This window comes from Girardinichthys multiradiatus, chromosome 23 (assembly GCF_021462225.1).
Source record: "Girardinichthys multiradiatus isolate DD_20200921_A chromosome 23, DD_fGirMul_XY1, whole genome shotgun sequence".
In the NCBI taxonomy this organism is placed as follows: Eukaryota; Metazoa; Chordata; class Actinopteri; order Cyprinodontiformes; family Goodeidae; genus Girardinichthys; species Girardinichthys multiradiatus.
The window spans coordinates 48371481-48509579 of record NC_061815.1 but is presented as its reverse complement, the minus strand read 5'-3'; the positions used below and the strand labels follow the sequence as shown (position 1 = coordinate 48509579).

General features: G+C 39.5%; 2 long non-coding RNA genes across 3 annotated transcripts; one reads left to right on the top strand and one right to left on the bottom strand.

Annotated features, from left to right (window-relative positions):
* The first annotated feature begins 29052 nt into the window (after positions 1 to 29052).
* Positions 29053 to 31700, top strand: LOC124860953. The gene is made up of 3 exons (XR_007036515.1): positions 29053 to 29151; positions 30384 to 30639; positions 30726 to 31700. It is a non-coding gene; the product is annotated as an uncharacterized LOC124860953 (long non-coding RNA).
* A 20515-nt stretch (positions 31701 to 52215) lies between these two features.
* Positions 52216 to 81458, bottom strand: LOC124860945. 2 transcript variants are annotated; one of them, XR_007036510.1, is made up of 4 exons: positions 80991 to 81458; positions 52855 to 52981; positions 52434 to 52777; positions 52216 to 52337 (listed from the first exon to the last, which is right to left on the bottom strand). It is a non-coding gene; the product is annotated as an uncharacterized LOC124860945 (long non-coding RNA). The 2 variants fall into 2 exon arrangements; XR_007036511.1 differs by lacking the exon at positions 80991 to 81458 and adding an exon at positions 77811 to 77933.
* Between the last annotated feature and the right edge of the window lie 56641 nt (positions 81459 to 138099).

Sequence of the window (138099 nt, the reverse complement as noted above, 5' to 3'; positions counted from 1 at the left end):
AAAACTTAAGCTTAAATATAGAAGCTTTGCTGCCAAAACTCTCCATTATGAAACGTTTTTAAACTGACTATTTTATGCATTTTTGTGCTTGCATCAGCAGTGTATGCAGACTTTGCTAGATTATTTAAAGATATCAAATTGTAAACTTAAGCTACATAAATTTAATTAAATAATCAAATCTTTAGATTTTACAACACATCTATTTGATGCTGATCTGCCTGTTTTATTTCACACAGTTTGGGGAGAACATGCAAACGCCATGCAGAAAGACTCCAGGCCGGGGTGTAAACCCTTGACCTTCTTCCTGCAAGCTTGCAGGAACAGGAAAACTGGTCAGAGTTGACGCTAAGATGCACAAAGATGCTTAGAAGATATATGGAGCTACACAGACTTCAGGCTACACAAACCTGCTGCAGAAGACTTGAAACTGGGGTGGAGGTTGACCTTCTGACATGAAAACAACCCTAAACATACAGCCAGAACTGCAATGAACTACTTTAAAGCAAAGTATATTTTTCTTTTAGAATGGCCCATTCAAAGTCCAAACCTACAGAGAATTTGTGGGAAATTGCTGCACACAGAGGCTATCTATCTAAGCTGACTGAACTAATGGTTAAAAATGTCAGTCTCTACATAATTTAGAAAGTTGCCTTGTAGCTGTAATTACAGTGAATGGTGGTACTGATTCAGGGGGCTGAATGCAAATGTACTCTATACTACTACCAAACATTATTTTGCAAGTATTGTAAAGAGATTTTAAAGCTACTTCATTTAGATAAATGGTGAACTCCAGAGTCAGAGTATAAAGTTTTGACTTAATACATGCATTATATACTCATCACTTAGCCTTTCCTCATCATTTCTATGAACCACACCGACTTACATCTTTGAGAGACTCATTAATGTTTGAAACATTTATACTGAGAATGAGACAGTCTAAATCTTTTGGGATGCCCAAACATTTGAGAATAGTTCACCCCTTCCTCACTTAAATCCTCACAATAACTTTGAAGCACGCACTTTTAAAGATTTCGTTACCCCCAACCTGCAAGGGAATTTAAATTAGCTCAAGATCACAACATTAAAGATCAAATCTGTGCTTTAGGTCTTGAAAGCAGGTTTCAATCAAGCTGAGATAAGTTATGACTGTGTCATGACCACCGCTGAGTTATGTCTCTGCTGTCTGCTAAAGTTGTGCCCAAAAATACTGTGGAAAAGCCATCATAAAACTTTATGACACACAAGGATGAGCGTAAGAAGATGGCAATAAATCTTTGAACTCCAACCCAAGATCCATCCTTTCTCCAGACGAACCTCCATCAGGTGGAGGGGATCCCAGTGTAGCTGTGTGACCCCACAGCAGGTGCATTCATACACATAAAAAGCTGATTTTCATAAAAGACACTTAAACAGTAAATCAGAAAGTTATGCTAAGTTCATTTCCTTATCAAGCTGTAGTTTATAGCTGTGTTTGTAGTTATAGTAATTCAACCCAGTAGTTTGGGTTAAACTTGCAGAAACTACGAGAGGCAGCAGATGAATTAAACAGATTGTGTTTTAACTTTAATTTGGATAAATCCAAGAAGGTCAAATTTTTATAATTTCATTTATAAGGTCTATTCTAGAAAACAAATCAGACACACTGAGGTGTGCAGCATTTTTACAAACTATTTCCCCTAAACCTTTCCACATTTTAGCACTTTAAAACCACAAACAAAGTTTTATGGGAAGAAATTCTGGGAGTTTGAAAACGCTTACAAACCAAGAAGATGGAAAAAAATCTTAGATGAGCTAAAACTCTATTTCCAACCAACAGCATCTGATGGACCTGTTCTATAAAGGAAAAAGGAGTGCAGCGTTCCATCAAGCATTTCCATTTTGTTTGTGGGAACAATATACCTTGAACATGTTCTCACTACTCAGGGGGTTTCCAATCATTTTTAAACTGTACCTGTTGTTAACCAGAGGCCTAACTGAGGCTTAACTTTAAAAGGACTGAGTCTGTCATTGTGTATAATTAAAATAATCCCAGGAGTTCTAGATAAAAATGAGCGTCTTCAAAGTTCTCCTTGTGTAGAGATTAACTCCTGACTAAACAGACAACCAGGACTTCAGACAATCGATTTTGTCATTAATCTTCTTCTTAAAAAAACAACATTTCAAAAGAGTTTCTCAGCATAAGGTTTCCTTAACAGCCATTAAATCATCAGCCTCATTCAGTCATCCATTATTTAGGTCAAGGTCAAATGTATTTATAAAGCATGATTCCAACAAGTCATAATCACAAAGTGCTTAACAGGTAGAAATCAGCCAAAATGGTAAAAGGTGTGACAGTAAGATAATGGAAATAAAAAGAATCAACACCAAACATTAGACAGTAAAAACAGTTTAAAACGGCTGTTTAAACAGACAAAAGCAGCCAGAAAGATAAAAAGGCATGAGGTAATTTAGATAAAAGAGAATTAAGAGGAAATAAAAGACAATAAAGCAATTTAAGACAACTGTAAGTACAAAATGTTTAAGTCAACATGTGATGAAAGCCAAAGGTCAGAAACATTAGTCTTCCATACTGATTTAAAATGCTCCAGAGTTTGTGCAGATTAAATATTAAGAGGCATAGCTATTCCAAAGTTTGGGACCTGCCACAACCAAGGCTCTGTCTCCTCGAGAAATAAGTTTACAACTTGGAATGGACAACATTAGTTGTGCCTAGAGCTCATGGTTCTTATTGGAGCATAAATAAAAAAGCAGCTTAGACAGGCAGGAGGGGGCATCACCGTGTAATGATTTAAAAGTGATATCCTGTAAGAGACAGGAAGCCAACTCTGGGGTAACATGGTGCTTGCGTTTCGTACCAGTCGGGAAGCTGAGTGGCAGCGTTTTGGACTAACTGGAGATGATTAATTGAGGACTGGTCCAAGCCAGCATTACTATAACAGGGAGTTACAATAGTCCAATCTGCAAGTAACAAACAGATGAATGACATGCTCAAAGACATCAGCTGGAAGGTATGAATTTACCTTAGCCAGCTGTCAAATTTCCATTACATTTAGGTAATGTATTGGAAACATTTTAAAGAACAGTAAAGTCTTATAATGTTCACTATAAAGAAACCAAAGCTACTAATATCTCCACATTTTAAACAGATATTGCCTCCTAAGTCTAATGTAACTTCCTATCGAGCCTATAAGAGCTGTTGGCTGCTCCTAATGTAGCTTACAACTATCTACTTCAGTTCATTTCAGTCTTTATTACCAATATTGCTCCTCCAGAACATAAACACAGTTCGTAACTTCATTACCTAAACAATACCAGCAGAAAGCTTGCTCCTGCTTCTAAGTGTGGTCCTTGTTTTAAGTCCAGAACTTGACTGGAATCAACTGTGCATAAAGGAAAAAAATGGGGCATCAACAGGTGGGAAGTGTCTATACCTGACTTCCAACTGATGTTGAGTGATTGGAGTTCTATAAAAAATAAGAGTAAATTGCCTTTCATTATTCCTACAAACAACTTTTTGGATCTGTGTGCCAAACGTGAGGTTCCAGAGTGAAGAGTGTGGATCAGACAAACAAGCCCAAAGGCAGTGGCGAGTCAGGTTTGCAGGAAACGAACTTCTTTTCTGTGTCCATCCATATGAGCTGCAGTCTTATTCGGATTAAATCGTGAAAATGTGGAAAACAATACATGGACAAATAGTCCTGCTGCCTCTTTAAAGTATGTCACTCGCAATGTTTTGTACATTTGTATATTGTAAGTATTGTAAAAAATGTGCATACTTTAAACGTGTGTTACGGCCTCAGGACAGAGTAATCTGTTTTTGCTGTGACATCACTGTCTTCTTTTTGTTCTATTTGTAAAGTTACAGTGGAGCCATTGCTTGATAATCATCACACTCAAATTACACATAGTTCCATTTTTGTAAAACAAAATGACACAGTAATTTTTTATATATATTGCTTTTTTTTAACTGGATAAATAAATGTGGATCCACTAGGTGACATCATAGAAGCTGTTAGAGAACAGACGTGTTGCTAATGTGCAATTAATGTGACTGTACGTGTTTTCTTTCTGTATTTTTATTCACATTCGTTCATCACGGTCGTAAACTTGTTTCTTCAGCCAGACTAGTGGGCTGTGTGTGAGAACACTGCACAGGTTTCTGGATAACGTGGCAACATAAAGCAGTTCATGAGAACCAGGGCAGGCTGAAAAATGGACAGATTTTGTCGTGATGCGACATTTTGGTCTTTGTTTGTGGTTTTGTGTTTTGTTCACTTTTGCTAGATGTTTCTCGTTTTTGGTTTATATTCATGTTTGGTTATTGTTTTTGCTTTCCTGAATGTTCTGGTTTCCTTCTCCCTCCCAGTGTATGTTCCTCTTGCCCTTGTTCGCTTAGTTTTGCTTCCCTATTTTACTTAGAATGTTTTCTTGATTATTATTATTCTAATTTCTTTGGTTCCTTAGCTTTTTCTCTAGTTTTAGATTTATGTTTAGTATTGGTCCCTCTTAGCTGTGTTTATCGTTATTTTCTGGTCCCTCCCTTATAGGTTAGCCTCATTATTGTTTACTTTTATTCCAGTCCTCGTTTCCTCTGTTCCATTCTCAGTTTGTTCCTTTAGGGTTGGTTTAGGTTTGTTTACTTTGTAATCAGGGTTTTCTCCAGTTTTCTCACTTACCTTTAAGTTCTTGGTTATTCTAGATTTCTTATGCTTCTTTGGGTTATTTTATCTTTGTCTTTAGTTTTGCATAGGGTTGTTTCTCTTAACTGTATTAGTCCTTTCCCTCTTGTTTTAGTCTTCATATTAGGTTCACCTGCTCCCTCTGTCTCCCTGCGTCCCTGTCATACCTGTTCCCTGTTTCTGTGATTATCTGCCCATTGTTCCCCTCTCACATCTTTCTGTATATTAGTTGGTCTGGGTTCTTTGTTCCCCGCTGGTTCCTCTCGTCTCTCACCTCATTCACTACCCTCGTCCATGCCTTGAGTTCCGCATGTTCCTGCAGTGTCTCTGTAAGTTTGGATGTTCTGACTCTGGTTTACACCTGCAGTGTTTTTTGTTTCTTTTAATATTTTTGAATAAAGCTGAGACTGCTTGAAATGCTGCTCCCGAGCTCTTGTCTGCACTTTGGTCCAACCCCAAACCCGAATGTGACAGATTTGACTTTCAAAACTCTATTATATGTCCTACCAGGACCTGCAAAACTGATTAGGTTAGTACTGATACTTTCGTCAGGCAGTGAAGGTCTTAGTACAACAGTGTGACCTCACAGCACCTATGTTCATCCATTAGAAATGCTGATTTTCATTCATTATAAGGCTAAGCAGGTCAAAAAAGATTGCCTTATTGGTAATAAAATAAATCATATTGCCATACTCAGGCTCTTAAATGAGTTAAAGTAGTTTATTAACTTAGCACTTGGAAATTAAAGTCCAAATCCCATCACTTTTCTTAGCCAGAAAAATTATTGTGGATTGAATGAGCATGGAAATTTAATAATTCAGTCATAAATGGCTCTTCAACCCATTGTCACCTCTGCTGACTGCACATCTCTGTACATTTGTCCTGTTATTAGCTTCTTATTTATTTATTTGTTTGTTTGTTTTATTCCTGCTGAGTATGAAAAGTGCTCTAAAATAAAAACCAGGATGAAAGTGATAACCAGTTAATCAGATTTCAATCCTGTAAGACTCACAATGAAAAGACACATAGGTGGCGATTAGAAAAGTTTATTTACAAATATTTCTTTGGTGCTCGGACCCCAGAGGAAGACACAAACGCTGACAATGGCGTGAACTTGAATTAACAACTTATGAATATTATTAGAGGTGTCTTCCCCCTGGGATCCGACTGGTGGTGGAGTGGAGGCCTGAGAAAGTAGGGAAATCGGGAGGAGCTAAGAAGCCAGATGGTGGAGGTGGGGAGGAGGAGGGTCGTAGCTCAGCTTGAAGAGCGAGGAAGTCCATGAGTGAAGATCTTTAAAGAATAGCCTTGGACGGTGATTGGCTGAAGAGGAAATGCGGACTTGATGCTGATTGGCTGGAGCGGGGATGCATGGTGGAGTCATTGGACAGAGCAGAAAAGGAAGGGGGTGAGTCTTCTACATTGAATTTTTGTCAAAACTCCATTAGCCATGCTTACATAAACATTCGGTAGATGTATTAAACTAGTTTTTAGACTTTCAGATAAAACAGAAGCTGTAACTTAACTGGGAAGAAACTAAACCCATAGATTTTAACCAACCTTCTGACGAGTGGGTCACAGCTCCTGATGTCTTGGAAAAAAAAATTATAACACAACTATTTCACAACTCAGGAAGTGGCCAGTCAATGATTTTCTTTGCTGAAAAATGGATCTCTCTTGGAAATTGGATTCAAGCCATTGAAAAATAAGCCTGAGGTGGTTTTTGATTTGTTTAGATGACAAATTTAACTCACGTTTAACATCACTTAATTTGTCCACTTGATTATGGTATCATTCATGCCTGTTTGGAGACTTGATACTTGTGGCATAACACTACTGTTAGCAATGCATATTCTTAAGGTGTTACCAGTGACTTTACATGCTGAACAAATTCAACACTCTCCTTCACTCACTAATACTCTTGTAGCCATTCCGGCCTGTAAGAATATACTACAGTGACAGCGACAGCCAGACAGCAAAGACTCTCTGCTGATGATTGAGGAAGCACTGGTCAACTGGGATGTTTCCAATTCCATGGAGATGAAAGGCTCTGGAACTGCTTAGCATTAAAGAGGTGCATCGCCTGTCGAGGAGCTCTCTAATAAAAGTGGTTAATAGAGAAACCAGCTAACAGGTACATGAAGACGGACAGAAGGTGCTTCTTGATAAAAAACGTAGAAGATGCAGCTGTCAGCAAACGCTCCACGATCACTGTAGCTGCAGAATGACGTTTGGCACACTCACCCTGTCTACTAACATGAAGGAAGGCACAAACAGCTAAATCTCTGCAATGTTAAAAGTCAGAACATATAAGGCTATAATTAATTTAACCCAGAAAAACCATCGGTCCATAACTACAGGCTGCTCTGTCATCAGTTAGAGATGTGCCAGGAGAGGCCTTTATGCTGTTATACGATGAACCGGGTAGGAATGACATGCCTTCCTGTTATCAGAATATTTACCCTACAGAATACCTTACTGCTCAGTTACTGCAATAACATTTCTGACAGCATACTCATAATCTGATTATTATCTAATTGTTCTTCATTGAAGGATTGCAGTAAACTCACAGTCTGATGTGTTTGTCTCTATTTTCACCTTAGAAGGTGTAGGTTAGTCAATATCATACATATCGGACAATAACAGGTGTTGTGTGTACTTTTACTGCTAACATACATGCAAAAAAACCTGTTCTGATTACAGATTTTTAAATTGCAAATAAAATGAGCCACAGTGTGGATAATAAGCTCTGGCACTGGACCAACCATTGTTGTCCTGGACCTTTTAGTGTTTGTTTGGCAGCCGACCCATTCTCTCAGCAGGGTACTTAATCAACTGTAGATCCCCCTGTGGAACAAACCATTGTTGAACTAGCACACTTAGCCCAGAGGGACTAAGGCTGACATTTGTTTTAGAACAGAGTGACCCCTGCAGCACTCTACCAAAGATTAGATGAACTGAGATGAAGCATAATGTACATATCTAGCCTTCAGCCGCTGGCATTCAGTTTTCAAATTTGCAATAGACGGAAAAATCCCACTACTGTTTAATTTAATTATCCACTGAAATAATGAAACTATGGAAAAAGTTTCACAATTCAACACATAAATATATTTTTATAAATCATTACTTAAATGTTTTATCACTCAAAATTGAAAATTAACAGATACATGTTTTATTATACATGTATTTAAATGTGCCATTAATAAACATTTTACTTTCAAAGAGAATGTACAATTATTTCACTTTTTAATTCATTTTCCATATAGCAGTAGATGAATTTATCTAATTCATGTTTGTTCTGCAGATCCAGATTTCATCCTTTCATATTGTACTGTGTATTTATTTGTTTCAAATATTATTACTATTACAACTCATATAAATATTCATTATATCCTCTTTGTTAGATTATGGCACATTTAGGCCTCCTTGGTGATAACATGTTTTATGTTAAATTGCCACAACATTGTGTTTACAATACGTTAATAATTTTGCAATTCCATAATTTGTTTTTTTTTTATTGAACTGCACTACTACTAAAAAAACATTAAAAACCAAATAACAATAAAATAATAATCAATAATAATTACTGTGCAGCTCTTTCTATTACCTCACTTGACCAAAATAAACCAATGGAAACAAAGCTTCACAAATATTCACAGCATTACTTTATTGTGACGATGAAAATAACTAAAAACTCCTGCATGTTGTGCAGGTTAGATTTAAAGCAGAGTTTTCTGCTATTAAAACTATATATTTTCCCTTTGAGCTGAATCATCAGGTGGAGGCGGTTTAATTTAAAGAGAGAGGCAGCAACAATCTGCTGTCTACAAACACTCAAATGACCTTCATAAGAATGTCTCTCCTGTGTTTGGATACATCTGCACATTTGTGCCTAAACGTCTGATGCGTTTCTCAAATAATTAAAGGCCTGATAGTAAACAAATTAGAATATTTTCACGCACAGGCATAGTCTTACTTTTTTGTTGCTAGTTACACAATAAATGTATTCTTTTTCTTTATCACTAATTGAACAATAAATATGAATACAGTAATTTTTTTTCAATGAGCTAAATTTGTTGCCAACAAATATAGCCTAGATTGTTTTTTTTTACTTGAACCATTTGAATTTGTTTTTGTCAAATTAAATCTGAATTAGTGGGTCGCAAAGGCTAAACTTTTACTCCTATAAATTATTAATTTAATCTTTAAAATCAAGCGTATCTATACATTTTAGAGAGAAGGAAAACAGATACAGGCCTTCCTACATAATAATGTCTTTAAATTTGGCTCAGTTCTGGTATAATTTACCCTTTGACCCTACCTTATGTCGTTGCATTAGGTTGCAGAGGGTTTAGGTTTACCTTTTGTTTTTCTCCTAAAATAAAATGCTGAAATGTAATCAAAGATTGTTCAAAACCAACAGTTTTTTTTTTTTTTTACATGCATTTAATAACAGATGTGTATGGATGTCAGATCTAAACAAGTCAATGATATAAAAAAATATTTCTAAACAGAAAAAAGGTCATTATGATATTAGTTGTGTTTCTGTTTAGCAGTGACAGCATGTAAAATTTGGTGAGTGGTGTCCTTGACTGATGCATGAGCTCTCTACAATTACAGAAGGGATTTGACAGTTTGTTCTTTTCTAATCTGTGTTAAGGATAAGACAGTATCATATGTGCAACAGTAATAAGTAGAGAAGTTGGTGTTTGCCAGTTAAATGAATAAATTACATTTTAGAGCCAGATGCACAACTAAGGAAATATTTGGCTTCTGCTTTGTTAGACAAAATGGCTTCTCCTACTTCTCGCAGTACATAGAGAAGAGAAACCTCAAAACAAAACAGTCGAGAGGATAACCAATGATCCCCATCTAAGCCATGCTCAATTGCACTTAAATGGAGAGGCTCTTCCTACCAGAGGAACCAGAACAAACCTTTAAGTCGACAGCTAATGCCCGGTTTAGTTTTCTCTCTTTTTCTCTCATTTGTTTCCTCCTAAAAACTGCCCTCCTAATACCAGACTTGCTCACATTAGGTGGCTGGGAGGTGCTATCAAGGCCTGTCTCTGCACACTCAGCCTTTCCTTTTCTTTTTCTTGTAGCTATTTTTCCTTGTCCCCCCCTCCAATTTCTCTTTTGTAGAGTGCACAACCCTCAAAAGTGCGTTTGTCCCACAGTCTGATTCTCGGAGACCACCACGCTGCAACTAACACTGGAAGATGACATTTCCTCACCCCTGAGACCCCTCTATCCCCTTCCCCTCCCTCATCTCCCCTAATCCAATCAGTAAGGCCTGAGTTTTTCTAATATACTGGCAGTCTCATACTCTGACTTTATCCCTGCAGCTGTGCTGGACCACTCATTGGCAAGATTAGGGTCTCTGCAGTTCCTCTGATCATGTATTTCAATATGAATGGGACCAATAAGGGGGTGGATTATGGCTTAGTTACTTTAGAAATCCATGGCCCCCTTTTGATGCCCCCGGGTTTGAACGGCAATGGCTGAACCCCGCCTGGTCTGCATGGCGTGGCTGCAACGCCACCTGGCAGTCAAATGTTTGCTCATATGCACTCATTAAACAACACCACACTGGCACTGTGGGTACGGACTGCGGGCCGGATGGTGAGCCTTGGCCACAACCAGATGGCACTGTCACCAGTTTGCCAGGTGGGGTCCGTTGTTTTCACTTGTGAGTTGCCTTATGAACGGGGAGCTGGGGAGTTTATGTTGCTGTGAGAGGATGATGAGACAGAGTAAACACATAGTCTGTCCAGTCACCTTCACTGCTTTTTCTGTTTTGATCATGAAATTCTTAGTATCCAGTTCAGAACACATACGGATTAATATCGTTTTTACATGTTGTCATTACTACCACTACCTCTATGTATTTTCCTGGGATTTTACTGTATGTGATAGACTAACATAAAGTAGTGCATAATTCTGATGTGGCAGAAAAATGATACATGGTATTGAATTTATTTTACAGAAATCTGAAAGGTGTGTACATTTATATTTAGCCCTGTTTACTTTGATACCTCAAATAAAATAAGTTACTTGTTTGGTAAATCGTGTACTCATGTGTAATTTATTCTCCTTTCAAAATATCCCAGACTTTAAACATCTCACTGGTTGTACAGTTGTGACAAAATGGTAAAAGGTGAATTGTAAAGGCGCAAAGCCACATTTTTAACAGAATATTAGACATCAAGTGCAACTAAATTTGCCTCCAAACATATTTACACACCGAAGTGTCTTGAGATCATCGGTCCACCACAGAAAAGCCCCTAAGAGGTCTTTTTATAAGTTGTCGAGGTCTGTGTCTTCTTCTCAACTGGCTCTCCTGCCGTTGTGTCTTGGGACCCTTTGTGTGAAGTGCTAGAGGTGATTAATATTTGTTTTCTCTCCTCTGTGGGAGAGGAAGACATAGCTGATCCAATGTGACCCTTCCTTAATCCCCAGCAGGTCGACCCGGTCTCTCAGTTTCCTTCATCTTCTTTTGCGTCTCAATCTCAGGGTGAATACCCCATGCCGACACTTAAGTTGGACACAGGAAAATCACTCAAGACTCATGCTTTTTAATGCTCACAAGCTCAGAGTTGAGCCATGAAGACAACTTTCTTTACAAGCTACCTGATATTCCATTTCTGTATCTTTGGTCATCTGACACCTTTAAATATTGTCTTGAAGTCTGACTTGGAAACAAAATTTGAACCAGCCATCACCCAAACCTTGCAGTATTTCCTTTTGTTCTTACTATCTGTCTAATGCTGTCTAATGACAAGCACATGAGAACGGTGGCAATTGTGAAGCACACAGTTTGGCAGCCTTGCTTATCTGATGATCAAATGGTTCAAAAGGATGCTACAATGTCATATGTGTAGGAAGGGGATGCTGCAGCATTTTCCTCCCCAAAGCAACAACTTCCTATGCTGCTGAAACAAAAATGGGGCTGAAGAACAGTATAACGAGAGTGTGAAAGAGACTATCTGGTGGTATATTTCTACAAATTAATGCTGACTATCAACACAGAGCTGGATGATATGGATTCATACAGACGTTTGGATTCCCACTGGAATTACAAATTAAAAGCAAAGTGTTAAACTCACTGATTTGACTATGATGAAAATCCATGCAGTTCTCACAGAAGAGTCTAATGCAGTTGTACAGAATGCAAGTAAACAAATTTGAAGGAGGAATTTTATTTAAAAAGATGTAAATAGAGGGAAAACATAAAAAAAAAAAAACTAAAGGATGTGCCTAAAATATCTCATTCTGTTTTTATAAAGGACATTTTTATATTGATCAAATATCAATATACAATGAATTAAGGATAGAAACATAATAACTGACCAGATGTTGTTCTACAGGTAACAAACTATAGCTAAAGTAAAAATCATGGATTTTACACATAATTTTGTAAGTTGAAAACTGACTGTTTTCAATAATAGCTTCTGATTTTGTAACAGTGTGATCCTCATGTCTGTTCAGATAGCTGAAGGACGTGTTTCTTACAGAAAGAAAAAAGAGCTGGGCTGAAATGGCCAGGTTGAGGGGTTTGGAGGCTTTGTTGGGGCCACAGGAGGGGGTGTCTTGCAGGATTGAGTGGCTTGCAGGGTCTATTGAGGACTTGATCCTGTTGACAGATATACTGCTCCCTTTGTGAGCACATGGCTGTGATGGAAATGGCAGGTGCAGTATGGGTAGGCAATGGAAAAAAAAAATCCTTTCGAGCGTTGTGTTTCAGTGGTTGTAAAAACACAGCTGTTTTTAGCTTTCTGAAGCGGCTGCGTGCTCCGTCTCCAATTCTTTCCAGCTCCTTGTTGCCTTGTTGGCATAGTCACTAGACTCGCAAACACAGTCTTATGGTCTTAGCTCTTTATAAGAGCTTTAGTTGGGAAAATGTACAGATAAGTATTAACGATCAACACTGTTGGATGAAAGCTCTTAGCAACTGGCTCAAAAGCTGCCTCAGGGTAACTGATAGTAATGGGAAACTGCTTGGCAATTTAACACATACACATATTAACACAGTGCGAGGGACAACAATTCAGTTACAAGAGAACTGGAAGACAACAGCTTTTCCCTCAAACACAAACCTGTGAAAATAAAAGAGAAAAAACAAAAAAAGCCTTCAAAAATTAGAGAAAGAATTAGAGAGAAAATTTGTTTGGTATGTCTATGAATGTACTAAAACTAAACATTGAATTTCACCTAGTTATGTGTTGTGATTATGAATATGAATATATGATTTAATATTACACTTTAATATTTTATTAAATAATATTTCAGTCTTTTAAGGGTTGTCCTGTGAATACCTGCCCAATAAGGCGGTGGTATTAGGACAAAATTGAAAGGGATGAGCCGAGCTCTGACATTATTGAACAGCAAATCTTATTTTAATAAAATAATATTTTAAAGAATGATTTGTTGAATAATACCTTCTGGATGACCAATTCTCAATGTGTTTAATTTAGCTGCCTTTATTTATTAAAATAATATTTAAAGAAATATTATTTTGAATAAGAACCAAATTTTGAGAAATGGGCTTAATTGTGTTACTTAGTTATCAAGTTTAGTAAAATAATATTTAGGGAAATATTATTTTACAAGATTGAAAACTAACAACCTTTTTGGGTAAATGATCTTTAGCAGACAAGCACGTGTTCTTAGCTGTTAGCGGTTAAAGCTAACAAAAGAAGCTTATAGCTTATCATCAGAATCAAACAAACACCATTTAAAATACCATTAATAAAAGCGTTAAAATGCATAAGTGTGGACGGTGCGTTATGGCCGATCTTCTGTGTTTAAAATCACCCTTTAAATAAAGTTTGTCTTAACATTTAAAAACAAACAAGCACAGAACACAAACTGAGCACGTGTGCTGAGCAGATAATCTGCTAGCAATAAAATGGCTGATTTTCATCATAAACAAAACCAAACATCATAAAACGAAAAATGTTTAGATTATTTCATTTTAGACTACTTCTCTCTGCCCAACACTACCTCTTACATGAACCGTGCTGAGGAAAAGTTGTCTGGGTGACGAAGTTGAAGAAAGCATCCACAGTGAACAAATGGTTAGCTGCAGCTAACTTCCGTATCTGTGGGGTGGGGCGGCTCGTTCTGTCGGCCGGCCAAACTGCACGTTACTACTGTAACCACGGTGATGCGGTCCTGTTGTCCTTCCTTCAGACCGGGAAAACTGCTCCACTCGGCGTTGTAGAGACAGGGTCTCTGCTGGGAACTCTCTGGAACACAGTTTGCTTCTGTAGACCTTAGAGAGAAAGTCAAGCCACGCTTGTACCTTAATTACCCCGTTGATGAATGAATACCGGATACACAAACAGCAATTCATTCGTACTTAACTCAGTGCATATGATCGCGTGATTGTATGACACTCTTGGATCCAGTTTGGAGAGTTATGTCTGTTTGCCAGCAAAGAGACATTAGCGCGCTGTGTCCCTCCGTCCAGTTCCTCTGGGGACCCGTATGGAAGAGGTCAGTTTGTTGCAAAAGCGGGGTTTTATATTCGGACAGTGACGTCACAGGAGTCTGCCGTTACCCCGTTTCCTGGCTGTGCTGGAAGTAGGTTAATGCAATTGAAAGTTCCAGAAATGTTTGTACTGGCCTTTCATTTTGTAACCCATGGCTGGGGTCCCAACATATGTCTAAGTGAGCAGGAATACAACCAATAACAATGTAAATAAAACAAAATCACTGACTAAAAACTTTTTTAATATGAGACATTTTTCTTCAGCAGTTAATCATGAAAAAGTAAAGTTCTGAATTTTTAATTTAAATTTTTTTTTTAAATAAAATGAAAAGTTATTGGTATAATTTTAAACACAATTTATGTTTTTATTTTAAATGTTTTTCATTATAATTTGTTAATCACCTTTAAATAATTTTGGTATTTTACATTCTGTATACATTATTCAATTTTAATTGATTTAATTTGCAGTGAAATCATTTAACTTTAAATCAAGAATAATAACCTGGTAAGTTCACTCATGTTCAGAAGTCACAACTAAACAGTAATTATATTATCATTTTGTTGTCTTATGCAACCAAGCAACATACAAAAAGAAATTATGTTCTGCTTGGAAACATTTGAATTGCATTGTACAATTACAGCTCTACAAGGACACTTTGGGTTTGTTTCTGTGATCTTTTACAGTTATGATTTTTAGAAGGTTCTTTTGAAAACACTGTTGTTCATTATCTGTCTAACAAATCAACGCTAATTAGCATCAGTGGAGTCAAACCAGGACTAAAGGATAAAAAAGAAAACTGAAACTGACCAGAAAAATGAAGGTTTCAGCAGATCTGTAACATAAACATACATGTAACATGTAACATGTAACATAAAATCTGATAAAATAAGTTGAAGCAGAAACATGAAGAAAAATACTCATTTATACTGAACAGTTACTATAAACTTTTCTTATTTTGTATAGTTTTTATAGTTATAAGCAGCGTTATATTTATATTAATCAGCTTAAAAATAAATAACAACATAAGAAGGCAAAACTTAAAATCTTTACAGAACAGCACAAAAATTGCAGAAATATATATATATATATATAAAAAGGTAGAATTAATAAATAATATGAACAAAATGTGTGTGTTGGAGGCCGGATGTACACCTCCACCACAGTGATTTTACTTTTCCAGCATGATGCAAGCATACCTGCATATCACCCTGTGGTTTACCTGATAGATGGCACTGTAGTGTGCTGCAGGGCCATTTGTGTGAAGATAAGAGAGACTTCCTGGATTAAGGAGGCAGTTTAGGCACCTCTCCAGAGTGCCTGTTTGTTTGGGTAAGACAGCTCCTTCATTACAGCAGAACCGTGGGAGGGTGGGAAGCCAACCTGTCTTCGAGATAGTGCAGGGCTGCTGCCAGTATGTACTTAACCAGGCTAAAAATGCAAGCCACAATGATGCCTCTAATATGCTGTCGTGAATGCTTTTGTTGGAGATTTTGTGTCAAATAGATAGGGAAAAAAATCATTTCTATGCTATATCAAGTAACCTGCTGCAGCTGATGTGAAATCCCACTCCCTTGATGTTTTAGTTTTTAGCTGTGTGGGTGGCCGAACACGGCCTGCAAGAAATTAAGGGTCATCATTAAAATGAGATCTCGATGCCAATGATTTCTTTATGTAAGCCTGCTGGACTCTTTCTTTGTTTTTCTAAACTGTTTTATCTAGTAGATTAAAACAACACATGCAAACCTATCAATGAGAATGTATTATTTTACACATTTTGTCTCACCACAACCACAAAGTTCAATGCATTTCATTTTGGTTTTATGTGAAAGATGTAGTGCCCACAATTTTCAAAAATTGGCACAAACGATTATCTGGAAAGTGTGGCATGTGTTTTATCCCTCGATTAAATAGTTGGTAAAACCACCTTGAGCTACAGATACAACTGCAAATATTTTAGGGCATGTCAGTCTCTACTAGCTTCGCACATCTAGAAATTTTAGTTTTTGCCCTTTCTTGTTGGAAAAATGGCTCTAGCTCAGATTGGTGGGACAGCATCTGTAAACAGGAAATTTCAAGTCTAGACAAAACTTCTCAGTAGGAATTAGGCATAGACCATTGTTGTTCATAGTGAGTCCTCCAGGACCTCCAGGACCTGGACTGGATTCAGAAATGTTTAAATCATGATGATTAATTTAATACTAATTTTAAAATTCAGATTTGACTGTGATCTCCTTCTTGTACACAGAGGTTTAGTTTGGTAAAATAACCAAAACAAAACGGAGAAAAAATGGTGGAGAAAACTGAACTGAACAGAAGAGCAGAGCCTGCTGGTGGAGGAGAAGAGAGGAGTGTTAAAAGGTAGATTTGGTCCTGGGATCACAGTGGGAACCAACAGGCATTCCCAGCAGATCAATACGTCGTTCCCTCTGCTTTCAGCACCAGCCTGGAATGTGAGCAGCTCTGGTTCCTGCTGCATTCAGAAGCTAGAGAGGAGATAGCAGAACACCAGAGAACTTCTCCACAGAAGGGGAGCGTTGGAGATGATCATTTAGGCTGAGGCTCCTGACATCATCATGAACAATACAGCAAATACTGATTCACCTCATTCACCTCTTCCTGCTCTGTATATAGTTCTCAGACTATTGTACTGTATCTTAAAGTTTGTATATATATATATATATATATATATATATATATACTGTATATATTTTTTGTGTTTTTCCAATTTTTGTAATCTTGTTCACTTTTTATTCATTGTTGTGTCTATTATTTATTTATTCTTCCCAATATTATCTTATTAGAGTTTGACCTTTAACATGTCCTGCTGCTGAAACTATTTAATTTCCCCCAAGGGGGAAGATAAAGTTTATCTTATCTCTATATTTATAATTGTGTGATTGTTATAGAAGTTAATGTGCTCATTTACTCGACTATTAATGGGATGGATCCCTGTGCGGTCGAGCTGGTGTTTTTTTAAATTTTTTATTCGCTGTTATCCATTGTTCGGAGAATATCTTTCCCTTCTCTCTGTCTTTCCTCCATCTTCTCTGGTTAAGACACTCTTAGGCTCCCTAAACGTCCTCCTCACTACTCCTAACATTTCCTCATGTTAGGAGCTCTCTTAAGATGCTTCGTGAATAACTTTTTTCTTACTGAGGGAAAGCGTTATAAGGAGCTCCGTTTAGTCTTAGGATTTTTGTGAATACGGCCCGTGGGCTAAGCCATTCTACAAATGAACATTCTTTGATCAATAACAAAACAATGCAAAACATACTGATCAAAAGAATGCAGGGTTTTTAAAGAAATCTGCTAAAAGAAACTGTAGCAGAAACATGCAGAAATATGTCATTTTATGCTGACCAGTAACAAAAAACATTTGTTATACTTATAGCCATGATTATCATTATAACATCTTTAACATTATTTGAGCTAAGCCAAACTGGCCTAGTCTTAAGTCTTTTGCAGCCTCTAACAGGTTTTCTTCCAGAATGATCCTATTTGGCCCCACCTGTCTTCCTATGAACTCTGACCCTGCTGTCCCTGCTTAAGAAAATGCCCAAAGCATGATGGTGGGTGATGAGCAGTGTTACCTTTTCACAATACAGTGTTTTGCATGTAGATGATAAGATCCCAGCTTGGTGTACCATGGATGCCCCCTTTTGATCCGCAACCATCTGGAAGTGCTCTCTCCGGCTTCACTGAAGTTCTTGATCCCTGTCCTCTTCTGCAACCCTTTGCCAAGAATCCTCAACAAGCATCTGGTATGTTGCCTTCTTTCATTTGTGGGTCTCTTCAATCTGGTCTTCTCAGGCAAATGTCAGTTCAAAAAGCACTGCTTGCTCGGACAAGTCAGATGTTGAAACCAAGTCCAGCCTAAGTGTTCTTGTGATGTTCTCAGGAAACTTTGACCTTCACCCAGATCCGCCTGTGGCTGATAGTGATAAACTAAGGCAAGTAAGCTTGTAAAGGGTCTTCAGTTTGTCCGAGGGTTTCTCTCCCACTGTGGAAAAGGCAATATTGCTCCTAGCTGGGCGTTGGTGTTTGGCCTGCTGGATACCTGTGCAGGTGGAATCACCTACTGCCTTCAAGACATGGCTGTGGTGATGTGAACATCCCCTCTCTCAGTGCTTTCGGCCAGCAGCTAAAAATATTCTCCAGGGAACCTCTTACCTGACAAGATGGACAAGGCAAGCTACAGGTTCTATAAAACCACAGTTGTAAAGGGTTGACAGACTTGACAGGACATTATACACCAACTGGATCAGAAATCAGAATCCTACTGGTTCCCACATTCAGATCTTCATCTAGGTAGTCTTACAAGCCAATGCCTGGCTCTAGTTCGCCCAAGCTCATTGCTAATGCATTACAGCTAACAGCTGTGGGGCTTGTGTTCCACGTTGGCCCAGATTTTCTGTGAATCAGCAGCACTGTCTCTCTACCCTGTGCTCTTTCAAAGCAGTCTTGAGAGAGTCACAAGCCCTGCTCATCTGACCACCACAAAGGCCACCAAAACATTGTGCCTCAGTTTTGCTTTTGCTCGCTCAACCACCTCTGGAGTTGACCATCTCCAGCAACACAACAATGTCAGAGGAAACGGTTATGTGTACTGGGACTCTGTAAAGTGTTCTGGTGGCCTTAAACACCTGATAGGTTTTTGAACTTAAGCTGGACCTTGACGGTGTTCCCTTAAAGTGACGTTCTGACGTGCTGAAACTCTTCAGGAGGCTGAGTAGATGTTTCTCTCAAAGCTTTATATGATGGACGTTGAGACTTCATAGATCATTTGAGGATTTGTTTTATGCAAATGTCAAGGACTCATACATCTCTACAGCAAGACCTCCTCTAGGCAAATCAGATCATAATCTTGTTTTTCTCTGCTTGAAATATAAGCCCCTTGTTCAGAGGCAACCTGTAATAAAGAGGACTGTGAGAAAATGGTCACAGGAAGCTGAAGAAGCTCTGCAAGGTTGCTTTGAGGCTACAGACTGGGACGCACTGTGCCAGCCACATGGAGAGGACATCAATGCCATGACTGAGTGTGTAACCAACTATATAAACTTCTGTGTGGATAACATCATCCCCACCAGAACCGTGAGATGCTTCCCCAATAACAAACCTTGGATCACCAATGACCTGAAGGACCTGCTTAACAAGAAAAAAAGAGCCTTCAGAGAGGGAGACAGAGAATTATTGAGGAATTTACAGAAGCAACTTAAAGTCAAGATAAGAGACAGCAAGGAGGTGTACAAGAAGAAGCTGGAGAGCAAGCTCCAGCAAAACAATATCAGAGATGTGTGGACAGTGATGAAGAAGATCACAGGCTTCAAGCAGAAGGATGATCAGACCAATGGAGGTCTGGACAGAGCCAATGAACTGAACACATTCTTCAATAGGTTCAGTTCAGAAACAAGCTTCGCATCCTCCTCTCCTGCTCACAGCCAAACAGACATTCCACCTTCCTTTGACCCACAGGACCCACAGCTGTCCAGTAACACCTCACATTTTTTATCTTCCACCTCAGCCCTAGACCCTTCTGCTTCTACATGTTTGCCTTCAACCATATCAGAAGATGCTGATGCTTCCTTTGCTTCCCCCTTCCACCTGTGTGTCTCAAGACGTCAGGTGAAGTTGCAACTAGAGAGACTGAATCGGAATAAGGCTGCAGGTCCAGATCATGTCAGCTCTGGAGTCCTGAAGGGCTGTGCAGAGCAGCTCTGTGGGATTCTGCAGCACCTCTTCAACCTTAGCCCGGCCCAGAAGAAGGTTCCGGTGTTGTGGAAGACCTCCTGTCTTGTTCCGGTACCAAAGAAAACTCACCCATCAGTCCTCAATGACTATAGACCTGTTGCCCTGACATCTCACATCATGAAGGTCCTAGAGAGACTCCTGTTGGCCCACCTGAGTAAGCAAACAGTAAACCATCAGGACCCCCTTCAGTTTGCTTATCGCTGTGGAGTTGGAGTTGAAGATGCCATCATACACCTGCTTCAACAAACCCACTGTCATCTGGACAAAGCCAGTAGCACTGTGAGGATCATGTTCTTTGATTTCTCCAGTGCATTTAATACAATCCAACCTGATTTGCTTTGTCAGAAACTCCAGAAAACTCAGCTGGAGGCATAAACAATCTCCTGGATTAAGGACTACCTGACAAACAGACCACAGTTTGTGAGATTGAAGGGTTGTGAGTCTAACCAGGTAGTCAGCAGCACAGGAGCACCACAGGGGACTGTACTCTCACCATTCCTTTTCACTCTGTACACCTCAGACTTCCAGTACAAGACAGACTCTTGTCATCTGCAGAAATACTCGGATGATTCAGCAGTCGTGGGGTGGATCAGAGATGGACAAGAAGCTGAGTACAGGAAGGTGGTGGACCGCTTTGTGGCATGGTGTCGAAACAATCATCTCATTTTGAACGTGACTAAAACAAAGGAGATGATTGTAGATTTTAAGAGAAACAGGAATAAGTCAAAAACTATTTCTATCATGGGAGAAGAAGTGGAGGTGGTGGAGGAGTATAAATACCTCGGTGTTCACCTGGACAACAGACTAGAGTGGAGATGCAACTGTGAAGCCATCTACAAGAAGGGACAGAGCAGACTGTACTTCTTGAGGAAGCTTAGGTCCTTTGGTGTTTGCAGCAAGATGCTGCAGATCTTCTATAAGTCTGTTGTGGAGAGTCTGATCTCTTCTACCATCATCTGCTGGGGAAGCAGCATCAGAGCCAGGGACTTAAAAAAGCTCAACAAGCTGATAAAGAAGGCTGGTTGTGTTCTGGGGACTCCTCTGGAACCTCTGGAGATCATTGTGGTAAGACGGATTCTTCATAAAATGAAGAACATTATGGAGAACCCTGAGCATCCTCTTCATGAGACTGTCCTACAACAACAGAGTGTCTTCAGTCAGAGGCTTCTTCAGATCTGCTGTAAGACGGAGCGCTACAGGAGATCCTTCCTGCCCACAGCCATCAGCATCTACAACGGCTCTTTGAGGAAACCTTCATAATATGAGCTACAACAACATTTAATTTCCCTTTGGGATTAATAAAGTATTTTTGAATTGAATTGAATTGAATTGAATTGAATCAGCAGTAACAAAAAAAGTCTAGGCAGTGTCCCTCTGAGAGATTCATACATTGAACTTCACGGGGGGACATGGCTTGTCCACTGCCAGGTCTTCAGTTCCCTGTGTCTGGACTTGATTGCTGCAGTGTCTCAGTGAAGCATCAAAGACCAAACAGATATCCTACTTTATGAACTGTTTTATGTAAGAATCATTGTTTGTAAATGCTCTTTGCAGCTCCAGCAGTAATCTTTGATATTCATAAATAATGCTGCAAACATTGCATGTGTGAAACAAAAGTTTCTAAAGATCTCCTGGATTTACAGTTTTAACTAGAAAACCAAGAGAACAACCTATTGTTGGTCTCCCCAAGCCTGGCCCAGTCTCTGATGAAAGTGAAAAGAGTTAGTGCCAATACAGGACCAGTTTTCCTTTGCTAGAGCTGGTCTTTTGTCAGTGAAAACAGAAAGAACTGGTGCCAAGCGAACAGGCTAGCTGGTTGCTTAGCACTGGAATCAAATTGTTGGAAATAAGCACTGTCCTACAAACGCAGACACAACTGAGTCAATAAAACAACCAGAGTTTAACAAGGGAAATGCTAATATTTGCAGCCCTTATATATATAAAACAAAAATAGTTTGGGAGAGTTTCAGACCTTTTCTTGTCATTTATTTGGTCCTTATGAACATCGTAAGACTAGTGATGCCTAGTTACTGGATGTAGCTAACATTAGTTTTATATGAGTTGTGATTTGGGAACAAGTATGGCAAAAAGTTATTGAAAGCATCATGGAGCCAAATCAGAAAATTTCATAGCTTACCATACCCTATAATGTGCATACTGCATGTACTCTATCAATAGTGTCTTCATTTAGGAAAAACACGTAGACGTTAAAACAATCACGAACTAAACATGAAGATATAAATAAATCTCTCATGCTTCACATATTAAATGTTTCCTTAGTGATCTTTAATTTAGTTAAACATGCTGAACTATTTGCTCTGAAACAATATTTGTCTGGTATTCCAGACAAATATCTTTTTACAGCCACCCTCCCAACCATGTAAAGTGTATATTCTATCCATTTATTTCAATCCCTCATTGAAACACACAACACTAATCTTAATAACACAAGTTGTATATCACTTTCAGATTCCCCGCTCAGGATGTTGGACTCCATCAAAGAGAAAATTCAATGCAATTTTTTCCAGAAACATTTTAGTAATTATCAGCTACTGAACCTTAGTGACAGTACTTAAAAAACGAATTGTGTGCAACTACATTTCAATGTGTTTTTCAGCCAACAGAGGTTAAATGCTATAAAAAATACAAATACAATTAACAGAAATACAAAAACACACCACAACATTCATGATAGGCTGCTACAGTCTCTATTTGGGTCAGCTGGGTCAAATTATCAATGAGGCTGATGCTAACAGGGACAAATAGACATTTGTATCTTTTTGTATTGCACTTTATCACCATGCATCTAAGCTGCACAAGAACTCTATAATTTTGCTGCCCATTTTTACAATGCTGTTTAATCTGTGCTTATGTTTTAGGATAAGGGACTCCATAAAACAGGAGTAGAACATTTTCACATGAGTTCACATTAAAACTTTTCTGTTTTCGCTAAAAGTACATATCCTGGTGTGCCTTAGCACAGACTGCCTCAAAGGTCAAGCAGTTGTAGATAATTTTACTGAGGTATTTGTAATGCTGTACAACCTCAACAAGCTAGGAATGCAAACTCTAGCATTCTGCTTGTATATTCCTTACAGAGTGCAGACCCTTACTTTAATGCCTAATTCGTACATCCCAGTCCACTCCACTGCCAAACCAAAATGACACATATTTTACCGTCTGTACCTGCCTACTAGAGTCCACTGTATGTCTCCATGGATGTCCGTGCATAGTTCAGATTTTTGTTACCACCCTGGCATTCAAAAGGTGGCGCCAAACACAGCAGATAAAAAAAAAAACCTGTGATTCAGGCAATGAGCAGATGAACAAATTCAAACACTGTGCTTGTTTTCAAGAACTACAGTGTGGGGAGATCAACTGCTTTCGCCATTTGGATAACTTATCTTAAAGAGACCACAAGGACACAAAACATCATATTTTTTCTGGTTAGAAACTATTTCTTTCTTTCATTTTAGTTATTTCTTCTCTCCTGAATAGACAGTTTATTACCAACTGCAGTTCAGTGACGAAAACTGTATTTCTCTAGGTGGACACTGTGGTTACAGGTACGTTCCTGTTGATTCAGTCATGGCTCACAGCTCCATGGATGCATTGAGGTATGTTCAGGCCTATGAGATTTCCAAAAAGGCTGCCAACATTTCCAAATCCAGCATGTTCCATGACAGACAGCAGTTGAAAGTTCAAAAGGAAAAAAAAAGAAGCAGCAACTCTGCAGTGCTTTGTTCAGCCGTCCTGTTATCTGCTAAAAATGCTCCCTTACTGCAATGAACTGCAGACATGTTTTGAAATGTTAGGAAAATAGAGGTTAGTTTTAAATATCTATCTACATCTCTGTGGTTCCTCTAGCTTTATTTAAACACCTTGCACCTACTAAAATTAACTAACTTTGAGTCTTATTTGCTCATTAACAACTTCCACAGCAAACAGCGTTTTTGTCAGGGCAACCTGGTGTTTACCTATGGTGCATTCAATGATCAGAAAAATATAGTTTTTTTGAGTTTCTAACCAGCAGGTCAGGACTGATCAAGCTACAAATCTGTCATCAGCCAATTTCTCGAAGCTTCTCTAGCCAGTTTCCCTAATCACTAGTCCAAACAGTGATTAATGTTGCATATCTTTGACAAATTCTGACAGCCATTCTTTTTTTTGCATCAAAACAAGTTTGGCATTGAGCGCAAACTGGTAGTGAATTCATCCTCTTGTCTTTTCTTGACAAACAAAGAAGAAAAAAAAAATAACAACCCAACCTAAAAAAGAAGAAAATTAACACAAAAGAATTGTAAAATTCCATAAAGCACTGGATTATTTAGAAAAAGGCGCGGTGCAAACATTAGGTGTTTTGTTGCATATACAGGTCCTTCTCAAAATATTAGCATATTGTGATAAAGTTCATTATTTTCCATAATGTCATGATGAAAATTTAACATTCATATATTTTAGATTCATTGCACACTAACTGAAATATTTCAGGTCTTTTATTGTCTTAATACGGATGATTTTGGCATACAGCTCATGAAAACCCAAAATTCCTATCTCACAAAATTAGCATATTTCATCCGACCAATAAAAGAAAAGTGTTTTTAATACAAAAAACATCAACCTTCAAATAATCATGTACAGTTATGTACTTAATACTTGGTCGGGAATCCTTTTGCAGAAATGTCTGCTTCAATGCGGCGTGGCATGGAGGCAATCAGCCTGTGGCACAGCTGAGGTCTTATGGAGGCCCAGGATGCTTCGATAGCGGCCTTTAGCTCATCCAGAGTGTTGGGTCTTGAGTCTCTCAACGTTCTCTTCACAATATCCCACAGATTCTCTATGGGGTTCAGGTCAGGAGAGTTGGCAGGCCAATTGAGCACAGTGATACCATGGTCAGTAAACCATTTACCAGTGGTTTTGGCACTGTGAGCAGGTGCCAGGTCGTGCTGAAAAATGAAATCTTCATCTCCATAAAGCTTTTCAGCAGATGGAAGCATGAAGTGCTCCAAAATCTCCTGATAGCTAGCTGCATTGACCCTGCCCTTGATAAAACACAGTGGACCAACACCAGCAGCTGACACGGCACCCCAGACCATCACTGACTGTGGGTACTTGATACTGGACTTCTGGCATTTTGGCATTTCCTTCTCCCCAGTCTTCCTCCAGACTTTGGCACCTTGATTTCCGAATGACATGCAGAATTTGCTTTCATCCGAAAAAAGTACTTTGGACCACTGAGCAACAGTCCAGTGCTGCTTCTCTGTAGCCCAGGTCAGGCGCTTCTGCCGCTGTTTCTGGTTCAAAAGTGGCTTGACCTGGGGAATGCGGCACCTGTAGCCCATTTCCTGCACACGCCTGTGCACGGTGGCTCTGGATGTTTCTACTCCAGACTCAGTCCACTGCTTCCGTAGGTCCCCCAAGGTCTGGAATCGGCCCTTCTCCACAATCTTCCTCAAGGTCCGGTCACCTCTTCTCGTTGTGCAGCGTTTTCTGCCACACTTTTTCCTTCCCACAGACTTCCCACTGAGGTGCCTTGATACAGCACTCTGGGAACAGCCTATTCGTTCAGAAATTTCTTTCTGTGTCTTACCCTCTTGCTTGAGGGTGTCAATAGTGGCCTTCTGGACAGCAGTCAGGTCGGCAGTCTTACCCATGATTGGGGTTTTGAGTGATGAACCAGGCTGGGAGTTTTAAAGGCCTCAGGAATCTTTTGCAGGTGTTTAGAGTTAACTTGTTGATTTAGATGATTAGGTTCATAGCTCGTTTAGAGACCCTTTTAATGATATGCTAATTTTGTGAGATAGGAATTTTGGGTTTTCATGAGCTGTATGCCAAAATCATCCGTATTAAGACAATAAAAGACCTGAAATATTTTAGTTAGTGTGCAATGAATCTAAAATATATGAATGTTAAATTGTCATCATGACATTATGGAAAACAATGAACTTTATCACAATATCCTAATATTTTGAGAAGGACCTGTACAGCAATCTCATACTGAAATCAGCCAGCACATATTTGACATATAGAAATAGCTCCACACGTCTTCTACATGTTGGTGTGCTGCTGTGTGAGCCCTCTTGTTACTGCAGTGGCGATGAAGGGGGAATTAGATGTAGTGTTGTCTGAGTCGCTGTTAATCCTCAGATGATTAGTGGAATTCTCATCAAGGCTCCTTGAGACAGAAGAAGAAAGTGTGTGGAAAGGAGACAGCAGGAGAAAGAGTGAGATAAAAGGAGAATGGGAGAAGCAAGACAGCCTTGATTTTAGGGGGAACCCCCATCCCCTCCTCTCACCTACTTTCACCCCCCACCCCCCTACCCCTGCCATGGACCACACGCTGTCCTCTCCTGTGGCCTGTAAGAAATCAGGCCAGGGTCACCTGACTCACCAGACTAATCCTGATTCTGCTGTGTAGATTAGCACTTTCCCTCTCACAGCCACTCTAGCCCAAGCCCCGGCAAATCCCGAAGTAAATGTCGGAGCTTCCGGTAAGTGGGTGAGCAAGGCGGTGTGCGCTGGATTAAAGAAAACAGGATAATATTTACAAGCCCATTGCCAGGGATGTTAAGATTGAGGATAATCAGTGAGGTTTCATCTTCAGCTACTTCTTAGTCAGCACAAATAATTAAATATCTGCATCTTTAAGTCCCTGACACAAAATTAGTCAATATTAGTTCATGTCATTTAACAAGCCTTTGTCCAGGTGAGCTGATGAAACTGGTAGAAAAATTCTAACCAGAAACTATTAAATAAGCTGAGACTCTGTATTTTTGTGTTTTGGTTATATGTGTAAGGAAAATTAAATATATTGGGTTTAAATTGGAAAATAAATATATAATTTTTAAATCTAAATTATTTTTCATTAATGTATTTTTTATTTAATACAAACTGAATAACTCGATCATGTCAAACCAAATATATTGAAACCAAATTTTTAATATTTTTTTCTTGGATAAATCACATTATTGGTGTCCAACATTTTTAACCCATAATGTATAAAAAATATTGTGGCTTTTCTAAAATAAATATTTTTCTCACAATGTCCCTAAATTTCACCCATATAATTAAAATCACATAAAATATGGCATTTCAAAATAAATCATCCAAATCTTCTAAAATCACATCTATGTGTGAATTTCCATAATTATTAAAACATACTAGGAATTGTAAAATATATGAATTTATTTAAACGTTTGCAAAAACATGTCCCATTAAATGGACAGAACATGTGCAATTATAAAATGAGCATTTTTGGAGATTGAAATTTAAAGGATTTAATTAAACTATATAAATATATAACTCTACTGTAGATGGCACTGTTAACCCTGACTTGAACCTGATTTGGACTTCAAAGATGATCGCTTTTGGTCCAGTAGAAGCAGTTGTTGTCTGGTTCTCATTACTGTTCTAAGCCCTCGGGAAAAATTAATTAAAATGGGGAATGATAAAAATAGTGATGATAACAAAGATTATCTTTGTCATCGCAGTTATACTAACAACAATAGAGGAAATCTGAGGGCAACCAGGGGCTGAAATAAATTCCCCTCTGAGATTTTATCTTTAAACTGTAGGTACAGACTCGTTTCTTCTTTTTGAGATTTTCAGACTTGTGGAGTATTAGTGCTGACTGTGGCTGGGGGAGTTTGGAACAGGGAGGGCCATGGAGGAAGGCAAGTGTGTTATTGTAGCAGAGCTTATGAGGGAGTCAGTTAGAGGGCAGTGTGCCGATTGCACGCCACGCAGGATGATCCAAAGAAGATGCCCCCCCCTCTTCTCTCGACTGCTTGTGAGTTTCCCACCATCAACAAGCATTCAGGGATAAATATTGTTATGATGGTGAATCACCTCATCTATCACCTCTGTGTGGACAATTTTCATCCATCTAGGGGTTAATTTTTTGCACTCCAAACATATGTCTTACTGTACTCCTGATCTCTAATAGACAGAAATGTCACTGACCAGGCTGCACGCATCTCCCAGAGCACCGTCCCGGCATGGTTTGTGAAAAACCACAGAGGGGAATACTTATGGCATTCTTTCAATAATTCAAACTCTTAGATTTGTAGTGTACAACTAATATTGTGCTCTTTCAGAGTTACCCTGGGTACTCTTGGCTGCTTCTCTAGGCTTTCCTTGCCCAGCCTTACAGTTTAGGTGGACATCCATGTCTTGGTCAATCTACAGTTGATCAATCCTCTCTCCATGTCCAGATGATGGATTGAACAGAGCTTTGAGAGATGTTAAAGCCTGGGATATTGTTTTAGAACCTAACCCGGCTTTAAACTTCTCCACAACTTCCTCCCTGGCCTGTCTGCTGTGTTCCTTTGGTCTTCATGATGCTGTTTGTTTTCTAATGTTCTCTAACAAACCTCCAAGGCCTTCACAGAATACTGAGGTTGAATTACACACAGTGGGAATCTATTTCCTAATTTTGCGACTTCTGAAGAAAGCTGGTTACACTAGATTTTATTTATTGGCATCAGTACAGGGAGTGTAAACAAATGCACACCACTGTTTTCACATTTGGTGCCCAAATCCAAATTTTGAGAATTGGGCATTATTTTCCTTTCACTTCACAACTATTTACTATATGCTGCTGGTCTATTACATAAAATCCCATTAAAATACATTGAAACTTATGACTGTATTGCGACAGAATGTGAAAAAGTTCAAGGGACATGAATACTTCTAAGGCGTTCCTGTTTTTTATCATTCTGTCTCAAATTAAAGTATTACTATCGAGTTGAAAAACTAATTTCATTTCAAAGCGAATAAAGAGAATATTTTCTATATGTCGTGCGTGTCTCTGAAAGCCAATGAATTGATGCAGTATTATTTAATTAGATTAGAAATGGCCTGAAGCAGGAGCCTGACTCACGTTATGGTCTCTGAACTGATGAACCCGTGTTGAATCATAAAGACACAGCCCAGTCTCATGACCGCCGCTCGAACCTTTTTCATGTTGACTGTAAAAGGGGTCTGAATGACCTCATGTACTGCAGGGATATTACTTTACATCTTCATCAGACTGCTTCCCCAGTGTCGGCCTGAGACTGATTCTAGACGGTCCGGCATGTCACCGCGTCTCTTCCTGTGCACTGAGTCAAAGGTTGGTCATGGCATTCTAATGGGAGACAGGTGTTAAGAGCGACCGAGAAAAGCTGGGAAATTACAGAAAGGACCAGGAATTTTTTCAAGATCTATCCGTCGACTGTATAGGAGCGGTAAAATGAAATAACAATACTTTCTGCTTCTCATCGATAATTAATTCAATCAAATTGTAATGCAAGCCAGCAAATTTGTCTAAGATATGAATTCCTGATGACAGTGAATGGTAAATGTTCTTTGTCCTCTTTACATCTTCACAATCCAATTAGAGTTCAACGCCCAGAAAATCTGATGACTGTATGCTCTGGACCAAGATAAAGTTAGCTTAGCTGCTCATTAGCTGTTTCATTGAGCCCTCTTAATAATATTGTCTTATCAAAGACAGCCTTGTTCTGAATGACTAATTAAAGTCACACATCCGGTGTTTGATGAAATTTTTACCTATTCTTAAAGCATTTCCTCTCCGATCAGAAATTCATTAAACGCAGCTAGAGAAGGAAAACGTGGGAGTTGTTGTCTGCATTTTCATCTCTTGCTCATACTTTTAAACTTATGAACATCCTCTGTTGTGTTTTTTTTAGTAAAGTTTCCCATCTTGAGCACTTTGTCATCTAATTCCACGTTTCTTCCACGTGTTGGTGTCAGTGGAGCTGTTTGATTAGTGGACATCTTTTTGCTGTGACTTGAACTGGAGCCCAATGTGGGAATAAAGTGGGTGGAACATTATACATAAACCTAGACCCCACTGCAAAAATATTTCCTATAAAAAGCTATTTTAACATATTAGGGTCAAGATTTGGTTGCCCTAATTTCTTCAAAAGCTGGTTAAAAATGTGTTTAGACTGAGATGTTAAAATATTATTTGAAATATAAAATAGGTTCACTAAGATTAGCAGTAATATTGATCCACTGGAATGAATCCTAATCAGTAATATTGTTGTTTTGTGATCAATCCACATTAAACTGTTAATTGTTAAGATTGATCTCATAATAAATCAAAGACAAACAGAAGGGTGAATTATTGACCTTCACATTTTTACAAACGCTGGTATTTCACAAGATCTATATTTAGTATCAACACCAAAATGAACACTTCAGAACTTTAGGTAATATTTATCATGAAACAACAAAAAAGAACTAACAATCACATTAAGAAAGTGTTGACTTTATCACTACTCTCTAATGGTTTAATTAAGCTAAGTTAAGAAAAATGCAAGCAAATAAATCAAAAGATCTACTCAACAAACTACTAATAAAAGGGGGGAGTTTTATGACAAGGGAGTTTAACACTCATAATATTTACTGATTAACGATGTAACCTTTAACAAAAGTTGTATTGGTCTATTAGATGCCTGAGGACAGAAGCCTGAGAGGGGAGAGAAAAGGGGAGTGGGGATTCAAACTCTCCTAACCAACTGGATCATCTGATTTCAGCGCAAGGACATCCACTAAAGTAGGATGAGACAGGAGCCGACCAAAATCGAGCTCCTGTCTCACTCATGGAACGATTGAATTTCTACAAGTGTGTGGTTGCACAGTTGTTGGGCCCAGCCATGGCCCAAACAAAAAGGACTGAACTGCCACACAGATGACAAAGGAGACTGGTAAAAACTCTCAATCCCAGAATGCACAGTTTTAGGCTATTTATATTACAGCTCCCATGACCTCATTCCTTTCTCGTTGCCCGCAGCTCTGCACAGGCTACATTGGGGAGGACACACATGTGAACGTCTTGAGCTCATTGGCTAAGTAGTATGTTTCTTCAAACACTCTATCTTCAAAGAAATCTTGGATCCAAAGTAAAGTATGGCCTGCCGTTTGTGTATCTGGTGACTGTTCCCTGGCCAAAAATAAGACTAACCTGATTGACTGTCTGAGCTTCTATAGGAAATAATCTGAGCCTAAGATTCTCCAAGGAGAGTCAGGTTGTCTCTAATTACTAGCGGTTTTCCTTCTACTGCCCTGAAGAAGATGGGATTTGAAACCGCAGTTCCTCACGCCTGACGCATGTGCCAGTCTGAGCTGACGTTTACTCCAGCCGCTAGACGGAGAGAGGCCACCATGTCTTTTCTGTGAATCAGACCTGCTGAACTCAACGTGCTCTCCTGTTCATCAGAAAGGTTCATTGTAAGAGGTTGTGTCTAGGTAGAGAAAATTGGTCTAGGATAAATCTATTTAAATATTGTTTATTTCATTGTGTTTTGCTTTGTTTGTGGTGCTTAACTATTGAGTGGTTACAGGCCACTGAACCTGATGCTACAAAATTAGTTTTTTGTTGTTTTAAAGTGGCAACAAACTTTATTTCGGTGAGTGGTTTAAACACATGCTCCAGTAATGTGAGTTTCATTTTGTTTGTTATCCCTTCATTTCTTTTCACTAACCTGTAAAAAGAATGTCCACATTTTCAATATAAATTTTCTAAATTATGTTGATGTTATACTAGCTGTAATGCTAAAGCTAAAAGCTCTGCTAACGCTAAGATGGTAGCTACCATTAGTTCTGCTGTTTACTGCGAAGCTCCATCTATTTGTGCTGTGATTGACCGTAGCACGCTGCCAGTGCTCATACACACATTAACATTTGTATTAATTCAATTCAATTCAATTCAGTTTTATTTATATAGCACCAATTCACAACACATGTCGTCTCAAGGCACTTCACAACAGTCAGGTTCATACATACCAATCAATCCTAACCATTGAACAGTGCAGTCGGAGTTAGCTTTTTATTCAAACTGGATAAAACGTTTTTCTATCTAAGGAAACCCAGCAGATTGCATTCAGTCAGTGACTTGCAGCATTCACTCCTCCTGGATGAGCATGTAGAGACAGTGGACAGTCACTGGTGTTGACTATGCAGCAATCCCTCATACTGAGCATGTATGTAGCGACAGTGGAGAGGAAAAACTCTCTTTTAACAGGAAGAAACCTCCAGCAGAACCAGAACCAGGCTCAGTATGAGCGGCCATCTGCCACGACCAACTGGGGGTTGGAGAGAACAGAGCAGAGACACAAAAAGAACAAAGAAGCACTGATCCAGAAGTACTTTCTATGGGAAGGAAAAGTAATAGTGGTACTTAAAGGTACATGTTGGACTTAGAAGGGTTGTTCAATAGTGCTACAGCTGCTATTTTTTTTTGTAACGAACTGAACTGCTTATTGCGTCTGTCCATTCATTTGCTGTCATGTAAGTCCATAAATCTTTTTCACTGCTATCTTGGTCGTTGATCTCTCCATTCGATCAATCACTCTGATGGCTAGTTAACTAAAGATTAAGAATCAATAGTAATGGGACGTTTTAGTATTTTGTTAATAAATTCTTGTATTTTGGAGAGAAGTTGTCTGTGTTTATTCTGTTTGTGTGTGTAGTGCTTGCTGTTCAAGAAAGCCTGTGCTTCAGCTTTTATTCTGTAATATCATACCTCACCAGGCAGGTACACATAAAACAATAACTGATAGAGACTGAGAGCTGATTGGGGTTTAATTCCTAATATCATGAAAGATTTGGAGTGAGTACAAAGATCTGTAAGAGCAAATAAAAAAAAGGATTTTCTAATAGCATGCTGATGCATCTGTCTAAACTAAACTAAACTAAACTAAACTAAACTAAACTAAACTAAACTAAACTAAACTAAACTAAACTAAACTAAACTAAACTAAACTAAACTAAACTAAACTAAACCTAATAGATAGTGAGACTGAAAGGAAAAGAAAAAACAAGGGAGAGAAGGGCATGAGAGAGAATGTGGGGGTTCTGAAGGAGCACTTTGAAGCTGGTTTCTGCACGGTCGGGGGCAGTTTGAAAGATATCTTCTATTTGCATGCATTACCATGCATTATGGTCAAAGTTCAATAAATTTAAATTTTGAGCACAGTCTCCACTGCAATCCGTGAAACACCATGCCAAGGTAGGTGGTATGCTGTGATGTGCAAGGCAAAAATGGGTCAAGAGACATTCAAATTGCACTTTAAGTGACAAAAATATAGTACATTAATTAAATTAAGTATATATATAATTTCAGTAACATATTAAGGTTTGTCTATTCCTCTTTTATATCCATGGATAAAAAAATGTTGTGTATGTAACTCTGTTCACCTATTGACCAATAGGAGACCCAGTGAGGGAGGGGCAAACAAATTGATGGGCATGGCCATTGTCCCACCCCTATAAGTTAACTATTCCAAAACATTTAGTGGAAATGTACCATAGTTTACAATAAGACATCGTTGAAGAATCTATAATTTCCAAAAAAGATGGCTGTTTGCTTTCTGTGCTTATGCCAAAAGGATTTATTCAACTGTACATTTTTTGTAGTGCAGGAAAGGAGAAAAAGCTGATATGTACACAGCAATTACATCTCAGTACCCCACACAGATTACATGACTGAAACACAGTGAGAAAGGTCATTGCCCAGGGGACTGAGGTTTGCATTAAAACATAATCAGACAATGCAGTTTATTTTAAGAGACATGCAACACTCCACTGCTACTGTTTAACCTCCCACCAGCTGAAAGCAACGATAATAGTGTTGGAAAATGGAAAATGCATTTTTCTGCACAGGCCAACTTCCATGTACAGCTGGAACCTGTATTTATTTTCAAAATGGCTACAGAGAAGATGACTATTGTAGACACTTTCAGTTTGGGTGTTAGCCTTAGCCAGGATCAACCATTTGCATCACTGCTTAACTTAAAGTTAATATTAGGAAAACAGCTCAGCAACCAAATTGCAGAATGTAATTAGGAATGTACTTAATAAAACTTCCTGACTTTCACCTAGATCCACAAACACATGTGGCAGTGCTAAAGCCCTCTCCTTGCTGGGTCTCTGCTGTGTCTGCCACCCTGCTGTATGCCCATATTATCTCCATGTTTGAGCTCATATAGCAGATTAGCTCTTCTAATTGTCCTTTCATTAAATCAGCAGCCTCATTTATTCCTTCTTCTGTTGTCAGAGTGCAGCTTTTTAACTGAATGTGTGATACAGGTCTGCTACCTGTATCACACATGCATGTACTACAATAAACTGATGTCTTATATTCTACCGGAGGTTTTCTTGTTTTAATCTCAAGTCTCCCAAATAAATAGATTGTTTGTATCCAGTTCAGGGGTTCATAAGGCATAAACCAAATATTGCTTGTAGTCAGATGTTACCTAGAAATTATTCTGGACCAAAACAGCCAGAAAAAAGATCCCCAGCATACAAGAGCAGACCTGTACAAGGTGCAACATGCAAATATGTTCAGGATCAAAAACATTTACCTGTACATTTCTTAGAATCTGCATATGCTAGATTTCATAACTGTATAGTTATGTTGTATATTTGAATTTACTGTACAGTCTCTTATTTTTTTTCATTATTGCTTATCTTTAAGAGCATTTATGTACTTCAGTTTGCAGCTGATACAACTATTCTATTCTATTCTTTAATATTATGTTTGTTATATTCTAATCATTTATATACTTGAATGGGCCAGAAATCATTTTTAACTCCTTGTTTTCAGAAGTGTAAACAGTGGCCGGGCATCTCACTGGGGTGAGATCCCCACCCCCCGGTCCAGTTCTGCACTGTGTGTGGCAAATGAAAAGTCTTATCTTAGCTAAAGCTGTAGCATAAACTAAGATCAGAGGTTAATGAGGAAAAGCGGTATCAATAAATCCTATCTCCTAGTTTCGGGATATTTGTTACTATAAATTCACACATATCTCTTTACAGACACAACATTAAAATGTGGCATTATTTGTGTTTTTCCCCAACTTGGTTTTTATATTAACAAGGCCCAGCCAGGTTTTAGATTCAGCTTATCTCGACCCATCCTCCTTGTGCTTCCCCTCCCCCCTGCCCATCAATCAGGTGTGTGCGAGGCATCGTGGTAATTTGTTAACCACTATCCACTGATCTGCACTGACCCCTGAATCACCCTCAGTCTGACGGCAGGGCTGTGAGCACTGAGTTGTATTTGTTTGGTGGAACAGACAAGAATGAAATGTGTCTCTGTCTAATGTATTTGCTCACAAACATAAAAATGAAATTAACATACAGAAAACCTAATTTGTTCAATTTGTTTGCCAATCAACTGCAAGATTCTGTGATCACAAATTGATATATTAAAAATAATAAAACATAATGTAGGCATGCAACAGAAAATGTACTTTTTATCCAAAAAGCAAACAGAACTACAATGTAAGCACAATGTCACATTAATAGGTTTTTTTTTCTCAGTGCTTTATGAGCCTTTTAATACAAGCTGAGGGAAAATAAATGCAATTCATTTCTAATTCTCCAGCAGATTATCATTCAAGACACAGCACCAACTCACTGCTAACTCAGAGAGCAAATGCTCTATGCCGATGCATATTCATATGTTTAACATACAGGCATGCATTCATAATGACGAAGGAAAGGGTAGAATAGAATAAAGCTCATTAATGCATTTTGCCATGCCAGTCAGCCCTTGATATGAGAACGCTGCCATACGGCTTCAAACTGAGCTAAATTTACTCCTGAGAAAAAAAAACTGCAGAGAGAAATAAAATTAAATTCATTTTCCTGAAATAAGATGAATTTCATACTTCTTTCACCAAGATGACTGTTTGTTTTTATAGGAAAGTTTCATTTCACTCATCTCAGAGATTAACACCTATTTCAGTTAGAAAGGGCTGGGACGGGTTTTAAATTTTTTTTTAATTTAAATCAGTTTGTGCAAGTGAAGATTTCAAAGTTCATCAAGAAAATATATTAAATTTGAATTAAGTATTTGGAAATGCAGATATTTTACTTATATATATATATATATATATATATATATATATATATATATATATATATATATGATTCATGTTTGAAATAAAACCTTTAGTTACTCTTTTATTTATCTAATAACAACAATCTCCTTTTATATAAATTTAAAGATTTGACAACATTTTGCAATCAGTGGGTCACAAACTAAATAGTGGGCTGTGTTTATTGGTCCATCCAGTGCATCACCTGGAAACCACATAAGCAGTTTCAACAGATATATTTAATCCTCAAATCTAATTTTTGTGTTTCAAACATATTCATAGCTGTAGCTCAGAAATATGAATTGACACACCAGAAAAGGTGAAAGTTCATTTTTTTTGCTTGTTGCTCATATTGTTATCAGAAACAGGGTGATGGTGTTAAATAGGGGTGGAGGCTAGGTCTTCTTAGAACCCTCTCTAAGTGTGACCATCTCTTATCACCGTAGATTTCCTGTCAGTTCTGCTTTTAAGGTTTAACATGAACCAGCTCCTGGTCTCAGGGGTTAGACAACCAGACATCTTGTCCGGCCAGAGTGGGCAGATGTCATTAATGGTCCTTGTTTATAAATTATTAATGGCGCACCCCGTCCACCCACACCCCGTCAGTTAGCAACAAGCCGATGCCTCTCTTGTCTGCGTGGTAGTGTGCTCCTCAAACAGATTGCAATTTATTCCTCTGCAGTTTGTCCGTCAAGGCTAACTCTGACAACATAATCCTGAGCTAATCCGCCGTGTTCAGTTTTTCATGTTGGCTCTCATGCAAAGTGCTCAGCCAAATCCCGCTACCTGTCAGCCTGGCGTGGATGGTTTGGAGCCCAGACGAGCTGCCAGCCCTGCTGCAGTGGCTCCCGTGCGGGTGGGGGATCGAGCATTGTGCCTGGGTAGACTTAACCCCTGCCTCCCTCCCTGTAATCCACTGTAAACAGCCAGAGCCTTAGAAGGGCTAACTGCACTAATCAAGCCCCAAGCTTGCCCAGTCACTATCATACACAGTGCCCTAAGAACTAGAGATTTGAGGAGCTGTACAGCGGTGTGTGTGCTGTGCATGGGTCTGCATGTGGTGCAGAGGAGCCCGTTGATGGCTTCTAATCCACAAAGAGGGAGATAGGTACCAACATGAGGCGGTTCCCAAATGAACGAGTTTGCCATTGATTGAAAACATTTAAAATAGGAAAATGTCTTTTACATTTCTTTATTTCTCATCAAAATATGTCATCTGGAAAATTAAAATGTCTCTCATACAAGGATAGCAAATTAAAATTAAAGAAGGAGATAAAAAAAAAAAACACCCCTGCTAATTATTGATGATTAAAACAAACCAACACAATGTCCTAAACTGCATCAGACAGCATTTTTTAAATCCAATCTTTTCTTTCCATCTTTTTTTCCCACAGGCTTCCTCACAGTTTTCTCTGACACTGAACCAAAACCTACAGGGAGAACATGAAAGGCTTGAAAGAAGTCAAAGGCAAAGTCCTCCAATCAACAAAGAAGGAAAGTCACATAACAGAAGCACTGAAGCATTTATCATGAATTTATTTTCTTACATGTCTCTGCCTCTTTCTTTGATTATTTACTGAACTTTCTGCGGTAGGTGGGCATCTTGGGTCATGGCTTTCAGCAGGAAAAAAACCCAAAGTCCACTTTGTCAGTGTCTGTCAAACATTATCACGAGTTATTTCAACTTTTGGGACTGTTTTTAAAAGCACAATTTTTTTTTTCTGCTTGAAAAAACAAATGAAACGCATGAATGAATAAAAAAAGAGCTTTTGTAAAATACTACAGAAAAATAAGTGTTTAAAATCACCTACTAGCAAACCATTATAACCAATTTCAAAGCAGTTTTAATGTGGTTGATGGAAGATGTTTGTTGTGGTTTTCATCAGTGGTACTTTTTCTTCGTGATGAAATTAAAACAAACACTAATTAAAAATTAATTTTGAATCAGTAGAACTATGATGTTTGGCATTTTATGAATAAAAGGGAGACAACAAATATTGGAAAGTCTAATTTAAGTTGTGTGGAAAGGTGGGATGAGTTGGAATAATAACCAATGAGACGCTATTTTGTTGAGTGATAGGAAATGCATGACGGTTCGCATCCAGCATGAGAAGGAGGTCACATGTGGAAATTGTCCTCACAGTCAGAAGGAGAGACGCTATTGAACCAAAGACAAGCTACAAACTGATAGACAGCCTCCTACCTGGATCATCTCATGTCTGTTGAGCTGCTTGTAATTTATTCCCAATCTGAAATCCAACCTTCTTTTGTAAGTGTCTTTGTCTTTACTCAGATAGAAAATGCATAAAAACACAGATTGTAATCATGGGACTAAGAGGCTTTTAAACTGACTGGATCTGTATGAGATTTTGGTTTGATGCACTTCACCTGATAGCAGTATTGTTCGCACCTATCAGCCCCATGTTTCAGTAGCTTCACTGCTGTGTAACCTCAAAGTAGTCATTTCCTCATAATTAATTAATAAAGGAATGTCATTACAAGGTACTTAATAGGTCCAGTTCATTCATAGAAAATAGTGATCCCTACTGTTCAATATAATACAATCATATAGAGAAAGTTTTATATAATTGCAGACATTGCAATTATAATGCAGCACAATCAAATTCAGATTATAACACCAATTGATTATAAATTTCTATCCATCCAGACTAATTGCATAAATCCTTGACTTTGCAGCAATCTCCCCTTATGAGCAAACAGAAGGTGGCAGTGGAAAGGAAGAACTGCCTTTTAGCAGTAAGAAACAGAATGCTCCTCAGTATGAGCATCCATCTACCACTTCTGATAAACCTGATGAAAATATTTCAAAAATGCCTGAAATATGTCAGGAAACCTGGCAAATATTAAAGTTTTCCTCTCTTTGTCTCTTTGAGAACTTCAGATAACAGTGGACAGCTGAATGCAGAGAAAGAAACAGCTTCTCAGAATATTTAAAGCTTTCTTCTAAATGATGATTCTGTAGAACCACAAACAATGAAGGAGGCTGTTGCTGAATGGACCGGCTGCATTATATTACTGCTGGACTTGAGGATTTAGGTTTTATGATGAATGCAATAAAAAATATGCTGAGTGCCTTCTGCTAAAACAAGCAGTCTGACTGACAAACATAAATCTGAAGTCTGAATAAGGACTGACTGCTGCTTTTTTGGCTTTTATTCATTTTATTTTAATTTTTTTCACGCTTCCAGATTCTGAGGAATGTTAGAGGGTCTTACTTATTTGTTCCGTTTAACGTCCTGATGGTATTTAGGATCTTTTTCATTCAACATATTTAGCACTATTTTTGAATGTCGATAATAGTTTTTAGGTAAATCCTAACTTGAAGTTTCAGACTGAACTTCTGACGCTTCTTTCAAATTTCTTGTGTCTTCTGTATTCAGTGCAATCCAAATGACCAAAGTAATTCTGTGTCTGCACTGTAAAGTAATCTAATTCAGTTCTAATCTCAGATAATGTTTCACCAAATGTAAAGAAATAATTGTCCTTAAATATGTAAGACACTTCTTTTTGACTTCATGTTTTACCTGACGAAATTTATGACAAAACTCAAGTGACCATAGATCACTAAATTACATCTTAGTCAAAAGACTCGGTTAAAATATGTTGACAGGATTACCACGGCCAGTAAAATCTCTGCAAGTTGTTTGTTTTACCATAACATTTGAAGTTCACAGTGAAAACCGTACATAATGTTGAATAAAAAATGTCCCAAACACATCCACAGATAGTAGAGACCATCACCAGGAGACCAACAGGCGCTCAATTCACTGACTCATGTTCTGCCTTACATTCCTGTTGCTAAGTGAACTTTCCAGCTCCTGGACTGTGGGAAAGATCAGCACAAATATGTTTGCCACTTAAACTCCAGATAAAAGTGGCCTTTAAGGGTGGAGCTTTGGAGAGTGCTGAGATGACTTTGAGGTGGTTGGTGGACCTCCAGGGAAAATGCGAACATGACATGTTGCTGATAAGAGTCCTCTAACAGGTTAACACCAGAGCTTGTAACTGGGATTGCCCTGAGAAGCCCTCTTAGGGAGGCTAGAATCTGCAGCGATAGCAAAAATCCGGACGCTGTACAACTGTTGCAAGCAACAGATCTGGATAAAAGTTTGTGCAAACAGCACGCCTCTGAAGGTTATGTGGGATAGAAAGACTAGATGTTGCACCAGACCCTGTAAGTTCTCAAGGCTGATATATTATGAAGCTTATTTTAATGTAAGCAAGAAATTGTGAAACTTTTAGGTAAGACCTTCCTTTAAGATTCTTGACTTTAATTAAAGAGGACCTATTATGCATAATTCACATTTTGATTGTTTTTATACTTCCATTTGGGTCTCTAATGCTTCTACAAACGGCCCAAATGCAAAAAACCTCATTCAGCTGTTCTTTGGCTATGAATGAATGTTTTATGTTTTCCAGAAAACGTGCTTTCAGAAGCACTTAACAACGTTACCTGAGTCCTGCCTTTGACTAGCAACTATAGCAGAGCTCCGCCCACTTGATTTCCAGTAGACTCTACTGGAAACCCCTGAAGAGTAGTACAGAGGATCGTGTCTCGCCAGCTGGTTTTATCTTACAGGCGCTTTACAATGGCTACCCTCAAAGGCAGATGTTCTGTTCTTGGCTGCAAAGACCCACGTGTCCATGCACATTCTCCCGCTGTCAGATAACAGAGGTTCGTGGCTTCATTTTATTTTTGAGGGCAATGTTCCAGTCACATTGCCGAAGACAGTACTAGTTTGCGTAAATCACTGGCTTTAAGAACTCACATCAGTACACCACCTGATTTGCAGAAAGACTCACTCAGTCCCTACTATCCATGGCAAATCTGCAGATGCAGATTTGAGAAATCCAAGTACTGCTTAGAGTGTTTTACAAACCATGAAAGGGCAGAGCAAACGTGGAAAAAGGTCTCTGCTTAGATGAGACCAAAATTGAGGTTTTTAACCTACAAACAAAACACACCTTAAACACACCACCGTCATGGCAGTGGCAGCATCATGCTGTGGGGATACTTTTTCTCAGCAGTGACAGGGAAGTTGGTAAGAGGTGATGGGAAGATGCATAGAGCTAAATCCAGGACAATCATGTAGGAAAACCTGTTAAAGGCAGCAGAACACCTGAGACTGGGGTGAAAGTGAACCTCCAAGCACAACCACCTTAAACATACAGCCAGAACTGCAATAGGATGATTTAGATCAAAGTATCATGTACTGAAATCCATGTTGTGTTTATTCACCTGTTAAAATTGAAGGAACACAAATATTTTTTGCGAAGCAGTGTACTTTCAAAACATTTTCTTAATTTTCATAAAGATCTTTTTTTACACTAGAGGCCTTTACTGACAGCTACCAGACAGAAAATGGGCAGAAAGAGAAGGGAGGATGACATACAGCAAAGGTCTCAAGGCTGGAATCAAACCCAGAGCATCTGCATTGAGGAACAAAGCCTCTGTAAATGGGGTGCCTGTGCGACCGGTACACCACGCAACTAAGACATCAACTGAAAATCATCTATAAATACAACAAACACATGCTTTTATACTTGATGTTATCTGTAAAGCAGTTAGAAGGTATGCTCCAAATAAAATAAGCTAATATAAAGCCACCTTTAGAGAGTATTATGTGCTCCACTGTGAAGCTGTTTGGATCTCAAGTTACCACAGTAATAGTTGATCTTATTGAGCACAATCCTGGCATTCTACTGCAGTTTGGTCTAAACCATTACCTGTTAAAAACTGTTGGAGATTCTGTAAAACACTTCTGATGGCAAACGTAAATTTAAAAGGGAGAGGAAACACTTTCATCTGCTTATGTTCTACATCTTATATCTTGTCCTTCATACATCACAAAGTAAATGCCAGAGGAAGCAAAAGGACAAGAAAAAAGCAATAAAAAGTGAGTGATGGCCATTGATATTTCAGCCTGATGAAATTCTGTGTCAGGAGATTTTGGTTGGCTTTACATAAACGGGGCAATAAATAGATCGATCACACATAGCAAAGGAGATTCATGTCACACTAAGTGATGTGACGCTGAACACAGGCGCGGCTATGTCTCATTACTCAGAGGAGGCCTCCCAGAGGGAGGCTGTGTCAGTGCTAGTCTGTGGCTGTGTGGAGAAGGTGGAGGAGAGAACAGTTTTTTATGTGGTAACGTAGGAACAAAAGGTAGCAACAAAGGCTGAACAGCCATGTCTCATGTCTGTCTGCAGATTGTCCTCTGCATGACTGAAGAAACTTGGTGTAATAATGTTCTCCAAATGGCTCAAATAATAAAAGTATCTCAATAAAACTAACAGGGTTCCAACACGTATATTTAGTTTTATAAAATGTATCCCAATTATAGCAGTAACTATAAACAAAAATGCTTTGGAATCAACTAAAAACGGTTTTAAGGTTCATCCTGTAAATCACTGGTTACAGGATGAACCCCTACCACCTCAGTCACTGTCTCCCTAAAGACCAACTTAACTCTCTATTGACTGCCTTTCTCTGCTTCGAAAAACACATATTTCCCCACTGAGGGATGAATAAAAGATTATTCTATTTCTAGATTTTTACATGTTTTCCTTTTCCTTTCCTGTCCAAATTCAAAAGATTAAAAAAAAAAGCCTAAATTCACAGAAGAAAGAAGTGATTTCTGTGGCCTGAACATGAGCTCATAGGATGAAGGTTTATCCTGTGAGGTGGACAAATGCTGTCCAAGAGGCAGTTTGGAGCATCCCAATGTGAAAACTTATGTGGTAGCCGTGAACAAAGCTGGAAGAGGGAAAGGACCAAACTAAACTTGAAATACTGACTGGTATTTCATACTTGTGGTTTTTGGTCTTGCTCTGTCCTGTTCACATCTGGTGCACTTTATAAAAATGTGATCAAATAAGTGTGAAGAAAACGGCCTTGCTGATGTTGTGCCACAGAAAGCAAGAGTGGGCATGTTCAAACTGGACCTTTATCCAAGTCATATACATCACATCTAGCGTATTAAAAAGGTTTGCATTTAGAAATTTTTTCTTTTAATCTTTCTTTTACCAAATCTCTTAATGCAGGAGGTAAGGTCTTCCAAATTGTCACATGATAGTGTGGAGAGGGTAAATCCTTGACAAGCTGCCAGTCAACCAAATGGCTAACACACAAAAACAGTCATACATACAGGCTCACACCGGTTTATAAATCCCCCATTTACTTAGACCATGTATCCATGGATTGTGGAGGGAAACAAAGCACCTAGAAAATTAGCTAATCTCAGAAGGGTTATTGATGAATGGTCCCCTCTTGTATAGCGCTTTACACTAAAATCAATGATCCACCCATTCATACACTGACAGTGGTAAGCTATATTGTAGCCACAGCTTCCCTGGGGCAGACTGACAGAAGTGGGGCTGCCATACAATCGATGCCACTGGGTCCTCTGACCACCATCAGCAGGCAAGGAGAATGAAGTGTCTTGCCCATGGACACAATGACAGAGACGGGCGGAGCGGGTTTTGAACTGGCAACCCACCAGTTACAGGATAAACCCCTACCACCTGAGCCACTGTCTCCCCCTTCAATTGTCATTCCCGGTGAACCACCTGCATTGATCCATTGAAGGTGGAAAGTACAAAAGCACATTTTAAGATTTCAGGGCTGATTTCCAATGTTCAGTTTTTGTCTACATTTAGCTTTCCTGTTATCTGCTAAAAGCCTGACCTTGCACCCTGAATAAATTTCAGACACACTCTGACATGTCAGAAAAATGCAATTTCCTTCTAAATAGCATCTTACTGTTCTGTCCTTCCTCGGACTTCATTTTTAAAAACTTCACTGATCCTAAAACAGCTCAGCGGAAGTCTTCTTTATTGAATAACAGTATCCATACCAAGCGCTGATCATCATTCAGGTCGTTTCTTATTGAGTTTTAGTTTCCTGAACTTTAGCCCTGTTTTAAGCTATAGCTATAAAGCTTGTCACATTTTCTTAATTTTAAACCAAGACTTGATACAATCAGAGCCAGAAACTCTGAAATATTTGAATGATTTCACAGGAGACCCACTATTCTTTTCCACATGCATATGGCATTTAATTAATTATTTATTCTCTGTCAACAAGTCTTATTCTGGCCGAAGGGGGGATAGGCTTCCTCTCTTACTGCACACCATGTAACAAAAATCCAAATGCAGTGTTCCAAGGGAAGCTTGTGACCCCCTAGGATCTTGTTGGACCCAAGCGCTGGGGATTTTCCAAATGTTGCTGTCCAGATCTGTAACGATGAGTCCTGCTGCTTTAGATAGCAATTTGATTTACAGCAAAGTGTTGAGAGGTTGGTGTTGCTGGCAGGATTCTGCCATAAGCCATCGATGGAAGCAGACAGAGGTGTGTTAGATAGAGTTTACACTTCTGAGAAGGCCTTGGGGTGTAAAAGGTTGTGCACCCAGGTGACATTTTCAGCTTGGTCTCATTTAGTCCCCATCTGCTGGCCTCTTTTTAATGGTAGCAGCAATCCAAGCACCCAACTGGGCATTAGCAGTTCATCAATTGTGCCCCCCTCCTGCCTCATAAATCAAAATCTCCGGCGATCAAGAAGGCGTTGCATAGTTGTTGTGCAGGAGGTCCTTATTAATGTAGACATGCACAAGATTAACTCGATGCTCTCAGAGACAGGGCTAAGGACGTTTAATTTTGGGTGTAGTTTGATACAGCCTCTATCTCACAGTGCTCCTCTGGTGTTAAATTCTTTTTTTCCATTCCCTCACATTCAAAACATTTGACATACAACTAGTTGCTTCAAAAACACAGGCAAGGTTCCAAATTAATGAAGTAATGGCAAGTTTCAGAAAAGTAAGAAATTAAATTGTGCATAGGGCACAATTTGTGGAGGGCATTCACATTCATGTTTAGACCCCTGATGCCTTCTCACTAACAGCTGCTGTAAAACACAAATTCACTACATAGTCCCTCTAAAGCCCAGTGGTCAAGCCATGGCATTCTGGGTTCCCAAGCACTCTTATAAATGAAATACCGCCTTCACCAGCAATTTTAAACGTGCAATGGAGTAAAGTTATATTTAGGTAAGAACATGAAGGACCTTGATCCCTTAACAAAATAAAAGCTTGACAGCTAATCTCCTCAACAGAAGTCAATATTGTTGAAGTCTGATGATGTACAACAGGGAGCCTGTGAGGGCTATGGATAAGACAAGCAGCTGTCAGATGTAATTTTCAAAGACTAGACAGTAGGCAATATCAATAGGATCAGACTTTTTCCCTGCAGTGATGTGACTTTGACAGATTTCTAATAGTTCTGCAAGTGTGCTTCTTTTCAGGTTTGAGGAATAGTATAAATCCAGATTTTGCCCAGAATGAGTCCGTATATTGCTATTATTGTAGGTTCTAAAATTCCTATGTGTTTATGGTGTAGAATGATTGACACTTTTATTGACTAAATGTCATATCAAATCATCAACTGTATCATGCAAGCGGTTGGTTAAGCATTTAACACCACTCTGGCCTTGGGAAAACAATTGGCTCATGTGAAATATCCCTCTATGGAATATTATAATGCACTTGTATTTGCAGGGATCGGAGATGCTACATGTGCATTGTGCAAAAGTATTTGCACTCATTGATTTTGTTTTTGCACATTCCTTCAGGTTAAAGCCAAAAACATTTTTTTTTTTGTTTTTTTGTTTTTACTGGAATTGTTTTCAACACACCAAAGCAAAGTAGTGTGTAATTGTGAGGAAGATGGAAGGAAGATGGTTTCACCAATACAAATCTGAAAGTGTGCTATGCACATGTGCTGAGTCCTGTTTACTCTGATAGACCTAAATGACCTACGGTTTTACAAGGTGGTGGCAGCATCATGCTGTGGTGATCCTTGTCAGGGACAGGGAGGCTGGTTAGAGTTCATGGGAGGATTAACGGTGCTCAATCCAGGACAATCCTGGAGCAATTTCAATTAGAGGCTACAAAAGACTGGGGTTGTGGTTCACTTTTCAGCAGGAAAACAACTCTGAAAAACAGCAAAGGCTATAGCGCTTTGAGTGTCTTGTTGCTGAAAAGTGCTATATAAATAAACTTACCTTACCTTACCTTACACTGGAATGGTTCAGACTAAAGGACATTGATATATTAGAAAGGTCCAGATCTAAATTTAATAGAAAATCTGTGGCAAGATTTGAAAACTGATGTTCACAGAAGCTCTCCAATCTATCTCCAAAGTCTCTAGATGTCAATTTGAAAGATGTTTCAGTGAAATAAATTCTACAAGCTATGAAATCTGGTGCTGAATCCATATGCATGCCACACTTTTTAGATTTTAACTTGTAGAAAAAAAAAGAAAAAAAAAGCAATTAATCAAATTTCTTCCACTTCATAATTCTGCTCTACTTTTGGCACTATTGGCTTTTATTCAGTAGTAGCTGGATAGGAAGTAGGGCAAACAGAGAAAGTTAACACATGCAGCAAATGACCCAGAGACTTGGAACCAAATCCAGGACAGCTGCGTCGAGGACTGTGGCCTCAGCATAAGGTCTACCACTGAGTCACATGATGCCCCTCTACACTACTTTGTGTTGGGGTTTCACAAAAAATGCCAATAAAATGCTTTAAAATTGTTTTCTGATAAGTGATGTAATGTGAAAAGGCTGAATGTCTATTGATACTTTGGCTGTGATCCTCTAAACCACACACTGTATCTTCTCAGTTCAATCCCGAAGATTACGGTCAAGTACCGTCAACCCTCTAAGCACTTCATCTTCTGCTGTCTGCATACGGCTTTCTGCCTACATGGTGAATGCATGCTTGTGTGAGAATAAGAGTGTCTGTGCGTACCACCTCCTCCTACATGAAGAGGAACATGGAGGAGGAAAACTCCTAGCACTCACTCCCTCGGGCTCTGCATTTCCTCAGAAAATGACCTCCGACAGGCTCAGACCAGATTCCTCTGTACTTTAAACAAGACTCCCATTACAGCCCTTGAGAATACAGTAACAGGTTTCCATCGTTTGCACTGGGAAGTTGCAAGGTAAATGTATGTTTGAACATGCCTCTCTGTAGAAGTCTGTGGGGATAGGAGCAAACGTTAGCCTATGCGTGCCCCTGTGTATAAATTACTTGACCTAGTCGAGACTAACTGTTGACCATAGATTTATGCCAGTGTGAGGGGCTGCCGATGACAACATGTTCAGCTTAGCTATAAAAAAACGATACACAGACCATGCTGTCATCCATCAAACATGCTGTCTGAATGGAACTTCAGCAGAAGTCAGTCAGCGACGTTCAGGGAAAATAACGGATGGTGCCAAGCCCAGGGTGGAGCCATCAGCTGTGGACTTTCCCCCCACGATGCTGTTGAAGCACAGAGTAGTGCTTGATTTAGATCAGCCTTCATCCACACAGTGGGTGAGATGGACAGGCAGACGGATGCCTACTGGGTACTAAGCTCAGGGTTAGCTTTATAAAAAAAAAAAAAGGATAAGGAAATTCAATGCTTTGTGTTATTACATGTGAGAATGATGAATATGTTAACAAGCTGAGCAGCAAATGGATGCCAGTAAGGAGCCAGTCAGGAAACCAGGAGTTGATGCAAAATTACCCATGAACCATAAATGGTTCTCTTGGCTGAAAATCTACAATTTATGTCATGTTGTTTCTTTGATAATGTGTAGAATAATAGCTTTTGAACTCTTTGGCATTTATCAAATGAAATGAAAGCAGTTTTTAGAGGAGTCAAATTAAAGCCATGTGTTGTTAAAACCTGATACACTGTATGCGTTCCAACTGGTTCAAGGAGACAAATTCATGATTCTACCAGACTATCACGAAGCATAACTTCTTCCAGACAAAATGGAGCTATCAGGGGGGGGGGGCTTCCACCCTGATGAAGTGTCCTATCGCTGAGTTGTCTCCTCAAATCGGGTGCTCTATTCCACTTAAAGGCGACCACAAGATGCAGGAAAGGCCATCTTATCTGTACAGTTTGAGCTTCTCTCTGTGTGTCGGTGATGTGTGTATTTTTAACATTATCGGCTGTCTGTATCAGCTGTTCGAAGTGAAATAATGAAAGTTTTTAAATTGTTTGTTATGAGCACATCTGTCTTGTGTGAAGTTACTGTGAGAAAACCTTGAAGGTATTTCAGCGAGTAAGTTATTTTTTCAGCTCAAGGTTCAATGTTTTGTACACTGTCTGTGATCAGAGATGCTTTTATGGTCACTTCTAACTGAATTGTTCATACAACATGCATGCAGATATAAGCTTAATTAGGCAGTGTGCTTTGAGGTCCTGACAGATATGATTTTTAGCAAACAGTTGACAAATATGGCTAATTAACTTTGTTTTGATCTCATTCTTTTAACACACAGAAAATATAAATGAGCAAAATGCAAATCCTTGCTGCAAAGATAAACTGAGTACAAAAATGTGAAACATAGAAACTAAATCCTATTTTGTCTTTTGTTTTAAGTTTTTGTGACACTAGTGGCCTTTAATAATAGTAATCAAGGAGGAAATGGCCAGAGAAAGCAGGGGGAAGACATGCAGCAAAGGTCCCAAGGTTAGGAACCGAACTCTAGACGAATGAGTCAAGAACTAATGGGCTCTGTAATTGGTGTTTTATGCATCTTTCATTAGCAGAAGTTCAATTTTGTTGCCTTAACAATCTGTCATCCTGCCCATGGCTCAACAACTGAAACAAATGATGAAAGTATACTGTGCTCTAAGTAGGTGACGTTACAACTATCTGATTCATCTTAGGGACATTAAATTGAACTAAATCAAGCTAATCAAGAGCTATCCCATCTCTGTCCATCCATCCATCCATCCATCCATCCATCCATTCATCCATCCATCCATCCATCACAGGGTAGCCCCAAACATATTACAAAATGTATCAATGATTTTCGAAATATAATATATGTTTGTGGGGCTGTCGTGGCTGACACGCCTCTTCAACACTGCGTGGCGGTCGGGGACAGTGCCTCTGGAATGGCAGACTGAAGTGGCGGGGGTGTGTTCCAACTATTCAATTCAGTTTATTTATATAGCGCCAATTCACAACACATGTCGTCTCAAGGCTCTTCACAAAGGGTTTGGAATGGTGCGCGGTTGTTGGGGAGGTTAGATTAAACAACTGAGTGTTAGAGTTTGGACATTTTAGAATGAGCTATATGTAGGGGTACTAAGTAAACTTATAACTTGATAAAGTTTGTCCATCTAGAGCCCACTGGTGGCCACTGTTATACTAAAAACCACAATGATTGGGGTTCCTCTCTCTGTCAGACTGATTATAACCATTGGAAAAGAGAAGGGGTCGCACAGGTAGCAGAAATGGAGGTTGTGTTTGAACCTCAACCATAACTGAACCGGTTTAGGCTAAACCTGACTCCCCTTTACTCCATCCAACAGAGAGGGAAGAAGGCAGAGGTAAAAATAATTGAGAGTGTTGTGTCCTGTTGCATTGTGTGAAAGGTGGGTAACTTTAAAATGGGCTAAGTCAATTGAATCGAATCATACAGATTTCATGTCAGGTTCATACATTCCAATTAATTCGAACAGTGCAATCAGATAGTTATTTATTCAAATTGGATAAAAGGTTTTTCTATCTAAGGAAACCCAGCATATTGATTGGTGTTGACTTTGCAGCAATCCCTCATACTGAGCATGCATGTAGCGACAGTGGAGAGGAAAAACTCCCTTTTAACAGGAAGAAACCTCCTGTATAGGGTGATCACACTCCTCAGCCTCCCTGGTAAGGCCTATGCCAGGGTATTGGAAAGGAGAGTCCGGCCGATAGTCTAGCTTCAGGAAGAGCAGTGTGGTTTTTGTGCCGGCCGTGGAACACTGGACCAGCTCTGTACCCTCTACAGCAGGGTGTCAAACTCCAGTCCTCGAGGGCCAGTGTCCTGCAACTTTTAGATGTGTGCCTGGTCCAGCATACCACAAACAAATGGTTGCATTTCCCCCTCAGTATGCAGTCAAGTCCTCCAGAGTCCTGCTAATGACATAATTATTTTATTCAGGTGTGTTGAAGCAGAGGAACATCCAAAAGTTGCAGGTTACCGGCCCTCGAGGACTGAAGTTTGACTCCTGAAGGTTAATGGGAGTTTGCCTAACTGGTCCATATGTGTTTTGTGGACCTAGAGAAGGCATTCTGCTGTGTCTTCGTAATCATAGTCATAAATAAACCTCGCTTTAACTAAGAAGTTAATGCCCAGGTATTGGTGGCTCCTGGGGAATGGGTTTAAAAGCAAGTGTTTTATTTTGCTCATGGCATCACACACCCTAAAGCCGTCTCTGTCGCCAGACAACATATAGATGTTAATCAGCACCTGACATGTGACAATGACACCAGAAGGGTATCTGGTACATTAAATCATAACACTAAAAAGCTCCTGACTAAGCATCAACACGTTACAAGGTGGAAGTGAAAATGTGCTCCAGGCAAAGGCAACATTTCCTCGGCTGAATGATCGAAACATCAGGTTTATAAGGTTTTGGGGATTTTTAACTAGAATGAAGAGCTGCCTGGTACATCCACTGTCTGGTTTTGTGTTGACACTTCATTTGTTTGTTTTCAGATAAAAATGTAGCTTTAATGCACAAAGGTTAACTACTACTAACCAAACCTTAAAGACAGACTGATAGATAGACTTGTCTCTGACCTCCTCTGAAGCCATCGTGCACGTTGGCTCGGGTTCAGCTGCTTCTAGCCAGTTAACCAAGGGCATGAAGCCCAACAGTGTGTGAAATGAACACTTAGTCGCAGTAAAGGTCCCTAATCGTTCTGTCACAATGTATTGCTTGTAAACTAGGAGAAAATCTCACTGGCAAATGCAAACAAACACACGTCAAGATCTGCACACACACCCACACACACTCTATAATCCTCTCAGCCACTCTTGTCTTTTACACTCCCTCCCTTGCTGCTGGCGACACTGCTTGTGAAGCACGGACGATCGTAAATTCCCTGCCTTGATTTTGTTAACCTTTACGGCGACCTGGTACTTCTCTGCTTGGCGTTCTAGCACCCACTCAGTCACAGATGAGGCCCCGCTGGTCTCCGCCGAGATGAACCTCGGAGCTTCTGCAGCTCATCGCTCTCAGGCTGTTGGCTCTGCTGGAGGCAATGGCAGAACAGCACCAACACACCTCTGAATTACATGGCACTTTCAAACTTCAGGATAGATGGTTAAACCAAATGTCATGCATAATGCTTTTGTTAGTGTTTTGGAAAAGGATCAGGGCTGTAACAACTAAGTGAAGAAACTCAGTATCTAACCTATATTGTAGAATGGAGCCTTTAACTTTTGTGCTTCTATTCTGACTTGAAATGTATTTGTTACAATTATCTGTGTATTTGTTAGTGATATTAATAAATTAGTCATATGGCAAATTTGCCAAGTGGAGACGTTCTGTAAAAACATTTTTAAAGATGTGTCTTTTCTTTGCATGTACTAAAAGTTATAACATGAGATATTAGACTAGAAGAATAATGTCATAATTAAGCATTTATGAGCAATAAATGAAGATCTCACACCTTTAGGCAGCTTAAGCATTGTCTTAGACACAGTCCTCTCAGATACTTAACCTAATTCAGTCCACATCAATCTGTGCATATAAAGCTTGTATATAACCGAGTCTCCCTCCAGCTTATCTCCTGATGGTCATTAGACTGAGGGAGAATGTGTGTAACATACACATCTCTCTGCCTGTTTACATGTTCAGTCTCCTGAGGTCAGCCAAAGGCCAAATGTGCAGATTTTTTTCCTGATGAATAAAATGTAGCTGTATTGTTTTAACAGAATGTGTAACTAATTATAGCAACATGATAAAAGGGATATGACTTATTTTCTATTTTCCTGGTATCAATTCTTTTCAGATATGAAACTAATTGACATAGAAAACAAATATCCAAATTACTTAACATATGAGACATTTATCTTGAAAGGCATACAACCTCAAATCATTTGTCTAGATTGGTTGTTTTCCTTTTTTAATTTCTTAATTTAAATGTTTGCGTATTTTCATCAACAATAACAATATATTTGGCCACTCTTGCCGTTTTTTTACCAGGTTTAATCAATGAATGTGCCTAAGTCAGCTTTAGAGTAAAAATCATTGGATATTTATGGTCATGTTTACTATGAAATTAAAAAGAAAGGAATAAGAACACGGTCAAAAAAAAAGATGCATGAGGTGTGCTGCACTCAAAAGTTTTATTTTTAAGAAAAATCTGTGAAAAACTTCAATCCTGAAATGAGTACTTTGTACTAATATATATATATATATATATATATATATATATATATTTATATATATATATATAATTTTAACACTTAGAGAAGCGAACTCAAACACAGCAATCAGTTTCTATTTTTAATACATGTTTGCAGAAAGTAGGAGAATGTCATTGTTTTTGCAATAGATCTGACCCACATACAGAGAAACACTCTGAACAAAATCAGTAAAAGGTTATTTATTTAAAGGAAGATAATTAGGAATGTAATGATCGAAACTCCAACTGTATGGAAAAAGGGGAAGAGAATGAGTGAGAATAGGGAATTGAAAAGCTAATGAAAGTAAGAACAATAAACTAATGATCGATAGTTCTGCTTACTAAGTAGCTGTGGTCAGGTCGCCAGGGGTAGAGAGATTCAGGATCCATGTTAGACAAAGGTGAGTCTGTAGGAGGTTCCTTGGGTGCTGTTCAGTGTGAGTTCGGAGCGGACAGGAATGAGTTTGGTGTGCAGGTGTTTACGTCGGAGGGTGGACAGGTTACGCTTACAGTTTGGTCCAGGAGATGACGGGAGCAGGAAACTGCCAGCTTGATGTGAATCCAAACGAAGACAGGAGATAGGATATGAAATCCACAAAGCATCGATAGGCTTCATCATCCAGAGTAATTTCCGAAGACGTAGTCAGTACACAGTGACATAGATCCAAAGCTTAGGTTTTCTAAATCTGCAAAAAGAGCAAAGACAAAGTTACACGAGGTCAAAGAACAAAGCAAAAACTTAATGTTTGGCTCACGCTTGTACCACTGGTGGCAAAACACTCTGGCAACGAAGTGCTGGCAGCCTCCTGCTTAAGTACTCATCAGAGCAATCAATGGAAGTAGCACCTATCACCCAGAACACCTGAAAGCTCCAGCACCGTGTAGCATTTCTGTAAAGATAACAGTATACTATATTTTAAATCAATGTAAATGGATGGCGACCAATAAGGTCAATGGGATAGTTTTTCTCAGAAGATAGATACGACTCATGAAGGAGCAGACAGACTAGAAGTATGCAGTTGCAAGTGCCTTGTATTTATAGTGAGAAAAATTATATACATATTTACAACATCAGTGAAAACATCCGAATGGCCATATAAAATGTTCAAGAGAAAAACAAAAACATAATTAATCAATCAATCCCACAGTTCTTTAATTGATAGACCCACACTCTTCAGTTCATCCACCCTAAGCTGGAGTTGGTTAGAGGTCCCACACAAGTTAATTATAAAGGGCTTGGTGCTGTGCAGGTCATGGACTTACATAAGTCAGATCAGAATGGGGACAAATTGTTCGCTGGCTGCAAGGAGCCTCTTACCTATATATATATATATATATATATATATATAAAATAAAAACATTCCAATGTACGCACAAATTCAATAAATGGTACTCTTTGCACTATAAATAATTTCAAACAATCATTTTCAGTCAATATTCATATTCAATAAATATAAAATTCAATATAAATTACATCCATGAAAAAAAAAATCCATATATGCACGATATAAATTAGTTGGCATGACATGTAAAAAACCTAATCTAAACAAGTGCTCAATAATCATTTAAGGACTTTATTGTTCACCAAATGGGTTATTCAAAACTAGTATGGGCGTCTGGATTTACATAGTCAGTAGTTCAGCAGCTACACAAACAGTGAAAATGAACACATGAAGCAAGCACAAAAACACAAACACAACCCAGATCCTGACAGAGAATAATGTTCTTGCAGAAATACATTTGAAATGAAGCATCAAAATGTTCGTATACAGTCATAAGTAACTTTTTTCATCGCTCTTTGAATCACTGGGTGATAGCTTTACATTTACTGTGAAAGTTTCCCTTCGTTGTTGCTGACAGACAGTTATACATGAACTGTGTTTAAATGTTGGGGGATTTATAATATTGACTGCCATCATCACAAAATGCAGTGGAGTTTACTGTAGTTTACAACTGATTCACTCAAGTAAACTTCTTTCCACTTCCTGATTTTGGAGCACAAAGTATGTGTGAGAAATGACCTCATTTTGTTGCCTCCACATCAGTCTGATCCAATGCAGGTGCAGCTGGTACTGTTGCCACAAAAACACACATTTGTTTGTCCTGGACTCACACATGCCCCATTCTATTCGAGCAGTGAGGAGTTTAAAGCAGAGAGCAGACTGAGTCTATATATAAGTCTGCTCTGTTTGAGCTGGAGGATTTACTTTTGGTTTGTCAACCTCTTAGCGCTATGGAGAGGAGGTCATGACCAACAGAATGTATCACAGCACCAGTCCTTGCAGCGCGAAGTTTCTGGTCAGCTCAGCATGTTGGAGCTCTGGTTTACCTTGTTATGGGGGGTTTTTATCAGGTTCACATGGAGGGGTTCAGACCCCTTCTCATCGGGTCACAGTCCCCTGCCATGTAGGCCTTTGTGCCTGCTTCAGGCAGCGTTAATCCATCTGTACTTGCTTCCCACTGAGCAACAAGTTTCTGACTTAGTGACATGGCTGTTTGCAGGGAGGGTTTTAGCCGTTGCCACAGTAATTGGTTCATCCAGCTCCCTATCACTCTCCCCGTTGAGGTGTTTGATTGGTCCGGCTTTCCAAGCAGGAGAGAAGGAGACAGAGCCGGGGATTAGGAGATGAGAAATGGCAGTGGTGAAAAAGGCATTCTGAGTTCAGCAACTTCACAGCTGATGGAAAATCCTGCAGAATTCTTCAAGAAAACAAAGACTTTCTCTTTGCTCCTACCAGCTCAGTGTAAGCTGTTTTAAACATTTTATTTAGTTTATTTGGTGCTTTCAAATGTTTTTCTGGCATTTGGGGTAAAACTGAGTAAAAATATACAGAAACAATTATACATTTATGATAAACACAAATTGACCAAAATCTTAACTCAAAAATCCTAATAGTTGGTGTTTGAGTTTACCTCAAATGAGAGACAAAGAAAGAAATGTCATAAAAGTAAAATGTAAAGATTCAAGTGGCTATCCAAGATGCTCTGTAAAGTTTAATATTAAATGATCAGATATGATCTGCACAAAACAATCCGAAAACAGGAACTCCACCACCAGAAATCAGAGATTTAACCTGTTCTGTAAACGCTTTCAGTTCTCTGAATCACGCAGCATCCACAGCATGATTCCTTAAGATCAGTTTGCATCAAAATGAAATTATTTAGTCAAGGTCATCAAGGTCGTCGACTACAATAATCTACCAACATTAATATTTTTAGTGGAGATGTGTTTTTATAAATATTCTAATTATTATAACACCAACCGGGTGAGAATCTGAAGAGACGACACCCAGAAGCTACTGATGAACCCATAGTAACAACAAAACCACACTACATGTTCCATTTCTTTTTTTAAAGCTCCTGTCTGCAGCGTGTTAATATAGAAAGGTTTTCTGTCTGCAGACATTCAGATGTTAGTTTGACTTATTAACTCCCTGTTTGTGTTAATGACAACTAATTGTGTAGATGATTTTAGTATCTAAATTAATCGTATTTTAACCAGACATAATCATAAATAATACATAGAGTTACTAAATACAGGTCATTTGAACATTACATGGAGTGTCTCAAGGTCTTTTATTACATTTAAATAAACATATCAGTGTCCTTTTGGAGATACACTGATGTCTGAATTAAGGGCTATTATTTCCTCTTCAGTCTCATCATATATGACAAATAGAGTACTCCGGCTGTTAATTTTTGAATTAACAAAATAACAAGGGCTTCATTTTATACATGTACTTTAAAGTATTACGTAATAAAATTCATTAGTGGCAGCCATAATTCTGATTGATTCTAATATGATCAGAATTATATAAAAGGTGGAGCATCCTCCACTATTGTAATTGTTGGTTAACAATACATTTTAATGTTTGTATCTTATTAGACTATGAAACATTAGTAGAGATGGAGGCCGAGGGGATAAAAAGGAAGCGTGTCTTAAATCACACCCTCCATGACAGTTGAAATACTTGCTATCTCCAGACCAGCTTTAAATCTGCCAACCAGAGCAAAGCAGGACAAGACAAATATCTTTGTCATTCTGCGGAGACATTTGCTTTTTTTCAGACGCTCTAGAGCTCCTTTTTAACTGATAAGACGACTGCATTCCTGCTGAACCCGCCGGCCGGCCCTGCCTGCTGACCCCATCTGACACTGTCCAGTCACAAGAGGCTCCACACCCCATACACACCGTGGCTGAGACCCAGCTTATCTGCCTCCCCATCTCTCTGTGGAAAGCATTCACCCGAACTGAAGAGCGTAGAGATACGCAGCAGCAGGCAGGGTGTTCTCTGACTGTACTCCACACTTTGCCTTTGATAACTGCCTTTATGGTTGTACTTTGAGTAATGTCAGACACTTTGTCAGGATTAGTTTTTTGTGTGCTGGTGGATTTTTTCAAACTGGTGTTTTCTTGGATTTTACTGTTTTAATATGTCTTCCATTTTTGGGATAAAGACTAAAATAAAAATTAACCCTAATTAATCAGATGTAGATTATTGTATTATTATTAATATTATTATCATTAATATTATTGCATTATCCTTTTTTATTTTAACGGCCTTAAAAATAAAACAAATAATTTTTTGTCTTTGTGATAGATCATAAAGCTGCTGCTTATAAGGTCACTGTGTTAGCCTTATCAGAATATATATATTTAATGACTGCTTTTTGTGTTAAAAATAATACAAAATAATATTCTTCCAAAGGTTTGAAAAAGAACTGAGGCAAACACATATTATTCTGGCAGACCATAAAGGGCAAAGCTGCTGCTTTTTCAAGTGACGAGAAGAAGAAATCTCGAATGCAATATGTTGATGGCATGTATCTGTTTCCAAGAGAACAGAAATAAAACAAGTTGTCAGATATGACGTCTTATTTTTGGAAAAACACACGTGTGTGCCTTGTCTTGGGAACAGTAACAAGAAAAAGCCTTCATCATTGAGTCCAGTTGGCCATTGCAGTAACTTCAGGTTAACAGAGGATAGAAATGAAGTTACTTAGTCCCGTTGTAAACCCCAGATTAACATGGTCTTATTCAGCATGAATTAGCTCACACAAGCTGTGGCGGTGGAGCTAAGAGTGACTTAGCGAGGCTTAGGCTAGCTCGTTCGGTGTCTGGGATGGGATGGAAAGTCTCCTGTGGGAAGACGGAGAACAGCAGAACAATGTTTAAGCTGGTAATTTCAGGAAGCCATGGGATCAGAGAAATAAAGACTCTCAAGTCCTTCATTTATACAATCTGAAGAGCAAGAGATACCTCCCCTGTGACAGTGTTCATATCTGACAAGAAGCCATTGAATCAACCTATGCAACTCAGCTTAAGCGACCCGTTAAGTGTGATTATGTTTCTTTCGTGAAGAAATATAATAAATCATACAAAACATTAGACTTTCCTTAGAGAATAAAATATGTGAACAGAGACATCATCAGCTGTAATTTTCCTCTTTCACTTCCTTTAAAAAGAAAACTTTCTCAATATGTTGATGAATTTGTGTTATTTCTGCAGCCTGTAGATCAATCTTGTTACCAGAGTTTTGAAGCATCTCAGTTCTCAGGGCTGGAGGAAATACAAAATCCCAAAACTTTACATTGTTAATTTGTATGCTGATTACAGATTTGGTAGAAACAAACCCCCATTAAATTAAAAATAAGTTAGGCCCCTAAAAAGCTACAAAACTTGTCTTTGTGTTTCACTGAATATTTTTAGTTTTCATTGAATCTGTTATTTTTAGCATCAAAACCATGATAGCTTTTTGCAAATGCTAATTTATACAGCTGTCATGTTTGCATTACATGCTTTATACCGAAGTATATGATCATGGACACATGGACACATAATGGGATGCACTAATGATCTCCGAGTGAAAAACAAACAGCAAAATGAAACTGGTAAGAATATGTGGTCAAAGTAACAATTTAAATTAAAGTTATGTAGTGTTAAAATCTAAAATAAATATAGAGGTTCATCTGCATGCTAGCATCTTATCAAGATCTTCAGTGCAGAAAACCACAGACATCTATGTAAATAATTGTTTATAGTAAATCTGACCGCTGTTTCCAGGTTCATAAAACAGCCATCACATTAAAGAGATGGCGCAGGATTTTTAGGAAGCTTCTGTTAGAAGCTTCCTAAAAAATTAATATCCTACCTGCAGTGGATAACTGGCCTAGTGTTGACATGTAGAATAAATCCAAATTAGGCACATACTGGAGGCTGAAACTAAAGGCTAGGAGAGACTTAAGCAACGTTCTTCCATCCCGAAACAAGTAACACAACTGTATAGATTTTGCTTATTTCTAGTACCTTCTCAGACAAAGGCCTGTCAGACCTTCTCAGCCTCCATGCACCATACTGGATATTTACTAAACAAACTATGAACTATGCCTTTAAGATGCTAGAGGTCATTTTTGCTCATGCCATCCTTGGACCTGTCATAAGCTTTAGTCTCTGGGAGAAATTGATTTGCATATCCACACAAGAAAAATGCAAAGAATTTCCTGCTGCAGGCACACGATGAACGGTCCATGAAAAGACAGAACTATCTGTCTAGTTTTCATAGCAGAATTTAGCTAAATGCTAAGCAGGCTGACATTGAATGACAAACCCAGTTTTCTTTGCTTCGAAAGCAGAAGGCAACTTTTTTTTAACCAGCTTATGTTGCAGCAGATGAACACCACTGGTGATATGATTCCTTTTATGCCACCTTTGTATGGATTGTTTTTTTTTTGCAGCAGCAGCAGCAGCAAGCAAAACTGAATCAGGTCTGTAACCTTCTACCAATGACCTTTTATTTATACACTGTGGGAATATTTAGTTTGTATGTTACTATACAGCACCCTATTAGATAAAGCACTTAATATTTAAGCATTTTATGGTGTCTTTCTTTCTCACTCAGCCTCATTTATACTCACACATAAACCATAGCAGGAATGCCCAAAGAAGATGGAAAAGAGGCACAATTCACACTATACATCATCTGACATGCCATTTTTCAGCTGCACCAGGCGAGTCAGCCACTTTACAATAGAGCCAGAATATTAGAAAGAAGATAAGATGTGAAGTGCCAAGTGAACAAGCTTAAAAACAACCAGTTTCCAGGTTATTTGTTTGTTTATGCAAATAAAAAATGTGTGAATTTCTGTTTAGAATTAAACCAAACTAGTATTGTGAATGAGCCAGTATGAGATACACACGGATTCATGTTATCATGGTATTAACACAAAAATATATAACATGATAAGAAAATATCCACTGTTATCTAAAACCAAAAAACAGCATTCTTTTCTCCTGCTTCCAATTACAAGTATGAAAATGTTATCTTTAACATTTATTTAGATTTTATTACATAAACCTAACCACTAGTATAAATTTAGTTGTAGTTTTTAGATAAATGCACTTTTTGTGCAGAGTATTATACCTTTTGTTGTGCTGCTCTTGATAGAGCAACACAAGTACAATAATCTGATGTTAGCTGCTTAATTACTCCCACTATCTGTTAGTCAGCCTTTAAATAGCTACTTAACAGACAGGCTACATGTAGTTTGGCAACTCTAGTTGAAATTAAAGTTAAAAGAGCCTTAATGACAGTGTTAGCTGACACTCCTCTAATTGTAACATCATGTTTGTCAGTGTTTTCTGTGATCAGAAATATTTTCAAACAGTTGAATTTATCTTTCTTGTAAGTGCTGGAGACGTTTTCCACCGATTGGCAGTATGCAACAGCAGCAGCAGGTTGGGGAGGGTCATCAATGTGTTACTCTATGCTATTTTAAGCCCCGGGAACAGTATAATGTGAAGTTTTACTGGTTTTAAGAGTGTAAAGTATGAACACCCCAATACAAAAAACTGGACCCTGCCTAATTGTAATAATCTTGTTTGGAAATATTGTATTCTAGTTGAGAAAAGCAGTCTTGGTGTCTAAACTGAAGGAACCCCAATCATCGCTGGTTAAGGTAAGGCTGTTCTAGAATGACAGCTAGCTACAAGCTATCCTCTCTGCAGACCTGATTGTTCATTGTAGTCTGGACCTGTCCTGTTTTGTGGATGAGCCAAACCACACTTAGACAGATGAAGACAGGACAGACTGAATAATGATAACGTAGAAGGTGACCAGCAGATCTTGTGGAAGGTTGTACTTCTGGAGTTGCCACAGGAAGTACAGTCTTCGTCTGTCTTAGTGTGGTTTGGCTCATCCACACTGTCTTTGAACACTGTCTATGTGTGAGGACCATCTCAAGTCCTGAGAAAGGGTGATTTCTAGGAACTGGAAGTGATCCACAGTAGACACAGTGCTGTTGAGGATGGTGAGGGGTTGCACTTTAGGGCGGAGATCTCCAGAAGTCTACTGTAATCTGAACTGCCTCGGCAGGCTAAGCTCCAGGTGGTTCTGGCCTTATCAGTAAACCAGACGATCCACCTCCTGTTTGTAGGCAGACTCGTCACTGTCCTGGACCAGACCAGTAACAGTGGCTCATCTGCAAACTTTAGGAGACCGGTCCGCTTAGGTGCAGTCATTGGTGTACATGAAGAAGAGGATTGGAGGATTGGAGAGCACACCCCTGGGAGGCGCCGGTGCTGATGCTTCTTGTGTACAAGAGCAAAAGATGTATAATATTCTATGCAATATTCATTAAAAAAATCTACATATACATTTAGTGGGTGTATGTAAATTCAAATAATATCTGACTGCATTATTATATCTGAGATTAAATCGGAGATTCACTGTCCACCGTTTAGTACCATCAGCAGTCAACTGACCTTAAGCTAGTTTAGTATTTTCTATATGAGTCTCAGTGAATAACAGCTTGAAACTCTACATGTGGAATTTAATAAGCAGATCATAGAATGCTACAACCATATGAAAACCAGAACATTAAAGAAAGGGAAACAAAAGAAACAGATAAATGGAGACAAAGGCCTTAAGTGAGGACACTTTTCAGCTGGGAGTCTTTGGTTGAAGTCTTGGTTTTGTGAAGAGGTTTCCTCTTTGCTTAGAAAGTTTAGTTTTTAGATGCAGTTCGGTCTCTAGTGGACCACCAGATTCATGACAGCTGACCACTGGTCCTAATGCAGCTTTTTCTAAAGAACTTTATAGCAGTACTTCTAACTCTGTATAGAACTACACATCAGAGTTGTCTATTTATTTATTATACTCATTTGAAGCATCAGCAGGTTTGAGTTTTTCTGGCTTCAGCTCTATTTTTTCAGTATAAATTAAACTATTGATTGTTTGATATTCTCACGTTGTCTCAAATGCAAACCATCTCTTTTTTACAACCTTGTTTCTTGATCATATCACAAATATAATAAATAGATAATTAACTGTATAACAACTACATGTATACTAAAGGTCTAAAAAGCAGAATTATTTGTAAAAGTATTTCTTTTCTTTGCATTTTTCTAAACATTTTTAAAATACTCATTCCAGTCTTGAGGGATTTCTTTGTGTTGTGGTCGCCATCTGCTGGTCATATATTGCAGCTACAACACAGAGACTGCAGCAGGACGAGTGGAAGAAACAGTCATGGTGAAACACCTTCATTTACCTCTGAGCATAGATAAGGACCTTTGCAGTGGTGTGTGACAAAAATGTTGCTGATGAACCCTGCAGGTGCTCCAGTCACTTTCATAAATCCTAAATCTGTCCCAAACACTGATTTAAACCCAAGCTCCTCTGCTCATAGCCAGGATCTGCTTTTTCACCACTCCTACACACTTTGTGGCAAGCGGCCATTTTGTACATGGAGATTTGCCTATTTGCAGCCTGCGTCTGCTTCCACAAACTTCAAAGTTTGCAGAGACGGGCGAGGCCACCAGTGAAGCCTGTGAACATTTCTTCACAACAGCCTGTTGAAGGATGGGATTTCTACCTCTGACTCAGTGAGACAAAGTCCGGCGCCACTTTCAAAGCTTGTCAGAGCACAGGGCCCCGAGGCAAAGCTTATTGTCCACAAATTGATCCAGCCCCCTTGGTTTTGTTTATTTAAATGAGACTCTTAGACCCTCGGGTGTTTGTTGAGGAAAAGTCAGAAATGCCAAATATCTTTTTTTTTTTTCCATCTTCGTCCTCTTTCGTCTTTCCTTTCTTCTTTTCTCTCATAGGCTCTCAGCTTGGTGAGCCAAAAATCCTTGGTAAACATCCCGGTCCAGCAGCTTTGTAGCACTGAGCCGGTCTCTCCCTCTGCTTTCCCCCTCTGCACTGGGATTGTTGGTGTTCAGCAGTTTCACTATTCACTAATGTGAATTTATAGTTCGCCTCACATCTGATGTCTAAACAATCAGAGACGGATCACAAATAATCAGAGGAAATTATGAAAAATTTAAAGATCAGCATAAACTTAGAATTTTAGGCCTGCTAACAGTGACTAAAGCTTTTGATTTTAGACTTTATTGAACACAGTGGTTACTTTCTTTAGACATACATTGTTTACAGGACTGGGGATTACTTGTTGCACAGCTATAGGATCATCACATGTCCCAATAAAAAATCAATTTTGTCCCTTTTAGGATATCCAACACTTCTAAAAACTAATATATTGATTTTATGTTCATATCTCACGTAGCCTAACTAGTTTTAAAATGGTGTTATTTACCCAAGATTAATGGATAGTGTTCCTTTAGTTCCACAATGTTTGCAACTGCAAATATTACTGGACAAATTAGTCTTGTAAGCGAGCAGCTTTGTTTCACCCAACTGACAGGTTGTGTCCCGAAACAGGTGGGGGAGGGGCGCCCCTGCATTTGTCTATGCTTCAGACAACTGAAGAAAACCCTTTTCACCCAAACACTTTCTCTTGAATCTTATTAAAAACCTTTAAACCATATAACAGTACGATCAAAACATTAAAACTAAGGGTGCAACATGCCACCTAAAATACAGAAACATTCAGTATTTGGCTAGAAATTATGAATCCTGTCTCAAATCCATAGGAGGCTTTTCCAACTCATCTTGATCATACTTTACATGTAGATATCAGACAACTATTTTACAGAAATGATTCAAATTTCAAGTTTTTCCTCAACCTAATAATCTTATACATTAACATTTTATTGTATGACATGGTCTCTCTAGTTTTGAGTAATATTACGATATAACGTATTTATTAGACATTATAAAGGTTAAGGTGAGCTTTATGAACATTTAGTAAATGAATGTTTTTTGGTTTATTATCATATTCCTTAGTAATAAAACACACATTAGGTACAATAAAGTAAAGAAAGCACACATATTAAGTATAAATTGTAACGGTAATACCATGAGTTCAGTTATGCTGCCTCGCTGCTGGTGCATCACCTGGTGGTCGTCGCCCTTATTACCGCAGCTCTAGGCCCGGCCCTGGCAGGCTGTTTTTCTGCTTGAATTATGGCACCTTATTTGAAACCATAGCTTACCGTCCATGCCTACTCTCATCATTGTGTCACAGTGAGGACACAACAAGGATTTATGGTGTTAAATATAAGACTGATGACTTAGAAAGGGAAATAAATTCTGGGCAGTGTGTGGTTTATATTTAACCTCTTTGTTTAGCCTGTTGATCCTAATAAAGACTTTTGCGTTTTAATGGGAAGCCATTTTTGATGATGAAATGCAATCGAAAACTAATTTGTTTCTAGTGTGAATAATGACTTTATTCTCCTCAGTTATTTGTCGTTAAAATGCTGTTTATTGTAGAAAATGCTCCGCAGTCCAGACACACAATTACTGAGTGGATAACATACTTTCTTCATCATGAAAAACAGCAGCGGCTGTGGGTTTGCAGCAGCAGTGAAGCTGCAGTCCAGCTAATGTTAGAAGACTGCAGGTATGCGGACACCAGATCTCAGTTCTTCGTAGCTACATGCGCAATAAATCTTCATCAAGAAATGTTGGGAGTCTGGATGGGTGGGGCACATGCGCATAAATAATATTGGTGGAGTTCTCAATAACTGTGTTTTATGCAGTGAGAACTGGTCCTGCAGTGCAAACTTAGCAGTCACTATTCATCTGGAGTGACTGTCACAGCCTGTCACAGGTATGCTTTACTGCTGTTTCTGCAGAGTAGATTTACACCAGGAGGAAGAAATGCTTCCTCCCTTGTTCCGCAGTCCGATTCAGTCAGAGGTCACGTCCTCCTGCTTCTTCTTTCTACAATAAAATGCACACAGAGTAAGGATAACGAGAGCTCGCATCCCTCTTTAGTCTCATTTCACTTCCTGTCTTTAGGTTTATGCGAGCAGCCTCAACTAATATCACCAGTGCTTCGAGTCATCGTTGCAAAGCTGCAGCAAGAAACGTGTCACCGGTTTATTTTCCTCCTTGAATAACATTCTCGTCACTCCATCACATCCCACTCAAGCAGAGAAGTTCTGCGTATTAATTAGAGGCTATAAATTAAAAGCAGCCGCTATCAGGTTTTCATCTGCCCAGACAATCGGCATTTACTCATCCATCTTCCTGTTTAAACTATCTGCTGGAGAATCACAAAGCCCTGCTGCTTATTTTCCAACGATTAGCTGTACATCAGCATTACCACCTCAAATCCAGCAGTTTCACATCCAGCATTAAATAGGATGAATATTGATCTGCTAAAGAGGATTTATTTATTTCATGCTCTATCCAAAGATCAACTGCTACCAGCTTTGGACGGATCTGCGAAGGTCTTACGGAATAAAGCTACTGCATACATGACTTTGGACTTGACATTTTAGGCCTGGAAGAAGACCAAACAGTAAATTCACTGCAATAATCCCAGATAAATGGGATGATCACTACGAAAGCTTAGATAGTTAAGTGGCCTACGCTTAAGTCCAGGAACGATAAAAATACAACTGGAAGGAGATCCTCCACGTCGAAGGCGTGGTCCTGCGCAGTCCGGAGGAGGGAAGACACCCACCTGAGCGCCGCTGTCTCTCCTGCCTGAAGGGGCAGAGTCGTCTTACAGAGCAAGGTCACGCAAAATGGCATCTGTAAAAATAACCTGCGAATGGTTCTGCGTACCTGCACATAAACGTTGCTCCTGCTTTAATGTCAAAGTCGAGCACGTTATTCCAACGTTACATTTGACATGTTTTTAGACATATTCATTGAAACTTGGCATCAGTTAAGGGATTCATTTCACTCTGATTCAAAAATAAGTGAATCTCTCCCTCTAAATGCATCATGTGTTTTTATTTTCTTCTTTTTTTTTTTGCTTACAATGAGAGGTTAGCTTAAAAACAGCTTGCAGAAATTATTACCAATTGTAAAATAGCCTTATGATATTTCCCATGTATCAGAACAATGTGACTTACAGTACAGAATATATATGGCACTATGGCGAAGTTTTATGCGAAAATAAAACACATAATCTGATTTCCATGCAGGTCTGAACTGTGTGCAGCCCAGCCCGGATCACCGAGGCGACAGAGGAACCGAGCCGTCAGAAACGCGCAAAGAGGCACACAGAACAGAAAAAGTGTCCATCTGGATAGATGGGCTGCAGGGTCACACGATGGAGTCTCCGACAGGATGGTGCGCAGCTGCTCCGTGTCTGTGCTAAACTGGCAGCTGATTCCTGAGTGAAATTATCCCGACTGGAAATGGGTGACTTTAAGTCACTTTGGCTTTAGAATAAACACATTATATATTTACTATATTTCACCATATATATATATAGAAAATTTTCCAAGTATCCAGACATTAATTTGAGTTCGAATTTTTACATTTCTATATTATCCTCCACAGTATTTAGCACCCGTTAGGTAATGGAGTCGCCAGAGCTGCCAGTAGATGGCATCTGATACCTGCTTTAGATGTGTCCACTGCCCAGCTCTACCCTTATTATTTATTGTCTTAATAAAGATACATTTCTGTAACAGAAAAAAGTCAATACAACTGAAAATGTGATTATATATATATATATATATATATATATATATATATATATATATATATATATATATAGTAATCACAAAAGCTTTTTTAAGATGAAAATAGCGTCTGTGCCTGACTGATGCAGGTTTAGATTTTCATTAGATTACATATATGACGTTTATCTTCTTTAAGAGGTTTCTTTATTTACTTATTTAAAAATTAAACCCATCACGTTTACACTTTGTTTAAAAATCACACTTAAAAAAACAATAATATAATCAAAATGATCGTTATTTTTTGTGGAAATAAAAAAAAAAGCCGCTTAAAAAAAGAAATAAAGTAGAAAATAAGGCTAGCTTTCTGTCAAACGCTTTGGAATAATCTTTTGAATCACAGTTGGCTTATTTATCTTGATCCCATCAAATTAAAACATGTATTACAAGAGCAAACGGCTCTAATTGAGATGTATTTGATTGCCGCCTTCAGAGCGGCCCCATCTCCCCTCCTTTAACATATGGGTGAGTGCGGCCATAAATTTTCAACGCTGCAGGACGTTGTCTTCTTTTACGTCCTGTGATCCATCGCTCATACGTGCCAGAAAAGTGTCAGGGCCCTCAGTGAGTGAGAGGAAAACGTGCCGTGGCAATGAACACTGCACTGGCTGGGAGTGAAGATCCACAGCCAGTTCTCCTGGTAAGGAATGTCCTCTGCTGCTGCTGGTCTGCAGATCACTCACACATCAAAAGATGCTCGAAGCTTTTAGGACTATTTATGTACGACACAATAGGCTAGTGGAAATATTTTATTTAAGCACATATTTGATTAAGATGAAGTCAGCGATATCTGAAAATTGATTCGTCCAACAGACAGATATTGTAAATAAGAAATAAATTACATTTAGTCTTCCAACATTTTCTGTGCTTTTTCTAGACTTTAATTGGATTAGTTCCTGAAAACAAAACCAAACAATCTGTGACTACAGGTGCGTACGTGCACGGGGAATTTAAACACGTGTATTTAACAGCATATTTGTTTGATTTACAATTTTTGTGAATTAAATCTGAAGTTTCAGTTCACCCTAATTTTTCTCTGAGAAAATCTGCAAGTTCCAGATGAGCAGACCAAAAACGCAAGACCACACAAGCAGGCAGCTGGTCGCAGCCACGCAATCATCTTAACAGCAGGACAACAAAAGAGCAGCCACGCCTTAGATAGAGGTGCTTAACCTCCAAGCATGCTAAGTGCCCCTCGCTCCATTACCACTTAATAGGCCTAATCAGTTTTGGCCCAGATTAGATTTTAAATCTATTGCCACCAAAGCACAGTGGCATATTAAATTAGGGAGTTCATTAGACTGAGCTGAGTCATGTTGTTTAGATGGCTGTTCCCTGGAATAATGGCTATTATCTGCAGTGGTGAAAACACATAATCTGCATGACGGCCCTGCTACTGTATGGGAGGATTACAGGGTGTAGATGGTGCTAAAGTCACGTTTTCACCGCAAATTAGGGAACAAGCTGAGCAAGACAGACATTTGGAATAATAGGCTATCAAATAATCATACCTAATTATTATATTATGGTTCTTTAAAATATTTTTAACATGTTTATATAAAACAGGAAACTGAAGAAAAAAGGGATGTATGGAATCAAATTTTAAATATATTTACATAAAGTACACTTTATCCTGAATGGAAAATGACCATATAGGACTAAAATGCCAGCTGAATATTTGATGTGAGAGACTCAAGCTTTTTTGCTGTCTCTTGTTAATATAATATAAATATACGAATATTTCCTTAAACAGCAGCTGAGGGGCTTGTGACAGACTTATAGAAGTCTGACACAAAACAAATTCCTTGTATGTCCAAAAACGTACTTAGCAATAAAGCTTTTTTGATTCTGATTCTGATTACAGCCAGACCTCCACTTCAAATCGGACAGATTATGACCTAAAGCTCGCCACATAATCCTGTTTCAAAATAAATGAATGTCACCCAAAGATGAGCGGCACGCTGCAGCTGCACTGACTGACTGAAGCTGTAGCCGCTGAGCTTATGGGTGAACAGACTGACTCGAGTTTTTCAGTTAAATGACATTTTATGCTTTGCCTCACTCGGGCCGAGCTGATCATGCATTCTGCAAAATAAAGAAAAGGCATTTGGAGGGAAAAAAGCATTAGCATTTTTTTACATCTTTGACCATTTGTCTGATGCAGAGAATTGATAAATATTTTCAGCCAGAGATGTTGGAATATGTTTTTAATTACTGAAGATTTGTCATCCTCCCTTTCTTGGAGAAAATTAGAACCGGAGCTGAGCAATAAAAACTACTCACAGCTCTAACATTAAATTAAATACTTCATGTTGGTTGAAGTGAAATGTTAACAGTGTCAACCAAATAATCACCAGGCTGCAAATACATTTGCCATCACACTTAGCAAACAGAGACCATTAGACATAGTTAAACAGATATTTAGCAGAAAAGTGCAAGCAGAAGACTATAGCTAACACACCACAAAATGGCAGTCAATTGACCAGACAGAGAGGGAACATTGACATGGGTGAGCAGTGCATGAATGTTTTCATGACAAATAAAAACACTGCACAGGTGAAATTCACTGCACAGACCAATTTCAGGCCCCCAGCGCCAGCATGAGAAATCAATATGAGGCAATGAAGCACATTGGGGCTAAGATCAATATCTGAAGATACAATCATATCTTACTTCTTGACACTCGCTGAACAGCGGAGCACACGAGGGAGGACGAGCTCTGGGTGATGAAATGAAAACAACCCGGAAAATAAGGATTTGACTCTTGGAATGATTTATTTGATTTAAAAAGAAAAACCAGAAGGTTAGTAAAACCGCTTGCTCCGGAGGGGTTCGTTTACTGTTGCTTGTGTTTTGGGCACATTATGCTTGGCTGCAACAATAACATTTCCTGAGATTAAGCTTTTTTTGTTTGTTTTATAAAACATTTAAATGTGAAACTTAACAAATCAAAGGAAGAACATGCGAAACATAGCTGAATGTTGAGTGTTATTTTGTAAAATTCAAAGATTTGAATTTCACAGGATGCTTTTTACTCCATTTTTACTGTATTTTGCACAAAACACTCAGAAAAGTCTTTCACTTAGAAATACATATACCACTACAGTAGATGAAAAATAACTGCCATTAGTCTTTATAATCGATGATGTCGACTAGAATAATTCTCTCGACTTTTATATTTAAAGTAAACACATAATGTTTATGAATTTCTCTTATAAGATTTCCTGATTTTAAAAGTTTTCAAAGATGAGGGGTCTAACTTCAGGTTTAGTGAGCAGAAACATGGGGTTAGGATGCTCTGCAAGGTTTATGAAGTTTAACGATGCTGTCTGATACATTCTCTACTGCATAGTTGTGTTTTAAACTTTCAGACAGAAAACTGCACCAACTCGTGATTGGTTAACACTCTTGTCTGCTTGCCTTTACCTCACAGGCATCACCAGACCCATTTCACAGGGTCTTCTTCGGCTGAGTAAAATGTCTGATCATATTTCAACAAAACCTCACAACCATTGAAGAACAAGGCATCTTAAGAGTCACTTTAAAAGGCAATAATAAAGTCCATCTCCTATACTGGATAATACAAATAGTAGACTAAATAATTATGCACAGTTGCTGACTGTTTTGCATCTAAGGCCGTTTAGTTTAAAAATGCACCAAAAATCTTAGAACATCTAGTAAATGTTGCACATACAAGTGGAATTCATACGCTAGCCAAAATGTGTTGTGTAACAAAGTGTTGGCAGAAACGTTAGACTTAAAGCTCTGAATAAGATCTGAATATAAATAAAGCCTAATAAATAAAGTTGTAGTCCCTCTGGACTTTAAGAAACTACTTAAACTCACATGTTGCATCCCAGCATGCCTGATGTGTAGCAGCAACCCTGGTTAGCCTGCAGCCTTGATGCTGCCTATGGTGTCAATTTTACTTCGGCCAATTTGAAACATGTTTAACAGTTTTGAAGGTGTTCACAATAAATACCAATAAAAACAGATTCATTTTGTTTTTTACTCGTAGAGTTGGCATTCAGTTGGCATTTGGCATTCAGAGCAAGCTGAATATTCTTTTTTTTTTCAGTTGTTAGGCTTTATTAGAAGTTCACACATTAGACCTATAGGTCATCAAGTACTTAAATGTATACTAAGTCTTTGTTTACATGTTTTTGTGACATGCAATATACTCCAAGCACAGCTGTCAAAAATAAGCTAAAAATAAAATAAATTTGAATGTGATGTTTGGAGGAAACTTTGTCATTAATATTGATTGAGATATTTATCAATAGATTAGAGAAACATATGTTTTAGACAGCCCATGTCATCTTTTTGAGGTAAAATCATTCTGTTACAGCGTAAACTCGGATTCCTGGATGTTTTGCAGAAGCACCAGAAAGCTCCTCATTTCTTTAGGCTTGCTGGTCCTACAAACATATGCTCTCTGCTTTGTGGACACACAGATGGAAGAAGGAGACCTAAGTACAGGGTGACAATCGCTTATGAAGGAGAAGGTAATGTGATATTGGATAGTAAAACAAAGCAGTACATAAACCCCACCCTTGATCACAGATGCTTTTCACTCACACCTGCCCGGCTGATGACTGCTCGTACTCTGTAATGAGCATACATCGAGCTGGTTTCAATGGCATTTAGAGGGTTAACAGTGCTTATATGTGAAGCCTTGAAAACAATAAGCCTCCCATGTGATTTAACAGTATATCCTAGGATTTAAAACTTGGGCTCTTTAAAGTTGTATGCAAAAGCCCTTAAACCTCACCACACCCTAGAGAGGGAAGCTTCTTTCTTTATAGTCTCACATTGACTTCCATGCAGACTCCCAATCATGAGTCACCCAGTGTGTGTTGCCATCCATCTCTCTATCAATCCTCCAACCTCTTTCTGTCTCATCTTACCCAACAAAAAGAAAGTAAAAAAAAAAACAACTAAGAAATAAAAAGATTGCTTTAGTGCTTTTAATGGGCCAACAGCGCCTGGCTTCCTTCACTAGCCCAGCAAACCAAATTACTGCTGGAAGAAAGCAGCAGAAGGCAACTAAATCCCAGTTAGGTTGATCATTCCAGCCGAGATTATCAAGGTCAAGAAGTGGAAGTCTTCTTCTTTTCATGTCCACAGTGTTTATTTATCCCATTTTAATTACAATGATGAAAAGTATGCAAGTTACACTCTTATAATTAGTTGGTGGATTTTTGCTGGTGGAAAATGAATGAGGCTCCTGTGTGTATTGGGAAGCTGAGGAGCGTTCCCAGATGATGGCATCATTGGTTAATCCTAGAACTGAGTTGGTAGAATCTGCTATTAAAATGATTTACTGAAGTTTTACATTAAAGGATAGTCACTCTGGGTTGGTCATGATAAATTAAAATACAGCAACTTGTTTTCCTAGTGCTCACATGCCCGAAGAAGTGGGCGTAAACATCTTATGCTTCACTTCTATTGGACTAGAACCTTTTTTCCATTCACGACATTTCATTGTTTTGAATTAGACTCAGAGACTTTCTTCTAATGTTTGCTAAAATGCTTTCAGCAAAGTCTGCGGAACAAGTATCTTCTGCTACAGTTTTACAATCTGAAATACTTCCTTTAAAATGTCTCAGTTGCTGCCTTGTAAAATCTGAAAATGCTGAGTTGAAGTTTTAAGGATATGATTAATTTTCTCCGAACATTTAGATGGTTGCAGATCTACACAAACAGAGAGAATCTGACAAGTGATGCGCCATGTTGTGTGTGGAGGGGAGGACGTGGAAAAAGGACAGTGACATTTTTTTATTGCTGTTTGTCACAAAACTGTTGTCACTCACATGATGAACTCTGAGTTTGAGGCTAATCACAGCTAACCCCTCAGGACCCTGCCAGCCCTCGCCACGAGCCTCATACCAGCCTCGTCTCGTTCAGCCCCCACATCCCTCACCCACCCTCTGCAGCCCCATCCAAGCCCACCCTCACCTTCTCAATCCACTCTTGGATCATTTCAATTTGCATCCCAACTGGCCCTGGGTTTCCCCAGCCCTGTTAAAAGGCAGGCTATTTGTTGTGCTCTGCGGTTAATACCGCACAGAGCTTTAAATACCCATATCAAATCTTTGAGGCTCAACAGATTCAGTTTTGCAAACCTGTATCGAACAGAGGTTCAATCCGTCAGCTTAGAAGTGTACACTCCTTAAGTTGTGTGATAAGGTAAAACCAATCACTGGATTAGGCTCTCTCTGTCAGTGATGGTGTATTTTCAGTACACCGCGTTGCTTTGCTGAAACGGGATAAGCTCAAGGAGTAACATTACGATGCTTGAGATTTCTTTTTTTTCAATAGGAATATACTATTAATGGATTCTGAAGCCAGTGTGTGATGCTGCTCTTGCAGTTGTAGATAATGCATTAGCATTGGCTGTGAAAAAGAGTGGGTGCTGGATACCACGAGCAATCATCTCTGAAAACCACAAATTTGATTGTTTTTATCATGCAAATCCAGCCTACCACCCGATAAGATTGATTGAGGTCTTAGAATGGGATTGCAGTGTTTATTCTCACAGAGCTTCACAAACAAACCTCAACCTTTACACTCACAAGCATAATTTTGCGCAGCATATGCTGAATTCATAACTGAAGACAGGGGAAAATCTCTGGAGCCTGCTGCTCTTTGCGGTTACTCTGCCTTGTTCCATCTGGTTTTGGGGGGAGATGTGGGAGGATTCGGTACATGGTGAGCCTGAGTGAAAATTCATGGCAGGTACATAAATAATCACCCCCCTAAAATATAGGCTACAACTTCAGCTCCTGGTTGGAGTGTTGCAAGGCTGTCTTGGATGACATTTGAGAGGAGCACACAGCCATCCACATGCTGCAGAGTACAAACCGAACGTCCTCTCCCCACACCCCCTCCCCCACTCACATAGAGCTGGGTTTCCACTTTGTCCTGCCAACAAGCGTTCCCTGGAAGCTCCCCGCCTGACATTTTACACTTCGTCGAACTCACACTTCAAGCCTTGAGGCATCGTTTGTGGACAGCTATGATCCAACTGTCATTTTCCTTTTTTTTCCCTTGGTTTTTGTGTGAATGCAGAGAGATCGCTGTGGTGATTGGTGATGAAAACTCTTTGGGCGTTTTGACGACTCAAGTGAAAAAACTTGAGAGACTGCTTATTTAACTATTGGAAGCTTGCAGAGCGCCAGATCACAGCAGCAGAATCCAACCACAATTTGCATACAGTTGTCCTAACACCTTGGTATGAGATGCACAATTTGCACCAACACACACACACACACACACACACACACACACACACACACACACACACACACACACACACACACACACACACACACACACACACTCTTGTTTTGCTATATGTAGTGAGGACCATGTGTTGACTCCCATTGACTTCCATTGATTTTCAGTCATTTTCAACCCTTTCTATGCCCTAACCCTGACAATAACCCTAAACCTAACCATTACCAGTGCATGCCTAACCCTAACCTTAACCTAAAGTCAATTCACACCTTAGTCCTAAACCTAACTGTTAGCAAAATAGGTTGTGAGGACCAGCAAAATGTCCTCACTTTGGTACAAACGGTCCTCAATTTGATGGTGAAATATGGAAAATGGTTCTCACTGTGATGCCAAGACAGTAACACACACACACACACACACACACACCCACACACACAATCAAATTGTAAATTTTTGATTTTCCTTTGTATGAAAGTATTTCAATGAATTCTACAGAATATGATTAGATTTTCTGTATAAGTTAATCCAATAATTCTTGTTAAACGTCATATTATAAAATGTAAATTCTAAACCATCTGGTGCCAGATGACCCTCATGAAATATAACAGATTATAAATCGTAGTCAAACCAAAACAGCTGTATTTGACCTCCACCTGGTTGGTATATATTGCAGTCATTAAACTAGATTTCCTTACAGAAGACTATGAGCAGATCATGGAAAATTGCTTCAAAGCTGATTTTATGCTTGTCAATTTCTAAGGACTGATAATGCTACATTTTTGTGTTTTCAAAAATAGAATAGAGGTTCCATAAATTTAAACAATCCTTGTTTAGTATAGAATTAGTTTAGGTGTGACCCGTCTAAGTATTTCAGGTTTAGAATCAGAGATGATCAAATGCAGTCCAGGCTTGAAGGATCTTAGTTAAATGTCAAATCAGATGCTACCGACTATCTAAAACGCTGGCGAGGGTTATAGGCTGGCCCAAGGAGAAGTCTTTATTAGATTGACTGTATCATTTAAAACTTTTTCAAAGAGTTTTAACCATAGATGCAACATGGTTCAAGAAAAAAGAACACACCTTCATATCTGGACCCATAGAGGCTTAGACATACTTGACCAGTGGAAGTCACATTTTGAGAGCAACTAGCAACAGACTAGATCTCATATCACACAATCTCATTACAGCACAATAATACACATGTTTTAATCATTTATCTGCAAAAAGGCAGCTGATCAAATTGAGTGCAGTTGTGGGAGAAGATTATAAAACATTGACTCTATAAAAAAACATTTTGATGATTAAGTAATTTACATTGCAATTTAACTTGTTAGTTTAATGCTTGTAATTGGTTTATTATTCCAAAATGTTAACATTATGAAAGATTCCTCTATTAAGTACATTTACGTACTTTTTCTAGAAGTTTCATGATTGAGTATACCTTGTATACCCTGAGGCATAAGCAAATCAAGGCAGAGGTTAGGGCAACAACTCCAGAAAGGGACTTCTGTTACGAAGTTATTTTGGATCTGAGGATGTCAGTCCTGGACACAGCAAAGCTTAGCAACTTTTACTGCCTTTAACACATGAATCATTTTCATAATAACTGCTGATAATAACAGGACAAAAACTTTTGATATGTTTTTGTCTTGTTCAGAACAAACAGTCTGTCTGTTGAAATTACTGTTTTTGACAAGGCAATCTAAAGATAAAAGAGTTTTTCATTTAAAAATTCTATTTCATTTAAAATTCTAATTCAGTTGTTTGATATACAGACAGGCAAGAATACATTTTTTTTTTGGCAAAAGACAAATAAGAAAATTGTATACTGTTTTCCAATTTTGTATCTGGTTGTAGCAAACAAATCACCAGAATCAAGTCACAACTTGAAGTTGCTGTTCACCTCTTATTCTAAAGCTTGTGGCAGCTGGAGGTCTAAGTCCTCCCTCTCCAAACAGTCCACCCAACGTGTTGCCTCAGGTTAAGGGGCACAAATATTGAAAGGCTGTGTGTCCATTCCTGGCCATTATCTGGTTGCTATGCTAATCCAGGGATTACACAAACTACATTTACCCCACTTAACGTTTCCCAGAATGTGGAGCAGTAACAGCAAACCAGTGACCAGAGCTCTGTCTTACAGGCATGTATGAATCTTTAATGCGCTTGAAGTCTGAGCACACACGATGCATGTCCATCACATGGTTATCTTAGTTGTCCATGCCTGCGTTAAAAGAAATAATTATTGTATTTTCATGGCTTGAGTAATAAATGTTCAAAATAAAGAGCATGTATCAGAGTTTTTACAACTCTCTGTACTGAGTTCAGGCCTGTAGCTCTTTATAGTTATATTCATTTCATGTCTGAAATCAAGAACTATCGTTAGCCTCATAGCATTGCCTAAGTCATATTTGCCAATTATGCAATGAGGCTATTGATATGTAAAAACGAGTGAAAGGAAAAAAAAAGCACAAGGGAGCTGAGAATGAGAACAGCCAAATGTTGCTGAAGAGTGACAATCTTATGTGTGAAACTCTAATCTTGGGAATCTATTTTTCAAAGCCCAATGTCCACACAAGACAAAAACATCAAAGCCTCCAGCCTAGAGTTCAGTTCATAAAGAGTAGATTGATGGTGATTTAAACTGCTGAGAAAGAGGAAGTCAGGAGTCATTATTTTGGAGATCTAACAAACTAGCATACCATGAATAAATTTAAAAGCTCTCTGCGAGGAGCCCAGTCTGCCTGTAACTCACTATGAAGATGAAAATGATGCTTGTAAAAAGAACTGTAATTTGAAACAATAAAGCGTGGCCACATTCAGGTAGATAGAAAGTTTTGCTCTGGTTTTGACCACACTGGTTCCTGCAAGCATCAGCATGCTTCCATTACATACTTCATAATTGTGTTGCCATAGTAGTCTACATTATATCAGTGAGCCACGCAGTTATTGTGAACATCTCACTTTTTGACACATAATCACTCTGTGTTTTACTTATGAGGGTTAAGCTGCACTACAGTAGCAGCAGTAAAAACAATATACTGAGGCCAGAATCCCAACATTCAGTTTTCCCACAACATGTAGCTTGAGGGTAAAAACTCAAGGCTAGACATGTAGTTGGAAGAGAAGTTAAAATACTCAGATGGCAGAGGACGTCAGGATCTTCATTTGACTCAGACACTAAAACGAAGAAAACTAGTCGCAGGTGCAGCTAATTATCTTTGGTTTGAACCATGCAGGTGAAAACTAATGGCTCTCTCTTTGGAGAGAGCTGTAGGTTTACTTAATCGTGTGATCTTCAAAAATCAGCAGAAATTTACTACTGGCAGCAGATGCATATAATGTAACAATGGAAATAAAATAATGTTTTCTTATTCTTATTCTGAAACTATGCCTCAGTGGTGTGACTGTTGACTCCTTGCTTTAGCTAGCTAGGTTTGACATTAACTATGTTGTGTCCCTAAGATTTGGGCTGTTCCTGTCCTCTGTCTCTGGGATTCTAATTGTTTTATAGGCCTGGTGCAAAAAGGTTTCCTGGCTGTTTTTGTTGGTTGAAGAGAAATATGTCGTCCTGTATTTTACCTGCACGAAGAAGCAAAAGTGCTCACTACATATTTTTCTCAGCAGCCACGTATTCATTTCAGTAAATCTTGTTTAATCTTGTTTTGCCAAGAGGTCCATCTTTTGTCCATCTCTGTGTTTACAGTGAGAGCTTTCCAGTCATCATCCATACATGGAAGTGCATATCTGGTTTTAAGGACGTCACTCTAAAGGCTCTTTTTGTGCAAAATTGTGTGCTTTAAAATTACTTATCAGCTGTGAAACAAATGGGCTTGTGATCTACTTGTGTTTTGAGCTTTCTTCAGCTTTTCTGGCTCTAAAATGTGCCCATTTGATACATTTAAATAAATATATACCTACATATTACAGTTTTGCAACCTTTGTCATTTTTTTTATCAATATTTTTTGCAGCTTAGGGCAGTAAAATCTTGACCATTCCCGCATCTGTTGCCATCTATCACTTTAAAGGGGTTTTTCATTATAAACAAATTCAAGTCTCTAGTTTAAAACCAGAGCAAAGAATCATTACATGTAATACTAGAGAAATCATTACAGTCTGCTTGTTTCAGTTTAAGGCCATTTAGAAAGCAAAAAACAACAACAATGCAAACAATGGAAATAGTTGTGCTGAATAGACTGCCGCGCCCTTGAGCCTCTCAAACATCTGGTTATGTCCGTCAGAAAAACAGGTTGATACTAGACCCAATAGGTGTAGCTCCAGGCTAAGGATGGGAGCTGCACACAGAGTACACAATGGTCTAAGGTTTTTTTTTTTTTAGCTTGTCCATAAATATAGAATAAAGAGTCATTTCAGGGCTAATTACTGCAAATCATTATAAGTTTTGCAAAATGAAATTAATAAGAATTATATAAAAAGATGCACAATGAGTGAGATGACCTCAACATTGATCCACTGACCTCACCACTCTTAAATCCTGCTAAGACTTAATGTTGACCCAAGACTAGAGATCTATATAGACAGCGCTTATGTTAGTGTGGCAAAAGGGATGGGTGAGTTAAATCTAAACATTTACCTTTAGGTTTGACCAGCAAAGAATAATCCTGAAATAGTAGAGGGGCTACTCTGAACGGTGAGGATCAGTCAACTTATGTCCCAGTTATAAATGTGCCAGAAATAAATGCCAAAGCTATTGAAGTGGAAACAATTGGATTTGTTTGCATAAATCTTGCACCATGGTAACAAAATGTTTAGCTATCTAGCATTTTATGAATAAATAAAACATTTCTATTAACCAATAATGTGTGTTTGTACCACTGTCCTTTTCTTTCATACTCATACAAGCTGCAGCCTGATAAGTGCTTCTTGAAATTTGATGTTTTTTGGTAACTCCTCTTCACTGTAGTCAGATAATTATCAGCCAGCATGAATGTGTGAGTAATCATATGTATAGCCTCCAGCACCACTGAGCAGTTATTATGAAAATCATTCGTGTTTTAAAGGCAGTAAAAGTTGATAAGCTTTGCTGTGTTCAGGACTGACATCCTCAGGTCCAAAATTAATCTGGCGTACCCGTGAGAAAGTAATGTCCATTTATCACAAACAGACACATCCCTTTTATTAATACATATTTTTTCTTCAGACATTTCTTTATATTCTATAACTGGCCGCAAGTATTTTTCTTTGTATTTTCAATCAGTGTTATCAGGGGAACAAGCAGAAATCGTAAAAGAGGTCTACCATCATACATATACACTTTCTCACTTAATGGCTTTCTTTATTTTCATGACTATTTACATTGTATAAAATATAAAACATAATTAAAGTTCCTTTACAATTTTACCTTTGCTACATAATACCATACGTGTTCATTCACAGTTTTGATGCCTTCATTGAAAATCTATGTAAAATGTAAATAGTCACAGAGATGTGTACGTGTGTGAGTGTGTGTGTGTACTGCTGTGTTTTTTTGAACAAGAGTCTTAGATACTTCTCACATTTACTTACTGTACTTTTAAAAAACACACATTTACCTTAGAGTTGTTTTTTTTTATTTCTTAATTTGGCAGTAGATTATGCTTCATATGATACAACATCTTTTACCAGAATTTTAGGAAATAGAACTTAATTAACCTTTCATTAGTTGGATCACAGCAATATGAACCTTTTATAACTCTTACATCTTTCTTTTGGAGGATATAAACCAGGTTAGGTTTACTTTCATATTTATGTTCCTATGTTTTTGGAGTACTGTATGCTTTTTATTCTAAAATATCTGGTTTTATTTAAGATTTGAACATAAAACTTTTATCACTGTTTTTGTGAGGCTTCCAACTTTTTATAGTCATTTTTCAATTTCAAACATCTGGCTTAATGTGTTCTTTCTTTCTGAACATTATCTATCATTAGACTGACCAAAACATTTCCTTTGGCTTCTACTAAATGCCAAGAAAAATGTATGCTAATTCTAACACCTAGATCCAAGGTCTCAGAACGGCAGAACATGGTCCAGATCTGGACCAAAATCAGGATTTATCTGGACCTAGATTTCTTGGGATTTAATAAAAAGTTTGAAAGATCCATCAGTATTCTGACAGCTCAGCAGCTGTTTTAGTATTATTGTTTTTACTTTTAATGCTGCCTTATCTTATTCAGTGGTAAAAAAAAAGGAAAGATATTTGATACTATATGAAGTTAATAAATCTTTTGTCATATAAATATGACAAACATTACATATTCGGAACCTTTACTTGAGAAAAATGTCTGAGTGGACCTTGCTTAAATTTAATTGGGGACCCCTGACCCAGACAGACTGGCGCTCCAATGAAACAAATATACAACTGTTCTAATGTGGATGGATGAAACGCTGCAGTTACCACTGGAACAGGTGAGCCTACTGTCAGCCTGCTGGGGTCATTGAGCTTCATTCTTATGCTAATTGTTGACACAGTTAAATCAAAATAGCCTCCTTTGAGCCTCATGGCCGTGTTTGTTGCCTAAAAGCATGACTGGAATATATTTTTAGTTATGTGTGTGTGTGTGTGTGTGTGTGTGGAGCGCAGTGCACACATGCGTGCACATACAGAGAGATGCCAGTGACTATGAACATACATGATCCTCTGGAGGAAAACAATAATATTGGCATTAAACACCTCTAGATTCCGCTGGTTTTTAATATATCTTAAATTATGTCGGAGAAAACATTGGAACATCATACAAAAGCCACAGTTGGTGTATAATGCTATCTCATAACGCTACAGATCTCTCCAATATTGACATAGGGAGCAGACAAACAAATGTCAGCCCTTATAACATATGAAATACTTAACGTTACCAATTTCTACCTGTCAATCAACCTGGGAATAATGATAGACGGCTGTGAATCAATACGGCACAATTGAATTTTTTCCGCGCCCAAACATGCCCCTTAAAAGACTGTCAAATGTCACACTACCTTGAGCAGCAAGTAGACAATCAAGGTTTATTTTATTTCCACTCTGGCAGCTTGAGAGCAACAACTTTCCTTAAACCATCAGGGGGAAGACATGATGCGAAGGCGCTGCTGGTGACGAAGGACAAAGTGTGTGTTGAATTTTTAAAGAAATAATTGAACAAGTTATATTTTGTCTGTTGCTTTTTTCCCCAAAGTGAACGTATTTTATTCCCTCTTGGCACTGAATGTTCCCATGACCTTTTCCCTGAATGGCACACTGCGTTCTTTACCGTCAACTGCTGCACTAGCGGAAAATAACAGGGCAAAGCTACTGAGCATTGCTAGTCTTTGTCTTGCACCTCATTTACAATACAGTGCCCTCTGCCTCACATAATCAATTAAAAGACAGCAGGGCTGAAGAGACACCCCGGCAGTCACAGAAGTTTACATCAAAAGGCAGAGATGCTTTTGAAGACTTGCCTCATCCTTGAGAGTCTTCCCTGAGAACGCAAGGACAGATTTAGTCACTGATAGATGTGGTTCTGGCCTTCTTCAAGGTCTCGTCTTAAATGTATCAGATTGCAAAGCAGCATTGTGGTACAGTATTTCACTGCTGAGCTTTCGGGAAATAAAAGACATAGAATGAGGATGCCCTGAAGAGAGATAGCACATTTATTATTAGCTCTAATTGCAATTTATTAAACACCATCATTAAATGAGTAACTATGTTGTGCTAATAGTTATCCGACGCCGCTCTATAATGAAAGTATTCTCACTGTGTGTAGAGCTGCGAGTTATAGTGAAGAATAAATGATCACTTACCTACAACTAGGTAATCCTGATGTCCTCCAACAGAGGAGAACACAGAAAGAAAAGGGCTCTTCCCAAATTATGGCTGTTTTTTATAGTGTGACAGCTGTGCTCTTCGTATTGATTACCAGGCGGTGTGATGGTCCAGAATTGTTTTTTATGAAGTGAGGAATTTTCAGTCTTTCTGGTTGGCGCCGGATACAACGTTCCCCGCGGCCCACTTGGTGCTGAGGAGATATTGTTCTGTCCTGTTCACACGGACGTGCCAGCAAACGTCATTATTTGATATGCGTTCGGCAATAAAATCTTGCTTTCTCACTGCAACCAGATACATTGTTAACAGCCAGCTCTTTAAATGTCATCTCAACGTGGGCCCAGAGTTGTAACAGGAGTTTGTGAAAGTTTTTTTTTTTAACGCTGAGAAATTGATAACTCAATAAAATGGAAGTGACTGGAGACATAAGTGTTGTAAATCATGCATCTGGGCAGCTGCAGAGGAGAAGTGAAAAATTCTGATTTTAGAGCAGGCATACCCAGAACAATTGTGATATTTTTCAGTTGAAACCATTCAAAAAACAACATATGATTTTAGGGTAACCTAGTTAGTTCTTAACCTTCAATTAGATCTTCATAGATCTTTCGTATATTTTTAAATACTTCAAATTACATTACAACATTGTTTCTAACTTTATGATTACAATATATGGGTGCAAAAAGAAACGGAGAAATTTAGGATGCTGACACATGAGCTGGGGATGTTTTTCAACAATAACACACAGACACGCACACGCACACACACATATACACATATATGCAGTGATGGGACACAGTTAAAAAATAGATATAATACATTGGAGGCTTTGTAATGAATTAATCTAATTTTACAAATAGTAGTATTGGTAACAGTAAACAATTTTTTTAAATTCAAATAAATTGTGGGTAGAGACTGAATCTCTTCATATGCCTAAATTCAGTCATATCTGACATAAATGTATACATTTTGGCTCCAAACCTCGTCCGAGGACTGTGGTTAGCTGTGGTGTGCTTGCTCACAGCAACATGTTTTACGTTTAGGTCAAACCACAGGCTTGAAAACTTTGTTGCACGATTTGCACACTTAACCATGCTGTTACCAGGAACTTAAAAATACTGTTAAAAAGTCCAGGAACGCAGTCTGATCATCCAACACCACATTTTCCTTATGAAATGATCCTTGGATGTCATGTGCATTACTGCCACCTTAAGGCTGGAGTGTGTGCATCACTGTTAGAGGTGTGCTAGCAGCTTAGAAAACTAACATATATGACTTAATGTGTCGTTTCTATTTATTTCCTTCTTTCGAAAATATGTAAAAGGTTTATTTAAGCTTGTAATAAAGGTTTGACTGTGAAATGCCAAAAAAAGTGTTCCTTTAAATTTTGAGAAGGGTATAAATCCTTTTAGACATTGCATTTTTAAGAAAATGTAAATAAAGATAAACATATATATATATATATTTATTTAAATAAAAACTCCCTTAGCAATGTTTTACTACCTTTAGAGCTTCTGGCTCTTTTCCCATCAGAATCAAACTTCTTGGCTGAACTTGCCAGGGGTATGAATAATTTTGGGCTCAACTGTAACCCTAAAAACATCAGAATGGAAGATTTCAGTGACTTTATTTGTAAATATTTGACACCCGTAAAAATATATCTTGATGTGGATTTGAACCAAATGTTTTAGATGTTTCAGAAAAACTTTCTCATTGGGTTGTCAGAAAGGATGTAGATACTTTCTGCAGCTGGCAGGCTTCATTCTCTGCGAGCCTTAAAATAAAAACAGGCGCCTAGAAGCTCATTTTAGAAAGATAACAAAAACAAAATGTTTAAGACCGCAGGTGCATGAGTATTATGATGAAATATGTTTCACATTTATGTAAATGAATCAGAACCTGGGTTTTACCATTAATAAATCAACCTCGTGCTTTCCGAGACACTCATTATGAGTGTTTGACTTGTTGCAGACATGTTTACTTGTGTCCCACTGTGTGTGCGCGACAGTGTCGATGACACAATAGCATGGCTGGCGTCTGGCTCAAGCAGAGCTATGCAGACGTGGTTGGTTGCTCTGCTGATCCCTCTCTGTCAGTGTCACAAGAAGTGTCATCAATCATCAGAAGCTGGGGGACCAGACCACCCTTCCCTGCTGGTCTCCCTCAATGAGTCCTGATGGATTTTTATATACTGCTCACATGATGTCAGTCCAAAAGCAGGCTGTCAGAATTTATCCATTTATTTTCTATTTATTTCATATGGATTTCCATGTTCATTTAATTTTAAACAGACATGACTCAGGTTCTACAGGCAGACTAGTTCTGGTTTACCCAGATACAACATATAAAAACTTACTAAACACAAGTCTAACCAGTAAAAATGTGCTCTATTTTTGTGTGGTTTTCATGGTTTTTCGTTGGAGATCTAAATATAATTTAAAATGAGCTGTTTTCTGAGCCACTGCTAGCTTCTTGAAGTGATGCTTTAAATTGATTAAAAAGCAAAAGTTATTAGTTTGAACAAACTATGCTTTACGAAGGAGGATATATTCAGCTCCAAAGTTCAATATAATTAATGCTGCCTGTTGTGCCTAAAGTGTGTGTCAACAGCAGCATAATAATTCTTTAGCTTTCCACAGAGTTGCCATCATACAACACTGGCAGCAACTGTCTCACTAAAATCTTTATAATGGTGGCTATTAATCCTTGGTGTTAAAGCAGTGCTGTCAGCAACACTCTTACCAACTGAACACATTATATTGATTATCTGTCTGTGAAATTAGAATAATAACATTGTTGAAGCATGAGTTGTTAGCTTGCATCTGCAGTAGAAGGAAGCTATGGTCAATACTCAAGCTTTTGTCTCCAAACACCAAAATGTGGTGGTGGTGGTGGTTTTAGGGGAACTTCAAAAATCAAATCAGATTCTATAATGATACACTTTTAACATAATGTTTACATGAAATTTAAACACATGTGATAAAGGGTTAATTTTCCCTCCAATTTAGCTAATTTGTTACTATGCCCTTGTTAGATTAAGGTGTTGGCAATGTAACCAAATAATCTAGTCACCAGTGTCTGCCATAGATACTCTCAGGGCAGCTGCTCCCCCATTTTTCTCATCCCTTTTTTTAACAAGCATGCAAAAAATAAAAACAAGACAAAATTGCCTAATTTTAGTCCCCCCCTCCTTCATCTCTGAGGTGGTTTGATCCAAATCATTGCATAAAAGTCTCCCATTTTCATTGTGATCACTTCAGTGGGACAATTTACAGCACTGAAGAGGAAAGTTCGAATGGATAGAATCTCCATCACCTTTTTAAGTGTTAAACAGTTCTGCATATCTTTAACTCACTATGAATCTGATAAAATACAGCAGAGATTTTTTTACAGCATTGCAGTTGGACGCTGCTGTCAGCAACATGCTAGCTCAAGAAAAATCTGATGAATTAATGTTTAAAACATAATGCAATGTGGTCATGATCTACTGGCAGAAGATTTTACATTTATCGACCCCTTAAACTTCAGAAATCTTTATAATTTACACACTTAACTGTTTATTGAATACTATCAACAGTTTTTTATACACAACCCAAAACACATAGCAGATATTAACTGAAGAACAACAAAAGTAATGCACTCAACCATAAAATTGACCTCAATGCCGGAAGTATCACAATGGATTTTTGTCAAACACATTTATTTTAATAATAATGTAACAAAACTTGAATAAAGTGTTGCACTGATGCCTTGCAGCAAGAAGGTCCAGGTTTTGACTCCTGGCCTGGGGTCTTTCTGCATGGAGTTTGCATGTTCTCCTCGTGGATGTGTGGGCTTTCCCTGGATACTCTGGCTTCCTCCCACAGCCCAAAAACATGACTGTTAGGTTATTTGGTTAATCTAAATGGGTATGAATATGTGCATGCATGGTTGTTTGTCCTGTTCGTGTGTCTCTGTGTTGCCCTGAGATGGACTGGCAACCAGTCCAGGGTGGACCCTGCCTCTCGCCCAGTGACTGCTGGAGATAGGCAAAAACCCCCCTGCAATTTGACCAATAAATGGACTGTTGCTTTCAAATAAAGATGCATTTTGAGAAATAACATTTTTTCTACCTAATTTCTTTAACGATTTTAAATGAAAATCTTTGAAAGCGTCCTCAAGCGCAGTCGCAAAAACCATCAATCGCTACAAAGAAACTGGCTCACATGAGGACCGCCCCAGGAAAGGAAGACCAAGAGTCACCTCTGCTGCGGACGATAAGTTCATCCGAGTCACCAGCCTCAGAAATCACAGGTTAACAGCAGCTCAGATTAGAGAACAGGTCAATGCTACACAGAGTTCTAGCAGCAGACACATCTCTAGAACAACTGTTAAGAGGAGACTGTGTGAATCAGGCCTTCATGGTAAAATAGCTGCTAAGAAACCACTGCTGAGGACAGGCAACAAGCAGAAGAGACTTGTTTGGGCTAAAGAACACAAGGACTGGACATTAAACCAGTGGAAATTTGTGCTTTGGTCTGATGAGTCCAAGTTTGGTTCCAACCACCGTGTCTTTGTGCGGCGCAGAAGAGGTGAACGGATGGACTCTACATGCCTGGTTCCCACCGTGAAACATGGAGGAGGAGGTGTGATGGTGTGGGGGTGCTTTGCTGGTGACACTGTTGGGGATTTATTCAAAATTGAAGGCATACTGAACCAGCATGGCTACCACAGCATCTTGCAGCGGCATGCTATTCCATCCGGTTTGTGTTTAGTTGGACCATCATTTATTTTTCAACAGGACAATGACCCCAAACACACCTCCAGGCTGTGTAAGGGCTATTTGACCAAGAAGGAGAGTGATGGGGTGCTGCGCCAGATGACCTGGCCTCCACAGTCACCGGACCCAAACCCAATCGAGATGGTTTGGGGTGAGCTGGACTGCAGAGTGAAGGCAAAAGGGCCAACAAGTGCTAAACATCTCTGGGAACTCTTTCAAGACTGTTGGAAAACCATTTCAGGTGACTACCTCTTGAAGCTCATCAACAGAATGCCAAGAGTGTGCGGAGCAGTAATCAAAGCAAAATGTGGCTACTTTGAAGAACCTAGAATATAAGACATATTTTCAGTTGTTTCACACTTTTTTGTTCAGTATATAATTCCACATGTGTTAATTCATAGTTTTGATTCCTTCAGTGGGAAGTAGAGGCTGACATTTTTTCGGGAGTCCCACGGGTCACGGGATTCCCACGGGAATCCCGCTGGACGGGAGACAGCGTCAGTAAAGATCCCGTGATTGGGACGGTACAAGATAAGAAATGAACTGGAGCAGACGGGAGCGGGAGCTAACCAATAGGAAGGAAAATAAACTAGGATCAATTGTCTTTGGAAATGTAAAACTGAGACTTTGTTATAAACTTTAAGAAAGAAAAACTTGAATCGATGCCGCCATTGTGTAGTTTTTTTCCAAGAAGTCTATACTATAATGCGAGTCAAACAAACTACACGACCCACAAGCCAACAGTGCTTCTGATCGATGTTTTCCACCTGCGTTCAGAATGGAGGGAGCAAACGCAGGTGGAGAACTGGACGTGGTAAAATTGGATTTGTAACGTAAAGTCAGAAATAAGGACTTATCTATTAAACTCATAGAGCTGACAGGAAAGTCGCAAATATTACCGAACTTCAGGAGAGTTGAATGTAGCGCTGTTAACACGCAGTCTGCTGCTTGTAAAACGTGTTTAGTTGTAATCAAGTACACCAGTGATTAAGGGACACTTGTAAGGCAACTTCTGGATTAAATCAGCCCTGCATCTCTTCATTCGTCAAACCAAAAGTACCAACATGTGTCAAGTCTCATCTGACCAACAAAATTGCTGCATGTGCACTAAAGATTTAAGAGGTAAGGTACGGAAACCCTTGAGGGGACATGGGGAAATGTATTTCTTCTGCGTCCCCACGCAATACTTTTGCGTTCGGCATTTTGGAACAGCAGCACAGATGATAAACTGCTCATAAAACAAACACTAATATGTTTATTTGTCATATGCAGGTTAACACGTAGTCAACAATGCGATTAAATGCTTAGGATAAGAAGAACCGTTCAAATCACGATAAAAACAAAAACACGGCGTACAAAAAAAAAGTACACATCATGCAGCAGTAATAAGCAAACAAAGTGTCACAGATGTGGTTTCGTGCAGTTTTATGGTCCAGAGTTCAGTAGTTTGTTTGACAGCTTGTGGATAAAAACTGTCTTTTAGTCTGATTGAAGATAATTTTATTTAAGGCCGATTTCAAAATAAAACTCAATAAATCTCAAAACGGGTGTAGTGTTTGTTTCATTTTTGCAGTTATCTGGTTTGGAAACTATCCCACAAAGTATTGCGAAATAACGCAAAGACTATTGTGTGGGGACACAAAAGAGAAAACAATTCCCCATGTCCCCTCGCGGACTCCGTAGAAAGGCTTCATCAAGGGAAGATATTAAATAAATATGTTGTGAAATAGAAAAAAATTGAATGTACCATTAAATGTACAATTTATTTAATACATCATTAAATATTAAGTGTACCACTAATTATGTCATGTCGTCTTTAAAATTATACTTAATTATTCAGTGGCACATTTAATTGCATAATAGTCCATTTCATGATATAAGGGTACATTTATTGTTTCTAATGATGTATTAAATAAATAAATGGCACCTTTAATTTAATGGCATATTTAATGTTACATTTATTTTATGTTACATTTACTTCACTTATGGGACATTCACAACATTTATTTATTTAATGATGATTTTTTTGTATTAAATTGGTCCAGTTTGACCCTCCATTCTTGATGCCTGTATAGGAGGTCATGTCAGAATTTGAATCAGGTGTTCTGGAGCAGACAAACATCTAAAACTTGCAGAGAAGGGGTCCCTGAGGACCAGGGCTGTGAACCATTGAGGTACAGTTTCTAAATTATGAAGGTTTTGCCTTTTTGCCCTTTTGTTCAACAAGTACAGTTCTCTTACTAGGTGCATTTTTCTTTCGTTCCAGCAACTTGAAACATAAAAGTAATGTCATTGTTCAAAGGAAACAGTCACTTAATAAATAAGTAAAATACAACTATGTACATTTTGTTTATTCAACTAAGATAGGCATGGTCTGTTTCCTTGTTTAATATTTTATTATTTCTTCATTATTATTCTTTTTACTTTAACTGGCCTTTACTACAACTAAAAACAGGGACCTAACTGGTCCTTCAAACAAAGAAATTGCCAAAAGACTAAATGAAGAAAACAAAAATGGGAGTGACACAGGAGTGGGAGTCCTTCTGAATGGGAGCGGGTTGGGAGTGGGAGTCAATTTACCAGGAGTGGGACGGGACAGGATTTGTTTCGTTATGCTGGCCTGGGATTGGGATGGGACAAGACATTTTTCTGTGGGAGCGGGATGGGACAGGAGAGAAAATCCACTCCCGTGTCACCCTCTAGTGTGAAGCTACAATATTCATAGTCATGAAAATAAAGACAACTCTTTGAATGAGAAGGTGTGTCCAAACTTTTGGTCTGTACTGTATATTTATACATACACGTGTATATTTGCAGTTGTTAACATTAGATCAATTAGATCAGTTACTGGGTTAACTCAGGTATTATAAACCGAGCAATGAAACATTAAATACACAGAATTTAGCAACAAATATAGCTTCTCTGGGCTCACCCATTGTAGAACAAAACACATAAAAATATCTGGGTGCATAAAACGAAAAAGCAGTTTTAATGGTTTAACTTCCTCAGAATAAGTGGTTTGGACTTGCTACTGCATTTTTCACTGGCCTTTATTGCGTAAACTGAGTATGGTTTTTGGAGCTCCACCAGGCTTTGCAGCAGGCCAGACCAGACCAGAGCAGATATAGTATAAATGCCGGGTTACACTAAATATGGCACTGAGTGAAACAACCGGAGAGGAAGTGAGCAGCATGGAGCAGAAGCAGCAGACACAAGGGATGATTCAAGATCTGAAGACACTACCTGGTGGGTCATTTCTTAACTTCTAAGTCAGAATCTTTACAGAAACATTTATTTAAATATATTGCATATGTGTGTAATTTATCTTATAATAATAATTTTAGATTATTAGTAATAATAATAAAAACAATATTTTCAAAATGTTAATTATTAAAGTAACTGCTGATATCTAAATATACTTTTTGACAAGGAAGTGCTGAGCCTGGATACGTTTAGCAACAGTGGCAAAAATCTTTTCTTTGGTGATCTTTTCCCATCAGATGCGCTGAACAGCTAGGCTATAGACTCTGCTTCAACATTCTCCTTCATCTGTCAGATATTTGACCTCTGACATAAATTTCTCAAGTGAATTCAGAGGTTTGTTGTTCGAAGTAGTTTGTCAAAAGTCCTCCAATCACAACTGGCTGTGCTTGATGGGACCAGCCCATCTCTCGCTCCTTAGTTTTCCAGCTCTGATCCAGGTAGCTGTGATCCTCGTCGCTTCAGGAAAGTAGTGCAGACTAACGGCTGCTGTCGTAGTATTGCTGCCACCACCAGCAATTCACCGTTTTACCATTTTAACGCAACTTGGCTTTGTAAGGATTATGATGATTGATTAATTAATATTCATCAAGAATTATAATTTAAAATCATAATTTCAAAAATTTTTAATTTCTTAACCAAAAACCATTACTTACGAATAGAAATCAGAGATGTCCTCTGATGTTGTGATTATGAGCTCAAAGCTCTTTAATAATTACAAATTATTAACCAAAACCACCAACTGTCACTGTTTATTCAACCGCTTCACCGAAGGTGGGGGAACTTCAACCTTGTTTTGACAGATAAATGACTCTTGCACGAAATAAACACAAACGCTTCTCTTAATTATATATATGAAGATTTACTGAAGCCAAATTATCCTGATATACCATTATTCTGGTCCAAAAACCTTCACCTAACTAACAAGCACCATTCTACACAAAAGGAATAAAAATGACTACCTAACAATAATAATAAAATAAAAACATACAGGGCTTGTACAATGAAACTGAAACACCTGGTTTTAGACCAAAATAATTTATTAGTATGGTGTAGGGCCTCCTTTTGCGGCCAATACAGCGTCAATTCGTCTTGGGAATGGCATATACAAGTCCTGCACAGTGGTCAGAGGGATTTTAAGCCATTCTTCTTGCAGGATAGTGGCCAGGTTACTACGTGATACTGGTGGAGGAAAACGTTTCCTGACTCGCTCCTCCAAAACACCCCAAAGTGGCTCAATAATATTTAGATCTGGTGACTGTGCAGGCCATGGGAGATGTTCAACTTCACTTTCGTGTTCATCAAACCAATCTTTCACCAGTCTTGCTGTGTGTATTGGTGCATTGTCATCCTGATACACGGCACCGCCTTCAGGATACAATGTTTGAACCATTGGATGCACATGGCCCTCAACAATGGTTCGGTAGTCCTTGGCAGTGACGCGCCCATCTAGCACAAGTATTGGGCCAAGGGAATGCCATGATATGGCAGTCCAAACCATCACTGATCCACCCCCATGCTTCACTCTGGACATGCAACAGTCTGGGTGGTACGCTTCTTTGGGGCTTCTCCACACCGTAACTCTCCCAGATGTGGGGAAAACAGTAAAGGTGGACTCATCAGAGAACAATACATGTTTCACATTGTCCACAGCCCAAGATTTGCGCTCCTTGCACCATTGAAACCGACGTTTGGCATTGGCATGAGTGACCAAAGGTTTGGCTATAGCAGCCCCGCCGTGTATATTGACCCTGTGGAGCTCCCAATGGACTTACTGGTGCAATGTGCAATCAATGAAGACTGGCAACCAGGCTGGTCCAATTTAGCCATGAAACCTCCCACACTAAAATTACAGGTGTTTCAGTTTCATTGTCCAACCCCTGTATATGCGCATTTAGTGTCTATGAAGATCAAACCAGTAGTTTTAAGGACAAAATGTGTATTTTGGGTTAAAAGTAAAGAGAAGTCCTCCTGTCATGCTGATGTCTCGATCACAGCGATCAGCTGATAAAACGGTGGGGCCCCGCCCCTTTAGCCACAACCAGCTGACCGCCCTAAATCTTGACAAAGAGTAATAAACTCTGAGGAGGAAACTCAGTGGAAAATCTCCAGCAATAAAACTGGAACAAAGAGTGGTCGGGCAAGGCCCAGACCGCAGTTGCTTTGAATGAAAACTTTTAAAAGTCCAGCTTTTAACTCCTGGCGGATTTGAGATCAGCCGGACAAAACATTAACCACACACGATTCAGCAGCGCTTGCGCAGCAAATAAAAATACAGCTCAGCATAACATAATTCAATTAGTATAGCATGCAATAAGTTAATACCTTAGATTAACTACTGGTGATCCTATATCACCTTAACTGCCTCATCCTGCCCAGACCTCTAAATGCACCTATCCGATTTAATATGAAAAGAACGAAATTACTTTGACGTGGATTTCTGCTCTCCACCGGTTGAGGATGGATTAGGTCTGAAGAAAAAGGAGGGGAGGGGGACCACGCGTCCGTGATCAAATTAAAGGAAAAAAACGGTAATTTCGCATACCTCCAGGAGGGGAAAAGATGAACCGTTAGTCGACTGCATACACAAGGAGAAAAACTCATCTCTTTGGACATAGAACCTCTGTGGGTTTCCACCTGCGCCGGGTGTGGGTGCGGTCTTCGATCGGTAAATAAATCTCCTGATCTTCTCGTATCAGACAGATTTCCAGCTTTCAAGCTCTTCCGGGAATGGCCTTGTGGAGCAAAGGTTCGCCTGCTAGCTCTTGTCTCACCAGATATGCGCCTCCTTTGCACTGTCCTGTGAGACAGGCAGGAAATGGCCACGAAACTCTGCATCTCAGCTGGTTTATGCTCCCAGTGACGTCAGAGCTGTGACGTTTGTTGAGCTGCACATGTCAAAATGTGCGACCAAAATGGATGGCCCCAACAGCTTCTACTTGAACAGTTTATCACAGTGAATGACCGGAGACTCCCCCGTAGACATCATTTCCGGGTGAGTTTGGACTTACAAAATTTAACATCGAGTTATGCTTATTTTGTGTCACAGTCTTTAATGCTAACATAATGTCAATTTCAGCCCAATTCCATCAATATTAAGATCTTTTCTTTCAGTTTCTGCATTTATGGCAAAAGCGTGTCACAGGCACTTTAAAAGATCTGTAAGTGTAAAATAACCAGATAACCTTAAAGAGGAAAATCCTATTCCTGATGGTTTTTCTAGTAAGGATGTATTTCAGATGCACGTGTCGCCTTGTTGTATCCAAGTTAATCTCAAGCAGCCGACTTTAACGGGAATGTTCCTGCAGTGCCGCAGTTGCAGAGGGACCAAGCACTCCAAGATCACCTTCCTCAGGGTTCAAGTGTTTCACTCAGACAAGAGTGAGTTATCTTTCTGACAACAAGGTTTTAGCACCAGTTGTTACCTCATGTTTACATTAATAGTCCATTTTTTTTGTGGCTTCATCGGCTTCTCGGCCACGGAGTTCACCTGTGGGGGTGTGCCCCTGTGGGGGTGGGGATTTGTGGCGTTTGGGTTCGGGGGGATGTGTTCGATATCGGTGTCCTTGTTGGGGGTGGCCCTGTGGGGAGGTTCTTGTTGGGGTTCATTGGGGGTGGGAGACTCATGGGGTTGGGATCGGAGCTTGTTGGGGGGTCGGGACTGCTCCGTCCTGGGGCGGCTCCGGTTGGTGGGTTGCTTTGGGCCATGTGGACCCCTCTTTTGTACATAGCCCCCTCTCCGGAAGTGGATAGGGGTTGCGGGGCCGGGGTCGGGGTCGCCCGGGTCTGGGCAGTACTGGCGCTGTCTGCCTGCCTTTGCCCCAGGAGGGAAGGGGACCACCTCCTGGGTCCGGGGGCTGGTTGCCCCAAGGGGGAACCGGCGCCCGGAACTGGGAGTATAGAGTATGCATGGGGAGTGTGAGTGAGTGTATGACGTCCATTGTTGTTTATCCTTACGATGGGTGTGAGTGATTTTATGTGTATGCATGAGGGTGGGAGTGGGTGATTGTGACTGTGTGTGCCTGTTTTTTTTTTTTTTTTTGCGACAGGTTGTGTCTTGAACTGCTCCCTCTCCTGCATCAGCTTCCTCCCCGCCACACCGCCTGCCGGTGGTTGGAGTCTCTGCCCGCTGGTGTACTTATGGTTCTCGGTGTCCGCAACCGGGTGCTTTGGTGTGGGCTGCTTGCCGGGGCCTGGCCCCTTGGGCTCTGTCGGGCCTCTGCTTGGGGGGTGGTGTGTCCCGGGGTCTTTGGCCTCTGGGTCCATGGTTGGATTTGCTCGGGCGTGGACGGCTGCCGGCGGGGCCTGTGGACTTGTCGCTGCGACTCCCTGGGGCTTCTGCACTGTCGCTGCTGGGTGGTTCCCCTGGGACTCTCCACTGCTCTTCTCTGGGGGGGTTGCAGTGGTTCTCCTGGGGTTCCTGTGCTTTGGAGGGCCTTTAGATGTTTGTGGCTCGGATCTCCTCAGTGTCCGTCCAGGGACCATGGGGCAGGCCTGTGGGTCCTCACACTCGCTATCGCATAGCTTTGTGAAGAAACCTTGTATACAAAAGTGCGTCCACACCCATACTCACAGGTGTTGAGCTTCAGGTGTTGACAGATACACATATGTTCTATATTGGGCTGCACCTCTCACTAAGTACATTTTACTTTCAGAATTACCGTGTACTATTTTGTTAAAAAACAAAAACAAAACAAAAAAACAGCTGCAGGTGTATAAGCAAGCAGGGTGTAATCTTGTATTCTCTTTATCCTTCTTTCTCTCCTCCACTCTTTCCTCCTATTCTCCCCTTTTTCCCCATCTCTCTCTTTTTTGAGCTTCTTTTTTCCTTTTTATTTCAGTCTCCGTGTCCGTAACAATTGAAATATTCCCAAAGAAGTTTATAATAAAGTTTCTTTTATAAATATCAAGCAGAGCTTTAAAGCATTAGCTGTGATGCTCTGCTTGTGAAAGTAAATCTGTTGGGCAATTTCTTGGCACTCAGACAACAATTCTGAGCGATACTCTGCCGGACAGGACACGTAAAAAAAAAAAAAAAAAATGTCCATTATTTTTAGATTTTGTTTTTAGGTTTTGTGATTTATAGTGAGTGTTTACCTTCTTCCAGTCTGCATAGAAGACGAAAAAACATCACAAACCCATTTGCTCAAGTGTGCTCTCTTCAGAAAGGCACAGGTACTGCCTGCCTCACCTCATCCTTTTTCGTTGTGATTTTATGGCCTATTAATTAGACCAAATAATTTAAAACAAACTAGTGAAATGTATGAAATCTTTCATAGAAAGTGAGGACATTTAATTTAAATATATTCAAACATTAATGCAGTGACATAAAAGAGAAAATGAAATGGACATTAGTAACTATGTTTAGCTTGTATCTGTTAAAACCAGTATATATAGTTATACTGTTCTACTTATTCTATTATTGAACAATCACTTGTCCATGCACAAATGCCTATCCTGATTGTTCATAAAACGGTGACGTTAGTGTTGCTTTTTGGTTAAGTCTATGAGAAAAACATTTGCCTACTATTAATGTTTTTTTTTTTTTACTTTTTTTTATCTTGTAATAAACTAAAGCAATGGAATTTGAAGAATACGTAATATGGGGAAGAGTTAAAGGAATCTGTACTCATTTGTTCAGAGCCAGTCTCTTTGTCTGTACTATACCAGGTGCTCAGGCAGCTATTGGTTCTGACATTTGTTATCTGTTAAAAACATCTGGTTTCACTATTCACTCCTAGAAGAATAGAAAGGGGTAGAATTGTAGTTTGAGGGCAAAAAGAGGTCAAGAATTAGAGTTTGGTTTTCTAAATAGAAACTTTAACCAATTTAGAGATAGCAACTCAACTCTTTAGCATTTATTTTACATTTATTTTTGTCTGTCTGCCTCGTTTTCATGCTCACCACAAATGTCTTCCTCCCTGACCATGTTTATGGCATAACCGCACAGATGCATTGCTGTGAAATGAGTCGTTATATCAGCCATCCTTGACAGTGGAACTCTCCCACCCTCGGCACATGAGGAGCAGAGCTCTCTTTGGTCTCTGCCACTGTAGTGGTGGGTGTTGACAGAAGTAGAGACAGACAAACATATGTTCCCTCCAAAATACAGGAGGGGAAAGCCTGATTGTTTTCAAAGAGGCCATTATCTCTGCAGTGAATTGCTAACCCTTGCTGTTATTTGAGGAAGGCATGCTTTGTGGTTTCTCCTTTGGGTCCCAGTTCAAACTGTCACAGTCAGACTATTGAAACCATATTTTGTGGAGCTCACACACATGTTTTTCACACCACTGCACAGGAAATATGTACATGCTACACATGAAATAAAAAAGCAGGTTCAACTAAACAAATGTTTTAAAAAAGACAATATGGCTGTGTTCTTTCTAGAATATAACGAAATGATAATTTATTGAATGAAAGGAATGAGAGGACTACTGTTAAAAACCATTATATTTATCAAAGATGTGGTATCCCAGAGGTAACTATTTTTAATACACAGCAATAACTACTTTAGTTGTAAACTTCATTCCAAGACCATAAACCACAAAAGTAAAAAAAAAAAAGTATACACATATACATAAAGTATAACCATAAAATGACAGACTAAATATTTGGGAATGGTGATATCTTTCTGCTTGGCCTCATTAACATTGACTGAAGCACAAATGTAGTTTCAAAGACTTCAAATCCCATCTCATTTTATCTGCCAATATGCAGAATCTGTCCTCCAACTGCCACAGCTATGCCAAAGCAATTTGTTTCCTTTATTGCCTTTGGAAGCCAATATGCTTTAATTAGGGAAATACATAAGCGAAAACAACACCATAAATAATCTTGTTTTTCCACCCATGAAAAAGGAATTTCATCAGATCTTTCTTTTACAATCATGGAACACATACTTCTTAGAAGGAACAATTTTGATAAACTTTATGGTGTTGAATTTTAAAAGGCTTATATCTTACAGTACTTGTGTTAAAATGTGTTTTCTATTGTGCTCAAATGTATTTATTAGCTATTAAGGTTTATAAAAAAAAAAAGAAAGAACATTAAAAAAATATTTCATTATGGTCTTTTTTCTCTATTGCCATTAAACATAATAAAAAGAGAAACAATATGATATAGTTCATGACATATTTGATGTTATTAGTTCAATTTATTAATATTGCGAGCTGACTTTGCTTGTGGTTCTACAGATTATCATCTTGCAGCTCATTTGTGTGCACATCATGGCTGCTGGACCAACCACTCCAAAAACTTTAACACAAAGGTCAAAGCATTTGTTTGTGTTTGTATTAAATGCTTGTAAAATTGCTCCACAATTGTGAGGATATTTAGAGATGTCAGTGGTTCAGCAAAAGTTTGATTGTTTAGGAATCCCTCAGAAGGATTTGGATGTCTCAACTGTAGACACGTGGAATGAGAAAGTCTTTGGGTTTTATCATCAGAGGATCTGTGAGATTCATAAGGCACCATGCTCACTGCAAAAACTCATGATCTTTAATGGTTTGTCTTTCTAATTCAACTGCAATGGCAAATATGTTGTGCATTTTATATTCATCTGATGCTTATTACATGTTGCCACAGACTATGCTGAACATCCAAGCTTAAACTCAACTTTCAGATTGTTTCTTCTGAACTGCTGCTTACCCCATTTTTTCATAATTCGATCTGAACATTGACTGTAAATACTTTGGGGTGTATAATCCTTCCTGTGTTATATTTATATATTTGTTTAATTATATACACATATAAACAAATTTTGTGAAATAGATAGTGTCATGAAAATGTTGCAGGTTATGCTCACACTATTGCATATCAGCCATTTCATGTCACAGGAAGATACTGCTGAAGACAAAATTGCACTCCATGACCACCACTGCTTACACATGGCATGGATGCTCCATATTTGTGTCACTGCTGCAGAATCAATGCTACAGCAACTCAAATATCACAGCAATGACCCAATAGTAACATTACTCAATCTCACCTTTTAATAAGTTTACCTGAAACTGAAATCGATGCATTGACCTACTTTTAGGTTAATTTGGCTAAAATGTTTCTAATTACTTGGCTGAACTCATAGATCACTGAAATGGAATTCCCAGGAGGTCAGTTAATCCTTAAATGTATATAAAAGAAACAAGGCAGAGCCTTCATGATAAAAGTAAAATACCTGACCCAAGGATCCCACTTGACATGCACTATTTAGAATGGGAGCTGTGATGGTGATGTGTTAAAAGGAGGAACAATGGGCAAGTGTAAGGATTTGACTGAATTTGATATGGGTCAAAGTATGATGGCTAGACAACTGGATTGGAATATCTCCAAAACTGTAGCTCTTGTGGGGTGTTCCTAGTCTGCCGTGGTCAGGATCTATCAATAGTGGTTAAAGAAAGGAAAACGTAGGCTGACAAAAGGTCAGTGGTGGCCAAGGTTCAATGATGCACATAGGGTACAAAGACTATTCTGTGTGAACTGGTCTAAGAGACAATATACTGTAGCTCAAATTAATGAAGAAGCTGATGCTAGTTCTGGTTCTACAGGTCCTTCTCAAAATATTAGCATATTGTGATAAAGTTCATTATTTTCCATAATGTTATGATGAAAATTTAACATTCATATATTTTAGATTCATTGCACACTAACTGAAATATTTCAGGTCTTTTATTGTCTTAATACGGATGATTTTGGCATACAGCTCATGAAAACCCAAAATTCCTATCTCACAAAATTAGCATATTTCATCCGACCAATAAAAGAAAAGTGTTTTTAATACAAAAAACGTCAACCTTCAAATAATCATGTACAGTTATGCACTCAATACTTGGTCGGGAATCCTTTTGCAGAAATGACTGCTTCAATGCGGCGTGGCATGGAGGCAATCAGCCTGTGGCACTGCTGAGGTCTTATGGAGGCCCAGGATGCTTCGATAGCGGCCTTTAGCTCATCCAGAGTGTTGGGTCTTGAGTCTCTCAACGTTCTCTTCACAATATCCCACAGATTCTCTATGGGGTTCAGGTCAGGAGAGTTGGCAGGCCAATTGAGCACAGTGATACCATGGTCAGTAAACCATTTACCAGTGGTTTTGGCACTGTGAGCAGGTGCCAGGTCGTGCTGAAAAATGAAATCTTCATCTCCATAAAGCGTTTCAGCAGATGGAAGCATGAAGTGCTCCAAAATCTCCTGATAGCTAGCTGCATTGACCCTGCCCTTGATAAAACACAGTGGACCAACACCAGCAGCTGACACGGCACCCCAGACCATCACTGACTGTGGGTACTTGACACTGGACTTCTGGCATTTTGGCATTTCCTTCTCCCCAGTCTTCCTCCAGACTCTGGCACCTTGATTTCCGAATGACATGCAGAATTTGCTTTCATCCGAAAAAAGTACTTTGGACCACTGAGCAACAGTCCAGTGCTGCTTCTCTGTAGCCCAGATCAGGCGCTTCTGCCGCTGTTTCTGGTTCAAAAGTGGCTTGACCTGGGGAATGCGGCACCTGTAGCCCATTTCCTGCACACGCCTGTGCAAAGTGGCTCTGGATGTTTCTACTCCAGACTCAGTCCACTGCTTCCGCAGGTCCCCCAAGGTCTGGAATCGGCCCTTCTCCACAATCTTCCTCAGGGTCCGGTCACCTCTTCTCGTTGTGCAGCGTTTTCTGCCACACCTTTTTCTTCCCACAGACTTCCCACTGAGGTGCCTTGATACAGCACTCTGGGAACAGCCTATTCGTTCAGAAATTTCTTTCTGTGTCTTACCCTCTTGCTTGAGGGTGTCAATAGTGGCCTTCTGGACAGCAGTCAGGTCGGCAGTCTTACCTATGATTGGGGTTTTGAGTGATGAACCAGGCTGGGAGTTTTAAAGGCCCCAGGAATCTTTTGCAAGTGTTTAGAGTTAACTCGTTGATTCAGATGATTAGGTTCATAGCTCGTTTAGAAACCCTTTTAATGATATGCTAATAGGAATAGGAATTTTGAGTTTTCATGAGCTGTATGCCAAAATCATCCGTATTAAGACAATAAAAGACCTGAAATATTTCAGTTAGTGTGCAATGAATCTAAAATATATGAATGTTAAATTTTCATCATAACATTATGGAAAATAATGAACTTTATCACAATATGCTAATATTTTGAGAAGGACCTGTAGTTGCAGTGCAATGCAGTTTGTTGCAGATGTTGCAGATGGGGCTGCACAGCTGCAAACCAGTCAGGATGTCCAAGCTCACCTCTGTCATCCACCGAAAGAAACAACTATGGGCCTATGGGCATCGGAACTGGACCAGACAGCAAGGTAAGAAGGTGCCCAGGTGCGATTAATCAGGTTTTCCTTGAAGGAAGTCCAGATCAATGTGCATTGCTTACCTGAGGAACCCAAACACCTTGGATGCACTAATGAAAGAAGGTAAGCCGGCAGAGGCAATGCGATGCCCTGGGAAACATTTTGCTGTAAACCCTTGGGTCCTTCCATCCATGTACATGCTACTTTAACTTTCACTACTTACCTAAATATTGTTGCAGACAATGTTTACTATTTTATGGTAATATATATTCTCTGATGGCTCTGGCCTCTTTCAGTAAGAAAGTGTGCTTGGCCAAAATGATTTGAGGAGTAAAGTAACAAGTTTGAGGTGCTAAATTAGCCTCCAAATTCTTCTGGTCTTAATTCAAATTAAATCTCTCTGATATGTCCTGGGCAAACAATGCTGACTCATGGTGTCCCAGGACTCTAAGGGTGTGGTCAGATACCTCATCACACCTTCAGGGGTCTCGTTCTATCACACAAATTGTCTTCAGACCTTAAAGGGGTCATTTGTCCAAATGGTGAAAAACTGGACCTGCTACTTCCAGGTTTTCTGAAACTTTCTTTGAGTGATCCTTAGATCTTCAACGGCTCTTTTGATTTTTCTTTTGATTCATTGTCAAAAATCATACAAGGCTTGTCTGGTTGTGGCTGGTTTATGCTGAAATTATGTTCTTTCCTCTTTGGGATTATGGCTCCTAAATGAAACACTCAGAAGTTTAGAAATGTAATTGTAACAATTACCATTATTATATTACCATTATTATATTTTGCAACAGTAAGACTTATTTGTAAATGTATTTTTTGTTTTTACTAATAGTTCAACTCTTGACAAACCTTTTTATAGGCCATCAGTTAATATTAGGCCATCCATGTCATATTTGAGGGTTTTGAGGTTGGACCAAAGTGCAGAACATGGCGAGGAGACCACGTAGTGGGTAGATGAAGTTTTTAATGATCTGATGAAAGACTTACAGACAGGTAGGCAGAGTGCTGAGTACATGCAGGTAATCCAATGAGAACAGGTTCAGGAGGCAAAGCAGAAAACAAACCACTAGGAAGAAGTCGGGAAGATAACAGGGTAGTTGTCGAGAGGAACCAGCGGGGAACAATGAAAACTAGAGAGTTTAAATACAAACGGGAAATACAGGGAGAACCAATGAACACAGGGACGGAGTAATCATGGGAAACAAGGAACTGGTGTGGAACAGGGTTGCAGGGAGAATGAGGGGAATGTGACTAATTACAACTAATGAGACCTGACAGTGGAGGAAAACAGACATGAGGAACTGAGCAAAATGAGACTAGACTAAATAACAAAACTCTGGGAAAACAGATCAAAAGGGAAATATAAACAAACACATGAAACCAAGGATCTATGAAGAAACAAGAAAAGTAAACTAAAGACCTGGAGGAACAGAAAACCCCTGTCTACGCAAAAGTAAAGAAATACAAAACACTAAATGGCAGATCGTGACAATCCATCCATCCATTGTCTATGCTTGCTCCTCCTTGCATGGTCGAGGGTAGCTGGTGCCTATCTCCAGGGGTAACCACACTGGACAGGTCACCAGTCCATCACAGGGCAACACAGAGACACAGAGGACAAACAACCATACATGCGTGCACTCAAACCAGCTGAAATTGATTTGCACATTTAAGCATTAATGCTTTCTAAATACTGACAGTTTCAGGTGATTTCTTGGCTTTCTATACATTTCTTCATGTACAATACTCACCTCCTGTATAATTGCACGTCCTTGGACATTACTTAATTTATGGACTAATTTACTTTCTACTTGTGTTGTTATCAATATCTCATGTAAATTTTCTGTCAATAGAAATGTATTTTCTTAGAAAAAACAATGACATGTTCAGTGCTTATTTCTCCTAAGGTGTCTGTGTGAGGTTCATTGGTTCAAAAATGGTTGTTAGTGTAACAATATAATTAGTGCTTTATAAATAAAGTTACTTGCCTTGATTAACCCATGTTTTCCTTGCTTATTTTATTTTTCTCCATCACATTGTCCCTACTGCTCAATATGTTGTGTTGTTGCAATCACTAAGATGTATATGAGGTGTGGACATACAGGGTGGTGAGGGTCCATCCCACTGGGCAAACATATTCATTGCAAGCAAAGTATGAATGCATTGTACTTAACATAAAATATCCCAGAAAATATTGCATTCAAGGAGTGCTTTGCGATTATTGCACATGTTGATACTGTGATGTTGACTGCAGTTTGATATGTTGTGCAGCACTAGTTTTATTCAGTAGTCACAACAGATTGGTGACTGCCAACTTACAACTTACAAATTTAGATTTTATCTCCAGGCTAGGCATCCACATTTCCATCCATATATTGTAGATTCTTTAATAATTCATTCTAAAAAGCTGAGTTTTTTTCCCCCCTCCATCTATGACTCAGCTTGTTTAAATGGATTTTCCATCTAACTGTTCATTGGGAGGGAGTCTCTATCCTCTACTCCCTGTGATGTCAAAGTACAGTCAGTCATAGAGAGCGAAAGCTCTGCTGGCACCCGCTGAAAAGACGGTGTCGCCTCAAACCCAAAGGGATTACATGTGTGTATGTCCTCTTTGTGCAGAAACAACCAGCAGCATATGGGAACAGTCAGTCTCCCTAAAAAGAGACAAGTGTGTTGTGTGGTTGGGTTTTTTTAAACTTAATTTATGCAATGCATCACTGCTACTTGACCCAGATTTTCTATTTTTTTAGAATATGGTAAATGTATGGTTTGTAAGATACAAGGTCTTTAATTCTTAGACGGAGTAAAGGGCGAAGGAAAATAGATATAGGGAGTGAGAGGAGCACACAGTAAGTGGACTGTGATGGAGGGACATGAGAAACAGGCAGAGAAAGGAGTGGTGAGGAATGGAGGGAAATGAACATAATCAAAAAAGGGGAGGCCAATGAAGGGCCTCTTCCTCTTCTTCCAATCTTTTAGCATCTCCTCAGAGACTGAAAAAAAGCCTTCTGCCAGGTTGTTTCTCATCATCTGCTTGATTGTTGCTGATCCTACCTTGTGTTTATTAAAAGCTAGAGGAAGATCTCAAAGTTTTCACACACCTGCATTGCATTATGCATGATGGAGCGTGAATTTTCATAAGACAGGAGGTTATTTTCACTACATCAGTGTTTTTCATGATTTATAAAGTAAACAGAATCAGCAAAGATGTCTTACTGTCATACAACACATAAAACATAAAGGTTTTGTCACCTGACACAAACAGTAATAGTGTGTCTTCTATTCAAACCAGCTGTTTTAGCATTTTAATTCAATTATAAATGTTACTTTTACCTTTAATTCGTTGCTACTTATTGATCACCATTTTGTAAAATTTAGGTACCTCAAACCGACTATGGCTTGCCTTCCAAATAGCCTTAGCTATTTAGAAGAAATAGCTACGGAAGCTGAAATAACCTTGAGGAAATCATGCATGGATGTGCAAAATGTACAAACACAGAGACTGAAACTGGTATCGAATGTCACAAAAACACATTCTGCACATGCATAAAAAGTTTTATCGCAATAAAAAAAAAAAAGAAAACACTTTACATTTTTTGTTATTTGATGGGTTTGGCCCTGATTGTTAGACTGTTGCTCTCACCAACACCACAAAGAGTCTTATTGTCCTAGCCCATGTATTTGATATATATGACGTATAAAGTTTTTTTTTTATGATCTTTAAAGGGAAACATGAAAACAAGACTGTTTGTTTGGGACTTAAATAGTCTTAATATAAAAGGCTTCTTTGTTTTACATTCAAATAAAATCTGCCATTATGATTTGTTCTGTATAATTTAAGCTTCCTGTTTGTCTGTTTACTAAGATAAAATCATAATGAAGGAAACACATTCATACCTAAGCTCAAATGACAATCCCACTTAGTATGCATTTTTTTGTGCTGTAAAACAATACCTAGTACACACACACACGTGGGGTTTTCTATCCTTATAAGGACTTTGCATTGACTTCCTTTCATTTTCCATTTAGTTATATGGCCTAAACTCACCCTAAACTTAATTCACAACTTAGTCCTAAACCTAACTCTTAACCCAACAACAGCATTTTCGCCCATGGAGGCCAGGCTTTGTTCCCCACAAGGAATAGTGGGTCCTCACAACGTAGTGTGTTTTCAGAAAATCGACCTCATGATGTAACAAAACAAAAACACACACACACACACGCACACACACGTGTAGGTTTTTTTAAAGGTAAATTAATTTACATTGTGTCCTCACAACGGAAAATGTCCACATATTGTTGGTCGTTTGTCAAGAGTATGTTCTCACAACTATATCAAGACAAACAAACAAGGAATGTATGAGAATGATTTCTTAACAACTGCATAATATTCTGGAAACTATAGGTTTTCACAAAGGAAACTATAAAAATGCTATAATTTTGTTGTGAATAACCATGCTCCTTGCTTGTGCTTCTCTCACACTTTTTGGGTCCAAAGACTAAGGAGATAGGGAAGCAGTAATAATGCACGTCTTAATAACTATTCTTTGACTACAGGGGTTATATGCCTCTGTGGTTTTAAATGCAGAAATCCAGTACATGACTGTACTATTTTTAAGAACATTGTACCAAGACTGAGTGGATTTTGCTGGTCACTGGGTGAAAATATCTTGCATTTCTTGATATATGTATTTGTTTCCTGAGTTATTGTCATCTTTTTGTTTACCGATTTGACCCACATGCAGAGAACACTCAGGAGACAGAGAAAAAATTAAAGAGTTTATTTTAATGGATAGTAAATGTGAACAGGGACCAGAACTGGATCACACCGACTGTATGGAGAGATAGTTTGGTAAGTTGAAGGCAAAACAATAACCAGACTTTCTTAAGGTTGTTGGGACCTACAGCCATGGATTTCCACATTAAAACTCCGGTACAGACTTTTCTGGAACTTTTCAAAATAAAGTGCATTAACCTTCTTCCAGTGCAGCCAGGAAAGGGGATAACTGCGGACTTCCTGTGGCGCCATTACCCAAAATATAGCACAACTCCGATAGGGGAAGGGGGGTAGCAGAGGACGTCCCAGTGATGCCACTGCCCGTATAAGACACCCACCCTTCCCACATATCGCTCTCTTCCACGCGGCCTTGCAGAGGGACCGGATAGGAGAGGAAAGCGCGCTGATGTCTTTTGCTGGCAAAAAGACATAAATTCAACTGGATCCAAAGCCATACGATCATCGATCATATGCAAAGTTAAGTAGAATTAAATACTGTCTGTGTATCCGGTATTTTCATTCATGAACGGGGAAATTAAGGTGTAAGAGTTGCTTACATTTTCTCTTCGAGGCCCCACATAAGCAAAACTGTGTCGAGGAGAGACCCTGGTGGAGAAGCTGTTTCTACAAAACGAGTCTGAAGGAAGGACTATGGCCCGCATCACCGTGTTACGGTAACGAACAGCTGGTTGACGGACCGAACGAGCCGACCAGCTCTCCGGAGCTAACTCTTCTGTTCACAGAGCGAACGCAGAGGTTAGCTACCGAGCCAACCGCTTGTTGACTGGATACCTTCTTCAAACTTCGCCCTTGGACAACATTCCCTCAACATGGTCAGAGGTTAGGTTTGGGCAGATTAACAGATAGGTTTAGGATGAAATTATCTAAACGTTGTCATGTAATGAAGTTTTGTTTTGTGGGACCTGGCTATCTTTAGCCCTAGTAGGCTAGCTACAGCACGCGCCGGTTCTGTGTTCTTTGTATGTTGTAAAGTTAAGATAAGCTTTATTTGAAGGGTGATTTTAAACAGAAGATCGCTCATAACGCGCCGTCCGCGCTTATGCATTTTAACCCTTTTATTAACCCTGGTATTTTAAAGGTATGTGTTGATTCTGGTGCTAAGCTATCCGCTTCTTGCTAGCTTAACTGCTAATGGTAAGAACACGTGTGTGCTAGCATTATGGCTAGTCAACAGAAAGGTTGTTGGTTTTCAAGCTAGTGGATAATAGTCCCTGAACATCATTTACTAGAGTTGATAACTAAGTAAACACCATTAAGACCCATTTCTCCAGAAAGATTTGGCTCTTTTCCAAAATGCTCAATTATATTTCTTCAAATATTATTTCAATAAATAAAGGCAGTTAATTAGACACAGTTGAGAATTAGTCATCCAGGAGGTTGGTTTTATTTGGCAGATCATTATTTAAAACATTATTTTATTAAAATAATATTTTATCTGATCTTGCATTGTGAAGGGTTGTCTAAACGTTTGCTGATTATTTCCTAAGTTAGTTCCAAAACTAACTTAACTTCACTTCCAGATTCTTCAAGATAATCCTTGGTTCTCAAACATAAACATTGCATGGTAATGTTGCATCACTCTTTTTGGTCATGATTTCTAATCATCTTTAATCAACTTGTTTATATTGTACATAGCCCATTAGTTTTGATTATTCTTTAATTCTGCTTGTTAGTTTAGTTGGATTGTTTTAGCAAAGTAAAGAGTTTGTTGATTGAAATATGTTTGACTTTGAGTTGACTTATTTTTGTTAATAAATTCTTGTATTTTAAGAAATTGTGTGAATTCATTCCATATATGTGCAGAGTTTATGCTGTTCAATAATGCCAGAGCTCGTCTCACACCTTTCTATTCTGTCCTAATACCATCGCCTTAATGGGCTGGTATTCACAGGACAATCCTCAACAGACTGAAATATTATTTGATAAAATATTAAAATATTAATATTAAAATATTAATATTAAATATGAAATATGAAATAATATTCTCAGATTCATATTTACAACAAGGTGATTTTTCTTTGACTTACTGAGAGATTCGGAGGAGCTTGCATGGGAGGGGGCCAGAGCGGGGTCGGAACGATGAGCACAGAGCCTGCTTGGACTTTAAATCACTTGATCCTTCACATAACGTACAATGATGAGGTTTCTCTGAGATCTGCTTTCTTACTGAGATGGTGAATTCCGGATGCCGGACTTGGAGGTGAAAACACGTCGGAGGGTGGACAGGGTTCACTTGATCTTAACGCCAGGAGGGAGGAGAATGAGCATCAGCCAGCTGGAAATGGAATCCAGAAACTTCTCTTGAAATCTTGAGACTTGGAGATCAGTTCAGACGAGTAATCAGCTGAACCAGACTGAAGCAGAGCCACGATTGGCAAACACTCAGGCGTAGAAGTGCTGGTGGACTGCTCTCTTATATTCCTCCAATCTGTTGAAAATTGCGAGCACCTGTCTCCCTCTCACCTCCGGAGCTCAGGCGGCATCTAGTGGTAAGAAGGTGAAACAGCTGGCAAGAAACAAACAGACTACCACACCCCGACATCATCCCCCCGCAACGGCCACCGCCTGGTGGCGCAGAAGAAGAAGAAGGAAGAGAAGTACGATAATCAGGGACGGATCGCAGATAAAAGAGCGGGGAACCCAAGAACGGTCCTCTGGACCGTAGCCCTCCCAGTCGACGAGGTACTGCCAGCCTCTACCCCGCCGACCGGAGTCCACGATACGTCGAACCGTATAAACCGGGTGCCCCTGGAAGTCCTGGGCGGGTGGAGGGGGTTTGGCCAGAGGGCAAAACAAGCAGGAAAACACAGTTTTCAACTGTGAAACATGGAAAGTGGGATGTATGCGAAAAGAGGAGGGAAGACTTACTCAGAGGGATTGGATGATGTAAAACATCTGAGAGTGACTTCTAGTTCCTGGTTCATTCTTTCGGTCTGTCCATTAGTTTGTTGGTGGTAACCCGAGGTGAGTGATACTTTGACTTCGAGTGCAGAACAAAACTGTTTCCATACCTTGGACATGAACTGGGGACTGCGGTCTGAGAGGATGTCATGGGGAATCTCATGAAGTCGGAAGACGTGTTTAATGAGAAGCTGGGCCGTTTGAAAAGCAGACAGGAGTTTTCTGAGGGGTCATACCTTTGGATTTAGGAAGCCCAGTGACGAAATCAAGAGTGATGTGGCACCAGGGGCGTTTAGGCACTTCAAGGGGTTGGAGCAGACCAGCTGGTGGTCGATTGGATGATTTATTTCTGGCAGAAACTGAACATGCTTTCACGTAGTCCTTGATGTCCTCATGCATGGTGGGTCACCAAAACCATCTAGATATGAGGGTGACAGTTCGACTGACTCCTGGGTGGGCAGATAACTAGCAGAATTAATCCAGTGGATAAGACACGCTCAGACGGTAGATGGTACGAAGGTCCGGTTTGGTGGCCCAGTCTTGGGGTCAGGTTCATTTAACTGAGCTTGATTAACAATAATCTCCATTTCCCACGTAAGAGCCCCAATAGTACAGTTGGGGGAAGAATGGGTGCAGCCTGCTTGTCACTATCATCCAGAGAGAACTGACAGGATAGGGCGTCGGGTTTTTGATTCTTTGAACCAGGTCTGTAGGAGATTGAGAGATTGAAACGAGAAAAAAACAAAGACCAACGGGACTAGCGAGAGTTTAAGCGTTTGGCAGATTGAACGTATGATAAGTTTTTATGATCAGTCCATACCAATACAGGATGCTCAGTTCCCTCCAGCCAATGTCGCCACTCCTCTAAGGTCAGTATTATGGCAAGCAGTTCTCTGTCTCCCACGTCGTAGTTACACTCAGAACTGGACAGTCTGCAAGAAAAGAATGCACCAGGGTGAATTTTATCATCTTTATTGGATCGTTCCTTGAACCGCCACCTTAACATGGTGGAGGGGTTAAATGCCTCTGGTAGGGTCTCCCATGGCAAACAGGCTCTAGGTGAGGGGTCAGACAAAGAGCGGTTCAAGAACCCCTCATGACGACGATTAAATCGAGGCACGTGACATCGCCCAGTACCCAGTATTGCCAGGAACCGGGGTCTCACCCTGGAGCCAGGCCTGTGGTCGGGACTCGTCGGAGAGCGCCTGGTGGCTGGGTTGATCCTCGCGAGACCCGCCGGGCCAAGCCCGAACAAGAGACACAAGGCCATCCCCCAGTGGGCCCACGACCTGCAGGGGTAACCTTGAGGGACCGGTGCAAAGAGGATTGGGTGGAGGACGAAGGTGGAGACTTCGGTGGCCCGATCCCCGGATGCTTAGGCTGGCTAGGGACGTGGAATGTCACTTCGCTGGGGGGGAAGGAGCCTGAGCTTGTGCGGGAGGTCGAGAGATATCGAATAGAAATAGTCGGGCTTACCTCCACGCACAGTGTGGGCTCTGGAACCCATCTCCTTTAGAGGGGCTGGACTCTCTTCTACTCTGGAGTGGCCCACGGGGAGATGCGGTGGGCTGGGTGGGTTTGCTTGTTGCCCCACAGCTCAGCTGTCTCGTGTTGAGGTTTACCCCAGTGGATGAGAGGGTCGCAGCCCTGCGCCTTCGGGTTGGGGACAAGTCTCTGACTGTTGTTTCGGCCTACGAGCGGTAGTGCGGAGTACCCGGCCTTCTTGGTGTCCCTGTCAGGGGTGCTGAATAGTGCCCCTCCCGGGGACTCCATTATTCTGCTGGGGGACTTCAACGCCCACGTGGGAAACGACAGTGACACCTGGAGAGGTGTGATCGGAAGCAATGGCTTCCCCGATCTGAATCCGAGTGGTGTTTTGTTACTGGACTTCTGTGCTAGTCACTGATTGTCCATAATGAACACCATGTTCAAACATAAGGGTATCCTTCAGTGCACTTGGCACCAGGACACCCTAGGCAGGAGGTCATTGATCGACTTTGTTGTCGTATCATCAGACCTTCGACCGCATGTTTTGGACACTCGGGTGAAGAGAGTGGCTGAGCTCTCCACTGATCACCATCTGGTGGTGAGTTGGATACGCTGGAGGAGGAGAAAGCTGGACAGACTTGGCAGGCCCAAGCGCATAGTGAGGGTGTGCTGGGAATGTCTGGCGGAGCCCTTGGACAGGGATGTATTCAACTCCCGCCTCCGGGAGAGCTTTGACCAGATTCCGGAGGATGTTGGAGACATAGAGTCCGAGTGGACCATGTTCTATTGTTGATGCTGCTGCCCATAGCTGCGGCCGTAAGGTCTATGGTGCCTGTCACGGCGGCGGCAATCCCCGAACCCAGTGGTGGACACCAGCAGTAAGGGACGCTGTCAAGCTGAAGAAGGAGTCCTATCGGCTGTGGTTGGGTTGTGGGACTCTTGAGGCGGCTGACGGGTACCGTGAGGCCAAGCGTGCCGCGGCCCGGGCGGTGGCAGAGGCAAGAACATGGGCCTGGGAGGAGTTCGGTGGAGCCATGGAGAAGGACTACCGGTTGGCCTCGAAGGGATTCTGGCAAACCCTCCGCTACCTCAAGAGGGGGAAGCAGTGCTTCGCCAACACTGTTTACAGTGGGGGTGGGAGCCTGCTGACCTCAACTGGGGACATTATCGGGCAGTGGAAGGAGTACTTTGAGGATTTCCTCAATCCACCCTGGTGGAAACAGAGGCTGGGGACTCAGGGTTGGACTCTTTCATCACCCAGGCTGAAGTCACCGAGGTGGTTAAAAAGCTCCGCGGTGGCTGGGCTTTGGGGGTGGATGAGATCCGCCCTCAGTACCTCAAGTCTCTGGATGTTGCGGAGCTGTCATGGTTGACACGCCTCTTCAACATTGTGTGGCCGTCGGGGACAGTGCCTCTGGACTGGCAGACTGAGGTGGTGGTCCCCCTTCATAAAAAGGGTGACCGGAGGGTGTGTTCCAACTGCAGGGGATCACACTCCTCAGCCTCCCTGGCAAGGCCTACGCCAGGGTATTGGAGAGGAGAGTCTGGCCGATAGTCGAACCTCGGCTTCAGGAGGAGCAGTGTGGTTTTTGTCCCGGCCGTGGAACACTGGACCAACTCTATACCCTCTACAGGGTGCTCGAGGGTTCATGGGAGTTTGCCCAACCGGTCCACGTGTGTTTTGTGGACCTGGAGAAAGCATTCGACTGTGTCCCTCGTGATGCCCTGTGGGGGGTGCTCCAGGAGCACGGAGTCGGGGGCCCTTTATTAGGGGCCATCCAATTTCTTCTGAGCTGAGCCGAACCGGACTGAAGCGGAGCCACGATTGGCAAACACTCAGGCGTAGAAGTGCTGGCGTACTGCTCTCTTATACTCTTCCAATCTGATGAAAATTACGAGCACCTGTCTCCCTCTCACCTCCGGAGCTCAGGCGGCATCTAGTGGTAAGAAGGTGAAAACAGTTGGCAAAAAACAAACAGACTACCAAACCCCGACAGTTATTTTATAACTTTCACAAATAGTGTTTTTATTTTTAGCATATATAAGATGTAATATAAATCAAAAGGCGGTACACAGTTCAACTACATGTTTTACATCTACTGGCTGAAATAAATGCATTTGTCTTTGTTGCTTTCTTTTCCCTTTTTTATATTTCTTAATAATGTGTCACATTTTTGTAAAACAAATATTTTCTTTGTTAGCTGAAGTAATGAAGCGGTGCTATATTTTCTGACAGGATAAACCTGCTGTGCAACCGTTTGCACTTATTATCAGTCCTGTTAAGTCTTTTGACCGTATATAAGTTGAGGTCATTGGTACCTAATTTTCAGAGACATAACGGATTGTTTCAGTAATCTACATAAACGGCTTCACTGCAAATGAGCCCAAACAAATCTGTACAAATTCTCACTCTTAAGATAGTGCCTTGCAAAAGGAGAAGCAGTTCCTTGTGCTTTAAGAAATTACAAATAATACGCTGAGTTTAGAACTTAAAATCCATACCTTTACAGAAATTGCCTTTCTAACCTAGAATGGCATCATCTATATATCAGTAGAGCCTGGTGGTGCTTCAGTAGGACCTGGAGGCAGGAAGCCAAAGATCTGATGTGCTTCGACCAGGGATTTCTCACTGTCTATCCTGAGGAATCAGGTTCTCACTACATCTCTTTCAGTTTTATAATACAGTGCCAAAGTTGGCACATAAGCTTTAGTAAAGTAGCACAGTGTCTGTCAAGCCAGGTGTAGCTTCAATCCTTTCATATTCCAGGTAAATCCTAAAGAAAGGTGCCAAAAGTATGCCTGCTTTTTTTTCATTTGCCCAATGTGCTTCATTTTTTTTTTCTGTCATATAGTAATATGGTGGATTTCAGCATAGTGTTATTTTTGACCAGTGCAGCTTCTGTGAATTTCTTGCAGGTAGATGGTCTGTTTTTAAACCTTGGCTTTCCTGCAGAAATAGCACACTATCACCACAAATAAATCAGTGGGTGTTGTCAGATGAAAGTTCCATTTTCAAAAATACTAGAACACTTTATAAAATGTATTTCTAAAGAGAAAACAAGAATTCTAAACTGTATTAAGTGTTGAAGAAAAGGTGTATGTAGATTTAATTTGGTGTCACCAACTAATCTTCATAAAGTCGCTGATTTGAGACGGACATTAGGATGAGTTTGTAATTATTTATTTTCTATTCCTGAAGCCTTAGTCCTTCAAGAACATGCATAGTGCATAATTTCTGCTAACAGGGAGTCCTTCTCTTTGCCGTTTCATACCAGCCTGTGTAAAGCCAGGATTATATCTGAATTGAAAGGTTCTTTAGCTATTTTTAACACACTAAGATAACGAGTGACTGTATTTAATTGAATTAAACTGTTATGGGACGGAGTTTGATTGTAATTTTGAGAATAAATTGACCTGAAGTGGATCATAGTTTTAATCTGTTTTAAATCTTACTTGCATATTTTCTTAGCTTTCTGCCTTCATTTTCTCTATGTAATTTAGTTCATTGAGATTATTCTTTTAGACCTAATGATTCACCTCTCTTGGTAATTTTATTGTAAGCTAAATAGTGCTCAAAATATTTAAATAATGCATGGATGTCATGTGTTGGACTTTATCATGTTTAGGTGGAAAAATTCGCTGCATTTAGAGTTGTTTTTGGTTTATTAGTTGCTTCCTTTTTTATTTCCGTATGTCTGGCCCTCTCTATTCTGTTTTGTCTAAACTTCATGTTGTCATTTCCTTGTTTCCCAGTAGGTTTTGATTCTATCTTATGTATCTTGTGTTCTATTTGTGTACTGCTTATTTGTTTTTGGTCTGTGTTTGTCGTTCTGCAATTCACTCTTTTTGAATGCTCAATACCAGCTGTAATTCTGCCCACCATTGTCTTCCATCCATATTCCTGGTATTTATTTAGTATTATGATCTTCAGTTAATGTATCTGGAGTTTTGGACCTTGGATTTGATTTTTGTCATTTTGTATTTTTAAACATAATAACCTAAACATAAATATAACCCCCTCCCCTTTGCTGCATTTAGGTTCTCCATAACTACCACCACTTTTGGAAGAATAAAAAAATTTAACTAATATTGAATGTTTGATCTTCTGACCCTGAGATGACACAGTAGTGTGCACATTCAACTTGTACTCAAAGGAAATTCTGAAAAAATAATTGAGATAGGGTAAACTTAGTTGTGTGGAATGAAATAAAATGGCAAACTTCTGCTAATCAAATACATGACTGTAGAGTCTATCCAAAATGTTTTATTTGTCCATTCCAAAAATGTCATTAAAAACAGTGTCTTTTTAAAGAAGACCTTCATCCACACATAATAATGACCCAAAATGTTTTAGTGACTACACCTGTCATGATATGTGAGGTTGGAGATAGACCTAAAACCAGACAGGACCGGAAAAGTGGAATAGTGAGTGAAATGATTTAATAACAAAAAATAAAAGTACAGGCAAGCACAAAATAAAGGGAGCATGGAACACGGACAAACACTGGGCTGAACAGAGAGGAATAAAGAGCATTGTACTGGAAGGATACAGAAGAGAGCAATGAGAAAACAGGAGCTTAGATAAACTGAGATAGGGTAAGAGAAATGGCACTTAAACCAAAAGAGTTAATTCAATTCAATTCAATTCAAAAATACTTTATTAATCCCGAAGGGAAATTAAATGTTGTTGTAGCTCATATTATGTAGGTTTCTTCAAAGAGCCGTTGTAGATGCTGATGGCTGTGGGCAGGAAGGATCTCATGTAGCGTTCCGTCTTACAGCAGATCTGAAGAAGCCTCCGACTGAAGACACTCTGTTGTTGTAGGACAGTCTCATGAAGAGGATGCTCAGAGTTCTCCATAATGTTCTTCATTTTATGAAGAATCCGTCTTACCACAATGATCTCCAGAGGTTCCAGAGGAGTCCCCAGAACAGAGCCAGCCCTCTTCATCAGCTTGTTGAGCTTTTTTAAGTCCCTGGCTCCGATGCTGCTTCCCCAGGAGATGATGGTAGAAGAGATCACACTTTCCACAACAGACTTATAGAAGATATGCAGCATCTTGCTGCAAACACCAAAGGACCTAAGCTTCACAGTTGCATCTCCACTCTAGTCTGTTTCTGTTGTCCAGGTGAACACCGAGGTATTTATACTCCTCCACCACCTCCACTTCTTCTCCCATGATAAAAATAGTGTTTGACTTATTCCTGTTTCTCTTAAAATCTACAATCATCTCCTTTGTTTTAGTCACGTTCAACATGAGATGATTGTTTCCACACCATGCCACAAAGTGGTCCACCACCATCCTGTACTCAGCTTCTTGTCCATCTCTGATCCACCCCACGACTGCAGAATCATCCGAGTATTTCTGCAGATGACAGGAGTCTGTCTTGTACTGGAAGTCTGAGGTGTACAGAGTGAAAAGGAATGGTGAGAGTACAGTCCCCTGTGGTGCTCCTGTGCTGCCGACTACCTGGTTAGACTCACAACCCTTCAGTCTCACAAACTGTGGTCTGTTTGTCAGGTAGTCTTTGATCCAGGAGATTGTTGAGGCCTCCATCTGAGTCTTCTTGAGATTCTGACAAAGCAAATCAGGTTGGATTGTATTAAATGCACTGGAGAAATCAAAGAACATGATCCTCACAGTGCTGCTGGCTTTGTCCAGATGACAGTGGGTTTGTTGAAGCAGGTGTATGATGGCATCTTCAACTCCAACTCCACAGCGATAAGCAAACTGAAGGGGGTCCTGATGGTTTACTGTTTGCTTACTCAGGTGGGCCAACAGGAGTATCTCTAGGACCTTCATGATGTGAGATGTCAGGGCAACAGGTCTATAGTCATTGAGGACTGATGGGTGAGTTTTCTTTGGTACCGGAACAAGACAGGAGGTCTTCCACAACACCGGAACCTTCTTCTGGGCCAGGCTAAGGTTGAAGAGGTGCTGCAGAATCCCACAGAGCTGCTCTGCACAGGCCTTCAGGACTCTAGGGCTGACATGATCTGGACCTGCAGCCTTATTCCTATTCAGTCTCTCCAGTTGTCTCTTCACCTGACTTCTTGAGACACACAGGTGGAAGGGGGAAGCAAAGGAAGCATCAGCATCTTCTTATATGGTTGATGGCAAACATGTAGAAGCAGAAGGGTCTAGGGCTGAGGTGGAAGATAAAAAATGTAAGGTGTAACTGGACAGCTGTGGGTCCTGTGGGTCAAAGGAGGGTGGAATGTCTGTTTGGCTGTGAGCAGAAGAGGAGGATGCTGAACTTCTTTCTGAACTGAACCTATTGAAGAATGTGTTCAGTTCATTGGCTCTGTCCAGACGTCCATCAGTCTGATCATCCTTCTGCTTGAAGCCTGTGATCTTCTTCATCCCTGTCCACACATCTCTGATATTGTTTTGCTGGAGCTTGCTCTCCAGCTTCTTCTTGTACACCTCCTTGCTGTCTCTTATCTTGACTTTAAGTTGCTTCTGTAAACTCCTCAATAATTCTCTGTCTCCCTCTCTGAAGGCTCTTTTTTTCTTGTTAAGTAGGTCCTTCAGGTCACTGGTGATCCAAGGTTTGTTATTGGGGAAGCATCTCACGGTTCTGGTGGGGATGATGTTATCCACACAGACGTTTATATAGTCGGTTACACACTCAGTCATGGCATTGGTGTCCTCTCCATGTGGCTGGCACAGTGCGTCCCAGTCTGTAGCCTCAAAGCAACCTTGCAGAGCTTCTTCAGCTTCCTGTGACCGTTTTCTCACAGTCCTCTTTATTACAGGTTGCCTCTGAACAAGGGGCTTATATTTCGAGCAGAGAAAAACAAGATTGTGATCTGATTTGCCTAGCGGAGGTCTTGCTGTAGAGATGTATGAGTCCTTGACATTTGCATAAAACAAATCCAATGTTTTGTTTTCTCTGGTAGAGCAGCTGACAAACTGTTGAAGCATTGGAAATGTAGCAGAGAGTGAAGCATGGTTAAAATCACCAGAAATTGCCACAAAAGCATTGGCGTTTTGTTTCTGTAGCTTAGCAACAACTGAGCTGATGGCATCACATGCAGTGTCGGCAACAGCGGAAGGTGGAACGTAAACTGTTGCCAAAATAACACTGGTGAACTCTCTGGGTAAATAATATGGACAAAAACTTACTGCCAACAGTTCAATATCTGGACTGCAGAGTTGACACTTCACAGTAACATGTCCTGGATGACACCCTCTGTTGTTCACAAATACTGCCAGTCCACCTCCTTTACATTTGCCGCTCCTCTTTAAGTCTCTGTCTGCTCGTATGGTTAAAAAGCCCGGCAGAGAGACGCTGGAGTCGGGGATATGATCCTGCAGCCATGTCTCAGTAAAACACATGATACTGCATGCCCGGTACTCTGGCTGGGTCCTTTATAGGGCTTGGAGTTCATCCAACTTGTTTCCCAACGATCTCACATTGCCCATCATAATCGACGGAAGAGATGGTCTGAACTTCCTCCTTCTCTCTTCTCTTAGCTCCTGCTCTGCATCCACGGCGTCTCCTTTTCAACTCATCAGGGATTTGGGGTTGTAGTTGAAGTATTATTTGAGCTTTTGAGATATTAATCAGCTGCTCCCGGTTGTAAGAAACAACCCCGTTGCCCTGGCAATGCATCATAACAAATGTTCAAAATTAGAAAGTATCAAGAAAAATCCTCCAAGCTGCACAGCATCCGACACCGGAGTGGACAGTAGTCCAAAAAAAATCAACTGTATCCACCACAAGAGGAATAGTTCCCAAAAAAGAATAAATCAGAATCAAAAGTAACAGAGCTACTCCAACCTGCTGCCACCTTGAGTGGCGCAATTCTAGAATTGTATTATTTTTAATCAGGTGGAATAAGGAGCAGCTGTGGCAGAGAGAAGGTACAGCAGCTGAAGGAGAACGACTAACAAACCAGAGTAGAGCAGAAACAGAAATACAAGAAAACTACAAAACATAGGGGAAAAAATAAACAGAGATCTAAGAGGAATAATGTCTAATGTAAAAAGACTGCTGCAATTAAACACAAAAGAATAAACTAATAAGTAAAACACCAAACAATAACCAGCACAGATAAATAAACTTAAGAAAGCAAGACCTAAGGAGGAAAATAAACAGCAAAGGAATAGTCAAAATACACACAGAAACAGAAAAACAAAGCCAAAATACCTCTGGATCACGACAACACATGTGGTGCAGAAACACAGTCCCTGAAATACACCAAAAGCAAAGATGGGTGCTTTCAGAGCTTGCTGTTGCTACGTATGACGTGCTTGGTGTCGAGTGTCAAATGGATTTCATCAGAGGTAGTAACAAATTTGTTTCTTACAGGAAAATCCTACAAACTAAAACACCTCAAACTGAAAAGGCTTGAAAAGTTTCCATCCATTGAACATTAAAGCAGTCTTCAATTCTCTTGTGCTTAAAGTGATGATAATAGAAATAATGCAATGTAATATCTAACATTTGTAATGTTCTACATTATTCTCAGTAGCACCATTTGATGCACTATGAAATTAAATGTAATGAAATAAAACATTTACTTTTCAATCAGTTTTGTATTTTTTAAGTTTTATAATGTAATTCGAAATTAGATATAATGCAAACAACAGTGAAAAATAAAAATATAAATTAAATATATAAAAATAAATCCCATATATAATTTACCATTTTTGATGTTTGAAATTTCTATCAAGCAAAAGAAGACTGAGGCTAAACCCTTCACAGAAAAACTAATTCAGATAAATCATTATTTTGCTTTATTAAATTATACTTATGTGCCTAATTATATTGGATACCATCAGTAGACATTTAGATTTTTATTTTAAATTCATCTTTTTATCTTTGCAGAATGTTTGTCCAAGGAATGCATGGGATAATGTTTTCTCACACACATATTGTTTTGCATGTTGACCACAAAGTTTGAGTTTGGTCTCATCTTACCAGAGCACCTTCTTCCATATGTTTGCTGTGTTTTCTATTTGCCTTGTGGTAAACTGGAGATAGGACTACTTGTGGTTTTCTTTCTACAATAGCTTTTATCTCTCACTCTTCCTTAAAGGCCAGGTTTGTGGAGTCCAGGACAAATAGTTGTCCTGTGGCTAGATTCTCCCACCTGAACTTTGGATCTCTGCAGTTCCTCCAGAGTTACCAAAGGCATCTTGGCTGCTTCTGTGATTAATATTCTCCTTGCCCAGCCTGTTTAGGTGGACATCCATGTCTTGGTTGGTTTGCAGCTGGCACATCCTCTTTTCATGTTCATATGATGGACTCCTGGCCTTTCTGTTGTGCTTGGTCTTCATGATGCTCTTCTGTCTCTCTTAATGCCTTTACAGAACAGCTGCATTAGTCAATAGTGTTGTGGTTGTTAAAGGCAAGGGAGGGAGTTGTCGGTGCAGCAGGTGGTGGTGTTGCAGTGTGTGTGGTGGAAGGGGGTATCGCAGAGTGGTTGCAGCGTGTGTGGTGGTGGAGGGGGGTTGCGTCACTTTTCGCATGTGGGGTCACTGGCACTTGGATTGGCAGTGACGGTAGAGCTGAGCTGGTTGGTGGTTCTCCGTGGGCTAATGTTGCAGTGGTGCTTATGTTGTGTTTTTGTGTTTGTGGGGGCATATTGGGGGCTGTCGGGCGTGGGTGCGCGCTGCCTGCCAAGGATTACTTGGCGGGTGAGTTGATTCTGTCTTGGTGTGGGGTCAGGGGGTCCGGTATGGGTACGGGACCTGGTGTTGTTTGCTCTTTTGCCCTTGTGTACGGTGGCCAGGTTGGGATCACGCAGGGCCATTGCTTTGGTGTCACAGCACACTGTCTGGCGGTGAGGTTTGCGGTAGAGGTGCTTTGCCCCGCTGCTGTGTGCAGGGCTCGCGCTGTGTGGATGTGTTTTCATCTGCTTTTTGGCAGTGGAGATCTCTTGTGGGGTTGTACCCCTGTGAGGAAGGAATGCATGGCATTTTTGTTCAGGGGCATGTGTTCAATATCTGTGTCCTGGTTGGGGGTTGCCCTGTGGGGAAATTCACGTTGGGGTTCATGGGGCAGGGCAGGGGAGGCTTGTAGGGTTGAACAAGACCCCGAGATACTTAAACTCCTCCACTTGAGGCAGGAACTCCCCTCCAACCTGAAAGGACAAGCCACCCTTTTCCGGTTGAGAACCATGGCCTCGGACTTGGAGGACCTGATCCTCATCCCAGCCGCTTCACACTCAGCTGCGAACCGCCACAGTGCATGCTGTAGCTCCTGGCTAGAGGGGGCCAGCAGGACCACGTCATCTGCAAAAAGAAGAGACGAAATCCTCTGGTCCCCAAACCAGACCCCCTCCGGCCCTTGGCTGCGTCTAGAAATCCTGTCCATAAAAGTTATGAACAGGACCGGTGACAAAGGGCAGCCCTGCCGGAGTCCAACATGCACCGGGAACAGGTCCGACTTAGTGCTGGCAATGCGGACCAAACTCCTGCTCCGCTTGGACAGGGACTGGATGGCCCCTAATAAAGGGCCCCCGATTCCATACTCCTGGAGCACCCCCCACAGGGTATCATGAGGGACACAGTCAAATGCTTTCTCCAGGTCCACAAAACACATGTGGACTCCCATGAACTCTCAAGTACCCAGTAGAGGGTATAGAGCTAGTCCAGTGTTCCACGGCCGGGACGACAACCACACTGCTCCTCGGCTGGACTCTCCTCTCCAATACCCCGACTTAGGCCTTACCAGGGAGGCTGAGGAGTGTGATCCCCCTGTAGTTGGAACACTCCCTCCAGTCACCTTTCTTATGAAGGGGGACCACCACCCCAGTCTGCCAGTCCAGAGGCACTGTCCCCGACGGACACGTAATGTTGAAGAGGCGTGTCAACCATGACAGCCCTACAACATCCAGAGATTTGAGGTACTCAGGGCGGATCTTATCCACCCGAAGCCTTGCCACCGCGGAGCTTTTTAACTACCTCGGTGACTTCAGCCTGGGTGATGAAACAGTACAACCCCGAGTCCCCAGCCTCTGTTTTCACAAGGGAATGCGTGATGGCAGGATTGAGGAGATCCTCGAAGTACTCCTTCCACCGCCCGATAATGTCCTCAGTCGAGGTCAACAGCCTCCTACCCCCACTGTAAACAGTGTTGGCAAAGCACTGCTTCCCCCTCCTGAGGCGTCGGACGGTTTGCCAGGAGGGGGAAGCAGTGCTTCGCCAACACTGTTTACAGCAGCTCTTAATGAATTCTTATATTTTAAGGAGAGGTTGTTGTGAATTTATTCCCATTGTGTGCAGAGTTTGCTATTCAATAATGCCAGCTCGAGTCACTCTTTCATCTATTGTTCTGATATCACCTCAACATTGGGCTGTCATTCCAAGGACAATACTCGACAGACTGAATGGTTATTTAATAAATTATTAAATAATATAGGCATCCTGATTGCACAACACATTTAAAATAATCCCAAAGTAATTTATATATATATATATATATATATATATATATATATATATTGTTTTTGGCTTTTTCTTGGCACTCAGACAACAATTGTCAGTGCTACTCTTCCTAACAGGACCCAATAAAGAAGAAAAAAAAACATTCAAACATAGACTGACAAAAACTACAAGAAACTAAACAGATGTGAGGATTATTTCTGACTCCACAATGAAAGGTGGTCTGAAATAGAACATCTTAAACCCAAATTTACTTTTGTTTCATGCACAGCTGCACCTAAAAGTTGAAATTCCTCCACACTTTATTTAATTCTATAACATGGTATGAAAAAATGTAGTTGCAGGTGCTGCATATAACCTTCTCAAATAAAGGAGCCATATTCAGAGTTACAGATTGACAGAGTTATTGTCTCAGCTTCCATGAACTATTGGTGTTTAGTTACTTTTTAAAAATAACTAATTTAAAACAAATAATAAAACAAAAAGTCCTGAGAAATTAGCATGGCAAATTTTTGTTTCATGTTAATATTAACTGTATTTCTTAAAATGGTATTTGTTGGTAGTGGCTGCTATTAACGTTTATTGAATTGAACTGTATAAGCAACATACTAGATGATAGAAATTATATGTTTTTTTTTCTTTTACCTGGATTTTCAGTGAAATCCTTTTAGAGTGAAGTTCTATTGATACATTGTTATATTCACCCTAATATTGAAGATGCATTGAAATGGTTCAGCCCAATATCTGTATAGGCTCAGGTCCAACCATAGTCTAAAGCCTACCTTCCCAAAGTGCTCGTTGGTCTGTCTAACTATGTGCAAGTGTGTGATCATTCAGATTTTTGTGTGCTACATAGAAACTTCATTAAGATCTGATAAAATTGGCTAAAATGACACCAAAACAAACATTATATGAGGTGAATTTAGAAGAACTCAAGACTGTGCCAGCATTAGCAATAACTTTGTCATTAAATTATCATTCTTTACTGATCAGAACGAGAACACTATGTTGTGAAAGGATAGATATGTCAGTAATGTCATGTCTTTGTTGTGCTTTATTAATGCAGATGCTAAGAAACAAATTAACATAACTGTTTAGTGGCTCAAGTATCTTTCAATACACCTCAGTAAGCGATATCTACTTTGCTGATTCCTTTTTGTTTAAATTAAAACAATCAGAACCAAACACAATATGAGTTATATCACTGTGCACTCTGCCCCTCATGGCGTGACAGCATTTGGCCCCTGATCACTGACATGTTTTATTTAATAATGTGGGATTTTTCAACTGTTTTGCTTTCATTACAGTTGAAGACACTGAAGTTGAAAACAGAGACAGAAAGCCAGAAGCTTTGAACTCTGAACTTTACAAGTGAACAATTATCAAATACAAAAATCAGCATCTGCATTAGAAAGAAGGAATTTATTTTATACAGGATAACAGCTTAATGCTGCTATAGTGTTCTTATCGCTTCCTTAAAGGGCATTTCTCAATACACTGAACCACATTAGTTGTGACCACCCAATGCAACTCGGCCCATGCGAGTTCCAGGACCAGGGATTTAGAGCGCAAAAGAACTGAAGCCAAATGCTGCAGGGGGAGTATTTGAAGGCTGGGAAGAAAAGTACAGCCCCAGCTTAGGAATCACATTGAGACAGGGAAAGGAAAAGAAGGGAGGGGAAATTTATCCCTGCTCTCTTGCTTCTGGGCCAGTCCACAGGCCCATGTATCAAAAAGACCACCAAGTTCAGGACAAGCCAGTGGGCCAGTTTTTGACGGATCCAGCTAAAATCGTAAATGCAAAGACTTATTGCTGTTGCTACTGTTATTTTAGTGAGTCCTGCTGTCCAACTAGCATTAAAACATATAAAAAGCTGTTTTATTTTAAATACAACTGAAATGTATCATCTTCATCAGTCTCAGGGCTCTGCAATGAAAATACCAAAACAAATTAAATACAAATACAAGGAATGATTCACAAAAAAACTCAATTATGTTTTACAGACAAAACCTCTAATTGTTGTGGATGTAATTGCAAAACCCTAACTCTTTTTTATGCTTGACAGGTTCATGATTGCGTTAGAAATCAGAAAACAATGAAGTACAATCACATCTTTCAGTACTTAACATGTTCTTAAGGGTAGGATGCTGTAGGCAGCTGTCGATTTCATCTCAATGACGACAGATCCACATTTGTCTTGCAGTAGCTGATCACTGAGAAATTAAGTGGATTTCATCAGAGGTTCAGGTTTCGTTTACTTTATTTTCCTCCCTTAAAGGCTGGATCCCAAAGCAGATGTGCCCTCGAGGCATGGGACATCAGGTTGAAGGGTACAGGCCGGGAGGACTTGGTGTTAGGGTTAAATTTAGAGGGCAGAGGCCAGATGAAGGTCAGGGTTATGGCTGGGTTGGGGTTGAGCGAAGGTCAAGGAGCGCAGACACCTAAAGGCAGTATTCAAGTAGATACTGTTTAGTACTGTATCCTGTTGGAGAGATGACCTCTGTGAAAGATGCTGGAAATGTTTCCACGCTGAAACATACGTTTATTAAAAATTAGAGCTGAAATGGTCTAATTAGTTGAAAGGAAATACGTTTTCAGGTAGGTCATTTTAACTGGACTTCTCTTTACCATTTGTTTTCAGTTACAATAAATTATCACTTTTAATTGGTTATGTTGCTCAGGCTTCTAAACAAGGTATTATTAAGTCTTTGTCTAGAAATCTCTTAATCTTTATGTTGAGTCTAATTGCAGGCCAGTCTCTAATCTTCCCTTCATATCCAAAATCCTTGAGAACATGGTTCTAAAACAAGTTTTAACCCGCCTGCAGAGCAATGATTTATTCAAATGGTTTAAGTCTGGCATCAGAGCATAGTGCCATGGTACTGGAACTGCTTTAATTAAATCAGTAGATGATATTCTAGTTGCCTCTGACAATTTTCTTGTCATTCAAGGTCCTGCTTGATCTCAGTGCAATGTTTGACACAATAAGCATAAAATATTACAGCACTGATCTGAACATATCGGAATCAAGGGTATAGTTTTCATTTGGTTTAAGTAATTTTTTTGTGACATATTCCAGTTTGTTAATGACAACAATTCATCCTCATTTGTTTCCAGAGTGAAATATGGTGTTCTTCGGAGCTCAGCACTAGGTCTGGTTCCAGTTTCTTCATACATGCTTCGTTTAAGTTATGCTTTCAGGAAATGAATCGCTTTCACTGCTACGTTATTAACAGTCAGCTCTGAATTCAAGTAAAACGGATCATTCTTAGTCCCAAAAACTGAAGAGAATCAAAAATCATAAACTCACTCTTCCTGAAATTATCTTGAAACCTAGTTTCACTCCTGAAAGCTTTGAAGTGTCTTCAACAAGGATGTGTCTTTCAGCTTTTCTGACTTCTTAGCATATTTTAGAATTATTACAACATATAATATTATCACATTCATTTCAACATTAAACATAAAAAATCCCTCAGTTGCCTAGCTTCATACTGCTTCAAACAAATCATATATTACCAGCCAACAAGAACAGTGTGCTCGCAGGATGCAGGAGTTTTCAGTTTTCAGATTGGAAAGCAGATCTGTCAGTTTTCAGGTTTCTTTCCTGTAAAAAAAGCTCCTTATATCTGGGTCCCTGTATCTGACTGCTTCAAAAGGCAAAACTACAAATCTGTCTCACTTTCAAAAAAGCTTTATTGAACAATTAGATTTAATCTTCTTCTAATAATTTTTAGTTTTACATTTAATTTTTAGTTTTCTTATTTCTTATTGTTCTGTTAGATCTCAGTGGTGCATTTGATCCAGTCAAACACAATATTCTCTTAGAAAGGCTGGAATATGCTGTAGGGATCAGGGGAACAGCGCTAGGCTGGTTTAAATCTTATCTGTCTGAAATATTCCAGTTTGTTCATGTAAATGATAAATCATCTTTAAACTCCAGGGTTAATTGTGGAGTACCACTGGGTTCAGCGCTTGGGCCAATTCTCTTTACTATATATAGATATGCTTCCAGTAGGTCAAATTATCAGGCAGCATGGGATACATTTCCACTGTTATGCTGATAGCCAGCTTTATTTATCCATAAATCCTGACGAGCCCAGCCAGTTCAATAGACTACAAGCAGGTCTTGAAGACATAAAAACTTGGATGACTTTAAATTTTCTGCTTCTAAATTCAGACAAGACAGAAGTTGTTGTCTTTGGACCGGAGTCTTTAAAAAAGAAACTGCTTAGTCAATCACTTAACCTGGATGGCATTAAATTGACCTCCAGTAATAAAGTAAAAACCTTGGTGTTATTTTGGACCAGGACATGTCATTTAAAGCCCTTAATGAGCTTTTAACCCTGTAGTCTCTCTCTATTTTTTCTCTTTCTAGAAGCTACATCTGACCTGGCTCTGTGTTTAGCTGTGGCACCTTCCTGGAGGGGGACATTGGCTGAGTAGCTGCTGCCAACATCTTGACGCTCACCTCAGAGTTCATCTGCTTAGCTGTCTTTCTCTCCTAGATAAAGCCACTAAAGGAGCTATAACCATTAATGTTTCACTTTTCTTTCCTGTAGAAAGTACTACTGGATCAGTGCTTCTATGTTCTTTTTCTGTCTCTGCTCTGTTCTCTCAAACCCCCAGTCGGTCATGGCAGATGGCCGCTCACACTGAATCTGGTTCTGGTTCTGCTGGAGGTTTCTTCCTGTTAAAAGGGAGTTTTTCCTCTCCACTGCTGCAAAGTCAATACAAGCGACTGTCAGCTGCCGCTACATGCTCATCCAGGAGGAGTGACTGCTACAAGTCACAGACTCGATGCAATCTGCTGGGTTTTCTTACATAGAAAAACCTTTAACCAATTTGAATAATAAACTAAATCTGACTGAACTGTTTGATAGTTAGGATCAATTGGAATGTACAAACCTGACTTGCAACCTGTATGATTGGACACAAATGACTTTGTAAAGTGCCTTGAGACACGTGTTGTGACTTGGCACCATATAAATAAAACTGAATTGAATTATTAATATTGCTTTTAATGTTTGCTTATTCTTTGTATGTCTCGGCCTGATAAGTACTTTGGGTTACAGTTGTGATTAAAGAGTGTAGAAATAAAACTGAGTTTGGTGTTATGATGTTAATTAAGGGTAATAAACCTCAATAACAACATACACACATTCAGTATTTCTATAGATGTTTTACCTGCCACAACAATGAAAGCTTTACCCCCTCTGGATTACTCTAAACAGAAATATTTTTCAAGTTTCTATGGTATCATGGGCCAGTTGTTGTTGATGTCACCCTTGGCCATCGCCAACATGTCTGCCACTCCTCCCTATTCTCAGAGGCTGTGGCATGCTGGGAAACCTTACACCATCCACAGATGGGTGCCTCTGATGATTCCATGCACATTTGTGGTGCTGGGGGGCACAGACACTGCGTCATATCAGACAGCTTCCCTGTTACCACAGCACAGCGGCAGCTCCCAAAACCAAAATTATATTTCACCAAGATGAGGTAACGACAGCTAAGGCATCTGCATTCGCAGTCAGAGTCCAGAACATTACTGCGTTTGTAGAACGATGCAAACCTGCACCCGACAAATCCACTTGGTTCTTTTGAAGACTTAAAAGATCAACCCAAATTTGTTGGTAATAGTTGAAAATATTTGATATTTAATGAATGTTAAAATGTCAGACATCATAATCTAAGCCTGCTTCCACAATTACAGTAAGTATGAATATAAGGAAGCAGCTGTTTACTGAAAGCTGACAAACTGGCTGGCAAAAGGTTAAAGAAGAACTTGAAGCAGCAATGTAAAGATGCAAAGAAACAGGATGAAAATATTCCATCAATTCATTACCTACTTTTCATACCATCTCTTTGTCGTATGAGGATATCCAACCTTGGGCGATTTCAGGCTTTAGGTGGCTTAAAATCTCATAAAATGAACTGTCACCTGCTTAGTTATTGGGTGCTTACAAATAACCAAGATGCATAACTTGAGAAAGTACTAGTCTCATAAAACCTGTTCTAGCAGAAAGAAAATAAGCTCCTTTCAATGCATTATTAATATTTTTGCCTAAACTCAACCTGGACCGAACAGCAAGCTGGATTAGCCAAAGGAATTTAATATAAAATTCATGCCTTTGCTCTTTTTTCCGCCCCTGTGTCTGTCTCTCGCTCTCCCGTGGATAAATTCAGCCTGTTGTTAGTTAGAAAGCCACGGCATTCCTGCGCACTCTGACATATGAAAGTGAATGTGGGAGCAGAAAGTGTGTGGCCCCACTCCCTGCCATGTGTTGCCATTTAAAATGATATTTTCTGAAGTTAATAGCTTACACAGACTTATAGGTATAAAAGGACAATCTCTGGTGTTAATTTCATTGGCTGAGTGTGTCCCATAAAAAGGTCATTAAATCTGGTTTGTGTTTAACTCGTGTTTAATTCCAGACGGAGAGAAAAGAAAAGCTGTATTGATTAAATGACAGATTAACTAGTTGTTTAATAAATAGGCTCCTCTATTGGACTAGTGATGAACAAGCAGCCAAACAAAAACGGTGATTTGACCTAAGTGTTTGGGCTTATGCTACGGAGATCAAGGCAAAACAGAGGGAAGAAATCCTGGGACACTTCAGTGCTGCTGAACCCCCGCCTACCCCCGTGTCCCCGCTTTCGCTCAACTGACAAATTTATGTTAACAAGCAAATTAGCCACAGCGGGGTACCCAGCACCGATCAATAGCCACAATAAAAAAGTTGGTGCTGACCACGTAGTGTCTGCAATGTAAACTGCCTGGCCCTTGGTCCCCAAGGCCAGGCCAACAATAACCTACAACTGAGCGAGACACAAAAGGTATCGACACTGAGAGCGCTTCAATTTCCCCAGACAGTGGGGCCCTGTCACATCAAACCGGCTATTAGTCACAAATTCTGCCTGCCACCGATCCATCCCCCATTCTCCAGGGGGACCATGTCAACTTGAAAGTTGTGCCGCTGGCAAAAGGACATCTGGTTCCACTGTAGTGTGTGTTGAATACAAGAGGCCAGGAGCTGCCTGCCTGATAAAGGAGAACAAACAGGCCTCTTTAGTCTTGTCAAGCTTTGTTAGAGAGAGTAAATGATGGAAAAGGCAACACATCAAAAACAAGAGGCGTTTTCTTTAATGCCTCTCTTTCACTCTTTCACTACTCAAATGTGTATAATTATGGCAAAATAAACTACTGTCAAAATCATTATAGAGGTTGTATTTTATGTTGGTTCAAACTAAATAAAAAGTGTGAGTCCTTTAAAAGCTTAACTCTGATATCTAGACCTGAAAATAAATTGTTCAAATTAATCATAAAGGGTATACATGTCCTTAAAAAAACCCATCAATGTGTTGTTGTTGCTGTAACAGCCTTTCGGGTGCTTTTAGCTCCTTGCTTGAAGAATGCTTTACACATCTGGACTTCCTCAAAGTGTCAGAGCCGACATTGTTGTCAGAGGCGTGCGTATAGCCTTGTAAATTTCAATCAGCGTCTCACAGCGGGGTGCCAAGGTTTGACTTCATTTCCCCTCACAGGGAACAGGTGGTATCACAACAGCCAGCACGCCACTGACTGTCGAAGCGATCTGTTGTCCCCCCATCTTGCCCACCACCATTACCGCTCTATTAATTGCCCCCTCTGTTCGTGACAAGCTGAGGCTCCCCTGTTAATGTTTAATCTGGTTACTACTTAAATCAATGTGTGTTTAAAAAAGGCATGTAGACCAAGGCAGGAATGATGAATTGCAACATGGGATGGTGGAGGGGCAGAAATGTCTTGTCACTCTTGGTGGGAGGGGGCAATTGGAGTAGGCAGGCTATAGCACTTTGTTAATTGACTCAGACAGATGAGTACATCTGAAGTCCTTCTGCTGAGCTATTTAAACTATCATGTATGCTAATTGTAAAAAGGAAGGACATGTACTCAGGTTTTATGGTCTCTTTAAATCCAATGACTGTTGTAAAGAGTCCTGGTAAACTGGTAACCACCCAAAACCTTTTAGAACAATAATAATGCTTCATAGAAACTGCGGCAGAAAACTCACCTAATTAAATCAAATCACTGTATTTAACATGCAAGTTGTAAGGTAGGAATTAAAATAATCTTAATGATTGTTCTGCATTTGCCTCTAGATCAATGTTATGTCATCTGGGATTTAATGCAGATCAGGCATTGGTTTAAAAGAAGAGATCAGTTTTGTAGTTAAGGGTTTGGTTCATTTAATACATTCCTGCATCCTCCATTTATCTGTCGCTCATTTAACCTTTTCTCTGTAAGGCTGAAAAGTTAAAGCATCCCATAGAGACTAGTTGGCAATCAATCACAATAATTTGTTGAAAGTGCTTGTCCTGCCCTCAGAGGATGTTCTTCATTACTTACAGACACTCAGCAAAGAGCTGAAAGTGTGCTTGTTGTTCATTGCATAGAACTTACAGTGGCTTGTAAAAGTACTCATACCCCTGAAGATTTCACATTTTCTCATGTTAAAATAACCAACCAGCAATGAATTTTATTGGGAGTTTATGTAATAGACCAGCAGATAGTCACAAATAACTTTGATGTAAAAGAAAACAATGAATGGGTCCACCAATATCAGCTGGGAGAATCTGTTGACAGGACAACTATTAGTAGTGCATAAAAAAAAAAAATATATATATATATATATATATATATATATATATATTAAAAGACGGCAGTAAGATGTCCCATTTGCAGTTTTGCAAATTTGCAACAAGACATATAGAGAACCCAGCAAACACGTGGAAGAAGGTGCTCTGCTCAGATAAGTCCAATGTTGAACTTTTTGGCATACATGAAAACACTTTTGTGGTAGAAAATTAACACTGCACATAACCCAAAGCATACCATTCCAACATGAAACATGGTGGTGGTAGCATCATGCTGTGTGGATGCTTTCCTTCAGCAGGCATAGAGAAGCTGGTCAAAGTTGATAGAAGAAGGAAATGGGTAAAATACAGTACAATCGTTAAAGAAAACCTGCAAGAGGCTGCAAAAGACTTGATTCTGGGAGAGTGGTTCAGTCCATTCAGTCTGACTGAGCTTCAGCTATTTCACAGAGAAGAAAGGGTAAAAATGTCCATCTGTAAATGTCCAGTTAGGGACATTCTTTAACAATAGACTTGTAACTGTAATTGCAGCAAAAGGTGATTCTAAGTTTGGACACAGCAGGGGTGAAAACAAGGGGTGTGAATACTTTTTCAAAGCGTTGTATTTTAACCCACAATATTGTTGACCAGAATATACAATAAATCAACACACGCATACATGAGATTCTCCTGAATTTGGAGTCCTCTGTGGACCCAGTGGGCTTTAGATGATCCCTGAGGTTGATATTAGCTCCCATGATAGGCATGAGAGAATAACCCAGTTTATATTGTGTTTCGATGCTCTGACCATGACTCTTAAAATAGATAAGAGCACCAGTCTTAAAGCATTTTAATGTCTGTTTCTTTTATATTTTGGGACTATGGTTTCTTTTAACAACACTGTACACTAAAAAACATTAAACCATAAAACATCTCAAAGAAAAATAAAACAAAATTTCTTAAAAATGTGTAATACTTACGTTGCAAATTTAATGTAAAGTAATAGTTACCAGATGATAACAGACAGAGAAAATAGATATTCAGCCCTTTTATACAGCATATATCCCACAACTTATTAGATGCGTTGTTGGAATACCCTATTAGGAATGAAGAAGGGTGGTGGAAGAGAAAAGGGGCTTTACTTTAAATTGAGGAAGTGCCAACGCACATTTATTGGCTCTAATGTGGTACAGGCGACCCTCGTCACAATATCGGAGCTCTGTGGGCCGGTGCTGCCATGGCGAGGGAACATAATAACCTTTTAAAGGGTTCAGTGTGCTGCCGACTCACAGAATAAAGACTTCACAGTCAGTGCCTGGTGAGAAAACAGAGGGCCTAGCCCCAGATGAACATAATCTTTTGTTATTATGCTGTTAATACGTTTTTGTTGCACACACTGTTCCTAAGAAAAACCTACTCTCTGGGATGAAACCATCTCCTGGAAAAAAAGCATTTATTTCCCTCGTTCATCTAACCATGTGAACAGAGCAGCAGAATACTGGCGTAAAGAATGTGGTTTATATTTTTTAATACAATTTTAGAAGCCAAAAGAATTCAAAAACTGAAAATAGATAATCACTTTAGTCCACTTAAGACATGTCCCCAAAAATCCCTGTCATCTCCCACAATCCCTTTCACCCCGGATGCTGACACAAACTTGGTTTTGGGTTTTCGTGTCACCATTCAGCATGCCAGCAAATCGACCGGACCATTGATTAACGGATTGGAATTATTAACTGGGGGATCACCCATCCCACATCGTCCATGTCATTTCTATTACTGCATTTCCATTCAGCTCATTTCAAAGACAAGGCACGGAGGAGGGAGGACGACCATCCCCTCATTAGCATTCTAATCAAGAGGCCATCAGATAATGATCAATCACAGCAATCAGCAGTCCGACAAGCTGCTGCATACAGATGGAGAAGAGGCACATCACTGTGAGAATATTTAACACAAAATGTATGAATGAAATCTGAAATTATTCTTAGGAAGCCGCAAGGTACAGTGCTGTGTTATTAGAGCACTTTAAGTAAAAAGCTGTGGTAACAGATACATGCAACACTTATGTGAGTTTGAGTGCTAAGGATACAATACAGCAAAAGGAAAAAGTAAGATGAAATAACACTCGAAAAAAGTAGGATTGGGAAATAGCTCTGTAGAACCAACACAAAGTGAGTTTATTAACTAAGATTGTATTATTAATGACAAACTGAAATACAGAACAGAATACATTAAATAGAAGTGAATGATGTTGGAGAAATTTGTAAAGACCACAGTAAATTATCAGGTTTTATGACAACCACATTTACAGGCTATAATAATGGTCTGCTTTCTTGTATTTGAAGGAATTCTCAATGTTTACTTGGTGCAATTTTCCAGTTGCTTCTTGAGGTGTTAGAGACAAATATTTTTGCAGAGAAGAACCCCCCCCCCCCCTTCCCACCCCTATCCAACCCCTAACCAACCCCACACCAGAACTCTGACAGACCAAAGCAAGCAGCCGCCTTCATAAATAAACCTGCGCCCTGTTTAGCAATAGGTCAGCGCTGTAATGTTTTATGAAGCAGCGTTTTATATTGCCGTTCACATTAACTTCATAAAGCCTCATGGCCAATGCTCGTGACCCCAAACATGGACACAGCCGGTGTGCAATTATGCAGAATCCCATTGGCTGTGATTTAGGAACTATCAGTGTGTCCCAAAGCTGCCGGCAGAGTCGACGCACAGAAAGAAGAGGCTTCATTGATTGAATTTTATTTCGCTGTTGTCAAAGATCTTAACATGCCAGAATTTATAACCCGGAGAATAATAATGTGATATAAAAACTGACACAGAGCCAAGAAGGGACCCCCAATTCATCTCTGATCTCCACTGAGACTGTGTGTGTGTGTGTGTGAGTGTGAGGGGGGGGGGGGGATCACACACTCTCCATTTCAAATACATCTTTTTTTCAGAAAATGAAACATTTGTGTTTGACACCAGAGGAAAAAATCAATATGAATTTATTAATAATACAGTACATATTGTCTATTTCATTATTTCATCTTTGCACCTCTGTGTCCATGATATGACAGCCTAGATACATATAAATTCAATAAAAAATGTGTATTACCCTTATTACCCTAAGTGGGGACTGAAAGCAGATCATATAGAAATGCTAAAAATTAATTAACAAAATAAAAATTGATTTAGTCATTTGTTTTTAGATTTTGGTTGTGTGTTATTCTTACATTTATTTTTCTCTATTTTACAGGTGGAGTAATATGCTAATACTATTGCAAAGATGATAAAAACATATTAGGATTGATAATTTAATTCAAGTCACTTTATTGATATAGACCCAATTCACATCAAATGTCTTCTTACAATAAATAATATAAAAATATTATAATTTTTTTTTCTTTCCACAAATAGTATTATAAAAAATATAAATCTTGGAAAGACATTGTGTTAGTAATGGATTTATTGTATTGGTAATTACACAAATAGATCTTTAAATATTTCAAATAGTTTCAAATAATATGTTTAAAAGGGTATGTTTTTTCCTGAATAAAAAAAATTTAAGAATTCATAGATATTGTTGCCTTTTTCGTTGAGGAGAAAATAAGGTGTTTTTTTATGCTGTTAGACCTAAATTTTTTGGTATCAGCACCGCATGACAGACCAATGGCTGTTAGATCAAAAAGTACTACAGGGTGACACTTTTCAAACTACAGTGCTGCAGGTGTCATTCAAACAACTTTCACCAAGAACATTGAACACACAGCCCTGTCCAGACGTTATGCCACAGCCACATATTTACACTCTGCATCTCCAACAAAACGACACAATGCTGGCCGACATGATTTATTGAATTTTCCTTGGCCGCCGCAGGACATGTCAGGACTGTTCAATTTTAGCCCGAGGAGGATACGCCATTAAAGGAGATGAGTCAAGAAAGTATCTTCTCCTGATTTCCCCCAGAAACCATTACCGTTCAACAGCAGCAGCAGGACGACACCAGCAGAGACTGGTCGCAGGCCCTAACTTACACACACATGCATGCTCACATGTATAGACTGAGGCAGGATTGTATTCACAAATTCACACAGAGCACAGGAAAATCTACACATACACCCACCCCCTCCCACAGAAAGCAGACACAATTTACATGAGTTGAAGGGAGGTGACAGGTAGCAATCAGCCTGGGGAATAGGGTTAGAGGCTGACGCCTGGTTGCGTATTACTGCCTGCCAACCAAAGCCTACAGATTGCTTATACCAGGCCACGACCTCCGACCCTGCCACATATCAACCAATTGCCCTTTAGTATAATTATGTGGAATAATCTTTTAGAGTTTGATTTGAGGGAGATGGGCAAGGAGCACCACCTCTAATATATTTTTTTAGGGGTGGAGGGGGGGTTCTTAATAAACACTTTTTTGGTCCTGGGCCCGTCTGGCAGCAATAAGTGAAATACCCTTAGAACCGGAGGTCAGATTTATCTATTTTCCTGTACGTCTGTCAGTCAGTCGAGTTAAACAGCGACACAGGAATGGCGGTAGAGGAACATCATTGGGAATGTCATTACCCCTTGATGATGTTTTATTGATGGATTCATTGGTAGTGCCCCTCAGATCTGTAGAGATATCATTGCATTGTTTACATTCTATTAAAATTTTATGATGCTGTCACGGTAACCACATTAACATATTTTATCCTGTTCTATATATAATTTGGATTTGATCAGAATGTGTGACTGGGCTAAATGAAATATAGCTCTATTCCACAGTTTGGGATAAATTCTAATAATTTATTTGGTTAAATGAATGGTGTTTATGAATGTCAAAGTGCTCTATATGAAGTTACTCAAAAGTTTTCAAAACATCCACTGGTAGTCATATTTAACTTTTGATTAATGTGGTAAACCTTTAATGTGAACTTGCCTTTTTATCCAATAGTATAATAAAATATATTTGAAATCAGCTCTGGGCAGAAGAAGTTGTATGTACAAAGATAGTTTACTAATGTTCTTGGTCTCTTTTGTCTAAAGAATGTGGCAGAAAAATAAAAAACAACCTATTTTTTTTATTATTGGCTGTCTAACTAGTATCTCTTTCTTTACTCCTTGGCATTTTCTGATTTTTTGATCAGCCCTCTTGATTTCTCCTTCCCAGGGAGAAGTCAGTCCACCTACAAACAAACAAAAAAAACAAAAAAACATATGGAAACAGATCTGAGTGTAATTAAGAACAAATACAAATTCTCGATTACAGTGTCAGTTAGTTTTTCTTATCATTCTTAATTTAAGCTGTATTATTTTTGATGAAAGATAAATAAATCTTAACTTGATAAATATGCAGAACCTTTCAATTTGTGATACACAACGTTTTGACAGAAAAGTAAAGAATTCATTTTCACAAAGATATTTTATCAGATTATAGCGCTAAATTTATTTATTTATATTCATACAGTATCGATGTAGCTTATCAATGCTCCAGTCCTTTGGAAAAGCATGGAACATATTTTTACATAATTTCTTTGATTGTTTTTATTTATAGGGCAGAAATAAAAAAAACAAGATAAAGTACAATGGGGTGCTACTCTATCAGCTAAAAAAGCCTACAGTATCAATAAAGTAAAGGTTCAATGTTCAATCAATCAATGTTTCTGAGCTGATTTCCCTAATGACAGCACCTTTTTGACAGGATTTTGGTTCTTCCAGTGATTATACATTTTTCTTGCTTTTGTTGTTCTTGTTTACTAATAAGTAAAATATTATATATTTATTTAATCAGTTGTTTTATATATATATATATTTTTACAAAACAACAGACATCCAGTGAAAACTCTAACACCATCACCTCTTTACCCACTTGTGAAGCAAGCAGGTCACTTCTGGCAATTACAGTAACTTCGTTTTGGTGTCTTATCGTAACCTCCGTCGCTTAAAAGTAGAATTATGAACTTAACCTGTTACAGTAAGGCACCCATCTCTACGCCACGCACAGTTCCATTAGCGGTCAGGTCTGACCTTAATCATACGATCCCATCAGAAACCCACTGACCTTCACCTCCCTGGAGAACCTTCCTCATTCACACACTCCCTGGGACCTCTGGCCGCCCATTTAGTGCTTTAATGGTGGGAGGACCGGCTCAGCCACCCATTTCATTGTGTCCTCCCATGAAAACACACATAGACACACGTAGGGAACAAATGCATACAACCGGACGTGCGGGAAGGCACAGTTATATCTGCACACACACATATCCAACACAAACATCAACGTGTCCCAGTCACACACATTTAGGTAAAGGTTGCAGACATCTAAACATGCTGGAGTGTATAACTTAAGATAACAGAAAATTGGTTTATTGTTTTTTTATTTTGCAGATTCTTCGCTTTCTTTCGAGTTCATCGATGAGACTTTTGACAGACATTCTCTTCTTTCTCTAAAGCGTGCCACACAGCTTCCATCTACTCTGCAATTTGAGCAGTCTGTAAAGGGCAAAAAAGAAATCAATTTCACCCTGACAAATGTAAATAAGGTCTTATCAGGGCAGCAGCGACGCATCGACAGCATCAAGTGAGCAAATGTTCCACTCGCTTGCCTATCATTTAACTACATCACTGCATCGCTCTCCTATATTTTGCCCTCAGGACAACCATTCCACCATCGCATCTGCGTACACATGAGCTCTGGATCACATGTGTGGGTATGTGCAAACAGGGATAAAAACGGATGTGTGTGTGTCTTTCTTGTTTGCTTGTGAACAGCATCACTTTACATTTATTGAAATGAGCAGCCCTCCCTGGGGCTCTTGTGTGAAGCCGAGGCCTCCAGCCATGCTAGCATCTATCGACTCTCCGGGATTAAGGCATGGCAGAAGCAGCCTCTCCTGAGCGGCTCTGCGGAGGTGACCCACAGTGAGATAAAGTTCAGGAGGGGAGAGCAGGGTGAGCTCTCCTGGGCAGAGATTAGGGGGCCCTGACTTTCCCTGTGGAGACATGAAAGTGCCTAATGACGGAGTTTGTCTTTGACCAACATCGCTCACAAACAGTCACATCAAACAAGCTCTGGTTTGTTGAGACAAAAACTCCAATTAAGCTTGGAAGCTGGGAAATATGTCACTTGTGATACTGTCAGTAGTTTAGGATGATGTTAGGGAAGAACAAGAAGGCATCTTTTGTTGAAAGTGTGTTAATGTTGGAAATAACTGAATTGTTTTGGGCAACAACTGTGAATGCAAACACTTATGTGAGTGTTAGTGCTAATTAATGGAAAAGCATTAAAACAAAACAACTGTTTAAGGGCCTCCTTGAATGCATCACACTTCTCAATATAAACCCCAAATCAAGATATATAAACATAGCTACTGTTAGTTATATCTGGAAATTGAAACTGTTATTGGAAAAATCATTGTAGCAGTAACCAGCACGGTTCCTTTTTAGGTTTTTCTTTTCAACCAACTGCTGTACCTGTTTTGCAAAAACTGAGAATTCAATCATTATCTTTACGGAGTAAGAGGACATTTTGTGATTTTATGATTCTTTTAAATAAATAAAAATCTCTATGAAACCTTCGTGTCACGAGGGCTCAGATCTCATTTACCTTCTCTACATGAAAATAAATACAAAGCTACATAACACAGTTGGCTGTCAGTTGAGTTACAACCTGTTAGTGGGTCTACTGTTTTTTATACATTTCCAATAACTTCAGAACATATGATGAACATGGTTCAGTTGCAGCTTTGGCTGTTTTCTACTACATAAATCTTAAGATTTCATCATGTAAACTATCAGACTTGATATGAAAGAAGTGAAGAAGTATTTATTTATGACTTCTGGTTTTCTGCAGGACACAATTCAGACATTTATGGTGGCATAAACCATTAGCATTAAATGTGACACATGTCACAGTAAGACTCATTCAGAAACTAAACAAATTTCACTGGTGTCTACACTGTTCCTACATTAAATGAAAGAGTAGAGTCTTTCTTGTTCCTCTGTCACATTAAACCGTTTCTGAGTTCATGCATCCCCACATTATGATGCTGCCACCACCATATTTTACAGTGGGTGATGTGATGTGATGTGCAGCTTCGGTTTTCTATCTAACAGCATTTTTCAGGCATGCCAAATAATCAGTTGAGCAGTCTGACTAGAGCCTTTTACTTCTTTTTGCTGTTGCCCATGTGTCCCAGTTTGGTGGACGTCCATGTCTTAGTAGGTCTGTGGTTGGTCTATCCTCTCTCCATGTTCAGATGATAGATTGAACAGAACTCTGGGAGATGTTAAAAGCTTGCAATATTGTCTTAGAAACAACTAACCTTGCTTTAACATTCTATATCACCTTCTCCCAGACCTGTCTGCTGTGTCCCTTGGTCTTCATGATGCTGTTTGCTCTCTAATGTTCTCTAACAAACAGAGGCCAAAACAGAACAGCCACATTTATACTGGGATGAAATTACAGAAAGGGGCTGAATATAAATGTAAGCCTCACTTTTCAGGTTTATATTTTCCAAATAATGTTGACACTGATTTTAACACTGATTCACTTCTTTGACTGAACAATTAAGGGCTACTTTGTGTTGTCGGCCATATATAATCCTAATAAAACACATGGAAATATTTGTTATTTGACAAAATATGAAGAACTGTGGAAAGTTTAAGCAAGTAAATACTTTTACAAGGCTCTGGAAATAAGTGAACATTTTGATGTGCACACAGACAGTTTTATTGATAGGGGGTGTTTTGGGAACAGCCAGAGGATTAGAACATGAAACAGTATCTTAGGAAAAGTTTCTCTGTTATCTATCAGATTTTATGTTTTATTCTTCTGTGAACTCCTATGTTACATAATTTTCATGACCCCGGTATTAGTTTACAAAATATGGCAACAGAAGATAATCATCTGTTGTAGTTAATGTTGATATATATATTAACATGTGCATTTACTGAAGTACTTCTTGTGTAAAATATTTCTAGATATACCGTCACATTTGTTTGAGCTGGTTCTTTCAGAGCAAGGTTCACTGACTCCACCGTGGGGCCACTAACTGCAGGGAGAAGTTTTAAAAGAAGGTCATCTATTAATCTGAGACAGAGTGTTTTCAGCTCTTTAGTAATTAGGGTTTCAGAAATGTTTAATTGGTTCTTTTGTTTTTTTATAAGCCTTTTTGCCTTTGAAGCTACAATTGGACGGGTTATCCTTTTGGAACCTTTCTTTTGGTTTAATTTCCCACCAGAAACATAGGATAAACACTGAAATATATCTTATCTGCTTTTCTTCTTATTCAGTAATGATCACATTGCACAACTAGTAAAATACCACATCTTTTCTGAGGGCTGACTCATTGGAAATGGCTAATTTGGGGGAGGAAAGAGAGCAAGCAAGGTGCAAAGAGTGAATTCTTAAGTCCTGAAGTGGCAATCTCGTGTCTGAGTGGTATCATCATCTTCATCATCAAACCCTTTTCTTCTTTGGGAGCAATGAGGAGAAAAAAAATAATTGGATTCTTTCCCACAAATAACGCCTTCACCCCTGAGCTTAATTAAGTAGACAGACTGCAGGACCAGGGTCCATTCTCTCCAC